Source organism: Rhyacophila brunnea, unplaced genomic scaffold (genome assembly GCF_057557595.1).
Source record: "Rhyacophila brunnea isolate RB1 unplaced genomic scaffold, BYU_Rbru_1.0 scaffold_16, whole genome shotgun sequence".
NCBI classification, from domain to species: Eukaryota; Metazoa; Arthropoda; class Insecta; order Trichoptera; family Rhyacophilidae; genus Rhyacophila; species Rhyacophila brunnea.
The window spans coordinates 38,741,695-38,861,925 of NW_028232816.1; the positions used below are offsets into that span (position 1 = coordinate 38,741,695).

The window sequence follows — 120,231 nt, forward strand, 5'->3', positions numbered from 1 at the left end:
CCATTATAATAAGTGACTTGTCGTGTGACGAGTCCTAGCCTCGTCCGACAACTTCTTTTATCTCCTCATATCCTGGTCCAGTATCCTCCAGGTATTTGCGCCGGCCGCTCTGTAATCTCCGTTGACACCGTTCCACCACCGGAGTCTGGATCTGCCAACTGAACTCCTACTATCCGGTCTGGTATCCAGGATTCCCCTCAGCGGTTGATCACCGCCCACCGTAGCCTACCAAGTTTAACGAATGCGGAGATACTTTCTTCTTGTAAGAGGTTGTAGACCTCCAAGTTATGCCGAATACACTATATTCTCCGTCTAGTAGAATATACGTTTTATAACTACACACTTTTTTGCACTCTTTACTATACTGATACGCCTATTTGCCTGATTACCTCGCATAAAATTATATCAAATGATATTTACTTATACATATTAATATGTAGTAATAAATAATTAGACAGGTAATAATATAAAAAAAATATTTTTAGAATATATTACATCATTTTCATCCTAGAGCTGGAGTGCAAAGTTATAAAGCATATACTCTACGGCAGTGCTTCTCAAACTTTTTATACCACGGCCCCCGAAATTAGAAAAAAAATCCAAGGCTACCCTCCCCAAAAATGTTAGCCTTTAGTGACAAACAGTACCTACCTACTTTATTTACAATTAATTTTTATTATATGTACATTTTGTACAGTTTGAGAAGTACTGCTCTACTGGCCCATACTACGTAGTACTATTACGAATATATCAAGCACACGCTCATCAAGGTCCATGACCACGACATAGTTTAGTAACTATTTGTGACATAAATGAAAATATTACTTTTAGGAATATAAATTCTAATTAATATTAAATCAAACATACTTTACCAACAACTAAATTTTAATACACTTTATATTTCCTAATTATAATATCTGCGGAAATTGGTTCAGGCCTTAACAGTATTCATGTAACAACTACTAGTTTAAGTCGCCGTAATTTAGTAAGATACCCGTAGCGTAATTGGAAAAGCATACTGGCGCGAATTTAGCAGATACAATGATTTTTTATTCAATGATTCAATAAAATGATTTTTCTAGTGTGTATATGCATAAGATGCTTACAAATTATGTATGTTCAATATATAAAATGTTACATTCTCAAATCTTGTGTCTTATTCGTTGAATAAAAGAAATAAGTAGTTTATTATACTATAGGAAAAACTGAGGAATCTTGGTGTCATACTGTATTGAATTTTTACAATTGACCGAGAAGTTCTACATAGTATCAAAGCCAGAAAACTATAGTACCTCGGCCACATTATGAGAGGTAAAAGTACAGCATTCCCCAACTTGTCATTCAAGAAAAGATCAATGGTAAGCGTAGCAGAGGACGGCGCCACATTTTGTGGCTTAAGAACCTCCGTGATTGGTACGAGTACTCCACTGAACTGTTCCGGGTAGCAGACGACAAAGATAAGATCGCCTTGATGGTGGCCGACCTCTGCTAGGGGATGGTACAATCATCTTCTCATTGTGCCATCCCCTAGCGGAGGTCGGCCACCATCAAGGCGATCTTAGATTTGTCGTCTGCTACCCGGAACAGTTCAGTGGATCTGCACGATGGTATAATAAGAAGAAGAATAACCCATAAAATAATTTGATTAATAATGAATTCACAGTTAACACAATAACAGAAATTTCACTGATAAATAAAAATGACTTGCACAACGTACAAAAGAAGAGAAAGATATTTACATAATCTTTAATATTTTCATTAAATAATGTATTATTATCGATCAGATAAAAAAATAATATAATTTCGACTTACTTTCAATTTAAATTGCGTATTAAAATGTTATTTTTCAGAACAGTTAAACAGAGAAAGTGATGTCAAGTGAGGAAAGTAATTACAATAATCCACAAAACAGTGTGCGGTTTCTTTACTTTATCTCAGATTTGTTTATTTATTATAAACATAAGTTATAGAGACATTTTCAATTATTAAGTTTATTATTAATATTAAAGATTACCAAAATGTAAGTAAGTATATTTTTTTAGAAAGTAAACTTTTTGATTTGCGTCTTTTTAACCGTTAATTTGAATAATATTATAAAAGTAATAATGCTTAGAATATCATGAAAACATAAAACTTAATGGTGCAGTGAGAGTTTATAAAGTGCGTGTGGAATTGAAAGCTTAACATTCTTCGGTCATATCTTGCGAAATGATAAAATATATGCAGAGCTTCAAATAATCATCAAGGACTATGAAAAATAAAACGAAATTTGTCATGAAAATCTGCCAACCTAATAACTTAGTGACATCCCTACGTAGAGTGCCACCCTTAAGCTGAATTAAAATAGTACCCCCTTATATTTTTGCGTATACATTATTAATTGTAAATTCAATATATCGGCTATCGAAAACGGATATATGATATAAAAGTCTTAAATCTCCTGATATACATAAATCTAGTGACGTTCATAATTAGTATGTATAGCGACATTGTCAGCGCCGAAGGTGAAAGATTCTTCTTTCACGAAATTTACTTTTAAATATAATATTATTAAAATTTATTCGTTTTCGTTCGCAACAGTGCATGACCTGCCTACCCTAATAGTACGTATCTGCAAAGACTGCTATTTAACGGGTGAAAGGAATGATAGTTAAAAGAAATAACAACATATTAATATGTTTGGTGTACCTATATTTTTTTTTAATTTATGGTAAGTGACTAGTTTAACAAAGTATGACAAAAGATGACCAAATTAAACTTTTATTTTATTTAAGATTTTTTCAAATAGGATTTCATGGTTTATTTTGGAATTCATTATGTATTTCTTATGCTACCAATACTAAACCAAAACACTAGTAAAAATATTCTGGAATCGCTATAGAGTATATAAACTATATTTTAGTAGTTTGTAGAATGGTGAGCTGATGGATTTCATAATGCGTAAGACGGTTCGCCCCGACAGTGGGATACTCCTACATCATGATGACACAACCGGACTATGCGAAGAAAGATTGTGCGATCTGGAGTATGCAGAGAAGAAGAAAGAAGAGCCAATCGATCATTTTAATTATCTCATATCATGTTGATGCTCCTATTTGCTGGGACCTCATTACTGAGGATCTTGACCTAGATGATTTGGGCAACTGACTTTACACGATTCGGCTCCATCCTTCTCGCTATTTAGCCTTTCTCAGTGTGAAACCTGTGCTTTTTTACCACTGTACCATTTGTGAGGAAGCCTCGCACCCTTTGATCTTTGATACAACCCAACCCCGAGTTTCTCAGCCTCCAGAACCATATTTTAAAAGCGTCTTTCCTTCGTCTTTTATCAAGGTGTCAAAAATATGCTTATCAAATTACACAGTGTTTTACTGTTGAGTATAGAGTTATTTATATATAATAAATATTTTAATCGCATTTAATACAGTTAGTAGATAGATAATAATGCGATGCGAGTTATTAAATTATTTATAAAAATATACGCACGTGTTTTTTTCCCACGTTAGATTGTCTCACGTCCGATGCATATTCCGATTGCATCCTTCAGGGCGAATTATAATATTGCAGCGATGCACAACTTATCACGAAAGATTATACTTATAAAATGGCAGTGATGAAATTCTCGTGTTTAAATTGTACGATATTTTTTAAACATTTAATATTTTAATGGCATCGTAATGACATATTTAGCGAGGCTTAATCCACCACTGGACGAAACTTCCTCAAATTTTGTCGATCTCTAATCTTTTACTACCACACCCATCCGCTGAATCTGGTGAGTTCCTCGATACAGCGTGGTTTTAGAAAAGCTCTATGGACGTTCAGTGCGCTTTTGACATCGCTGCATGACTGCATTTGTCCACTACTCATGCGACTTGTTCGGTCTATTGCTGTTTTATTAGTTTGGTAACCTCTATAACATCATGTAATTGTTGTTTTTATTTAATAAAACGCAATTTTTTTATAGTACTTATTCCACTTTGATTAATATATTAGGACCGGTTTCGTCCGCCTCAGTGGGACATTTTCAAATGTTGATTTCATTTTCATGATGAAAATGTCCCACTGAGGCGGACGAAACCGGTTCTAATATATTAATTAAAGTGGAATAAGTACTATAAAAAAATTGCGTTTTATTAAATAAAAACAACAATTCAATGCAGTTCCACCATGAATTGACAGTTAACAAAATAAAAGACATCATGTAATAAGTACCTTCTTATTCGTTGGTTTCATTTGCGGTTTTTCTGTATTATGCTCAAGTTTTGGGCATAAATTTGTTAGTATAAATAGCTATCAGAATGTATATTTGGTATTAGTTCTATTGAAGTAGATGAACCCATTAATGAATGAATTATCATTAAGTTTGAATATCTATCGACTACTACGCATTGAATTTTATTTTAATTAATATAATATCTTTTCCACCAAGAATTATTGACAGTTTACGCTATTGTGTGTTAAGTGACTAGACAGCATTTTATACTGTATTTCATCACTTGTATTGCATGTTTTTCATGCTCTATACTATCTGTTTATGAGTATTTTTATGTTTTATATCTCTTTAACGATAAAAGAAATACATAATAACCCTTTTTGTTTTTATATTATATATAAAAAGTTTAAGTACACCATTTTCATAAAACACTTATTATTTGATTAATTATTTGTAATTAAATAATACAATGCAGTTCCACCGTGAATTGACAGTTAACACTATAAAAAAAATAAAACACTTATAAAATTAGTTATGATTGATTTTTATTATCAATGTCTAGAACGGCCGCCATCTTGGATTTAAGACGTCACCCAGGCCACCTGCCACAATTTCAAACCAAACACCCAGTAAGCCATGACTGTGGAGTAAGTACATACATAGTATTTCAGTTGGCCATTCAATTTCTTTCTTCAAAACTCCATGGTGTATTATTTTTTATTACAATTGGCCCATGACTATAATAATATGGAAGCATACTCTTTTGGAGGGCAGTATAGTCTTACAATACAGTTGTTCAATACTTAGATACTTAAATACTTACTAAGATAGTTCTAAATACTTACTAAGATAATTCAATACTTAAATACTTGAAGGAGGTGCCAGTCATACATGGTAAAAATAGTTGGTCACCACACTCGTGGTAATAACATTACTATGTCGTGTCCTATGTGGTAAAAATGGCTAAGTATCGAGATTCTCTCATCAACAAACTAACGATATCATGTTCGTCGCCCGTGACCGGCCTATCCGGGAAAATGATTTGCATATTAACTCATATACCTATAATATGCCATTTAAACGCGCAAACGACTAATATGTTGATGATTGCATGTACATTAATAATTTAATAAAACTGTTGGAAGGAAAGTAAGTCTTCTTTCAATGTTTTTTTTTCCGAAAACGACTTTATAAATAAAATGCTTATTAAACTTGTTTAGTTATTGAATTCCAATTTCACGTTAACTTAACTTATTTACTTAATTAAATACTTAACGAAATATAAGACAGGGGTGAATCAAAAAAAATACCGGTTATCGAGACAAACATCTTGTGAATAAAACAATAACACATAGCAAGATAATACAAATAGATATTTAAGATTTATCTATATCTATATATATATATAAAACAAAGTCGGGTTAGTTACACCATTTATAATACAAGAACGGCAGGACCGATTTTGATAATCTTTGATTTGTTGGATTTGTCTTCGCCCCGAATAGCAGAATAACTATTAAAACATCAGATAAAATCACGGAAAAAAATTATGATGAAAATTCATTTTCTCATTGGATCTGCCTGGCTTGCCACCTCACAATTTACAACTAAAGGTTGGCTCGGTAGTCATCATGCTTCGAAATCTGAACTAACCAAAACTATGTAACGGAACGCTTTTGGTGGTGAGAAAACTCATGAGCAATGTGATTCACGCGACGATAATCAAAGGAATGTTCAAAGGTGAGGTAGTTCTCATTCCGAGAATTTCGATGATCCCAACCGATATGCCGTTTAAGTTTAAACGAATTCAATTTCCGATTCATCTTGCATTCGACGTGACGATCAACAAATCACAAGGTTAATCCTTGAGTGTTTGTGGCTTGAATCTAGAAAATGAATGTTTCTCTCACGGTCAATTGTACGTAGCATGTTCACGTGTCGGCAAACCACCCCCTTTGTTCGTTCTCGCACTTGTCAACAAAACGAAAAATATCGTATATCACAAGGTGCTTCAATGAAGGGAATCGACCCGAGTGCAACCCATCCAGCAAATAGTTTAACAGAAAGTAGTGCAACAATGCTACGCAAATCATTTTGATTCGCTTCAATAAAGCAAATGCCTTTCTGCCACGAGAATTACATTCATTTCAATGTTATTAAAATAATTTTCATTTTGATTTGATTTTTGCACATTTATTGAACTTAGTTCATTTTTAGTATTCATTTTAACTTAATAAAAAACTTAATTTAGTTCAGCTAATAAGTTAACACAAGATTTATTAATTCTGAGGCGGTACGAAGTTCGCCGGGTCAGCTAGTAATAACATAAAATAGAAAGCGAAGTAAAAATAGTATATTAAATTTGTAATATTATTATAAAGAGATAAATTAAATTTTTTACAACAATATAGATAATAATATATCAGTGATATAACATTACACCCACAATGGCCGGCAAGTACACAATATATTAATCACCATATCATCATATCAATTTGTGTATGAGTCAGAGTATGGCCCTAAAATATTGAGCAAGTGGCTTACATCCATTTCTCGTGAAAATAACATCTGTTAATACAAACTTCCACCCTGTGGAGGCCCATATGATCATAATATTAAGATCGGACATGGTCGGGGGTAGGGAATCCAATCCCGAGCCAAAATTCTGATCCCGGGATTTCGGGATTACAATTTGACAATCCCGGGATCCCGGGACTGGTCCCGGGATTGGCATTTTTTTCCATTGTTAATATACAATTTTTATATTTACACATAACATTGATAAAATCGGTCAAAAATAAATCTAGTATAATTTATAATATTTAAGACATTTATTGTTAATATTGTATATCTACGTTCAATCTTGGAAACACATAAGTTTAATGGAGTAAATAATATTAAATATATATATATATATATATATAAATAATAATGTGAATTTAATACGAGATTGTTTTTTCTGATAGTAAAGACTTAACTAATGGATTACCGAGATTTAAAATAGTAAAGCAAATAATCATGGCGTACTTATGACCTTTCCGCTTCATAAATCAGCCAAATTTGAAATTGCCGTAACACGTATGAGATCACGGTGGAATTACTTTGTTAAAGTGCGAAGCATTGTTTTTTTCCAATCTTTCTCATTTTTAATAATTTATGTGAAAAAATAAAATAAATCGGCAACTTAGGTACACATGGGTATAAATCAAACTTTATTCAAACTCAGTTTATTTCTAATGTAGTTATTTTTTATTAAAAGTATTTTTTCTGTTAAATTTTCGCTTTTATTTATGTTCCATAAAAATTGATAAAAAAATCAATCCCGAAATACCGGGATTATGTTTATCAATCCCGGGATTCATAGGTATCGAAAATAGCTCGGAATCCCTAGTCGGGGGGGATATTGTTGAATATAATATATAATATTAGATACATAATAATGTAAGAAATAGTGGAAAAGAGAAAAAGATAATAACAAATTGAGAGACCATACGTTTGAATTGCAATCAACAATATGTTGGAAATGGCGCGTTTAAAGGAAATAATTGAGTTATTGAATCGAACAACGGTGGAGAAATAATTATCATAATTATTATATGGGCATTGAATGAAAGAGTTCCGGGTGAAATTAAAATTATATCAGCTGACGTGACGATACAAAGTTTGTTGTCACGAAAATCTCTATGAACAATGAAAACCACTCTTTGAAGTAAGTTTGGCGAGTCAGCAAAACAATTTATATACTATGATTAATTTTAATTATATTTATGTAAATATTAGGTATTTTTAAAAAATAATATATTGTTTTTTTTATTTCCTAATGCAAAAAAAAACATAAAAGTTTACCGACTATATCGTAATAACGATTGATAAGCTATTTTATTGTTACTGATTCACTTTAAAATACTTTTTAATGGAAAGATATTTCCGTTATTATTAAGTTTAGGTAGCTATTTCTATATAAGTATACCTAATGATTCTCCTCGATTTTCCACCCTTCGGGTAACTGCCGCCCCCAAGCGACGCTCATTCTGCCTACCCCCACGGGACGTCACTGGATGATTTTGATTCCACTATATACAATTTTACGCACCGGATAGTAATTTAAAAAACCAAACTATTATAGTATGACTTAAAAATTATATTCTTACCTTGGGAAAATAGATCAATCCAATGAATATTATATCTCAGCAGGAAAATTATAATATAAGACCATTATTTGTGTCTACTTAGTCAATGCACAGTCTTCATAATTATTGTTGTCATTAATTCAATTAATCCAAACTTGCATTAATTAAGCATCTATTAAAATTCTAAAAAAACAGGATTTTATTGATTTTAATAACCTCTCTATACGTATCTATTATTATACTCCATGCAGTGGCGGCTGCTCTATTATGATCCTAATGCACTGCGCTCCCTAAAATTAAAAAAGAAAACATCACTTAATATCGGTACGTGGTTCAGTCATCAATCAGTCCTTAAAATGTAAACTCTGTATTCAAGTATGCCAAATCCCATGTGAATGGTCATTAAGAGCTGGGTGTGCAAAATTTTATATTTTATTTATATTATCATTTCTAATCCTTCAACTATGGAATCATTTATTGGAGTAGTGGAAGTAACGTTTGGGATATACCCATATTTGGGTCCAGCCTCACAAAGACGTGTCAGGTTTATTTAGATGGGTGCCGATTTAGGATGATTATAATAATTATTCCAAGCATCTAATCGGTTGTACATTGAACGCGAAATATTTTTTAAATTGATTTATTTTTATAAGGAAAAATATATTAAGTTATTATATAATATATTATGTAAACGTCCATATCCCTAAAACCAGCAATATACAATCTCATAGAGTTCATTGTATTATGTATGTGGATGTTTAAAAAAAGTAGAGGAAGCTAAGAGAGGCCTTCATCTAATAATGGATTTATTGGATGAAGATGTAAGCATATTAAAAAATTTACACCGGAATAATACCAGATTGTATGTTTTAGAAGTGTCAGATGTAATTTTTTAGACGATAAGCACATTGTCATATTTTTGGGTTAAATTAGGTATATTAGATTTATACAAGTCAGTATATTTTTAAGAATAATCTCATTCAATTGCCTTTAAGTTACTTGTATGAGTTCTAGGACAGTGAACGTTTTATGAGTTTAATTCTGCTTAAACAATCTTTCCCATTTAATAAAGAATAATGATATAATAATATATCACTTGCCTTCATGATAACATAAAGAAAATATATTGTGCGGAAAACCACTTCGAATAGATTTTTCTTTTAATTAATGGAATGTATTTTTAAGTGCACTTCCAATGTCAAGAATTTTAAAAACCATCGCCCGCCACTGTATATAGTTAAATTAAAGAACTTCGAATGCAATTTACTTCAATCGATTCTTCACAAACGTGCCGCGTCAGGTTATTGAAAGACGTTGTTACTTATATATTTATTCATTCATTTGTACCTAAGTTTCGTATTTTTGCAAATATGATTTTTTCTAGATGGTTAATATCTGAGGTGATTTCAAGTTATGTGTGTTCAATATAGCAATGTTGTATGATGATTGTTTCACAATGAACAGATGATAGTACGATAATTAATATAAATTACTGTGAACATTTTACCGTTTTGCGTTTGAAATTAAGCAACTAGCACTACCACTGTAATTCGCAATTCAGTACCGCGACTTGATTATAGACGGAATTATGTATGAAATTAGAACAAAGAAGGATATCTGATCCACTAATAATTGTTAGGTAGACATCGCACTGCAAATGCATTTGCAAAGAACTACACACTGCCATGACATTTATTTGGCAAATTGCAAGGCGTATAAAAAGACAATCCGATATTATGAGTAGATAAGCAGTCAATAATACTCTTCGGCATTATTATTTAGATGAAAAATCCTGTAAAATTTGTTAAAAACCGTTTATAGTAAGTTGAGTAAGCAATCACGATATACATAAAAAATGACTGCCTTTGCATAAGTAAAAAAATCAAAATAGGAACTGTATGTAAGTATGACGTCTATTATAGCATAGTGGTATATCTGCATGGGCGCGAAACCCGAGAGATGCAGATTCGATTCCTGCTCGACGTCTTACCTTTTTCAAAAAAGATTTTTTCTATTGGTTATAATGTATTTTCTCAGACGTATTTTTAAAATTACGTACCTACCTGTGTTTAGTAATTAGAATGTTACATACTTAAATCTTATGATTTATTCCATGAAGCAAAAAATAGCAGGTTCAAGTAAGTTACAACAAAAATCTTGGGGTGATCCGTGAAGACGGTTAGTAATTAAAGTAATATCTACTTTGATTTAAAATACAAAAGCCGATTGCCAATAGTAACCCAATTTGGAAAGCGCTTCAGAGAGTATTAAGAGCCATTAGTTAAAATTTGTTGCAATTTGCAATTAAGTATGAATCCTATGGCATAGTGTTCTATGTAGGTACATGGGCGTAAAACCAGAGAGATGCAGGTTCGATTTCTTTTTTTTATTGGTTTTAATATATTTTCTCAGAAGTGTTTTCAAAATTCTGTATGTTTATTAATAATAATACTTCATACGTACAGCAGAAATAAAGACAAAATATTCCCTGCTAAATCATTTTTTTAAATGCTGATTTGATAATATACAATATTTATTATTTCTTTACAGAACACAAAAAGGAATTGTTTATTACTTGTATGAACACACCAACGCAGTATTACTCATATTTTACGTACAATTGTTTCAATATTATCTTAATTGTGTACCTATTTAAATATTAAGTCATCTTTTGTATGTTATAATACGATGTTATTAATTGTCTTATTGTAAAATGAACCTAAAACCGTGAGATTGTAAAATTATTTAATGTAACGCGAAAAACACAAAAAACATTATTAATTTTAGTCTCATTACAGTCATATTACATTGAATAAATTAACTTGACGTTACGAATTACAATTTCTCACTAACTTGATATCAAATATTCAAGTTTTTTTTCGTTTGTTTTAAAATTCCGATCCGTTTTTGAAAGCATATTGCGGCATAACATTCCGTGCGACTGTGGCATAAAATGCAAAGTATTTTTTAGAAATTATTCGTCTTTTTTTGCTCCAGTGATTGCCAACCTAACGTAAACGAGATTATGTGATATGGAATTATAAAGAGTGTCATGTGGAAACATTAAATATTTTAAAATCAACTTCTTTACGACTTTTACGAGTACCTGTTGGATTAGGCATCTGTTTATGAATGTACGACTGCACAATTTAGTGTACATATTTTTGGTGATATTTTTTTTTAAATGTTAAGTATTTTTATCACTTAGAATAAATAAATAACTAAAATAAACAAAAAAAACAGAAAAAAATAAACATAAGTATAAACACTAATTGATTTATGCGTCAATTACATTGAGCTACTTAACGAGCCGTTTGTCGGCGAATTTAAAAGCGGGCGATTCAGCTACTGCGATTGTGATGATGACACACAAAACTTTCCATTCGCTGAGAAGCCAACAAGCTAGCGACTATTTAGTATTTTGACAGAACGTAGTTCGTTTTTTACCGGGAGGGCTCTACTGCACAGACGCAGTAGGCCTACACGCCACATGTAGCGTGTAAAGTTGACCGGCTTTCAACTTTTCTCGGTAGATTGTTTACAATCTGCTTGTTAGCTTGTTCGATGATGACACTGGGCGACTTTACAGGCAGATTGTAAATTTGCCAACAAGCAGCTCGTAAAGTAGCTCAATGTAATTGACGCATAAGGTAAGTTTTGTACTATTCCATTTGACTAATTTTTAATGACTCAGGTTTCGCATTTAGGCATCTTCAGGCACTACGCACACTCACCAATGGCAATGCACACTTTCATTGAATGGGCGATGGTTTAAAATTAAAATAAAAAAAATATTCATTTACAGATAGTGAACTTTACAGATTATAAATATAAGACGTTCACAACATGAAATTTAATAACAAATAAGTAGTTATTATAACAGTATAAATAAAAGCTCACGATGGCCGAGAGGCTTATGCGATGGCTTATCTTATGATATCGTGGGCCCCAGGTTCGAATCCTGGGTCTGGTAAATACATATAATGATTTTCAATTTGTGTTTTGAGTCATAATAAGTTGAGCAAGTGGCTAACATCAATTTTTCGTAAAAACAAAAATCTGTTATTACAAACCTCCGCTCTGTGGCGACCCATATAATCTTATTAGGATCAGACATGGTAAAAAAAAGAAATAGATGCAGTTTTAGAAACACAGTACAAAGAGTCAATACAATAGGAATAGATACTTGGAAGTACTTATAACTTATTTTCTGAATTTATAAAACATCGACCGCATAATACTCATTCTCACGTATGTGGAATATATCAACGTTCGAAGCGATTTGGTTGCACAGGGTTACTGCCCTCCCAATCGGCATCACCAATAGCAGGTTAGTTCTGCATATTAGGAGAACAGATATCTCTCGATTTCTAAGATGATTATCAGGGACATACATGTCAATACAACCAAGAATGGCAGAATTCCCATGTACACGGTATATAAGGTATATATGGATGAGTCCCGCTCGGCCTCTTATTTTTTTCATAGATATTTCTTGTAGGTATATTTCTAAGGTGTTTTTCAAACTATTAAACGATCTTAATTCTAATGAATTTAAGTTTTGCACTATTCCATTTGAGTCGTTTTTTCAAACACTATATAGGTTAAAGTTAAGAGTGTCAGTGTGTGTTTGATTTGGTGAGTATATACAGAGCCTGAAGTTGCCGAAAGGCGAAACCCGGGTCGCAAAATACGACTCAAATGGAATGGTATAAAACTTAAATCCATTAGAATTTAAATTCAAATTCCATCAAGTACCTTCAGTCGATAGTATTAATATTATAGTATTAAATGATAATTAAAATAAATAAGAAAATTAAGATTGTGTGCATTTTTTATTCAAATCAAAATATATTTGTTTGTTTTAAATAAAAACAAAAGTTATAAAAAACTCAGTATGGTGTCTAAACCAAAAATTCTGCATCTCAAATTTAATCTCGTTTGAATGCAATAAAATCTTCTTCGGACAATTTGCGAAACTGTACAAGAACATTATTTTGTCACGTTTATTTCCGTTGGGTAGCAATATTGTCGATAATTTATTGCCGCAAAGTCATGGTTACTTTTTAAAATACGTCTCTTTGATATCGTATTTTTTGTTTTTGACGATGGCTTGAAACATAATTAATTAGTAGAGATCTGATGATATGGAAAATGTTATTCAAACAAAATAAACATGTACAATATTAAATTATGTTGTAACAGAGATACACAAGAAAAAGTATTATATCTACATATTCTCATTAAGGAGATTGTATATTATGATTATTACGATAATAAATGCCGTTGACCCATTTGTAGTAACATGTAACGCCCACGTTCCAAATTTAACAAGGGAATGATATTTTTTTAAGTTTTTGTTACCATAGTTGACACAAATACATGAACGGAAGAGTCATCTTCTTCTTGGCCATTCCCTCATTGCTAAGAATCTTGACCACCTTTGAATGTTGTCATCTTTTTAGGGACCAAAACTTTCCATCCCTTTTGATCCTCTGCTTCTATCAGGGCAGAGTGAGTACTGCTCCCAGTCAGAGCCTTCATTTGGTCGCTCCAACGAGCTGACGCTCTTCCTCTGCTTCGCCACCCAAAATCACCAGTGTCTTCAGGTTGTCCGGTCCGCGCTGAATAATCTGTCCAAGAGTCCTGAGTAGATCGTCTAAGAGAACGTTCCAGAGAAAGGGACCAAGAATAAATCCCCGGGGGCATCGAACGCTGGTACACCTCATTACAGTAGAGGATCCAACTCGAAATTCATCCGATCTGGTGCTGAAATGACTTTGAATCGACGCGAAAAAATTTCCTTGGCCGCAGCTTTTGAAGAATAAGAAGCCAGGTCGTACTGTGAAATGCACCAGCAATATCCAGGAATACTCCAAGGACGTATGTACTTGCAAATCATGCAGTGCCGTGTGTCTTAGCCCACTTATCACTGTGTTACCAATCATTACAGTTAATATTAATACTATCGACCGAAGGTACTTGATGGAATTTTAATTTAAATTCTAATGGATTTAAGTTTTGTAATATTCCATTTGAGTCTTTTTTTGCGACCCGGGTTTTACCTTTCCATTTTCAGGCACTATGTGCACTCACCAAAAGGTAAATACACACTGAAAATGAATACAATTAATTCTAACTTACATAATAAATTAATAAAATAAAGTAGGTAAAAACTTTATTACCTACCTATTAAGTCAAACATCACAATAAAATAAAATAAACAAATTATGAATAGTTGAAATGTTTGTAAAAAATCCTTATCAGTAATAATACAATCAATAGGCGTATACATCGTAAAACCCTAATAATAAATCATTAAATGATAATCAATAATTACTACATTCAAGAGGTGTAAAATCGTAAATACTGGGAAACAATGTCAAAGTATTGTACCTTGTATACGGAATTTCCCTGAGTGATATGCGTGTTATTTTGCAACAAGCGTTACCGTGTTAACTAGTTAGAATAACCCTGCTGGTGACTTTTTGTATTTCGAGATAGCACTTAATTTCAGATATTTACGGATTCCAAAGTAACACTTATTGTCTACCTGCACTCGTCTTCTGATACCACGTAAACGCCAGTTAACGCAATTAATTAACTATTACACCGTGTTACAATTAAGGCAGCGATGTATTATTTATTCATTTTAAAAGTATTTGACGTACACATTTAAAATGATTTTAATTAAATACAGAGATTGTTTTATGTTGTTATTATTTTTAAAATCAAGATTGCTCACTTTACCAGTATAATGTATATTTAGGTGTTGAACTATTACTCATATTACTGTACACTATGTACATAATATATATTTTAAAGAAAAACAACACTTTAATTTTAATAATAAGATGGTAGATAAGAAACAGTATAATTTCGTAATTGATTTTCACATCATCACTATGGGATATATTTGTAATTATTCATTTTAGGTATTACGTATAGACGAGTTATTTTTCCGTCGTGATAATGATCTAGGGATTCCTGTGTATTCCAAATACAGTCCCATTTTACACACTCAAATATATAGTGTCTAGTCATGTTTTAATATTATGGAACGTAATAGCGCCTATACACATGCATGAAATTACTGTCGCCAATTGTGCTTATTTTAAACTGTCATGACAATAACTGTTTACACGTAAAAGTGCTGACTGTGTCTCCAATCTCATTCTTCAAGAGTAAGCGAGACGTGATCGTGATGTTGTCATTTTATACTACTATTTTGACAGGACGTATAGTTAACCTCAAATGAGTAGTTCGTTTTTTTACCGGCAGGTTCGCCAATATCATTCTACTGCGCAGGCGCAGATCTTACTTGTGCGGAAAAAATCATCACAATTTGGAGTCTTCCAATCTTGTTTGATTTATGCACGCAATCTTGCCAACTGCAAGATAATACATGTTTCCCCATACATTTTCTTACTGTGCAAAGTACACCCATACACGTGTAAACAGGGTATAAGGCACTAGACATTTTTGAAATATGGTGTTGGCACCGAATGCCTAGTATTTCTTAGACGAAGCACAGGACGGACCAGTTCTGATTCTTCAATAAAGTCTGAGTGTATGTGACGTATTCTGCAGATCTTTGGACATATTATAAGAGAACTGTGGTGGGTGAAGAGTTTTAATCGCACATGCGATGACTGCATTTAAAAGTGGTAACGATTCTCAGCAATAAGGGAATGACCAAGAAGAAGAAAATAAATAAGAAGTAAATAATAATCATTAGGTAGGTACTTCACTTTCAGAATAAATGAATACCTGCACTAAATCTGTCCTTAGATTCACACTTCACGGATATTCCAATTTTAAATGAATTATTTTGATCGGTACTGATTTCATACAAGATTTTTGAAACATATAAATGCACTATTTGGTGTCATTCGCAATTAATACACATAACATTCAAAGCAAAATTGAAAAATTTGCAATAGGTACTCAATAATTGATAAACAGTAAGTCCCATATACTATCACATTTACTGCCATGGGAAGTAGTACCGGACAGCTAGTGGTATATTATATTAAAATCATAAAAGTTATTTTCAGATGTATACATGTCACATTTTTTATCCTGCCGGATATTCCAATTTTGAAATACTTATATTATTTTGAAACATATTTTTAAAACAAATGAATATAGCATTTGCTTTCAATTGTATTCACGTTAGGTAAACAAGCTAAAGTTTATTAGTTTATTTTACAAATAAGTCTTTGATCTTGATACATTATGATGATAATATTTATTTTGTCATATTAAATTTACTATCAAATAGCAAGACTCACACCAGACTACATTTGCTCACATTGGGATCAGTACCAGGAAATGACATTATTAATGGACGACGCACTCAATACAGTAGCTATCAAGTAAATTCGCGCATTCACATGTATAGGTAGACGTCACGCAATTTCCATTATGCGATATATTATCACGCATCGGGAATTTATAGCAATATGACCTTTATTGTAATGGCGTTAGAGCAGTGTTTCTAATCTCAATTTTCATTTGAGCGAACCCGTTCAAACCGAACCATTCGGCAGACCCAACAAAAAGCATCAGGAATTTATAGCAATATCATCTTTATTGTAATGGCGTTAGAACAGATTATGCCATTCGGCAGACCCGACAATAAAGTGAGTGTAATTTTTTTTCCAGATGATTCGTCTATATTAATGTCATTGGTACCAGGCCGTGGTGAATACTATCACCATTTATAGAAACCAAATCAACCAAGCGATGAGACTTCAATAAAACTCATTGATACGATTCATATTGCGGTCATATTAAAATATGAAGTGAACAAATCAAGTCATATTTATAAATAATAAAAACAACTTGAGCAGTGGGCAAGTAATAATGAAAACTCCAATCAAGCAATCGCCACGGACTCATGGAAAGTAGCGAAAGTGGAATAGGCTTCCATTATTGGTACTCAAAGAGGCTGTACGTTATTGTGAGATCAAGAAAATCTCTCATTATGATGTCCACTTAAAGATGTATGAATGAGTTTAATCTATGATGTATAAGAAAAACAATTCAATAAATGTTTCTTGTGGTAATGAGTTGTATTTATGAAGGTCTAATAATCAACGGCAGCATTCTTCGAAGCACAAAAGGCTCTGGGCTAGTTAGAAATTTTCAAAATCGGAGTTGCATATTTTCACAATCAAAAAATATATGGTACAATTCGGTTATGAGGAATACAGCGAAAAACACATTTTGAAAATACCCGATATACTGGATTATTTGTTAGGTTAACCTAACCCAACCTTACCTAACCTAACCCAACCTAACGCAACCTAAACTAACCCAAACTAACAAAATAATCCAGTATATTGGGTATTTTCAAAATGTTTTTTCCGCTGTATTCCTCATAACCGAACTGTACCAAATATATTAGTGTAAACAATTCTTTCAATATAATTCAATTATTGTCTTTTAAACACTCAATGATTGCTTATCATATAGGATCAATTTTGCATAGAGTCCTCTCAAGCCTGTTATAAAATAATAACAAATAGTTGGTAGGTGAGTATCAACATAATTCCGGATTAGAAACTTCACTACAATAATTATTCTTCATGATTTTACTAGATATTAAACCCATTCGCTGCGGATCTTTTAATTACTATTTAATTACCACATTTAAATAACATGCTAAGTATATATAATGGCCATTTGATGGGAAACGCACCTGTTGCGGGAAAAACTCGGCTATAAATCGTAGTTCTCAGTTCCCAATGAATATGACAAAATATTCATCAGAATCACCACCGCCTTGCGCTACAAAGAATTTTCCACGGTTTTTACAAGGCGGTTTCATAGGCCCTGGCCGAATTCAAATTAGCAATACCCGATGCGGGTAGAAGAATAGTTTTCAATAAGACATATTTCTCAGCCGGCACAATTTTCATTTGACTAGCATCAAATAGAGTTGTAAGTCGTGAAAGAAACCTTGATAATAAATGCGAGGTATCCATAAAAGCATCTAGAAAAAAAACCATATCGCTGTTCATTGATTTTATATACATACATATCACATTAATTTGATATAGATACTAGCTAAAAGTTTTACAGTGTACCTACCGACGTAATTGTCTATTAATTCTGATAGATAGAATAATTCGTTTTTTAAAACTGACATATCACATCGTAAGTGAAACAAATGAATGTTTCGTGAAGTTTGATTTAAGGTGGATAAAATGGCCATAAATTATTAATGTATAAAATAGTATCAACACGGGGGAAATGGAATTAGTTTGATGGTTATGGTCTTGGGTAACTCCTCTGAGGCATTCTCAGTCATAAAACAAATACTGATGCTTTAGATCCAAAAGTAGGGCCCCGTGATACGCTCGATTGAGTCGGGTGTGGTTTGGCGGAGCCATTAACTTCAATGTTTTGACTTATTTTTTTAGCATAATTTGTCAGCTTCTTTGAGTTGAATCAGTGGGTCTGTTTGTGTTGTTAAAAAATTGCGACTTATTTTGTAACACACTAATTCCAGGATTGCACCCCATATACTATTACTTCACCATGTTTGATCCTAAAGCGCGAACCAAATTGAAGTGCATGTCGCGGACTATCGCGTGACGTCAAAATAAGCTCCTGTTACGGGAAAAAAGTATGTAATGTCGTTTTTCTTGGTGTTTAAAATGTTATCAAACTAATGCTCCTATCCCGTAGCACATTTGGAACCTTTAAACGAACATTGTCAGTTAGCAAAATCTCCGAAATCACCAGAACAAAAATGAGGTCACCTCACGTTGTACTGCACTGCATCGACACTATGTTGGTTTAGCGGTTGGCACTATGTATTTTCTATAAGAATGTTGTCTATTATCAATGTCTGCGGGTTTGGTTACATTCAAAATATTACTGAATTTACAGAGACTCGTTAATAGGTTTACTCTATCATTAAATTTTCAGAGATCGTGTTCGTTCAAAATATTCTGCAAAATGAAGAAACCATAGACTAAATTTATCGCCGTGACAGCGTGACAGTACCCGACAATCTCAATGTAATCACAACTTAAAGGTTTTACAGTAACGTAAAAGAAAATTTCTGAGTTCTCTGATTCTGACAGATAAAATAATTCGTTTTTTAAAATCACATTGTAGGTGAAACAAATGAATGTTTTGTGAATTTTGTCAGTTTGTGAAGTTTGGTTTAAGGTGGATAAAATGGCCATAAATTATTAATGTAGTATCACCACGGGGGAAATGGAATAAGTTTGGTGGTTATGCTCTTAGGTAACTGCTCCTGAGGCATTTTCAGTCATAAAACAAATACTGATGCTTTACACCCAATATTGCTGGGCAATGTATGACCCGTCATCAGTGTCGGGCAAGTGAGGCTGGTGTGTTTTGTGCGTACACGTGACAACAACGGCCAACAATGAAGTTTCTGCACCATATAAAAAATAGTCACACACCTAAACAAATTAATCTAAAATGAAAGAAGGATTTGGATCGGGTCTTACTTTTAAACAAACGTGAAACAATAAGTAATATAAACCAGGAATTAGTTATTGATAATTATGTATTTAAAAACTTTAAAAGAATGTCAAAATTTAACGTGTGTGCAGCTTTGTAGTTGGCCTTTTCATATTTTGATCATTATAGTTTGGATTCGATGTTCCATAGGTCCGGACTTACATAAACTATATTAACGCTTTCGCTGCTGAAGAGATAATGAGATTTTAATTGCCCCCTTTAAAATGCACGTTAATTACATCGATCGGCCGCCTGGTCATTACGCGCCGTGTGCGTCTTCCGCGTCCAAAGTATTAATAAGCTTCAATACCCTGTCGTTTGTCCGTTTATTTATTGTACGTAGTGTGAATTGACGATTAGTAATAACACCATAATAATATTAATAACGACACGGCAAAAAAAATATAATAATGTGTTGTCGAATTGTCTGTTACAAATGTTTTTATTGTTGCTAGGGTGAGGTCAAACAGAGACGCACATATGGATCAGAGCGAGAATGAAATAGATTTAACTACCAATTATTGCCTTTTTTTCGATTGGGTTCGATATTCGATATATCGACCAACCATGCTACCGGAAAGCAAAGGCAATATAATATGGAAAGTTTCGGCAACGTAGACTACTATTTTCGTATTTTGGGGAACTTTTAACAGCAACACAATTGACGTATCAAATTGCCGTCAAAAGTTGCTCGTTTACGAGCCCCTTACGAACAGGTACAGTGGCGCACCCAGGGTGGGGCCAAGGGGCCCTGGCACTCCAAAACTGAAAATTATCAGAATGATTTTAAACATTGAAATTGAAAGCCAATAAACTATATCTTTGGGCTTAGACAAATAAAACACGGCAAAAAAATGATTTGTAATAATTCTCCAGCACCCTTTTTAGAAAAATTTCTTAAATTTTAATTACTTACACAAAAATTTCGAAATACTAATGTCAGGTTTTTTTTAGAAACCCAATCCCTAATGGAACTGTCAAAAAATTCTCGGTGTCCACCTGAATTCCGGAGTGGTGTAGGTCATGGCTGGGGAGGGCTGACAGGGCTCTAGCCTGGGAGCCCGGGCTGTGGGGGGCCCGGCGTGTCGAGTTGACCAGATAAGTGAGATAAACACATCATAAATTAGCTTTAATAGTAAAAAAAGTCGCCCATTATACTTCATGGCCATGAACATTTTCAATTACTTATTTAATTGTGCAATATATTTTTTGATTATTATGTGCCGATACTCGACAGATCCATTATTAAAGTAGATGTATTAAAAATCGCCAATAATTCACTGTATAAGTACCCTTAATTTGAACTAAAACACAATTCTAAAAACGTTGATGTACTGTTTCACACTGCCTTTAATATTAGCGGTAGGTCCGCTTCAGGATGTGGGGACCATGGTGTAAGTACACCGAGTGCAATAGACCGATAAACGAGGAATTAGGCTGTGAAGAAGAAAAAGAGCCTATAGGACTAATTTACGTTCTCCTCCTTGCCCCCCCCCAATATTAAATCCTGGGTGCGCCATTGAACAGGTACGTAATTAGGTATGCTACTTCTTTCGAAATTTTGCTTCTAGCAAGTGCTTATTATATTTAATATGGAAAATAAAACGTAACATATCACTGATTCACTGAGGTGCCATATAATTAAATCACTTTCCTGTTTGTCGGTATACTATTATTGCACTGTCATTACGTAATTTTATTACATTTGATAGCCTTATTAAGTCAGTCGAAACTGTGCAATTTTACCCTTGAAACAATTTCCTACGCGAGAATTGCTTTCTGGAATTTATTCACGGCGTGTATTTCTATCATTCGAAGTTTCTATCTATTTCTGTCTATCATAATTTTTTTATTTTGCGTCATCGATCTTATAACAGAATCGCAGTGGCGAAGGGTACCTTTTGAACGATCTAGAAAATTGTGTTCACAAGTCGGGTCGGACGGAAGTTACATAATGACACTGGGTTTGACATTTTTTTACAAAACATGTTTAATTGTTCGTGTGTCGTTGGAAAATTTTGAATATAAAATAATTAAGTTATTTAATTAACTATTTTTTTAAGATTCAAGAATGTAACATTCTTTTTATTGAACATACATAATTTTGAAAACACTTGGACATAACGCCCACGCACATTGTATAAAACCAGAGAGACGCAGGTTCGATTCTTGATGTGTCGTATTTTTTTCAAAAAAAGATTTTTTCTATTGGTTATATATTTTCTCAGAAGTGTTTTCATAATTATGTATTTTCAGTTTAGTTATTATTTAAAATCCTTTCCACGCGGACGGCACACCCGTTTGCGCCCTCATTAATTGACCGTTCGATATAATTAGCATGTTATTTAAATTTGGTTAAAAATATGTTAGTATAGTAGTTTGTAGGTATAGTTTTAGTAGGGTTTAAATAATCGCCTAGTCTTCCATCACTGCAGAATCGTATTCATTCTGGACCAGGATGTCCAATTTTAAGTTGGCTGTGATCTACTATTCAGCACCAAAACTGACAGTTATCCTAATAAGATTTCAATCCATGATAACAATGCATAACATGTTATAACCCTACATAATTTAAAAACATCTCATTCAACATTATTATATAATTTTACATTTTAAAATCTTTTGAATCATTCGTTGAATAAAAAAAATAGTTTATTAAATCTTGATATAATTATTTAATAATCGTTTTACAGGTTTTAATTGTTTCTCCATTTTGAATTTTCTGACAAATCGATTGCGTCATATGCATAAAAAAACCACCGCTAAAGCTCCGTATATTATCGTAATGAGATTTGAGGTCAAGACAACAATGCATATATTATAACTTAGCAAGAGACATGTATAAGAGATTTGATATATATGTGGAATTACAAATTATGCATTCTAAGGGTCGGAAAACAATTTGTTTTAAAACTATATACGTAAGCTTTCACAAGACGTGTCCATACGATATTGTAAGTTTAAAATATATGAAACTTGGAGAATTTAAAAATTGGTATTCATAATAAATTAAAGGATTAAAATGTCAACAGAAAATATAATAATTTTTAGGTCAGTAGGTAATTCGATACGTTTTTTTTAATATTCAATACTGTTCCATAAATAATATTTCTTGTAATATAAATACCTGCTTTCTCGAAATAATCATAACGGTCTCAAAAAAAGTCCGCATACATATTAAAGGTGCTTTCAAAATCTTTAAAATATTTTGTGTATCTTCTTAAAAAGAGCATACTACATTTAAGCGTTGTTTGGATCTTCAATTTGTGGAGTTACTGCCAAAAGTTTGTAAGTCTCGAAAACATGTTATGGATTTTTGGCCATTTATCACTGTCAGTCTAAATCTAATAAAAGTAAGGTTTTTTGAAAGATTGGAGTATATTCTTTTGTTTTAGTACATTAGTACACATTATCTAAAGATAGCACACAAAAGGATTTATTTATTAAAACACAGTCGAACTTACCAACCTTCGGCAGATAAGATGTTATGTATTTATACAGTTTACTGTGAAAACCTATTGAAATCAAGGAAGACATTTGTCGAAAGTCTTATTGCTGTGGTTCCGTTGTCAGCGTAGTTAATTCAGAAAAGTTTGATAAACCGTATTATAATACTTCTATTTATCTACTATAGTACCTAGTAATTTATGTTTTCCAGAAATAGCAAAATGCATTGAAAAATAGCATTAATTATATAACAAACACTTTGTAAGTATACTTACAAACTTTTAATATTTCATTTTTTTTTTTAAATCAGAATGTTATATTTTTACACCAAGTTTTACGTAAGAACACCGTAATTGGTCGTACAAACCTTTTGCTGTACTGATATTCATTAAACGTTTATCGACCGAACCTAAAGATATTGGTAAATATTGACCTAAAAACTTTTTTTCTGGCTACATAATAAAAAATTAACCGTTTAAAACTATTATCAATATGACTAGGTATCTGAAAAATTAACCTTCCCGTGGTCGGATCAGATCAATTTTTTATCCATATATTATATCTAGCTGAATACACAATAATGCGGGTAAACGAATTTCAATAAGTCATTTTTCTCAGCCGGCAGAGTATCAAGTAGAGTAGTTTGCGTGCCAATGTACTTAGAAACCTTGGAAGTAAATGCAAGGTATCCATAAAGGCATATAAAAATGTAAATCGTGCGAAATAACCCTTTATATTAATTATACAATTATACTGTATTATGAAATTTATTGTGCCATATAATATAATATTTTGGATCGGAACCGTTTCTCGTGTCAAGCCTATCAGCCATTACGTCGCTATAGATTGGTTTGTCGAATATCCGATTTTGTCGAAATTTACCTTTTAATGCAGAATGATTTTTTTTGTATCTCAATGCACCAGAACTATTATTTTCTTAAAATTACTTTGTAATGAAAACACCGTTCATATGCTCTAAAACAACAATTATTTAAATACCTCCATGTATTTAAATATAGCATAATGAAATTTGTTTTTCGTCTACTGAGCATTGAAATTTGGTCTATTCGAAAAATCAATTCTACAGCGATGATTAGCAAAAGGTGCAAGACTAGTCAATGCGCTCCCCAAAGATGTAGAAATTTTCAGTGACGTGCTATGTATTTTGTATTTGAAATTTTATTTTTATGTGTACAATTATTTTACTTAAGTATGTTTTTTTATTATTATTATATATTCTCTTATTTTATCTTGTGACAGTAATATTTGTTATAATGTAAATCTCATATTGTGAACGTCTTGAATTTAGATTTGTTATGTCCATAATGTTTTTGTTTTCATAAATAAATATTATAATATCATTTTATTCTCCATTTCAGATATAATCTAAGGCCATCAGTCATGGCAGACCTATATAAACGAAATCCAACCAGACGACAGTTACTAGCGGCGAGGGTAGCGGTGATCTCCGCGACCAAGCCGCAATGTTGAAAAGCGGCGGGAATAGCGCGAAATTCGCGCTGATAACTACAACACTTCACTTATCATCACAACACAATTACACCAAAAGGCATCTAGTTAAGATCGGGCAATATCTGACATCGTTTCAAATACTCTTGACAGTACTGGTACACGCTCTACTAGTCGTGAAGCTACCCGCTACTTCGGCCGCTGTATTACCCGCTGTTGGAGGTGTCGATGTGTTAAATGTTACGAGACACGAAGATGGCGACTATTTCTTTGTTACTGGTAAGGCGTTTGCAAAATGTTATTCTAATATCTCCACTTGAAATTAAATTTATATAATTATTATGTCCATATTGAAGTTAATGGCCCCACCAAACCACATCCGTCCCGCACCACACCCGGTCTTAATCGGGCGTATCACAGAATCCTACGTTTGGATGTGAAGCATCATTTTTATTTTTATGACTGGGGATGTCTCGGGAGCAGTTATCCAAGACTAAGGTCGCCATGCACTCAAATGTGCTTTGACTGAATTTACATGACGTTAAGTTAAGGTACCCGTGGGAGAGATGAGAACGTAGAGGCAATATTAAAAATTATTGTAAGTAACAAATTAAAGCTAATACAAAACTGCCGAACATTCCAAGTGAAGAGATGTCCACATACAATAATTTATAAAATGGTTCAACTTTAACCGCTAGTAAATACACGTCCACACTGTGTCCGGAAATTTGTACGTATGCAGTTGGCCGTAACAGAGTTTATCGGAAGATGTTGTATCGGAAATACATGGCTGTATAATATTGAAATGAATTCCTTGTCTAAATAAACCACTTAAAAGTACGTAATAAAAACTACCGGAATTCAAGGAAAACACAGAATAAACAGTATAATTTATATAAAATTCTGATAAGGTTCTCCAATCAATTCGTACATATCAAATATATGATTATAATGATAGTGTTATTATCAAACATTTGATACCAATATATATCAAATTATTGAATCTAATAAAATTAATAAAAAATCATTACTGTCTACAATGCTCTACGAAAAATGCGTTTTTTTAAAAATCTCAATGATATACTAGAATCTCTTTCCGGTAAGACAGCTCACGGTAAACTGGGCTACGGCAAAATGTAGTACCTACGTACAATTTACATGTAACCCATCCACACATGCAAACATTGCTAAGTATTGCTATAATATAATATCAAAGTGTATAATTCAAGTGTTTGACAATAAATTCCATAGTAAATTAGATACCCAATGTTTTGCTTTTTTATTTAATTACATAAATAACATTATTGTTTATTTTAATAAACTGACAAGTTGACATGGTAAATATTTTCACTACATTTATAAAGAAAGTCAATAAATTCGTCTTCCCTTAGCTCATACAAATGAATCTAAAATGAAATATTTTTCATTAAAATGTTACATATCATCCACTCATACATTCTGTTATAATAATTAACAGATGCCAAGTCAAACGAGAGCAATGAAATGTTTATGGCTTTAATACTATCGACTGAAGGTACTTGATGGAATTTGAATTTAAATTCTAATGGATTCAAACTCTGTACTATTCCATTTAAGTCGTTTTTTGCGACCCGGGTTTCGCCTTTCGGCATATTCAGGCGTCGTGTGCACTCACCAAAGGCAACAACACACTGACAACGAACAATCTCAACTCCAGCTTCTATAATAAATCAATACAATAAAGTAGGTAAAAACTTCATTACCCACCTATCAAGTCAAAGGTCACAATTGCCTTTGGTGAGTGTACACGCCGCTTGAAGATGCCGAAAGGCGAAACCCGGATCGCAAAAACTACTTAAATGGAATAGTACAGAGCTTGAATACATTAGAGTTTATGACTTTGATCAGGTCTGATTGTTGGTATCATTAGGCCTCGAGGGTTTATTAGTTTCTCCCATAGAGGTGTTAAATAAAAAGAGGGGCAAGGAATCGGCTTTCTCATAGAACTAAATGAAGCAGACCAACAATAGCCGACAACTAACGAGAAATAGCGACGCGATAAAAAAAAATGCAGGGCATCACGGAGGATTTACTTTGGTCATTAAAACGTACCCATATAATATAATGTTAACATGGAAATTTTGGCGCAAATTGATTACCAGCCTGCCTCACCATACTTTTTCACAATACTTGCCTGCTTCACCATACTTTCATATAACCTGCTGCCCCTAGGTTTCTCCTACCCATGTAACAAAATTTAGATTGATTTTTCCAATGTGAGATTATGGGTATTTGTATATAGCACACAGATTAGCCCTTAGAGTTTTCCACTAGGTAAATGCCAAATCGTGACTATTTGTTTTCTAGGTGTAGAGTGTGGGGTAACCCAATGCATGGAGGTGAGTGGAGGCAGCGCACTGAGCGACCGCCCTCCTGGAGCGCCCCCGCCATGCGCATGTAGGTGCCCCCTCAAGAAACCGCTGTTCAGAGAAGATCGACTAACCTGCGTGGATGACATACAAGGTAAATAAAATAAAATGCATTATTGCTATCATTAATAGTTTCTCAGGAATAAGGGATGTGAGGCATTCAAACTAACTGCGTGTATAACTTCAATGACTAGTGGGTATCCTTGTTTTAGGACCAAAAAAATACCTTCGTTTTGAAATTGCAATGCGTCATGTTTAAAGGAGAAAACAGCGCGGCGTGGACGATACAAATATTCTTAATAATTAAGACAGCCAAGCCACGCGCAAGCGATAACTGTTCACATGTGTTGTGACTCGCAGGTGAGTATTCTACCAGGCAGTATAACTGCGGTACATGTATTGCGTACCCGAACTGGCGACATATTTGAATTAAAAATTACCGAACCTTGATTAAATCACGTTAACCTATGCATAATAATGAATACATTTACAAGCTTTTTTATACATTATATTATATAAATGTTATTATGGTGACAGTACATATCAACAACTTGCATTAACATGGGTATTTCAAACTATTAGCTTTTGGTCCGTAGGATTTTCTCTTCGTAGGCCGTTGTAGCAGATCACAGATTGGCGTATCATCCAGGTGCTCTAGGTTTAGCTTCCCGTTAGGTCACAATTCATTTACTTGATTTTCTCAAAACCTGGATGTTTTTGTGATTGTTTCACTGCTATTACTACTGTTTTACTTTTACCACACCACTGTCATTACGCCAAACAACCTATTTACCGACTATATTTAGATTTTCAGGATGGGAGCATTTCGAAAAGATGACAGAATATCGTACTCTTGTAATATACACTCGTTTTATACTACGCTATTAGGTTTATTCGCCGATAAATTGATTTATGGCATGACTGCAATATTATTAATATACCAACAGTCCTTGTAAATATTACAAAATTAAACCTTTTTTATACGTAAGAGAGTGTCCGTATAGTTCTAAGTATTGTATGTAATTGAGATCTGTCATGTTTTTATTTATTTATTTAAAGCATTGTAGAAATAACGGTCACAGCATGAGATTTAAATTGAACAAAAATTGGTTCTATTAAAAAGTCAAATGAAAATTCATAATTATTGTCTAATATAATAATTTTCAAATATTGCCATCACAAGAGAGAAGAAAAACATAAACCATATTGTACAATAAAATAAAATTTCAAAAAAAAAATACGCTGTAAACAATAACCCTGAAAAAGTCTATGCCTTTGGGAGCATATTGACCAATCTTGCACCCCTCGCTAATGTTGCCTGATAAGTTTGATACCAGGAAACGGTTCTGACCCGGAATATGTCATAACTGCGATAAAGTAGGTGATTGACAGGTGCATATAAATTGAAATCCTTTAGGACGTTAAGGTTTTGTTTTTTGAATTATTAAAAACCATGTCCTTGCTTTCTCGAACAAGCTGGTTTTTGGTAATTTTGAACATTCAAAAACACCCAGGCTTTGAGAAAATCACATAAATATTGTGTCCTCACCGGAAATCGTACCCAGAACTCTCGGATAGAAGGCCAGCGCCTTACGCACTGCACCGCGAGAGCCGAGGAGGTCAGGTCTGGTAACTATCCTCGTGATAGCAGGCAGAAATTTCTCAAAAGCTGAAGAGACCTACAAGATTCAAGAGAGTGAAAAGCGAGCATGCCTTGTAGAAAAAATTCGTTTGACGAATTATTGCATTGTGAATTTTTGTTAAAAATGCGACTTCGAAGACACAGTGACGACTAATCGTCGCTGTAGGATTGGTTTCCCGAATAGACCAAATGTTTAGGAGACGAAAAACAAATTTCATAATCCTATATTTAAATACATGGAGATATTTAAATAGTTATTTTTACAGTATATGAATGATGTATTCATTACTATTACAAAGTGATTTAAAGAAAATGATGGTTCTAGTCCGTTTAGATACAAAAAAAATATTCTGCATTAAAAGGTCGATTTTGACAAAAACGGATATTCGAGAAACCAATCCTATAGCGACGTAATGTTGAGTTAGTTGGTAAGAATCGAATTTCGTGACTCACTAATTAGATACGAGGCTAGTTTGTCTCTTATTGCCTGCAAGAAGATGACCAAATGTACTAAAAATCTCTTCTAGCAGTTCATTAACAAAAAGAAACTTATCATGTTATTCAAAATTGTCTTAAAATACATCATTATTTGAATTACTATTTCCCATTCAATATAACGCGAAGTTTGAATGCAATCTTTGAGCAGGCATCAGCGGCTGTGTAATGGATTTTTATAATCACGCATTATGTATAGAAATTACACGAATCACCCAAAGTTACATGTAACTCCATATTGTGTGTAAGTAAATAATGATATTATAAATCATCTTACAAAAATGTAATAAAGCAGAGATAATGGTACAATAACAGCTAAGTTCATAAAAAATGTATATCATTTTTTTTTCATTCGTGCAAACTGCTGGAAAGTATTGTAATTTGCAATTTTTCGAGTGGTTCTTCAACGGTTAAAATATATAGGTAACATTTATTTTATTACCACGTTTTTTTAGCTCGTATTCTTGTTTGTCCGGTGGTTGTTTATTCAATACAAATCTTGCAATCGATTTTTAACTAACTTCCCGACTAGCTAGACATTTAAAACTTTTAGAATATATCACAACACGATGCCAATGCATTCTTTTAATACTTTTAGCCATCTTTAAGTAGAATTGAATTCATTTTCAGTTAATTCTTTTTTGTATGAAAATTTATTTCGGAAGAAATCCGTAATCGAATCCACTGTTATTGGTTGCTAAGTGGGTGGTCCTAGCAACTAAATTATTAATATATACGTGCGTTACTATGAAAATCAAAATGACATTTCAGTATTCTATATTTGTTTGTTTGTTGCAAAATAGCAAAAAAATGATTTGTTGACAATTGCCTTATTTGTTCTAAATTATTATAAATAATAATGAATCTCTAAAAACATTTCACTGTATTGAAAGAGATTTTTTTATGAATACATAGAATTGTCAAGTTTATATAATTCAACAGAAAATTTAAAAACGTGGTAAGTATATAAAAAGTTCTTTTTATCTTGTAATTATTTGTATGTAAAGTATACTAACAATTGAGTTTTATCTATAATATTTATGAGTAAATAAAGTGTCAGAATTTGATTTTATTCAAAACTCAACCATGAACTTGCGCAGATGCGATTTGTTCTAGTGTGCAAGAATTGTGTACATAGGTTGAATTTAATTATTATTAGGTACCCGTACTTTTTCCTACTGCTTTTAGATGTAGCCTATCGCATTTACTATCAAACTTTACGCTAATGCGGTGTTTACATATGAAAAATCGACTTGCCCCGGCAGGATTAGGTACCATATTATTCACTTAGTACTTCGTACATATTCCGCGGAATCTAGAAAATATTCAGGATTAGCAATTCCCGAAAATTCTCGCTACGTATTTATTACTCTTCAGTTGTTGTTTGCGTCTGTCAATTGTCATTATTTGTCTCTATAGAAGAGCCTTTGTATTATTCAATATTTTTATCTATTCAATTTATTTATTTATTTAAGAAAATGAAACATTGTGGATATAACAAATCTAAATTCAAGACGTTCACAACATGAGATTTACATTATAACAAATATTACCCTCACAACAGAAAAGAAGAGAATATATAATAATAATAATAAAACATAAGGACAATTTAATACAGAAAAATAAATTTTTTATTACGAAATACATAGCACTGAAAATGTCTACGTTTTTGGAGAGCGCATTGACTAGTCTTTTTTTAGAATTATTAATAACCTTGTCCTTGCTTTTTCGTACAAGGTGGTTGTTAGTAATATTTGAACAATCAGAAACACCCAGGCTTTGAGAAAAACACATAAATATTGTGTCCTCACCGGGAATCGAACCCAGAACTCTCAGGTGGAAGGCCAGCGCCTTACGCACTGCACCACGAGAGCCGCCCCATTCACTAGTCTTGCACCCCTCGCGAATGGTGCCTGATTGACACGAGGGAACGGTTCCGATCCAAAATAAATCATGTCTGCGACCACGTTGGTAATTGACAGACGCATGTAAATTTAAATTCTTTAGGACGCCAGGATTAGAAACCATCCCTCGTGATAGCAAGCAAAAATGTTTCAATAGCATTTGTGACCTACGAGATTCAAAATAGTGAAAAGTAAGCATGCCTTGTAGAAAGGCAGTCGGAAAATAATCATTTGGCGAATTATCGAAAGGAACATAGTTAAAATATGTCTTAAAATAAAGACATTACTTTATGTAGTTTAAGTACCTAAATGTGATTATAATAATGTTTTCTAATACGCTTGATAAATTTATTTGATTTACTTTCGAACAGAGACATTATTAGAATTTTTAAAAAATATTATTCACATCTTAAAAATAATTTTTGTCACTTAATAATTTGTTAGTATAAAATATCAGCTGTATTATTGTATATTATTTATCAGTTGATACTATCTCTTTGAAGCCGACGAAACAGGTCCTGCCTAATATTAAAATAATAACAAGTACCTACTACATATTGTGTTTTATTTTATTATATATTATATAGGTTAGGTCACATAGATTCTGTATAGTTTTATATTTGATTCTGTATTACACTCATATTATGATGTGAAAATATTAGAGGGTTCACTCAATAAGAATATTTGTTTTCATTATTTGGTTATTCACCCATTGTTACGTGATTGACAAGAATGAATCTAGCTCCGATTTTTTTCTAATTTGTTGGCCTGTGGTTTGAAACGTCAACAGGCCAACAAATGGCCCGAAACGAAAGTGTTGGAGACCACATTATCATAGAAAGTAGAAGCTCATCAAATTAGTCTCCATCATCACGTCATATCTGACAGACTCTGGTTCACGGAGTGATTCCGGTACAGTTTTTATCGAGAAAAATTTTAAGGACCATTTCTTGATGGACTAATTTTAGATTATCTTTTACAAAAAAAACAGCTTTCAAAAAGTTTGTAGCATTTTACTGCAAGCGAGAAGATCGTTTCTCATCGAGGATTGACCATAATATATTATATTAAAATATGAATCAGGAACACTCTAGTGCACGCCAATCGAGGTCTTGTGAAGTTGCTCCAGGGATACTAATTACTCTCAGCACAACATTGAAGGGAGGAAAAATGACATCCATGTTTCAACAACTTTACACCTACGTGTTTTTTTATATTTAAAAATATTACTTTTAAGGTGTTTTTACGTAATTTAAATTGCGAGATTATAACGGTATATAAATAAATGTTTTGAATGCTACTTATCATAATTAGATAGGATGCCCGTAGTTTAATCAGTAAATCACATTGGCGTGAATCCGGTGGTTTCGGGTTCAATTTTCAAAACACATTTTGAAAATAGCCGATAAATTAGATTATTTGTTAGGTTAACCTAAACAAACCTAACCTAACCCAACCTAACCTAACCTAAACTAACTCAAACTAACAAATAATCCAGTATATCGGGTATTTTCAAAATGTGTTTTCCGCTGTATTCCTGATAACCGAACAGTACCACAGATTCTTTATATATCTGAGGTATTTTCAAATTATGTATGAATAATTCTTGTTGTGAGTCACCGGAATCTTTATGTAAAACGATTTCTACCGAGTAAAATTTTTCTTCACACTTTACCTGGTGATTGTTCTTCCAGAATAGTGATGGTAATTTTATTCACAGGTGTTTTTTTAATAACGAGCGTATATTATTTTTTGAATGTTGTCATTGTTTTGTGTGTGGCTGAAAACAATACAAACAAAAAACGTTTTTATTGTGCCTAAATTCAGAGTAATAATTTTTTACCTCGTGCGGTAATAAAACATAACATGTTAAAAACGTGTGCGAAAGTAAATTTTTACGACCAAAATGGAACAATTATTATTTGATGAATATAATTTAGAGTTAGGCAGCATTTTATGTAATGATATAGGTAGTGTTACCAACTATTTACGTGGACAAACATATGGGAGAACATTGGGTTACAAAACCAATTAATTGCAACCAAAATTTTGAGCGATATCAATATTTTTACGTTCTGGGTAGAAAACGTATTATTGTTCACCATTATTATTTCTAATGTGTGTACTGCGTGCATCATAAAAATAATTCCACTTTAACGTTTTTCGGGAGATCACAAAGAGGTTTGTTAGTAGTCCTTTCTTCAGAGATTGGGCTGGAACTGGCTTCTGACAGTCTTATAACTAGGAGTTGGCTCTAATTGAGCTAATATCATTTTTATATTAAATTTTATGTTTCTGTACATATTTGCAACAGACCACCCCCTCGTATGAATGCAAGCTGACCAAAAATTCTAAAAACGTAAGCTTAGATATTGGGCCATGGTACCTAACCTGGAGGCATTGGCTAATTGAAAGGATACCTGGGCAGTCGGATAAGGACCATATATTGATGTACTCCAGACTCTCACTGGAGACGTCGAACATTACTTTCTTGTAAACTGTGTCATCCGCTGTAAAATATAAGCCAGTCTCCGCCCACGTTCTTGTATATTGGAGTCACAGTACAGTGACTTCTCTAGGCAAAGTTCCGCCCTTAAGCAGAATTGCCTAGTAGAATTCCATCCCCTTTCATTTTTAGTTTCAAATTGTCTGCAAAAATACGCTAAGTATCTATTTACCTATATACCCATTTTATCTTACACAGAAAAATACAGAAAAATCTTTAAATTGACTTTCATATTATTAGAGCATTTCCATAAAACCTACTCTCAAACAGTTGTGGTTTTGGGTACGCGGATGTCTGTGGCATTAACGGGTCTGGAGGCACCATTGTAAAAAAAATACTTGTAAATCACCATTACAATAATATGTATAAGAATATGATATTAGTTATGTTAGGATATTTATGGTTTGATTATTTTTTAAATTGAAAGTGATAGCATCGTCTCCTAAGTCAAGAATATCAAGAAGATATTATGCAATTCAAGGGCTCAAAATCATCAAGTGCTTAATTTATTCATATGTTTATGTTTATATTATATTATACTTAGTTTTATATTTTAAAATAATTACAAGATAAAAAGAAATTTTTAAATACAACGTTTTTAAATTTTCTGTTGAATTATTATGCTCAATATGCTCAAACTTGTACTCGATATGAAGTAAATAAAAAACAAACACACAAAATATAGAATACTGAAATGTCATTTTGACATTTCATTTTGATTTCCATAGTAATGCACGTATATATTAATAATTTAGTTGCTAGGACCACCCTCTTAGCAACCAATAATAGTCTTTTACTTTTTACGGATTTTTCTGAAATAACTTTCCATACAAAATAGAATTAACTGAAAATGAATACAATTCTGCTTAAGGATGGCTAAAAGCAATGACATTTTTACAATTTTACAATTTTAAAAGTATTCAAAGAATGCATTGGCATCGTGTTCTGATATATTCTAAAAGATTCAAATGTCTAGCCAGTCGGGAAGTTAGTTGGACAAACAACCACCGGACAAACAAGAATACGAGCTTATAAAAACATTGTAATAATAATTGCTAAATAAATAATGTGTTTTAATGAAAAAAAATGTAGGAACATAAAAAATAAGCTTCCGTTAAAATTTCCGGGTTTGCGAAGTGTTCCATTGCAGAAAAAGTTGTCATAATATTTGTACCTATCCATTCCTTCATTATAATATGCTGCCCCTATACCAGTGGTCGGCAAATCGCGGCTCGCGAGCCACATGTGGCTCTTTGGCCCCTTGGGTGTGGCTCTGCCACAAATGACCACGTAAGGGACTAAAACAGTGAAAGATAGAACAGTCAAAATATCTTAGAATATAACCAACCAGCAAGTCGAAGATCTTAAATTGTTTTCAGCTTTATCAATAGCAGTAAACGAGTCTTGTGACATAAATGATACAGCACAAGTTTCACATTTTGTACGATTTATCTACAGGTCCTAAAGAAGAACTTGTAGGATTATTGCCACTCAAACATTAAACCGGTGGAGAGGATATCGCAAATGTTGTAATTTATTGTATGGAAAAACATCATATTCCAATCGATAAAATTGTGTTAATTTCAACAAAAGGGGCGTTAAGTATGACCGGCATAAGAAAAGGGGTTGTTGCTATTTTGAAAGAGAAAAAAATCACGAGATACTTGCTTACCATTGCATCATTCGTCAAGAAGAACTTTGTGCGCAGACATTTGCAAAGTTATGGAATCGGTGATTAAAGATTATCAACTCTATTATAGATAAAGCTTGTTGGGTCACTACTGTGGTGTTCGATGTGTGGGTTGAGGATGATGGTAATGAAGTCTACGATGTAGCAGGGTGAGATTTATTAGCAGCGTATCGGTACAATAGTATATTATACAATGATACTACATATAATCTACTGAGATAGTTACGAGCTAGATACTTGGATTCGAATGACATTTAGATAAATTATTCTTCGTTATTTATACAATAAAAGTAACACATTAACAATAAATTCTGGTACATAATCATATTGGACTAATTAATTATAGAGTCACCGTTTTAAATCGAGTAGCGAAATGAAATATTATTTATTATTACAGTCGTAAGAAAATATGATACCATGAAAAATGATTATTCGGCTAATACACCGTAATGATATAATGTGCTGTGATATGATGTAATAATATACCGTATCTAATATTGCCAATCAACTTGCTGATCTAGCTAAGAGTTGTTTGCTGGAAATTGATTCGCTGGGAATATATTACTGCAGAGTAATTTGATACATTAAACAATAGATATTTGATCGCTATTACTATGCAGCTACAAGCTTATGGATAAAGAATTATGGAGCTCACAAGTTTAGTAGTCTGCTTTGAAAGACCTGGGAGAAGGAAGAAATGATGATTTTTAATACCTGGAATAGTATTCCTGACTCATATGATCAGTTGAAAAAACTAGCGTTTGCTATTCTTCCCCTTTCCGGTTTTACATATTCATGCGAACAGTCTTTTTCAAGCATGAACCTTTTCAAGAGTAAATTGAAAAGTCGTTTTATTGATGTGAACCTAAAATCGTGCCTAAAATTAAAAACAACAACACCAACGTCAAACCTGACTTATCCAAACTTTTCAAGGAGATGCAAGGCCATCGATTCAAGTATTTGTCAGTCATTGTCATGATTTAATTTTATAGATACCTTACCTACAATTTAATTTTTATCAATAAATAAGATCATTAATTGTATTAAGAATGATATCACGTAAGTTTAAGAAATTTGGCTCTCAAAAATAATTTCTCAATCGTTGTATTGTTGATATTTGGCTCTGTTGACTAATGAGTTTTCCAACCACTGCCATATACAATGGCTTCTCCACCTTCACGGGACATCACTCTCTCATTAACAGTATATTATAGTTTATATTTCTATCTTTTAAACTAATTGTTTGACAACGATTTAATATAACATATTATATATTTTTTTATACAATATTAAATTATCATTGTTTATAATTATATTAGATATTATCGTGATAAATAACTCAGTGAACTACGTATGTTATTATTGAACAGTTCAGACATAAAAGGGTCATAATCCATCCTCACGAACTGACCCCCAGGATACAGTTTTGCACTTTTCATAATGTAATTCATGTAAGTATGCCTACGTACCTTTAATAAGTACGTATTAAAAACTCAACCTGCAGACAGACGCATATTTGGTGGTTTTATAAACCTGCACCGCAGGATAAATTTAGTTGATCCGATATACTATTTGTTGAAGTAGGTTGTATTCAGATTTCGGTTTAAGTATATTATGATATTAGTAATTTACTATTTTTTTATTCAACGAAATAATTCACAAAATTTAAGAATGTAACATTCTAATTATATAACATAAATAATTTTGAAAACACTTCTGAGAAAATATAATATTATAACCAATAGATAAAATCTTTTTTAAAAAAGTAAGACACCTGGCAGGAATCGAACATGCGTTCTTGGGTTTCGCACACTGTGCATTATTACCACTATGCTACGACTGCCATGCTTAATTGCGACACACTTTAACTATTGGTCGTTTTAATACCTGTTCATAAGCGATCTACAAATTGAGTTACGGTAGGCGATCGATTTTTGTATTTATTACTTTTAATTACTAACCGACGTCACGGATCACTCCAATATTTTCTGTTGTAACTGTTTTCTCTCGAAAAAGATTTTTTCTATTAACTATATTTTCTCATGAGTGTTTTCAGAATTATGTGTGTTTAATAATCAGAATGGTACGTTCTTAAATCTTGTGAATTATTTGTTGAATAAAAGAAATAGTTAATTTAAAACAATAATAGTTTTCCAAATGATAAATTACTACTCTTTTATCGGTTTTTTAAATTGGGATAAGTTTTTAATGCCATTGTCTTACACTGCAACACTCTGAATGTTATTCAATCACGGTAGCCTGATGACCCGTAATTGCTCGGTAGCCCTGGGTCTGGCGACAATAATAAATAGAGATTCGAGGGTAGGTGGGAAGAAAGGATGAGGGCTAGCATTTGGCCCAACCAGGTGTTTACTTGTGTTTTTGAGACTTACTTAATCACTTCATCTCGCTCTAACCTGGAGTAATTAGAGGTTGGCTCCATTTTCACGTCTCTACATGTCAAACCTACAGTATGTAGATCAGTATTGTAGCAACACTATCTTGTGAGACATGCTCGTTCATGATGTCATTTTTATCAGGCATGTGAAACGCATTTTAGTGATTACATCAGTCATAAAAGACCGATATGTCTGCTTAGAAAGATAGGCTTTTCATGATGGGTTTTATTTTCGGTAGGGTCATAAAACGTCAGTGATGTTTTCAAGCTGAATTGTTTCAACAATTCTACTATAGTACTATTTCAGCTGCATCAGTTGTACTCTTAACACTAACACAAGAAATAAACTAAAATCTTAACAATGAATACAGTCATAAATAAAATTGATTGTACTATTTTTTCCCTCGAAAAAACACCCCGCAATTTAACCAAAGAGCAATTATATCGCGAATAAATCATATCCACGTGACACTATTTGCAGTGCAATTATTTATATCTCCCGCGATAAAGATCAAACAAATATATTAAAAATATAAATTATAATATTACATATATACAATATAATATACTGAACGGTACGGCGAGATTTATCGCTTTCTTAAACCGACACCCTCCCGCGGCTTAAAGCTCACCTTTGGCCCTCACCTGAGTTTATTTTACCCCTAAAATACTTTTATTAAGTGCTCCTTCTCGCTCGTAAATAAATTATGACAATATCGTAGCCGATGACAAATAATAATATCAACTTACTGTACTTATAATATAACTAATTAAAATATATCGATACCATAGTTCAATAGGGGAACGACTCAAAAAACCTTGTTCCAAGATAATGGCGTTTGAATTTTTTGCAGAAATTCTCATTTTAATTTTAAAGCCTTGATTTCGATAAAAGTGTACGTTTTTTTATATTTAATTTAGTAGAATTCACCAATGCACAATGAAATTGTACAGTTTAATAAAGAATTAACCAATAAATTTGATTACCTAACGAAATTACTGATTAATGTCAGAGAGGATTATTCGATATATGACACATTGAAGAAATTTTTGACAATTTTTTTTGCTGAATTATAAAAGAAGACCATTCTACATCGAATGGCATTCTTAACTCAAAACCTTTAAATTTTGAGTTGTATTGAACTAAGGTATCGATGTATAATAAATTGATATTCGAAAACATATATTTTTAATTGAATTGACTAAAATCGAAGCAAAGAGATCGGGCCAAAGGTATCTTACAGGATATAATTCCTATATCATGTTTGAGGCTTTCACGGTTTTTTTTATCGTAGTAGATTTTTGGGTTTCCACTGTGTGTCCTTCTTTCCTCGACGTTTCGGGCTCGTTGCAGAGACCATTATCAAGAGATGATATGTTTTATGATGAAATGTAGTGTAGGTATGAATGTAAACGTTGCTCTCAAAATGTCAAAAAAAATCCGATTAGGTAAGAGCAAACGTTGCTCAGAGTAATGTGTCAATCGTTCCGACCAGAGATACCGGCTCGAATATTGGATTTTGCTGATAGTGCCGGAAGCCATGACGTTTTAACCGTAATTTATTCATCATCATGCTTAAATATTATTTTTAATGGAGCGTGATAAATAATATATAACTCTGAATGTAAACCTATTATTGTAATCATCAGACAGGGTTGATCCACTGATGGATGAAGGCTCACCCAGGTTTTTTCCATTATTCTTGGTCCCTAATTAATTACTGCAACATACATCCGCCGAACCTAATTGATAGGTTGATCTAGCGAGTTTTAGAGCGTCCCTTGATTGTATTTTTCCAACTGGTATTCAATCACTGGGCGACATATCCGGTATTTTACCATTTCATTTACTCTTTTGTCTGCCTCTTCGTCCGTCGGATTTTTTGCAGTCTTTCTGCGTGCCCAACATGCACCTTTAAATGCTACCTAATTTACATTACTTATAATTTTTGGACTTTTCTTACGCTGCTGACGCATATTTTCTATTGCTAAGAAATAATATTATTAAAATAGAATTCTTGATAATATTAAGGGGGATGTCATCAAAAGTTTCGTTTTTATAGAGCCATCTATTCCCCGAATTACAAAGCATATAGGTCAAAATTATATCAGAATCTAATTCCAATTACAATCCAATTTGAATGAATCTTCGAGGCATCTTATCTAGATGTCACTGTAATTATATATTAATAAAAAATCTAAAAACAGGTGATATAATTACAGTTATTATTTAAACAATGGTATATATATTTTTTGCATTTTATTTCAATCGGACTTTTTTATATTTTGTCAGATTATTATAAAAATATACGTGGACCATCGACCTGGTAGTACCTTATAATAATTACTTATGTGAGTTTAATTGGAATGGATTGGATTGTATTAGAATTTGGATTTTATAGTAATATTAAAAAAATATATACATATAATAATATTGTGTAATGATATTTATATGTGATAACAATCTGTGAATTATTGACATTCTCATAGTAATGAAGATAATTAATTAGGTATGGAATCATTAGACCATACACACGATCTCCATAAAAATGGCGTCATAGACTATTTTACAACACATTTTTAGAAAATAATGATTAGGTTACCTAAGTAAAAATATAAATATTATCAATACATTATTAGAACAATCCGAAGATGACAGCCGGTTTGGTGATTTGAAAATAATTAAATATACCCAAAACATTGACAATAATAATTTATTCTCATCATAAGAAAATATACCCAACATCTGAATAGAATAGACCCATAGGGACTCAAAACAGTACGTCGAATGTGTTGATAATTTATTTTTTCTGGCATTCACAAAACGTAGGTAATAATAATAAATGTAGGCAGGCACACTGCAGGGCTTATTTGGAAAGCATCTGTCAGTTGTGCAGGTACCTACCTAGTAATATATCAATGCTAGCTGCCATCAATGCTGGCTGAATTGGCTAGACGGGGAACTCAGAAATATTTTTTTTTCTTTTCTGTGGTCTCGGACCATCGCAAAAAAGCAACGTTGCGCCAGTTTTGATTTGTGACTAGGTATAAATATGCCAGTCGAGATTATTTTTGGTAGGTAAATACTTCCGATTACTTATACAAATATTGGAAACTGGTTAAGTGAAACCAAATAAGGACTGATCTAATTATTTAAATCTGAATAGGTATATCCCAAATTAATTTTATAATTAATTTTGACATTATTTAGTTTGCAGATATTTTATAAGTAATTTTTTTTTTTATGTAGCTACTTACAAACATTGTATCAATTTTATTTTCAATGAATATATATTAAGTAGGTATGTTAATTACTTAACACATTGACTGCTGATTAGATAATTGCTTTTTAATTACCACTTTTAAATAGTATGCTAATTATGTCGATTGGCCACCTAATCGTTACGCACTAGGTACGTCTTTAGTGTCCAAGTCGATATGCCCTGGATCGAGGGGCCCTGGCATCCCCCAAACATGAAAATTATCAGAATGATTTTAAACATTGAAATTGAAAGCCAATAAACTATACCTTTGGGCTTAGACAAATAAAAACACGGCAAAAAAATGATTTGTAATAATTCTCCAGCACCCTTTTAAGAAAAATTTCTTAGATTTTAATTTCTAACACAAAAATTTTGAAAAAAACGAAAAAAACAAACAAAATTTTAGAAACCCAATCCCTAATGAACTGTCGAAAAATTCTCGGTGTCCAACTTAATTCAGGAGTGGTGTTGGTCATGGCTGGGGAGGGCTGACAGGGCTCTAGTTTGGGGGCCCGGGTTGTGGGGGGCCCGGCGTGTCGGGTTGACCAGATAAGTGAGATAAACACACATCATAAAGTAGCTTTAATAGTAGAAAAAGTCGCCTGCGGCGCTATTACACTTCATGGCCATGAACATTTTCAATTACTTATATAATTGTGCAATATATTTTTTGATTATTACGTGTCGATACTCGACAGCTCCATTATTAAAGTAGATGTATTAAAAATCGTCAATAATTCACTGTATAAGTACCCTTAATTTCAACTAAAACACAATTTGAAAAACGTTAATGTAGTGTTTCACACTGCCCTTAATCTTAGCGGTAGGTAGGGGGCCCGCCAAATATCCTAGCCTGTGGGCCCGTTTCAGGATGTGGGGACCATGGTCTAGGTACACCGAGTGCAATAGACAAAAGACCGATAAACGATAAATTAGGCTGTGAAGAAGAAAAAGAGCCTATGGGACTAATTTACATTCTCCTCCTTTGGCCCCCCCCCAATATTAAATCCTGGGTGCGCCACTGCTTATTGGGGTAATAATTAGATTCATTTGCGAAAATTCGCGTTCACATTCACTTGAAGTAATGGTAATAGAATTCAATGCATATAATATATCAAACGCGATAGTTTTTCAGGATATGTATGTCTTTTCATATAAGATGATTCAGGAAAATTAACTTGTACCTACCTACTACGTAAGCGCGAACATTATTTCGTCTAATTGCTTTTTTATAACTGAGAATGTCTCAGGAGCAGTTACCCAAACTGAGGTTGCCATGCACTCAAGTGTGCTTTAACCGAATTTATATGACTAGTCAAGAGTGGCCATGAAAGAAAGGAACACATAAGCAAAATTAAAAAAATTGGTAGCTCATACAAAGCTGATAATTATGAATTATCTAAGGAAGTAAAAACATCTTCACGTTGACAGTATGACGCCGCAAATTTTCTAAATGCAACAAATTGGCTTTTGTGGGACCAGATCGGGCGTTTTACTTTTTTTCTTTATTTCCTATTTTTTATTTAAGTAGGTACTTCAAAAATTATCGTTGTTAGTGTTATTATTATATAAAATCGCTGAAATTAACAATATAAGTTTTAATGAAAAATTGTATGTGTTTGTTTGTGGGGGGGGGGGGGGGGGTGTAAATTTACCACACCGACTGACGGGTGATACCAACCCTATTTACGCCACTGCTCAAATGCGTGAATTGATGATCCGCACACACACAATAGAAAAATTAGAGGGAACGTTGCTAGCAGTGTATTGAAATTGACTGATGAATGTTTGCTTTATTTTATCAATATACAAGTAAACAAATGAGAAGACACCTTAATATAAATGCTAACATAAATTTCTCAAATTGTTTCAGACCATTCGTAATAAAATATATTACCATGTGCATGCATTCTAACCGCACGTATCTACATACGAGGTAGGTACCTATTATTCATGCGAACTAGAATCTAATACAGATGACAGTTATTTCGGTATCGCACGTTGTTGCCGCTAGAGGCAGCACATCCTTGACGACTGTATTTAATTTGAAATTAGTAAATAGCATAATAAATATAAATTAAAATATTACGTTAAATATATCTAAAAAGTAAGAAAAATATATTGAACAGGCCCACGTTTTCGCTTGATGCAATTATTGAAAATTGAACATTTTTATTTTTCGTAAAAATCGATTGATTTTAGATTGAAAAAAAAAACATTAAAACTATAATTAATTGACAAGAGAGATTCACTAGTTCCAAGAAAACTTATTAAACAACATTAAATCGATAATTTTGTTTCAAGAAATTACTTGGAACAATAAATATTTATTTTAGTAAAACCCTTATTTTTAGCCATTTTTTCAAATTTGTCGCTTTCTCTTTGAAATAAAAAAATATATTTTATTTTTCCCATTGTATTTAGATAGGTATCGATCGATTAAAATATGTTTAAAGCTTTAATTTGATAATGAATTTCTATGCCTCTCCCCCTTAAATAATTACAAAATAAAAAGAACTTTTTATACGCCACGTTTTAAAATTTTCTATTGAATCATATAAACTTGACAATTCTATGTATTAATAATTTAGGACAAATAAGGCAATTGTCAACAAATCATTTTTTTGCTATTTTGCAACAAACAAACAATTAATATAGAATACTGAAATGTCATTTTGATTTCCATAGTAACGCACGTATATATTAATAATTTAGTTGCTAGGACCACCCCCTTAGCAACCAATAATATTGGATTGGATTACGGATTTCCTCCGAAATAACTTTTCACACAAAACAGAATTAATTGAAAATGAATTCAATTCTAAACAGTATTAAAAGAATGCACTGGCAGCGTGTTCTGATATATTGTAAAAGTTTAAAATGTCTAGCTAGTTGGGAAGTTAGTTAAAAATCGATTGCAAGATTTATACTGGATAAACAACCACCGGACAAACAAGAATACGACCTAATAAAAACGTTGTAAAAATCAACTATAGGTATATACGTACATATGTACTGATACGTCTGTAGAACGGGCCCCTGATTTTTTTTTTATAAAACAAGAGCATTGAAATATGGTTAAGTATGTAAATGGTTTTTTTGTGAAAATAAAATTATACATATTAATAATAGTATAGAAAACTTTAAATCATTGATTGGCCGCCATATAAGGGGTCTAGGACGATTTGGCGCAGGGACAACCGGACGCCACGCAATTCGAAAATAAATAGACGCTAGGTACTTTTAAAAAAAATATTTAATTATATTTAAATTATTATATTATGATTTGTTAGTTGATGAGAATTTAAATATGCACACGTAAATAATGATTTTATCGTGCATATGTTTAAGTTCCAACGGAAAAAGAGTTTTATCTTCTCTATATATATAAAAATCTCGTGTCACGATGTTTGTGGTCGAACTCCTCCGAAATGGCTCGACCGATTTTTATGAATTTTTTTATGTATATTTGTTAGGTATGAGAATAGGTCAACAACTATATTTCATGCCGCTAGGTGATTAGGGTATCTCTATCCAAAAAAAAATTATTTTATTTTTTGACAATTTTTTTTTCTATTTTTTTTATTATTTGCCATAAAAAATACATATAACCCCAAATTTTCACCCTTCTACCTACACCCTCCCATTTTTTAATCGCGATTTTATTATTTTTGTATTAACAAATTTAACCGTCGTTCGTATTTCAAACAGGACGAAATTATTTATGTTGTTGAATGACAGATGGCGCTACGTCCGAGAAGAATTCAAGAGAAGCGTCGCGTCATTTTGACACTTCATTCGGCATATCACAACGCAGTGCGTGCAAAATTTTGTACGATTTATTTTAATTTATCTATTTTTGTGTGCGTGTATTACAGTGCACAATGCCAGCAAGACGCAAGGGGGGCCATTTGAGCCGTCGAACGAATAAAGCAACAAACATGCAAAATAGTAGAGCAGAAAGAACAGACGAACAAATCCAACAAGATAAAAAAAACGTGCGTGTGAGCATGTCGCAATTGCGTGCATCTCAATCACAAGAGGCACGAGCTGAACGAAATCAACAACGACAATTGTAACGGAGCCAAGCGCGCCGGTTCGTAGTTAACACACGCAGAGCAAATGACCGACAATGCCAACAAGTACATCGAGCATTTACATCCGCTTCGTTCCTTCGTCTCGCATTCGAGTACGAGCCAGATATTATATATTCCGCTCATCCGAAAGTGCTGATTGGTGCTATGGACAAAGAATGTCTCCATTGTCAAGCGCTCAAATTCAAACATGAGTCAGCCGGGATGTGATGCGCATCAGGAAAAGTGCAACTACCAGAAATTGAGATACCACCAGAACCATTGAACGGCTTGCTCATCGGCACGGTTCCAGATTCAAACCTGTTCCTGAAGTCCATTCGCACTTTTAATCCATGCTTCCAAATGACTTCGTTCGGAGCAACAGAAATAGTTCACAATATTGCGGCAAATGGTCAACAATTCCATTCTACGTTCAAAATCAACGGCCAAGTATACCACAAAGTAGGCTCATTGCTGCCAATGCCAAACGAACCACATACATTTTTACAAATCTACTTCATGGGCGCGGCGGCGGTGAGGACATCAATCATGTGGATGCACGTTGCGGCTACAATAGCCTTAATTCGCCTAATGCCAGGCGCATCGTCGGCGAACTGGACGCTCTGTTGAATGAGCACAATGAATTATTGAAATTCTCCAAAGCACACATGCACGAATTGCAAAGTGACAATCACGCTATTGTCATCAATCCTGATAAAACACCAGCTGGAAGCACTACGTCGATTTAATGCAACTATTGTTGACGACATTGCTGTAATCATGGTTGGCGACCGCACATGGATGCGAGAAATTGTGATTCGAAGAAGAAACAATAAGAGTTCATCGCTGACACACACCGTTTATACGACGCTCTCCAATATCCGCTAATTTTCTGGAAGGGACAAAACGGATTTTGCATAAACAGTAAACAACGAGATCCTGTCACAGGTAATTCATTCATTATGAACATCATTACTCATTTTGAATTGAGAAAATGAATGGTTGATGTTTTTTTGTTTTTATCGGCGGTCATCGTCTACAGCGCTCTATTCCTCTTTCTGTCATAGATCCCATCCCCACACACTTACGATACATTCGTTATTTTTTATTTAACAACCAAAATATTCACTAGAAATAATTTATATGGCAGAACAACGTTTGCCGGGTAAGCTAGTATTGTTATATAAAGCCTTAGGCATAGTAATTTTCAATATAATCCGCAATAAAAAAACATTATGTTAAGAGTAAAATGAATTAAAACTACTAGGTAGTAGTAGATAGAAACTGATTAAAATTACTCGTCTACATTTTGGTTACGTGTCTACGACAGTACGGCGTCCAATTGTCCTGGCGTCCAGTTGTCCCATTCCCCATTTAAGATATACCGCTCTTAGTTTGAGTATACTTTACTACGTTCGCAAGTCATCACTGACAGTATATACTTATAATAAAGCACCGAGAAATCTGTGGAAAATTGAGTAAAATATACGTTCAAAGTATGAAAGGCGAATTGCTTGTTCATTGTAATCATCTGAATCAATTGAGTCAATAAATTCAATTTGTACGAGACTCACAACACAACAAGCCCTCTTTAAAAAATAATATACCATCTTTTTACCGCCGGGCTGTTACTCAAAACGATTCCCCAAATTTAAAACGTGTTTCGGACTTCCGCGAGATCGTCGTTCTTTTTCGCACAGGCTGAAATCTGGACACAGGTCGAGATTGTTTTACCTGTCAGGTGTGCGTAAATAATTGGCGTACCTACCTACTTTTATTCAGCAGGTAGTCATCTACGTCAAAGATGAAATTGTCGCGTATAGTAAAGATATTAATAAACTCCATTTAAAAAAAATTTAAGTTAAGGCTATTTATTTTATGAGTGCGGTTCTGTGGAGTCACTACAGTAGGTATAGCAGTAGCGAAGGGTGGAGGTAGGCTGTTAAAATCTGCCATAAATAGTGCACATTAAACTTTGGTAGTCATATTATGTATTTCTTTTTATTGAACTAAGAATACAATTTACAGATGGTGTTGGTTAGTTTTTAAAACTATTTTTTAAAACTCCGCTTAAACCGAACGATAATAGATTTGGTATTGGTTATGGGCGATACGACAAAATTGTGCACACTTTTACATTCATACTTACTTGTTTTCGGTGAATTAATAACATATTGTTGGTTATTTATTTTTAATTCATTAAGCTTTTGTCTAAACCAAACCATAAAAGATAAAAAATATTACCGTTTCTCGTAAAGACAAAGTCTGTTAATACAAACCTCTACTCTGTGGAGGCCCATATGATCCTATTAGGATCGGACATGGTCGAAGAAGAAATTATTTAAAATATTTCATGTATGATTTAATTGCATAATTTTAGATATTTTATGGATGTACGAGTATTTTTTTACTATTATCTATTAGGCTTGGTTTTGCAGGGCTTAATTGAATTTTAAAAACTAACCAACACCATCTGTAAACTGTAGTCTTATTTCAATGAAAACAAATACTGATGACTGACAAAGTTTAGTGTGCACTATTTATGTCGGATCTTAACAGCCTACCTCCACCCTTGGCCACTAGGTATAGACTATATTTAATTTTTAAAAAGATTTTTGTAACATTTTGATTTTGATGAGAATAAAATAACGATTTCAAGTATTTTACTGCTTAATCAGCAAACCGGCTAACTCCATTTGGGAAAATTGCTCAGGAAGGAGATAAAAAATAATAATTTAAAAGTGAAACACTGTGAATTAATACACTGTTATATAAAGAAAATTTATATAAAGAGCGGAGTTGTTCCATTTACGACATTTCACAGAGATCTCAACTTAGAATCCATCCACGAACACGTCATGAAATTGTCAGAACATTTTTACAAATCCATGACAGGCCACCCTAACCCGACCATCCTAAACCTATCAACTTACGAAAAAAGTGACACAGATAACGTCTATAGGAGACCGAGGGCGATCCTTGACGACAAGCCACCATAGTTCCCCTCACATCTCTACCACAGACTCCCTCAACCCGAGCGACTTAAACCTCTGTTTAAAAACCAACCTTTAAAAAGACAATTACTGATGTTCGACCCCTCCCCGAGGATAAAAACAAGATGAAGGGCAACCTGCCGCCCGTCGCTATTGCGCGGACGGAAGGAACTTTCCTCCCCTGACTTTTTAGGGGGATGTAATGTATAAAAGATAAAATACTGCTCGGGTGATACAATCGGACATCGGAGGAAGATAATATTTTTGTTATCATCATGTACATCTGTTCTACCACTTGTTAACTAATACTACTAACAGCCAAAGCTTTCATATCAACGACCAAGAGATGAAGGAGATAGGGGGCCCAGCCCCGGAGCTCCATCCAAATGTAAAAAGCTATACACCAATAATAAAAAAAAAATATTTACGATATTAGAAATTTGGCACCGGCAGTAGGGTGTTTTGTGTGAAGAACGATAACGCATTTATTTATAGGTTTAGGAGTTTCAAATTTTGTGTCGACATAGAAAACATGCTTTATTAAAAAATGCCATCAAAATCTCATTTTTGGTCAAAAGTGCAGTCGGCTGGTATGCAGATTACCTGTCGTATTTCCATTTAAAAATTATTTTTTTTATTTGGGGGGGGGGGGGGGGGGGCAAAATTTTTAGTTGGCATCCGGTCGGTTTCCCACCCTTGGCACCACTCACTGATAGCAGAGTTTCCCAACTAGTTTTTAATGAGGTGGCAGGAATATATTACCGAATTGATACTTAGGAAAAATATACCTTCAATTCCATGAACAACTACTACTCTTCTGCAACATCTTCTTGGCTACGCTTCTAGGCGCTGTTGTCTACTAAATGGGTGGAGCTTGTTAGTTTATAATGGAATCGCGGTTAAAAATGGGCGGAGCATGTTAGTTCACAGTTTTAACACGTAGCCAAGAAGATGTTGCTGATGAGTAGTTATTTTTTTAAATAAGCTTTTTTAAATTATGAAGAAATGAGTAAAATTGCGCCGCAGGCTACTTTTTCCATTGTATGAAATATACAATTTATACGATTTAGATGGGAATTTTTTTGGGAGGTTCTACTTTTGCACTGGCTTCCATTAATTAAAAAAAATAAGCTGGTGACAGATGAACAAAACAAATGAAAATAGCATTGCTGTCAATTCGAATTATGCAATGAAAAAAATAGTTAAGTACTTATTAATTTAATTTTAATGGAAGTTTTCCTTAAAATATTTGGGAACATTTTTCAAAGCATAAAAAAGATTTAATAGAATATTTTGAAAAAATAATTAATTATTTATTGTACTTATAAATAACTTTTTACATATGCAAGACATTCTTTTTGGCATCGGCAAAAAAATACTGATAAAATAATTAAGTACCAACTTTATAGGGGTATTGAAGCAAATTTTTTCTGTTACATATTTTACATGAGGCATATAAATAAATAATTGTAGATGCCATCATACAGTTAATTGTACTATTAACAAGCGTTTCGATCATATATAATTTTGAAAACACTTCTGAGAAAATATATTATAACCAATAGAGAAAATCTTTTTTGCATCTCTCTGGTATCGCACCCACGCACATAGACCACTATGCTTAAGTTGCTATACTAATTACGACGAAATTTTAACTATTGGCTCTTATAATATACTCTCTGAAGTGCTTTTCAAATTGAGCTACGATTGTCGACCGGTTTTTGTATTTTAAATCAAAGTAGGTATTACTTTAATTACTAACCGGCGTCACGGATCACTCCAAGATATTTTACTGTTGTAGTAACTTGCTAATAATTTTTAATTAACTACTTTTTTATTCAGCGAATAATTCACAAGATTTAAGAATGCAACATTCTAATTATTGTTTCGTGCATCCTTGGATGGGTTTTCCACGTAGTTATAAGATAAGCATGTAATTTCATGATTTTTGAAAGAAACTCTTCAATATTGAACTTTTATAAATGATACAGGACAAGTTTTGCAATTTCTTTTTTTTAATTAAAAGCCCCTCTTACGTTGCAAACATTTGATTAATCGAACGAAACAACACGACAGGTAGGTGATCAGGTGAGTGCTTAAAAGAAGATGGCACATATTCGCATCGACGTTGCGGCAGATATCAGATAACTGTTGCCGGCGTAAGGCCTGACCCTTATAATGTTGTTTTTTTAATCGTAAGCGAACATTTGGTGTCTTAAGCGTCAATTACATTGAGCTTTTTTATGAGCTGATTATTGGCAAATTTAAAAGCGGGCGATTCAGCTACTGCGATTTCATGATTACACACAAAATTTTCCATTCGCTGATAAGCCACAAGCCAGCGAGCGATTTTGACGGAACGTAGTTCGTTTTTTTGCCGGGAGGTCGCTACGCTCCATAATAATGTTTCCATTAAACGTCAAAAAGGTAAATTTCAAAATGAGTAGTTCGTTTTTCCACCACCACGCTCTACTGCGCAGACGCGATACGCCCACAAGCCGGCGTGTAGCTTATAAAGTTGACCGGCTTTCAACTTTTCTCGGTGGAGTGTTTACAACCTGCTTATTAGCTTGTTCGATGATTACACTGGGCGAATTTACAGGCAGATTATAAATTTGCCAATAATCAGCTCGTAAAAAAGCTCAATGTAATTGACGCTTTACTAATGTTTGTAATCATTGCAAATGCATATTCATGAAACTGGTCGCTTAACATTGCCATTTAGCGAGGTTTTCGTGTATTTTTTTAATGTTGTCGATTTATTATTTGGTCGCGGGTTGATTGTAATATATCATATGCATATATAACAAACATAAATTGAAAATACCACATGGGAAATATATAGACTAGAAAAAATCGTCTTTCAAAAAAACTATATGACGCTCAATGGGACTCGCAATCATTGAACTCAATTTTCATAAATATGCTCTACCACTGAAGCTACATGCGTCCCATCTAATCATGAAGATTTTAAAAAGTAGTTTTTACATTTTTGAAACATAAATTATTGCGTTAATTTTGGCAGTCGGCTTTTGTATTTTAAATCAACGTATCAATTACCTTAATTACTAACCGGGGTCTCTCTAAACTTTAGTTATAACGTACTTGCATTTGTTAATAATTTAATAAACATTTTTTATACGAACGACGAATAGGTATATATATATATATAATAATCATCACCCAGAGTCGATCCACTGCTGGATGAAGGGCTCCCCTAGCTCCCTCCAATCTTCTCGGTCCCTAGTTTATTACTGCCACGTACATCTACAGAACTTTATGTGTTCGTCTATCCAACAGATTTTAGGGCATCCCTGTGTGCATTTAGTGTCTTTTGGGTATCACTATAATATGTTGGCATTTGTCCAGCGGTTGTCCACTCGCCGAGCAACATATCCAGCCCATTGCCATTTCAACTAATTAGAGACCCCTATCACATCGCGTACTCTTGTCAGCTTCTTATGCTTTGGTTTATGTTATGCTCTTTACGCGTTATGCCCAACATGCACCGTTTCATGCCAAGTTGCATATCAGTGGCGTGCGAGCCATATATGCTGCGAATGCCTTGTTATACATATTACAATAATTTATATATTATATATGTAACAGTGGCGAAGCGTTGAGGTAGATTTGCAGATTGTGCTGGTTAGTTTTTAAAATTCAATAAAGCCCTGCCTAAGCCAAACCTGCCAAACCATAATAATTTGAGTATGCTATAGGCGATCCGATAGTGCACACTTTTTCAGTCATACTTATTTGTTTTCGTTGAATTAAGAATACATATTACAGATGGCACTTGCTAATAATTTAATAAACTATCTATAATATATAATATGTTCAAGAAATAATGTTTCATTCTGAAATATTGTATCAATATAAAATACTTTGAACAATACTTGGGTATGATTAAGTTAATTGAATAATTCATTAGTAAAAAATAAAAAAGCGATGTGGTTTTGGATTAAATCACTGCAAATTATCGTTATATTAACCATTGTTTCAATTCATAAAATAATGATTCTACGCATTAAACGACATTGTTAATAATTAATATGCTATATCAGATTTAAATTGATAAGCTGCATTGTCCTTATAATTCTAATAATGCATGCCACTGCACCGATAATACAGTGCTTCTTAAAATATTTATTAACTGGTACCCAATCAATCTTCTATTTGTTGTAATGATAAAAACAGACAATTTAAACTAGCTGTAGCCTGTGATTTAATGTGCTGATAGATTTACTGAATGAAGATATTATAGACTGATTCGATTTCATTTTATTAGATTTTTTTTTTCAACCATGATCGATCATATAAGACCTTAATATTATGGGCCTCCATAGAGGTTTGTATTAACATTTTTTTTGCTTTTACGAGAAATGGATGTCAGCCACTTGCTCAATCTATTGGGTCCATATTCTGACTCATACACAAATTGAAAAGCAATATGTTATATCTATACTAATATGTACCTGTCAGACCCAGGATTCGAACCTGGGATCCACGACGCTCTAGGCCGATGCTTAAACTGCGCGACCATCGTGAACTCGTTATTTTGCCCGTACCGCTGTGTTATTTTTGAAAAGTTTTATCCGGTTTGCACCTACCGTAAATGCATACAAAATATTCATTCTTTTTTGGTTGGTGTTTGCGTAGATAACCCATACCCTAACTTAATTCTTGGACCACTTTGATTCACCATAAATAACGGTAAATAATACGTATAAATCCATATTACAGACGATTGAATATACATATACACCAATGAGATACGAAGTACACCAATGAGTTTTCTATTTCTTGATGACAAATGATTCTTATGATTTTTTTGTGTTCTACTAAATATTTCACTAGCATTTTATAAAGTGTCAAAATTTACCAAAAGTCTGCTGCATTGGATTGGGTAGTATCAGGACAATTGGGCGCCTCACAATCGAATGAAATTCGAAAACAAATAGACGTTCGTGAATTATGAGTATTCTTAAAATATATTTAATATTATTATTTAGTACTTGGTGAGAATTTAAATATGAACACGTAATAATGATTTAATTGTGCATATGTTTAAGTTCCAACAAGAAGAGAGTTCTTTTATTTTATATAAAGCCTCGTGAATGATAATTCTCAATCCGCAATAAAAAAACATCATATTAAGAGCAAAATGAATAAAAACTACTAAGTAGTAGATAGAAACTGATTAAAATTCCTCGTCTTACTTTCTGTATAAAATTGTAACGAACGTCTATTTATTTTATCAAGAGTGACGTGGTGCCCAATTGTCTTGGCGCACAGTTGTCATATTCCCTATTTTCATTGTTATATAGTGGAAAGATTATAAATATTTCTTGACCTCCCTCATATGTTAAGAAGCATTGGTCCAGAGAAAGGTGTCCATAAGAATGTGCAAATCGCCTTTGAAGTGTGCTTGTGGCAGGAAATAGATGGGTACATTGGCAGCACAGGTCATGTGAACTGCATTAGAATAATGACTAATTTAACCTTATCTTGCATCAGACATCATACCGAGTAAGAATAAAATATGAAAAAGACCATCTTTGTATGCGAATTAAAAATGCACGTCATTCATTATGGTGCCTTTGGAGTTAGTAACCCGGTAAAGTGTTTTGATAACCTATTGACTTGGTTCTTTTAGTATGTATACTGCACTCCTCTACCCTGAAGATTCAGTAGGTATATAGTTTTATCATCATCACCAGCCGGTATCTATCAAGTGCTGAATAATGAGGTATATACTAAATTCAGTAAACAACATTATATGCAGAACCGTCCAAGTTTCTTACCAGCAGAGCAAAAACGATGCAATGTGAATTTGAAATAATGTTATGTGTTATTTAAGTAAAAAATAAACATAATATGTATTTATATTACACATTACACCACCATGTTCAATCCTAAGAGGATCGTATCGGCCTCCACAGAGTGGAGGTTGTTACCGCTCAGCCATTGTGGGTGTGGAGTGTATTTGAGAATAATAGGTTTTGCATTACTTATTCCACATAGTTTATTAATTTTTATTTGAGTTACCTCATTACCACCCGTTTTGTATATACAGCCGGGATTTGTGCACGGCCGCCTTCCACAACGCTATAAATGTGTCAAAATGAAAAGATTTTTGTGCCACACTTTCTTATTCCTAAATGAAGCTGCGCGGGACTGATGTAGTAACCATGCACCTTGGTGCTTAAAGAAAGCGTTTAGAAAATATAAAAATAATCTTGATTTTCTCTGCCGTCATTTATCTTTAGTAATATATGAAGACATGTCCTTTGTACTTTATTAATTAGCAGAATATCTCCGGCCTCGGTGAGATATTATCTTCTACTAACTTAGCCACAAGGATTTTTCAGCTTCACTTATAATGTGCCTTATATAGAATAACAGAAAAATATTGCATAAAATATATCTTCAAAATTGGTCGTCTAATCACGTCATGACTTTTTAACAGTGCTAAAGAAAATGTTTCGCATATGTAAAAGTATTATTTTCAATGACCAAGGGGCCAGAATACTTTCTAAGACCTTCAAATAAAAATATTTTTTATACTTACTTTGAAAAATATCCCCAGCTATTTTAAGCACCTACCACAATATTAGTAAGGAAGGCGGCTCTCGTGGTGGAGTGGGTAAGGCGCCGGCCTTCCACCCGAGAGTTCTGGGTTCAATTGCCGGTGAGGACACAATATTTATATATTTTTCTCAAAGTTTGGGTGTTTGTGATTGCTCAAAATTACTAATAACCACCTTCTATGAAAAAGCAAGGACACGGTTATTAATAATTCTAAAAAAATACTAGTGGAGGAGGGTGGAGGTAGACTGTGGAGATCAGACATAAAAAGTGTACACTTAACTTTGTCAGTCATACTTTTTTGTTTACATTGAGCTAAGAATACAAATTGCAGATGGTGTTAGTTGCTTTTTGAAATTCAATTAAACCCCGCCCAATCTTAATCGTAATACGCACTTTGTCAGTCATAATTTTTGATGTAATACGACTTTTTGATGTAATACGACATTCGACAAAAATGTACATTTCATCTATTATGGTTCAATTTCTGTAATTTATATTCTTAATTCAATAAAAACATATAAGTATATCTAACGAAGTTTAGTGAGCACTATTTATGTCGGATCTCTACAGCCTACCTCCACCCTCCTTCATAGAATACTGAAATGTCATTTTGATTTCCATAGTAACGCACGTATATATTGATAATTTAGTTGATAGGACCACCCACTTAGCAACCAATAATAGTGGATTGGATTATGGATTTCTTCCGAAATAACTTTTCATACAAAACAGAATTAACTGAAAATGAATTCAATTCTACTTAAAGATGGCTAAAAGTATTAAAAGAATGCATTGGCATCGTGTTCTGGTATATTCTGAAAGTTTCAAATGTCTAGCTAGTCGTGAAGTTAGTTAAAAATAGATTGCAAGATTTGTACTGGATGAACAACCACCGGACAAACAAGAATACGAGCTAAGAAAAACGTGGTAAAATACTCGTAATGTTACTTTTTGATTTTAAAATAATGTTTTTGAAATTGGAACTACGTAGGCGACATGTGAATATAAAAAAAAATATAAAGTAATATAGATTGTAAATTTCTTTTTTTGTATAACCAGTTTCCCACTTAGTTGTGCGACATGTCTACGTGTAGGTGCGTTTTCTGTTCACGCATTTCTTTTTAATGAGAAGTTTCAATCACCAATCACGTTAAATACTTTGCCGAGTCACTCAATTATTACATTATGCTCAAAAGCAAATACAAGTAATGATAACTCATTCGCATACTGAGTAATCATCACCTTTTTTTTGTTTTTGTTAATTTTACATAAAATGTTTTTAGGATTATTTATTTATTGGGATGCGATCGTTTTGAAGATATTAAATGAATCAATTATGCAAAGAAAAAATACTTACAAATATCCTCATGGTTGAATTGCTTGTTTGTGTCTGTTATTGCAGTGGTCGGCAAACTCATTAGTCAACAGAGCCAAATATCAAGAGTGCAACGATTGAGATTTATTTTGAGAGCCAAATTTCTTAAACTGAAAATATATAATAATATGTACACTGTTTATTAACTCAATAAACTTTAGTTAAAGATTTAAGTCTTAATTAAACAATAGGTACGTTGAATAAAACTTGATATCATACTTAATAATGATCTTATTTATTGATAAACATTAAATTGTAAGTAAGGTATCCATATATGTAATTACATCATGACAATGACTGACAAACACGCAATGTGAATAATGGCCTTGAATATACTGGAAAAGTTTAGGTAAGTCAGGTTTGTATGTTGATGTTTTTAATTTTAAGCACGATTCCAGGTTCTCATCAATAAGACGACTTCTCAATTTACTCTTGATTTCCTCTTTTAGAAATCACTTTACTAACCACTAAACGTGCAATATTAACATTGTTGGAAGATTGTATTCAGTAATTAAATACAGAACTTGATTTTTCTTGTCTCTTCTAAAGTTCCTGAACTGCTTTCTTCCTTGTTTAGTTGTAAAGTGTCCCTCCAAATTTGACTTCGTGTTATGCGCCAATTTTTCCCTCGACAGGCCATTCAAGTTTTTAATAAATGCGAAAGTCTCGGTCCATTCAACTTTAAATTCACGGTTTTCGTCATTTGTTTTTCTTTGCTTCTTCTTTGTAGCTATGTCAAATAGGGCAGATGGCATTTGTGGCATAGCCGCACTCAAGGGGCCAAAGAGCCGCATGTGGCTCGCGAGCCTCGATTTGCCGACCACTGCGCTAGTGTAATGTAATACTGCAGAGTGTGACAAGGTGGAAGGGGTGGCTCGGTTTATCTGTTAAACGATGGACGGTCTTCTATTGATCTGTGATCTTCACGAATCGATTTTTCGTGGTTGGTTTAGCGATATAAAACAGAGTACGCTATTGATTTACTTTTTGAGATAGTTAAAAACAACCATTTCACGACATTGCTACTAATTACGGTATATTGGGAATGGGACGATTTGACACCGCGAACTGGCCTCCGCCGATTGGCCTCCGGTAATTGGCCGCCGGTACAATCGGACGCCGGCCCAATTGGACGCCGACCCAATTCGACGCCGACCCAATTGGCCTCCGGGAGGATTGGACGCCGCATAGTTGAATTAAATGCGCAAAGGAATAGACGTACGTTACGATTTGTTGGAGTAAGTAAGCAAGTCAGTTTAATATGCTTCTATCTTCTCAGTAGTTGTACCTTATACATTTCGCGCTTGACACATTTTTAATATAGATTGAGAATAATTATTATGCCTTATGATGTTTATTAAAAGAAAATAAGTCTTCCCTCGCTAAAACTTAAAGATGTGCATAATCAATTAATTTATTGTCTATACACGGGTACTTATTTATATTTACAACAAATATTAAAAATAATGTTAGATGTTAGAATGAAAACTACATTATATTTCAGCGTTTTATCGACTTAATATTATAATAAAGCTTAAACATGTATATTATTATGCATAAATGCGTATTTTAAGATAGTATGAAATTAAAAACAAAATATTAAGTAAGTTATCTGCTAAGTATAAATGTTTCAGTAGTTTGATTGATAAACTACTTAGTTACTGGGTGCTGGACGAAATCCCGAAGGCCGAAATCCCGAATGGCCGAAATCCCGAAAAATAAAAAAATACAAACATCAATTATTGCGCAATTTTTGCAAGAGAGACAAAAACCCATTTTTTGTGGAAATATAAAAAAAATGTAAAATACACACATCAATAATTGCGCAATCGTGCGCGCGATTTTTGTAAGAGAGACAAATCTCATTTTTGCGGAAAATGGGTTTTCCGATTGCGCAATTTTTTTCAGGAGAGACCATTTTATAGAACGAATGGATTTTGTATCTCTTGAAAAAATTGCGCAATTCGCGATTGCGCAATTATTGGTGTTTGTATTTTACATTTTTTTTTATATTTCCACAAAAAATGGGTTTTTGTGTCTCTTGCAAAAATTGCGCAATTATTGATGATTGTATTATTTTTATTTTTCGGGATTTCGGCCTTCGGGATTCCGGCCATTCGGGATTTCAGCGTTCGAGATTTCGGCCTTCGGGATTTCGTTCCAGTACCTTCCCAGTACCTAAGCAGCTTATCAATCAAACTACTGAAACATTTATACTTAGCAGATAACTTACTTAATATTTTGTTTTTAATTTTATACTATCTTAAAATACGCATTTATGCATAATAATATACATGTTTAAGCTTTATTATAATATTAAGTCGATAAAACGCTGAAATATAATGTAGTTTTTATTCTAACATCTAACATTATTTTTAATATTTGTTGTAAAGTACCCGTGTATAGACAATAAATTAATTGATTATGCACATCTTTAAGTTTTAGAAAGGGAAGACTTATTTTCTTTTAATAAACATCATAAGGCATAATAATTATTCTCAATCTATATTAAAAATGTGTCAAGTGCGAAATGTATAAGGTACAACTACTGAGAAGATAGAAGCATATTAAACTGACTTGCTTACTTACTCCAACAAATCTTAACGTACGTCTATTCCTTTGCGCATTTAATTCAACTGTGCGGCGTCCAATCCTCCCGGAGGCCAATTGGGTCGGTGTCAAATTGGGTCGGCGTCCAATTGGGCTGGCGTCCGATTGTACCGGCGGCCAATTACCGGAGGCCAATCGGCGGAGGCCAGTTCGCGGTGCCAAATCGTCCTAGACCCGGTATATTGGGGGGTCTTCAGTTGTGCACTACCTTCTGTGGGCTTTCTGTCGAAAAAAATATAACATAACCTATATTTTAAAGAGACTGACAAGACATATAAAAAGTCATTTAACTTTATAATAGATAATTAAAACAGGAGACTCATTCACGACAAAATAATGTACATGAGGTAACAATATATTGGTAAAATTTCGAAACAGCAATATTGAATAAGCATGGTGTTTTGTGTATATAACTTAAAAGAGATTTTTCTATTGATTATGAAAAAATATTATTTTTTACTTTCAGAGTGTCCATTGGCTGAATTCGGGAGTGGAGCTGGTTCCAGCCGTGTGCCATTTGTGTTTCTACCTCTCAATGGACAAATTATTCATCCATCAAAAGACATCATCTTTCCAGGTAAAATATTCAAAAACGTAATTTATCCATTTTAGATCCCAACGGAGTAAATAGGAATTTGTATTTATTAGATGAGCAATCATAAATATGACAAATGATCTATGTTAACTATTTTGTGAAACTAAATTTGGCTACCACGGCCATGTTTAAATTTCAGGCCGCTAACTTAAAAAAATAATTTTGCTCTGGCTATCCCATTTACTACACTGGGAGATTCCAATCTTATTTTCATCAGGAGCACATTATAGCCAGAAATAGAATGGCAGGCAATTTTTTAGGTATGGTTCCAATATTGAAGCTCGATTTGATATAAATAAAAAGGATTTCAAGGTATACACAATTATATTTTTATAAAAATTGATGTTTTTTTTTTAAATAAATTTAAAAATATTAAAACTATGAATTATTTTAATATTTTACTGAATTATTAAACTATGAGTCAAAAATGTGTACGAGAAAAAATTTAAAACTTATAAATTAAATTTTATTAATAAATATGACCATAAAATATAATGTAATAATGAGATGTGGTCACAGGACAAATTCACATTTTACAATTTAAAAATATATTTTTCTTTTTAATGTTTTCTGTTACATATTTATTAATTAATACAGTTGAAATTGTATTGTAGGACAGGTGGTACCATTGCTGGTTGTACTTTTACAACTCGCCAAATGTATGCAGTTTTTAATATTTCTGCATTATATTCTAAATTAAATCGTTTGTTCAACTTATACATCGACGATAAATTTAATATTCACAATTGCCCAACACCAAAATTCGATAGCGATTATTTTTATCAATGTATTTCAAATATTAAAACAATTGTATTTCTGTTTTTAAAAAATATTTACATGAGAAATGAGTCCGTTGCTTACAGTAAAACGTTTCAGTGGGTCTATTCTATACTTATCGACCGCTAAAGTGATAACGTGATAATTAATATTATCAAACTTAGGGTGGGTTTGTATCAAAGTATTAGCACTTATTGTAACAATTACATAAGTTGGTTGTAATTGTTGCAATAAGTGATATATTTTAACAGCACCTCTCTTGGCTGTAATAAAATTTAGAGCAAGATGGACAGTTTTGACTATTTAAACGGCTAACTTGTTGTAACAATTATAATACTTCAATACAAATAATATGTAATAAATACTATCACTTTATCACTTTGGCGGTCGATAGTCGCTTTGTGTATAGAATAGACCCGCAGAAGTGTTTTAATGCAACAGTTTCATAGTAGCGTCGAAGTCTTTGGACTACACACACAATGTTTTAAATTTCATATTTTTCGATCAATTTTGATTTAATACTGCGGTATTGCCCGCGGCGATCAATTATTTGGTTGTAGATCAACACCGAGCGATAAAAACGTCTACTCAGCAAATTATGATCGCGATAATAATTGATTTCCACAAAAACTATCAACTCGTCAAGTTGCCGCGATTTTATTGCAAGCGGATGTCGCTCTGTCAACGGGTTTCCACTTTTCAAATCGACCATCAATTCGCGCGGCCAATTTTGTAGCTAATTCATAGATTATCAACTCATGGCTTGTGAGTCGTTTTGTGGCATGTTTGTGTTGCAAACCTTTATTAAACACATTGTCTAAAAAGTTATTTATATCAGAAATAAATATAGTAAGAAACCCAAATAGTAGTAGAAATATTCTGTTATAGTCATTATTCGTTATTATATGGATTTTTTTTTACCTATTTCTTCTGGCATAATACCTTCTATAAGTATATTGGCCTATTCCATAATGCGTGAAATTGTATTATTAATGTGGCGACATATTCAATAAAAAAATGAAGAGTAACAATATAGAAAGTCTGAAATTATGATTTTGGGTTAATGAACGTACTTATTCTATTTTTTTAATGTTTGGAAATTCCTTTGAAAATTTACTTATTAAAAATCGAAAAATATCAACTACTTATCTTAAAAATTAAGAGCATCAGTTATTTGTTTTCCCAATGTGCAGAACTAACCTGCCTAGGGAAATAATTGTGTTCAACCGAATCTCTTCGTATAATTGCAAAAATAGGCTATACTTATCTCATTCGGTGTTCATATGTGTACTTTTTATGATGTTTTAATTTACTCTCTATTTACCTACCATTTTTTTGAATAGTTATTGTTAATGCTGCTACACATTTTTTTTGTTCCTCACCCCCTATATGATGGTTACATGTAAGTTGTACGTATGCAGTTCATCGTGGGACACTTATTCGTGCGCCGCAGTACGTGAAACATTAGTTCGTATAACATTTTATCAAATGACGAGTTCTTCATTGAACATTTCGCCGTGGAATACATTTGTACGTATTTTACAAAATGCGGCGATAGTTTGCAAATAGTACTATTCCAATTAGATTAACCCTAACCTAACCTAACCTATAATACAAGACATCTCCACATGTTGTAGCATACGTACAAATATACTCCACAGTGAAATGGTCAACGAAGAACTCGTCATTTAATTAAATGTTACACGAACTCATGTTTCATAATAAGTGTCCTGCGTTGAACTGTTTACGTACAAATTTCCGGATACGCTATATGATATTGTGAACTTATTGAATTTATAATTGCTAAAGATTACTATATGGAAAAATAAACACATTTGAATTTGAATTCGAATTTGAATCAAAACTATATTAAGTCTGAAACGAGAATGATTCAAAATTCTTCTTTTTTTAGGTTTTTAGTGCATTGACTAAAACACGCATAGCTTGACAAAAATATAAGTCTATTTTGATTCAAATGAATTTTACTAGACTATGCCTAAAGTTGACACCCACGGTGGCCGCGTGGCTTAAGCGTTGGACTATAACGCCGTGGGCCCCAAGTTCGAATCCTGGGTCTAGAAAGTACACATATTGTTTTTCAATTTGTGTGCGTCAGGATATAGACTAAAAGGTTGAGCAAGTGGCTGACATTCATTTCTCGTAAAAAACAAAATCTGTCAATATAAACCTCTACTCTGTGGAGGCCCAAATGATCCTATTTGGATCGGACATGGTCGAAAGAAAGAATACCTAAAGTTCAACGTACTTACACATCAGGTTCCATTAAAAAAATCGACAATTCAATTTTGGAATGTCACTCTTTAATAATAATTGTCGTTTTGTAATTTCACAGTAATATTTTTTAAGAAACTTATGATTTGGTCGAAACGCAATTATCTTCTTTTTTTTCGACCATGTCCGATCCTAATAGGATCATATTATAGACCTCCACAGAGTAGAGGTTTGTATTAACAGATTTTGTTTTTCACGAGTTAATATTTACGATTTTACGGGGTTAATTAATTGTGTAAGTACCTATAGTAGTATTCTGAATCAGATCATATTAAAATTCTCGGCAAAAAATATTTAATACCGAATTTAATAGTAGATGGTTAACAATGACTGCATTAAAACAAGAGCTGCATCAATTTGTTATTGAGGCGATATTATAAGTCTAATTACCTTTGAGTTCGCCCGATTTTTGCGCTCGCACATAATTGCACGCGGCGAATTTTGGTTGAATTCTGCGAAATCAAAGAACCAACCTGTCGAATGTCGTGATAACTTTTACTATAATTCCTGCATCGAATCATCGCGTAAGTCTGCCCTTGTTTGGGGAGTATTAACACTATCTTTGATCACCTTTTTAATAACTGGAAATGAAAAGGGAACATAACCCAGGTAAAATGAAATCAATTACTCTCTTTAAAATATAATTTAAGTCATAGCTTTTAAGAGTATATATTCGCTTCGGCATCCTGGAGGTGGCTCGTATTCTTGTTTGTCCCGTACAGATTTTTTCTTGTTTGTCCAAGATTTTTAACTAACTTCCTGACTAGCTAGACATTTAAAACTTTTAGAATATAATATATTCTAAAAGTTTTAAATGTCTAGGTATATTAGGTATACTAGGTCTGGATATATTATATCAAAACACGACGGGAATGCATTTTTTTTTTAATACTTTTGGCCATCTTTAAGCAGAATTGAATTCTTTTTCAGTTAATTCTGTTTTGTATGTTTCGGAAAAAAATCGTTAAAAGTAATATTTACTACTCACTATTAATTATTGGTTGCTAAGTGAGTCCTAGAAACTAAATTACTACTATATACGTGCGTTATTATGGAAATCAATTTGAAATGTCAAAATTACATTTCAGTATTCTATATTTATTAATACATATAATTGTCAAGTTTATATGATTCAACAAAAAAATTAAAAACGTGGTACTTATATAAAAAGTTCTTTTTATCTTGTAATTATTTATAATTTATTCTTCTTAGTTCAAGTCAAATCCTTAGTATGAGTATATGGTCACCACTCACTGGCTAGTCTTCTTGGGTTTTTCAAAGTCTTTCCGTAGCTCTGCTGTACCTATACGCTTAGTGTTACCTATATTCAAGACGCCGGTATTTGGTTGATTTGAAAAAGGCCAATTATATTGCATTTAAAAAAAGGCTTCAAATTATTGGGTAAGTATATATATGCATTAACAGCAAGTATTTTAATAAAAAATCGAGCAAGTATTCTATAAAAAGGTGGGAACTATTTAATATGAACAGCAAGTAAAAAATGATTATTGGTAAGTATTATAATATAACAATGGAAGTATTTAAATTATGATAGGGAATTATTTAAATAATTTTCGGGAATTATTTAAATAATTAACGGTAAGTATAAATATCAATTTGTCAGTATAAAATCAATTTTGGACAGATTTTTTCTTTTACAGAAATAACTTATTTAGTAGCTTCCTTATAATGTTAAATTTAGTAGGATAGTATTGTTCTTTCTATCTGGCTCTCCAGAACAGATTGTACTATTAGAATGGTATTTCTCTATTATGTCATCCCTTACGCCCATTTAGTGTATCTATAAAATGGCTCAATGATGCAATGTGAGTCTTCTAAGCAAGCTTCTAGTGCCTTTAAGATACTATTTCATTTTAACTATCAGCTGTAACTTAACTTAACTGCACCTTCCGAACCATCAGTTGTAGGTAGCTGTTAGGCATACACTCTTGATCTAAGTGCACTTCAAAGATATATGTAACCTTACCTTATGAGATTCAAACCCTTAATCTCTACTTCATTGCGGAGTTAAATAAATTGTAGTGTCTATTATATACATTTTCAACTTTGCAATAATAACAAGACATACTTCAGACTTGTATAGTGCTTATTACATATTATTTTCAGTATCAGAATTAAATAATAAGACAGACTTCAGTTGTTTACAATAAATGTATTTCTTGTGTTCAAAAATTCACAATAATAATCAATGGTAACAAACATATGACAGAATAAGACGTTTCCTTCAATGATATATCAATTACATACAACCTATTACTAAAGACGACCAATGTCGATCAATGTAAATGATTGAAAATGATAATCTAGAATACACACCCAGTCAAACGATAACATAAAAATCTTTTCCTTCAATTACGTACAACCTATTACTAAAAACGTTTATGAAATTCATAAAAGAAAACATAAAATTTGTGTTGTTTTTACTGTTATATTATTTTATGCAAGTCTACATATAAATAACACATTTTAGGATTATCGGAAAACATTCCTATAATCGCAACTTTTGACAGCTCGATTTTTTTATTCGTTCGTTGATCAGTATCAGAGCATAGACAAATCGGACGACTTATTAATTGTCCTCGGACTTTTGGCTCGCCAATGGCAATACGTTTCACGGTCTTGTTTACATTACATACTGTAATAAATTAACAATATTAAATTATTATCTGATTCGGCATTTACACTAATAGTAAAAATAATAATATACATATTATATAAATAATTAAGATACTTACTTAAATTAGTAATTTTAAAAGACGTTGAAAAAAAACCTTTTTTGTAGTGATGAGTAAAAAACATGTAAAATATAAAAAATCCACGAACCCTAACTAATTAATTTAGCATACAATTTTAATTGAGATAAATTTAATATCATACTATTAATTATTGTTGTACCCAAACTGAGATTAATTTTTTTTTATAAAATTAGACAATACTAGGTACTTAGTTTAAAAAAATGATTTCTGTAATATTTGTAGTACCTACCTAGAGAACCTATATTTTTGATCAATTATTAATTTAATCTTTGAGGTTATTCGCATTTATTTTGTGAAATGTCCATCTAGCTCTTTTTTCTGCACCTCTGCGACTTCTTATTTTATCTTCTTTTAATAATAATATAATCATAAATAGTTTGTTCTTACCGAAATTCATGAATGCATAGACTAATATACTTTATATGCGATAATGGTAACACTAAAATGCCGTGCGCCCCATTGAATGTTTTTTACTTTTCATACTATCAAAATAATAATGGATATTGATTTTATCTATTGGCCCATGTCATTTAAATAATGATTATTTATTTTTACTACTGATTTTTGAATATTATTTCTTGCTGTACCAATATTTTACATTCAACATTAAAACTGGCGGGCTTATACCGATACTTTGAAATAAATACTTACTATTCATTTAAAATTCTGACAGTTGTTATTTGAAAACTTTTCAAAATTATCTATTAATACTTGCTTCAAAAATGCACGCCTTAAAAAAAATTCGGCGTCTTATTGCGGACGTGAAGATCTCTTCACATAATTTTGTTTGTCCGTATTGTTTGTATTTAGCTTTGTTTTTTGTATCTTATATATCATTAAATTCATTTATTTCTGTTGTCTCCGTGATTTTCTCTCCCATTGCACTTTTTTTTATTAAATTACGTCTTTCAGTAAACTCAGTCAAAGCTCACTTGAGACTCACCCAAGACTTTGGCATCTGCTCCTGAGACATTCCCATGCTTAAAAAACTGCTGATGCTTCATATCAAAATGTAGGGCCTCGTGATACGCGATTAAGACCGAGTGTGGCGCGGGGCGGATTGGTTTGGAGGGGTCTATGTTTGTGTTTGGTTTGAAGAATATCGTTAGGTTAAAAAAAATTGAAGCAGGAGGTATTGAACATGTAAATGAAAGAACTAGTTGAAAGGTAATAAATCATTGGTATTAAATAATGAATTGACTTCAAAAAGATCAACTTGAAAAAGGTCACAATTTTTCGTCTGTCTAGTGGGGACACAAAACTGGATCAATATTTTCATGGCAGTCGAATTATTGATTTTGATGTTTTATTTTCAGAAATTCAAAAAGCAATCTGCGCTATATCCAGTTCTCAATTCTTGACTCGCACCGGCTGGAGCAGTCTCAGGAATGATGTAGACAAAGATGTGCCACTCAGCCTTTACAGAGATGAGGGACGAACATTTTTACAGGTAAAATAGAACATTATTTCACCCTTTCAGGGTTTAGCAGTGGAACATAAGACAAAAGTGAGCCACTTCTAACAAATCACACCTGCAGCGTGTAGGTTAAGAATTAGGGAATAATGCTGAAATCCATACGACTATGCCTTAACGGAATGGAGTGTAGAACTATCGGATTTTTAAAAAAAGTTTTATGAGGCTGTTAATTATATTTTGGTAACCGTTTTTGGGCCATTTTTTCAAAAAAATATTTAAGATTAACTTTAGATATGATTTTTTTAATAATTTCAATGACTTTAAGGTTATTTTGTTTACCTAATTACTTTTTGTAGTATCTACTAATATGTTTTTAAAAAGAAAATATTCTATTCTCGTATCTCAAAATGGCTGAATATCGAATATGGATAATAGCAGTAGTGACATACTAAATAACATTAAACCATTGTAAATGAAACTCTATCAAGTAAATACTACATATATAATTTAATATAAAATGAATAAAATATATTTTGTGTTTCTTTTCCAGTGGCGCGGTAGCGAAGGCACTCGTGCGAAAGCTGGCGGGCGAGCTGTTTTGGCGCGGCTCACCTGCCGTACGGAAACTACCATTTTCAACCCTTGTGTTGCTTTCAGAGTGCAGGGCTCACCCCCTGACATACCTCCAGGTCAGTAATATTAAATCGACCATGATTATATTTCATGTTAACGTCTTATTTTGAATTCGGGTTGTTGAGTTTACGTAGTAAATTTAAGATTTTATGATAGGTAGGTTGAATTATTAAGTATATATTATTTTTTTCTCTCTGGATTGGGACGATTCGGCGCCGTCAATTATTTGGGTGTTACCATTTGAGCGCGGCTGACTAGGACTATGCGGTAGAATAACTGGAGCCGCACAACCGAATGAAATACACTTTGTCATACCTTGAACCAGAGAGTAGACAAACAAGTATTTCATAAAGGATAATATACCTCACATTCGCAGACATGACGTCTATAAACGTCGTATTTTGTGATATGTGATAATATGCAGGACGTTCATTGACATCCTGTACTGTGGGACGGAATACGACACGACGTTTATAGAAGTCGTATTTTGGATTAAAACAATATCGTCACTTTTCTGGCAGAAGACACTAATTAGAAAAAATGACATGTTGAGTTAGTACCAAAATGTTCCTTATTTCAAACTTTACCGTCTGAAAACCTTCTTAAGGCTATACCTCCGTTGAGGCACGGTCTAAAAAGATCGAGCGCGGATTGCGGGTCGCGGGTGCAAATGACGCATGCTAAACGAAATATAATTTGTCATATAAATCCAAAATGCGTCACTGCATTCACATGTTTTCTTTTTAAAGTAATGTGTAGCGTTTTTAGTCATCTTTACACGATTTAAGAATTAATACCCCCGTCGCCATCACGAAACAAATTGATCGTGTTTCCAGCTGGACGTTCTCTCTCCGAATGGCAGCGAGTTCAAAATTTCGTCATAGTTGAAAATTATTTGCCGTTTCACTGATGTATCGCCTTAATAAATAAACAGTCTTTATTTTAAAGTCATTCTTTTTACGATTACTTAATAAACTCACATGATAGACCATTATTTCAAACATTTTAACAACTTCAAAGTCAAATTACTCAAAACTAGTATTCTCCAGTTAGTGTGTTCTGCCAGAACAGAGACTAATTATGTTCCCTGCTACTTTTGTTACGGTGCGAATATACATATTTCTATTAGATAGTGTCATATCTTTAGACTTAACTCATTTTTATATATCTAAATTGAAAATTAAATATAAACAAATTTTAATATGAATCATAATTATCAGTCTTATGAGTATTACAAATAATATTCATGCCGATTGCATCCATTAACATTTCAATATTACACTGAACCGCAGCAATATTACGCAGTTATTGTAAGAATCACATCAATAATCCGCAAATTGTGCAATAAATTGATACGGTGACCGTACGTATATATTTTTTTGCAATTCTCATCAATGGATTCGGCGCCCATTTATCCCGGCGTCAAATTCTCCCAAATTGTTCCGAATCCTAAGATAAGTCTGTTAAATTAGATATTATATATAATATACATTCATTCTTCATTCTATGTAGTGCTACAGATGTAGTTTTTGACCCATTCAATTGAGTGCCATTAATGTTGTCAGCAAAAGAGTTTACTATTACTGTTGTCTTCAAGACATTTACCTTTGAACCTACTTAGCGTATGCTCCGGATATATTAAATGAGTCTATTTCCTCTATTTAAAAATCTTCCTAAGTCAGAGTTAAGCGGTTTTTGATAGACCTGGATAGAGGCAGATGCTATAGAACAGCGCCCGGCAACCTATGCCATGAAAGGATTTTTGGTGGCACACCTTGAAAATGACGATTCATTAAAATTTTCGGTACTTTTCGGCAATTGAAAAGTTTTTTGTATTTCCCAAATTTAAAAAAAAATGTGGACACTTTAGGTAATGGCTTTGTAATAACTGATATTATGGATTATATATCAAATTTGAAGAAGTATTTCATAAACAGGTTTAAGGATTTACAAAAACACTCACACATGTTTAAATATTATATATTGCAGCCTGACATTAAAGACAGTTACAAAAAATTAATATTTTGAATTTTTAAACATTGAGTATATTGATTTAGAGTTAATCGAATTTATTAATTCCGAAATTAAACTTCAAAACTGCCAGAGATGGAATTATGAAAAACGAAGACAATTATCTTCACATGATAACCAAAATGTGGAATGAACTCCCAGACAGATTTTATTGTATGAAAAAAGTCGCATTCTCTCTTTTAAGTATTTTCGGTACAACGTACTACTGTGAGAAAACATTCTCAATTATGAAATATATTATAAACCCGTATCGAAATCGTTTAACTGAAGACAAGTGGGAAATGTGCACAAAATTAAAAACTTCAACAAAATATGAAACAAATATTGAGGTGTTAGCTTACAAAATTGAACCTCAAGGGAGTCACTAATGTTTAAATATTGTAACTTTTATGATGTTGTTATGTAGCGGTTATTAGTATAGCAAAATAAAATTGTCTTACAATAGATTTATTAGTTTTATTTCAGTGGCACGCTGAGTGTCCTGTACTTTGAATTAGCTGTTTTGTACCAATGCATTTGGGTTGCCGACCGCTGCTATAGAATATAGAAGGCTAAAACTCAGATAGGGTTGTAGCGCCAGAAAGAAGAAGAAGATTTTCTTCATTATAAATGTAACTAATAATATCAAAATATTTTCATACAAACCAGTAGACGTCAGCGAGGTGTGGTTCTCTCACGACGTAGCTGCTACCAACAATATTGGAGGGGTAGCAGAACGCGGCGCGGGTGGCGACGAAGCAAGTGGCGAGTCTAGCGATGCGACCACAGCGAGTAGCGGCGCGGGTGCGGCGATGTCGTTCTGCGCGTTGGTCGCCGCCCTCGCGTATTTGGCCGCTCTATTCGTTTACTTCAGGTCGAGGAAGTCGACCAAAAGGGAAGGGACCGATTTGGACACTGAAAGTGTGGCCTTTGATGACGCACCATCATTGGTAAGCATTTTGCATACATATTAACACGGTATTTAAAAAAAATACAATTGTGATTATAATTATTGTAGATACAATAAAATAAAAAAAATATAGAAAATTAACCGTGGTAATTGCACGTACTATTATGTCCCTCAGGAAGGAAGGCAAAAGCAACAAGTAGGTAGCTTGGGTTGACAGAGACCTGATGTGGTTTGATGACGTTATCCTTCCTTCGTCTCTTTACCATATACTGGAGTTCTGTGCAACTCATGAGGAGTATTCACAGCTGTTACGTTTAAAGATCGTCGTCTTGAAAGTATTTTGTCAGGTGATTTACCTTCAAGGATGTATTTAGACTAGATGGTGAGAAGATGATCGGGAAGCAATAAGCTTTCACGAAAGTTAAAACATTAAAATTTATTCAAAGGGAATGCTAGTATATACAGCGGACAAGATATTCGCGTTACAAATAATTACAAATAACAGACGAAAGGCGCGAGGTGCGTGTGACCCTTTCTACATTTTTGGTGATATCATTTTAATTAGTTTATTGTCGTCTAATGTATGATATCCGGCGTATCCAATGACCGTCTGATGCCCTACACTTGTGTTTGTCAAATTAGAATATTCTGTAGGTATTGCATAGTATTTAATGGATATTGTTTATTAACCCTTATAAACTTGCAAAATTTGGTGGGTATAACCTACTCTAAAATTTGGGATGTTGTATAATAACGACCAACCATAGCGAATAATAAAAAGGGTGACAATTAGTTATTTATGTCGTGTTGCTATGTGACGATTTTCGTCGTTCAACTGTCAGTTGAATGTTGAAAAATAAATCGAAATTAACGTTCACATATATATAATCAAATAGCCATCAAGATGGCGTTGAGTGATTTTTGTTTTCAGATTTATTTTATGGATACCTCGCATTTACTATCGAGGTTTCTTTAGGAGCTTTGACACGCAAAGTACTCTACTTGATGCAAAGTCAATGGAAATTTGTGCCAGCTGAGAAAGATGCCTTATTGAAAACAATTCGTCTACGCCTAATCTGGTATTGCTAAATTAAATTCGGCCAGGGCCGATGAAACCATCTTTCAAAAATCTTTGTAGTGTATGTAGGTGGGGATTCTGATGAATATTTTGTCGTATTCATTGGGAACCGAGAACTGCGAGGAATCAAGTGAATTGGTTAGGGTTCGCACTTATCAATTGACTTTCAACTATCATTCAACATAAAGTTGAACGACAAAAATCGTCATGTGTGAACTCGGCATTAGATTGCTTATGGCATCACATCGGCTAGACTTATTCTTTGCCAAAATAACACTTTTGATAATTAGTGGTAATTAGGTAATTAGTGAAAAATATAATATGGTAAAACTGATAAAAAATCTTTTAAATTGATCTCCCGTAATGTTGCAATATGTCATTTACGAATTTTTGGACTACCACTCTTGATATATAATCACTAATAACATATGAATACAATATACTACATACATTCTAACATTATCCAGTATAATAAAGGTATGTGTAACGAAAGAAAATATAAACGTGGCGCTACTGAAAAATTAAAAAAACTGACTTTTATAATATTCCAGTCAAACACGAAGACGAATCCACTTCTGTCAATCGAGTCATTCATGTCATCAGACGGTCTTCCAGCTAAGGGAGATTCCACCAGTTTTTCGTCAGAAACCTCAAGCAAGACTTCTTCTGAACAACTATCTGATGATAAGGAGACGTATTCATCAGACAGAACAAGGCAACATGATATGACTGTATGATTTTATTTATTTTAATGATCTATATTTTGCATTTCAATAACTTAGTCAAATTATTATAAAACTTTATTGTGTTAACGGTTGATATATTATACTATATATATACTGAGCATTTATATTATTCTTAATTAACTAATTTTTTAATTCAACGAATAATTTACAAGATTTAAGAATGTTACATTCTAATTATTGAACATACATAATTTTGAAAACACTCTTGAGAAAATATATTATAACCAATAGAAAAACCTTATTTGAAAAAACACCCGGCATGAATCGAACCTGCATCTCTCGAGTTTCGCGCTCATGCACATAGACCACTATGCTATAGGCGCCATACTTAATTGCGTCAAATTTTAACTAATGGCTCTTAATACTCTCTGACACTTTATAAATTGAGTTACAATTGGCGATCGGCTTTTGTATTTTCATCAAAGTAGGTATTGCTTTAATTACTAAACGTCGTCACGGATCACTCCAAGATTTGTTATTGGAACTTACTTAATTAATTAACTATTTTTTTATTCAACGAATACTATATCATATTGGTCTATGTGAATAGGCGCGAAACTCGAGAGATGCAGGTTCTATTTCTGTTGAGTGTCTTACTTTTTTCAAATAAGATTTTTTCTATTGGTTATAATATATTTTCTCAGAAGTGATCGAACACATATTTCATTTTGATGTAAATTTACACAACTCGATACACTTGAATCTCATCAAACCTCAGCTCCTCAATTATCTTTTTATAAGAAATACTTTAAAATAGATTACTAATAGAAGGCTTGAACTTGAGAATTTTGTGAAATTACTTTTCAGGAGTCTGAAGTCTCTTCAGCAGTGGTCACAGTCCATCGACCCAGCAAGCGAGATATATCTCATCCGTACCTCCAGCATGTTCCAGTCAAATTAAGCTCTTACACACAGACAATGAGCCAAGCAAGTCAGACAGCGGTGGAACGACGACCTGAGCAGCACGTGTCCATTGTTGAGAGAGAAGGAGACTGCGGGAGCCCTTCTCCCACTCCACCAGCTCCAGCGCCGCCAGGATCTCTGAGGAGGAAGCTGTATTTTAATCCGGCTTTCTTTGAAGTCCAGCTTTTGAAAGTGAGCAATTCAATTAAAAGTAAGATAGTTATTGATATAATTGAGGAATTATCATTGAAATAAAAAGGTATCCATCATATCACAATAGCGGTTTAGATGGTAAAGAATTTTACGTACCTGGGATCCTGTATTAACAGTTAGATATACCTATAAATCGATGATAAAAGAAGAATAATGCTTCGGTCTGATGAAGGTGATATGTTCCAATGCATTGAACCGATACTTTAAATTAGCCTTGTATAATATGCTAATACACACCCACGGTAGCCGCGCGGCTTAAGCGTTGTACTATCACGCCGTGGGTTCCAGGTTCGAATCCTGGGTCTGGCAAGTACACATATTGTTTTTCAATGTGTGCGTGAGTCAGGGTATGGACCTAATAGGTTGAGCAAGTGGCTGACATCCATTTCTCGTAAAAAAACAAAATCTGTTAATACAAACCTCTACTCTGTGGAGGCCCATATGATCCTATTAAGATCGGACATGGTCGGAAAAAAAGGTAATTGCTTCAGTTGTTTAATTCATAAGTCAATAATTTCTTCTCATCTAGGGACTACGGTTTCGATTCACGGTCAGGCCATAATATTTATATGTTTTTTCTCAAAATTTGGGTGTGTCTGTGATTATTTAACTGTTACTACTACATTAAACTACATTACTGTCATTGCGCGTCATAAAAAAAACATACAGTGCCAGAAATAATTATCACTAGAGGGGCACTAGAGGAGCTCTAAACATACATAATTCTGCACATATTGCCGAAATAAATCTTATTTACTAATTTAAAATTCATAGGATTGTGTAATTCTGTAATATTCATAGAAAAGGATTATCAAATTAGTTCAATAAATTTTTAAAACGTCATAGTAGCTATTTTTTCTGATACCCATCAAAATTGACATTTGTATTCAGTAGTATTATTTGGTAAATCTTCATGGAAAATGTATAGCATATACAAATTGTTTAACATACATAATTCTAAAAACACAGAAAATATAGCCAATAGAAAAAATCTTATTTGAAGAAAGTAAGACACATAGACTCATAAAATTTTCAAAAAAGATTTTTTCTATTGGCTATATTTTCTGTGTTTTCAGAATTATGTATACATCTTTCCATGATGACTTACCAAATAATACTACTGAATACAAATGTCAATTTTAATGGGTATCAGAAAAAATAGCTACTATGACGTTTTAAAAATGTATTGAACTAATTTTATAATCCTTTTCTATGAATATTACAGAATTACATAATCCTATGAATTTAAAATTAGTAAATAAGATTTATTTAGGCAATATCTGCATATTATATAAAGAAGTATGTGATTAACTAATTATTGGGAGAATCTTATTGTGCAATGCCATAGTAGAAGTATAAAGTTCTCTTCAAATGAACCAGCAATGCGGTCACTAGTAGCTCAGTAGCTTACATACTTGGTATATACCAGAAGTATTTTTTTTGAAATTGAAATTTAATACATTTAGGCTTCATCTCAATGTTTTTTTCAACATCTATACATAATTGATTGAAATCATACAGATTAATATATATAGTGAACGTTTTTCCAGGTACCGCCTCCAGCAGCTGTAGAGTTTTTGACCAAGATTCGTGAAGTAATTACCATAGCAAAAGAAAAAATGCTATCAAAACGGTTTATTCCATCACTTCCTTCTATACCGGAAGAACTATCCTGTCACCTTTCAGAGCTGGACTTGAGTTTTCCATATGAATCGATTGGCAAAAATCATTCTTCGTACAGCCTGAAGAGAGAAAATAGTCGAAGAAAGGGTTATTGTAACGGATGTCCTGGTTGCTCATCAATGAAGTTCCATAAAACATACTTGAAAACTCTTTCAGAGAAAGAATTTTGCAAGTCGTGCATTTCTAGTGAATTTAAGCAGAATATCGTGAGAAAATGGCTAGAAGAAGTACCGGATGTGGATTCAGGGATGATAGATACTGCAAAAGAATCTAATAAGTCATTAGGAAAGGTTATTGGTACTCCTGAATCAATTGAGCCAAAAACAGTCAAATTAATTGAAGAAGAAATTTTAAAAGATGGAAGACAAGCTGAGATAACTTATGATAAAATTTCTATCAAAGTCACAAATAATGTAACAAGAAGAAATAAGATGCCTGCTCCTCCTCCACCTCCGTTAAGGACAGAAGAATCTGTTGATTCTTGTATATCAAAATCAAGTGAAGATCACTTGGTTGAAGTAAAAAAGAAGGAAGACGATCGTCGAATAATTCCACCAGAACTTAAACAAAAAATGAATGCCGTCATAAATGAGCTGGCTAAATTTAGAAGAATAGATCCGATACTTCCAAGAATTTCTTCACCTGCATCAGAAGTTGTAACACCGTTTATTCCAAAAATGGTCGTAGCCGTTACGCCAAAATTTATTTTGCCTAACCCAACAAAATATAATCCATCAAAAATGTTTGACCCGAAAAAATCTTTAGAAGAAAAATGCTTGTCGCAATATGAAAATGTCAAATTTCCGGGACACTTTGAAGTTGATAGCTTGGAAAGAACAACTACTAAAAGAAGAGCGTCTCTTTCTAATGTTAATTTTGGGAGTATACGATTAAATGATTTTGAGAGAGGACATAAGAGGAGGTCTTCCATTATCGCAATGGAAGAATTGGAACCGCTGAAGAAAATTCATGAAATGAATTCAAGATTATCTAAAAGCTACCAAGGACTCAATGTCACTGATTTGACCGCCGACGATATTGGCTATGGGATTAGTAATAATATGAATTTAGCATCAAAGTGTGAAAGCTATTCTATCCAAAGAAAAAACTTAGTAAGTGAAGTTTATATTAATGATTATATTAATACAATTTCTTCAGCTAGTGATTCAGATTATTCTGGTTCCAGTCAGACTTTAAAAGTAAAGTACGCAGAACCAGTAACTAAACCTGGTCAACTAGTTATCGAAGTTGATAATCCTCCAGAAACTAAAAGAGTGCCAATCGTAGATGATTTTGATCCAGATACGCTGGACAGAAAACCGGGGAAGCTAAAATTAGGAAATGAAATACATATGAGTCCCACTAAACAAAAGCCAATTGAAAAGTTATTTCTAAAATCATCAGGAAGTTTTAAATCCAAGACATTAGCAAGTTCAAATTTTAATGACAGCACTCCACATGTAACTGTAACACATTCTCCAGAAAAGATCAATAATATTGGGAGTCTTAGGGAAATCTATGAAGCAAAAAATAGGAATAATAACAAGGAAACTACTACCTTTTTACCGTCTGGACTATTTTCAACGTTTGGAAATAGTATTAGGACAGAGAACAGAAATTTTGATTTATCTTCTGCGATGACAAAAAGTCAAGAAGTCTCGTCTTCTGGTGCATCATCTTTACCAAAATTAAATTCTCTATTTACAAATAATAATTATCTTGAAGATGATTATAAGCCTCCGCTTCCACCAAAGAAGTCCATACGGGGAAGAAAGGATCACATTTGGAATGGAAGAAACTTATTTGGTGGGCTAAATGGAAGTAGTACAGAAATATCTGAAGGAAACAGTGAAGGTAGTAGGTCAACTGGATCTTCAATAAAGTTTAGGATCACTCGTTCTGAACCATATTCCCCACAGCAACACGCCACGTATAAAATTAACAAAACTAAACGAAACCCTGGACCAATAAGATCTAATTCAATTAATAATACTGATGATAAAATTTATACAACATTCGGTAGCATGAGTATGGGATATTCGTACGAAGATCCTGATAAACAATTCTTCCATTCTTTGGATCCAAGCTACGAGAATTTTTCAAGTGCCAATTATAATTTAGGATCAAATTCATGCGCCAAATCAACGGATACTTACGATAAAAGTAAAATAATTAATGATAAAATTGGTTTTGCTCCAAATATAAGAAGAATGTCAAGAAGGTCCAGTAATGATTACAGACTTAAAAGAGAGAAGACAAGAAAGAGCCATAAAACAGAAGACTCAGGTTATCTCAGCTCTGACTCTAACGATTCAAGGAATCAAAGTAAGTTTGTACTTCAAGTGAGAGACAAAGACGATCTGAAGGAAGTGGTAAGTGAAACAGATGAACTGGAGTCGACTGGTGATGCAAGAAGTGAATCCGGTGGTGAAAGCATCGAGACTAATTCAGTGTTCTTCGGGAGTTTTAGAAGAATGCAGTTTGCTAATAGAGATAAGCTGAACGATGTGGATGGCGTCAGGTCTGATTCCAGCAGGAATGGAGACTCCTTGAAAAGAGACGAGGAACGAGAGCATCGAAGTATTATTTCGATTGTTTCGCCACGTGGAAGGCTTTTAGCATTAGATAACTTATAGCCTTAGTGACTAAAATAAGTAAAGATTTAAGATAAAGACTAGATTATCGTTATAGATCTGTAACTACGAGTATCAAAATGTATTTTTAACTAATGTAAAATTAAGCATTGAGATGCTATAATGGTAAACCATTTTAGGTATTTAATTATCGACTATAATTCCTTCAGAATACTCTCATATGGAAGGTTCTATAGTTCTATACAATTCTATAGCTATCTGCATTTAAAATGTTGCTAACTGGAATTATGATAACCCTTTTATGTACAATATTGTTATACAGAAAATAGAAAACCAACTTGTTTTACATGCAGTGCTAAATTTACCACAGGGCTGAAAGGGTTAGCCCAAGGCCACTAAATTGGTGGGAGCTTCTATAATAAGTGCATTTTTAAACGTTAAAATTGCTTTTCTTTGAGAAATTATTAGTAATGATTCCTGCAACTAATTGAAAAATCATTGTTCACGATGTTTTAAAATAAAAAATTGTTTACTCAACATAAAATCTGATTAGGTCCATTTCTAATAATTTTAATAAAATTTGAAATATTAAAAATGTTGATTTTTTTACGAAATAATAAATAATTTTGTGAAAAACTAAATTTTAAAAAAAATACATTTTGATAATAAAATTTTTGGAGCACAATTAAAGTTCCGGCCCCGGTAACATGTATTTTTTGAACGGTATGAAATCTCGGATAATATAAAGATTGCGTTATATAATTATTGTCAAGATATGACTAATAAACAGAATTAAATCAATCAAAAACAATATTCTCCACTGAATCTAGAATCTAATGATGTTAAAAAAATGTAACCAATAGTTTTTCGATAAAGTCTTTTTCAAATAGGTACCCTATTTACATAATAATATAATCAAAAATTTCCTCCAGATACCAAGAAGATACCTTAGAAGTTTAAATAAAAATATGTGACAAGCTTAAAAAAAACCGTCATACATAGTGTAAAAGTAAAAAATATATTTATCCTAGCGTGGAAACCAAATGAGCAATAATATTTTCTTATTTCTCGATCCCAGTCTCTTGTTTTTTTTTTAATCTCAGAAATATTAATCTATTCTTAATAAAATTACGGATATAGCCATCTGTGAACGGTTATGTCAAAGATACTTCGTTCTTCGTCGAAAAGCTCGATGCATGAAACCGCTATTTTCCAGTAGCGATCAACAGAGGGACATATTTCATGTATTGTATATTGGTTGGTAATTATTTCGGCAGGCTTTTTTTTAAGTACTTATAAGAATTATTGTCGTGTTATAAAATGTGTTTGTATATAAAAGTTAATTTTAAGGCCGGATGTGCAATACTTTCCACAAAATATCGTTTTTCAACACCTGTAAATTGTATGAATATTTTTTTATACGAAACACTGCCATAGATAAGACATTAATTTTATACTTTCACAGAATAAATGAATGCCAATTTAAATAATATATTGTAAAGAAAGACAGGTGTAATATTTTATTAGTGTCAATGGTTTTACATTAAATTTATATAAAAGCTTTTGCAATCTGTATATACTATATAAATCTAGGAAAAGTCTTATTATTGTAGTATTTTCAAACAATCATTTGAAGGTAATACGCGCTAATTTTCAATGTGTACAATCGTATACGAATCAATTTGTATTGCTCAAATCCCATACGTACAACATAGATTACGTTGAACGCAATATTGAATAATAATTAAATCCTTTTGTTATTCTAGATCTAGTATATTGTTTAATTTTGTATATATTACTAATATTAGGACCATGGCCCCAATGTCTGACGGGGCGCCCTACCTATCGCTAAGGTTAAGGGCAGTGTGATGTTCTTCATTACTACTGTTCCCCAAACGGTAAACTTAGGGTTATTCCGTGTATTTTTAACGATTTTTGTATTTTAGCATCATATTATGAAGCACTCATCGCAACCGTTTTGTGATAAACAAGTAACATGCAACCCTTCGCCATATTGGATAAATAACTATTTTTATCAGTCAGGAAACACACTAAAAATAAGTATACGCGTGAATTATCATTTAATTAAATCAATCAAATTGCATCGCACAGACGCGTATTTTTTAATGTTAATATCATTTAAGTAAAATAGCGCCTTTTTACTGTTAGAGTAAATTGGTGGTGTCTATTTATCTCACTTACCTGTTCGATTTTCTACGCCTGGCCCCTCCCAAGTCCGGGCTCCCGAGTTAGAGCCATGTCACCCCCCCTTTTGGGAGCAATGATTAGGATTATCCTAATATATGATTTGTTCAAAATCAACAAAAATCGCAATACATTTAGCACACATTTATTAATGTAGTTATAAACAAATTGTAAAACATTTTAAAGATTTACACATTCTTGTTGTAAATAGACAAAAACTTTTTCAGCATTATTGTTTATATTTTTCCAACACACCAGGTCGTGTATGTGTTTTTATCAAAATAAATAACAAAAATGTATGTAGCCTTGGGTTTATAGATCAAAGATATCAAAATGATAGCCATAGCGGTACTTTTCATACAATAATATAAACAAGACTTTAATAAAGTTTGACCAAGTAGGGATTGAAATCACATTTTTCATTATCCAGATGAGTGCTCTTATTCTCTGAGCTATGCATCCGTCTTTTATTCGTGCGATTTCATTTTGATAACCACGCTATCGTATCGTTTCCGATCGACAACTAAATGCGACTAGTTTTGTAATAAAATCAAAGTAATGATATTATTAGAAACATGATTATAGATGGCGTCGGGTTATAACACAATAATTTATTCCTGACATTTGTTTACTTGTGGATATTTCGTACTTAAATTATGCAGTATTGATTTGAGTGACAGTTTTGATATTATTGTTAATATGTTGGTCTCTCTACACTCTACAGTTAGTAGGCGTTGATATATTTTAATCTATTGATTCAATTCCATCTAGAATCCCGATCAACTCAAAACTAGTTTTTAATAAACCATTTCTTTTATTCAACGAATAATTCACAAGATTTTGAGAATTTAATATTCCCATATATTGGACATACATAATTTGAAAACAACTCAGATATATACCACTACCCACTGCTTATCAAGCATTTCATGTGTGACCTACTAGTTTAAATTATCGTAATTAGATAGGAGGCTCGTAGCATAATTGGTTAATGCACAGTTGGCGCGATACTAGTGGTTATACGGGTTCAAATTCCGTCGAGCTTCGTATTTTTTTCAAATTTGATTTTTTCTAGTGGGTATATATATATCTGAGGTGTTTTCAAGTTATGTGTGTTCAACACTAATTATTAATTACACCGTACTTTAAGTTATAACTGATTTGACGATCAATATACTATCTAAGACGTGATCCTAGAATAACCCTAATAATTTACAGTTTTTTACTATACGTTATGTTTGCTCAATGTTTTATTTACGACAATAACCACTAACTACCATAGTATTGTAATGTTACTTAATATGTTTTATAAGATTTTTATGTTTCTGTTGCAATATATTATTATAATATGTATGTAACGTTGTTTAATGATATAGTTTTTATTCGATAATTTTATTATTATATGCAATTATTTCTAAAGTCAAGAGTTAAAGTGAACTGAGTAATTATGTCATTTAAAATGAACCTGCTTTTACTTCAAACATGTATCTTGTTATACCGTATCAATATTTAGGTACTTATATAAATCAGAGCTGTTAACTGAACCGGAAACGAACCGAGAATCTAAGAAAATAGATAATTATTTTGGAATCCAAACCGGTATGAAAGCCAGAATTCTGAAGGTAGTGCAAAAAATATGTTAAACTGTAAGGCAGGGTTTGCTAACAGTTTGTTCTCGAGCGCAATGTGCATCTGTGAACCTATTTGAGTGTAACAGCAACTTTCAGGGTTCGAAATAAATCAGAGCCCACCTGAATGTGGCTCCGGTTCATGAAATATTCAATATTCATGTCTCCGTCTTCCGTCATTCCGTCTCGTTTAAAAATTAATTTGACCATCTAAGTAAGGTACGCTGTATTACAAAAAATCTAGTATACTTCTTTTTACAACGTTTTTACTAGCTCGTATTCTTATATTTGTCCGGTGGTTGTTTATCCAGTACAAATCTTGCAATTGATTTTTAACTAACTTTCCGACTAACTAGACATTTGAAACTTTTAGAATATATCAGAACACGATGCCAATGTATTCTTTTAATAGTTTTAGCCACATTTAAGTAGAGTTGAATTCATTTTCAGTTAATTATGTTTTGTATGAAAAGTTATTTCGGAAGAAATCCGTAATCCAATCCACTATTATTGGTTGCTAAGTGGATGGTCATAGCAATTAAATTATTAATATATACGTGCATTACTATGGAAATCAAAATGACATTTCGGTATTCTATATCAAATTTGTTTGTTTGATTTTTATTTACTTCATATCAAGTACAAGTTTGAGCATTTTGAGCATAATAATTGAACTGAAATTATAAAAACGTTGTATATAAAAAGTTATTTTTATCTTGTAATTATTATAAAATATACACGCAATTAGATAAATATGATAGATAGATATTTACAGAAAATTATTGAGAGCTCCGGTTCGTACTTATGTACTTATCAGGTTTCTTTTATTGTGTTAACTGTCAATACATGGTTGAACTGGATTGTATTATTGATTTTTGTTTTATTAATTGTTTTATTAACATAAATCAATAACATTTATCAGGTGTCTGGGTACAAGTATCCACAAAGTCACGTGCAAAAATTTAAAATATTAAAATTTCTAATTTTAAAGTTATGGACAAAAACCTTCTCCTAATGTCTTTCCGATTTCATTCTTAAACCTTGTAAATTCCTTTAAAAAGTCAAAATCTATTACTTTCTGCTTTATACAATGGAAACGTAATATACGGCGCTAATTGTATTACATCTTATTAACATTTAAGATCTACGTTTGCTCGATCAAAAAATACCCAAGTAGTTATTCGTAATATTGAAGATAATATACTGTTTACACTTTCACTCTATAATATTATAGAATTCCATTATGAAAATATATGCTTGCCACTCCCTTCTTAATGAAAATTGCTAAATAAAAACCTCAAGGGTTCCAATGATTCGTTATGTGCTCTTAAAAAGCGTAGATACATTATTCTACATATTTTTTTAACCGTCAAACATTCAAAAAGTAGAACGTAACACTAGCGTGTATATTAAAACCGAAGATTTAAAAAAGTAAGGGTTCAACAGCTCTGAATAAGTTATGAATTTTGATGCGAACCAATTTTGCGAATGGTAAAGATTGTAGGTTGTAGGTACCTATTGTGTTTTTAATTTGTATCTTTTTCAATAATTATTAATGTTATGTTGATAATATTATTATAAAATATATATTTGACTTGTTATTGATACCTATATACTATGTAAACTGAATTGTTCTAAGTAATAATTATAAAAGTCACGTGCTCATAATAAAAATAATTGGCTGTCCCTAATTATTTTATTCAAAGAATTATACAAAAGATGTGAGAATGTAGCATTTTTTATTGAATGTATTATATAATTTAGATTGATTCAATCACTGCATTCAAATCAATTGTCTGCGCAGTGGAGATCACTTCGCGACACACCTGAGTTATTCTTCTGGCACACCAGTGTGCTACACAGGTATAGAGCAGGCAATATGTCCAACTCCATGTAGGCTCTGATCTGCTACTCAGTATCAAAACTTACAATGATCTATCACACCATCTTATTATCGTTTTAAACTAATGTTTATGTATTTATAAGTTCAAACAAATGTGTTAATTTTTCACTGAGGACATGGAGGCGTTATATATATATATATTTAAATCGCCGTCACAAAGAAATACTCAATTTCCCATTCGTAGTGGAAATGATCGGTTTTGGGTACACATTGCACCCATCGTCAAACTGTGTCTTATTGTACAAAGAGCCTACTGCGGGATGGTAAGGGTCAACTATAGTTACAGAAACCTTACACAGCTTAAAGCACGGGGATTCATATCTTCATTTTCTCACACTCGTGCGGCAGGCCGTGAGTATACGAATCATGCAGTACGAGGTCACAGGATTTTCTCATGGTAATTTTAAAATGACTTTACATAAGCTGGTTGTGTAAATAAAAAATGGAATGGTTGATGACTCTCTTTCAAAATTTCGATAAAATCATATTATGGTACAACAACGAATGTATATGGTTATTACATTTTCACAATTCAATTCCTACGTTGTGGTCGACCATAGTCAACCCTCTTTCTATACTCGATGTTTGGGGTTTGTTGCTGAGGCTACTCTCAAGAAATAATATATTAAAAGTGTGAATTAAGAAATTAAATGGAATGTCTCATTGTTGTCAGTTCACCCTATTTTGCTTTATATTTTTGCAGTAGTTTTAAAGACTGATGCATGTGTATTTTTAAGGTTATGTTGCTATATTAAAAGATTTATTGAAATAAACTGATTTTATATTATCTGGTATGTTATTTTAATCGACCTGCATGTAGAAAGTATTCGTATTTTTAGAAAAGTGGTTTAAAATAATAAATAACTTGACCTGAAAATTATTGACATTAAAACTACAATTTGTAAGTACCTATTATTTTATTTAACCTCGTCCAAACAAAACAGGATTTATCCAATTTGATTACCTAATAAATATAATAATACGATAGTTAGTCATATTATGATAGTAAATAAATATTCATTCAAAAATAAGAAGAGAAAGATAATACACAAAACCACTGATAATAATATAGTCACAGTGGAACTGACGGTTACATGTAAATTGTACGTAAAACATTTCACCGTAGCATAGTTCGCCGTGAGCTTTCTTATCGGAAAGAGATGACTGTATACTAAGGATTCCAATCCCGGACTATACTCGATACCTATGAATCCCGGGATTGGTAAACATAATCCCTAAATTTTTGGGATTGATTTTTTTATTAATTTTATGGAAAATAAAATAAAAACGAAAATATAACAGAAAAAATACCTTTATTAACATATTACGACATTAGAAATAAAGTGAGTTTGAATGACGTTTGATTTTATTACCCATGTGTTGCCAATTCATTTTATTTTTTCACATAAATTAATAAAAATGAGAAAGATTCATAAATAAATAAAACTGTTTTACTCTCACATTATTATTTATATTACAATAGTATTTACTCCATTAAACCTATGTATTTCCAAGATTGAACGTGCACAATATTAACAATAAATAATGTCTTAAATAGTATATATTTAATTATACTAGATTTATTTTTGACCGATTTTATCACTGTTTTTTGGGTATATAAAAATTTAATATTAACTATCGAAAAAATGCCAATCCCGAGAACCTAACAAATAATCCAGTATATCGACTATTTTCAAAAATTGTTTGCTGCTGGCTTTCTGTGAAGTGTAAACCGACAAGAACCGTGGGTACAGTTCGGTTATGAGGAATACAGCGGAAAACACATTTTGAAAATACCCGATATACTGGATTATTTGTTAGGTTAACCAAACCAAACCTAACCTAACCTAACCCAACCTAACCTAAACTAAGAAATAATCCGGTATATCGGGTATTTTCAAAATGTGTTTTCCGCTGTATTCCTCATAACCGAACTGTACCGAACCGTGTTTTATTTAGACATGAATTTTATGTAAGTACTATACGACCCAAAGAGGTTAAAGGTTTTTTATGGGCGGAAATTTTTAATTAATTTTTCGCGAGAAACCGTCTTTACCCATTTGCATAACATAGTAGGCTCATGGTCTAGATCCAAACTCACGTAAAAATATAATATACAAGTCACAAAGTGCTTCTATAGGGTGGACGTTATTATTATGAAGGTAAGCTAATATTATAACCAATTGGGACTTTGCTCTGCATTAACATAATAATAAAAAAAACTAAAACCAGAGAAGGGATTCGAATCCATGATTTACGACTTCAAAATCGGACACTCTTTCATTAGTCCACCGCGTAGTTATATCTTATATATATTCTAATATATAATTAAAACATTAATAATTAATGTCAAGATTAACATTATTTATTGAAGACAATAGTATTATAATTATCAAATAAAAACAATTTCTAGTAAATTTATTATTATTAAAAACAAGTAAATTTTCAATATGATAAATTAATTTTAACATTCTAGTTTTTCTACCATTTACGAATCGATTTAGTTAAGTATTAAGTTGAGTATTAAGTTCGGCTAATTTTCCTTCGTAGAAGTTCTCTCATTCAAATGACCGGACATGACGTAATATGTATCCGGCCCAGCTCAAGTTTTGAGTTGTTAACCTGAGAGTTATGCCAAAGATATATTATAGCACGTGACACGTAATTCAATTTAATTTTCAACTTTTAGGATCGTATATTATAATTATTTATTTAAAAAAAGACACGTTAAGCACATAACAAATTATTAATTCAAGACGTTAAGTAAGTAAGTTAAGACGAAAAGTACAAGTAAATCAACTAGAGAATAAAACAAGATAGAGAGAAAAAAACAAAGCAAAGAATAATTTTATAGACAAGAAATAAAATAAAAAACAACAATAATTAAAAACAATACAAATTAAACAATAATAATTACAAGATAAAAATGACTTTTTATATACAACGTTTTTAAATTTTCTAATAAACAAATATAGAATACTGAAATGTCATTTTGATTTCCATAGTAACGCACATATATATTAATAATTTTGTTGCTAAGACCACCCCCTTAGCAACCAATAATAGTGGATTGGATTACGGATTTCTTCCGAAATAACTTTTCATACAAAACAGAATTAACTGAAAATGAATTCAATTCTACTTAAAGATGGCTAAAAGTATTAAAAGAATGCATTGGCATCGTGTTCTGATATATTCTAAGAGTTTCAAATGTCTAGCTAGTCGGGAAGTTAGTTAAAAATCGATTGCAAGATTTGTACTGGATAAACAACCACCGGACAAACAAGAATACGAGCTAAGAAAAACGTGGTAACATATAATTTAAAAAAACAAAATATATAATGCATTGATAAAAATTTCTTCATCTCTAGGTAGTGCATTGACCAGCCGCACAGCCCTCGCTATTGGCGCCTGGTGAGCCTGACATGAGGAAACAGCGTTCACCCAAAATAGATCATGGCTGCGACCACGCATGTAATTGACGGGTGCATAAAAATTCAAATATTCTAGAATATCGGGATTGGCAACCATGCCACGTGAGAGCAGGAAAAAATGCTTCCGTAAATCGAATTGCAACACACTTACTTGTATGGTCGAAAAAAATATAATGAAAAAATATTATAGATGCTGCTATAGGCCTGCCGTACAGAGTCGCCCTACTTTCAAATACAAGGTAACGTGAGGATCAATAGAAAAAATAATGGTTACTTAAATAAATTACATTCAAATCGAATTAGTCTATTTATTTTATTCAATACGTTTGTATATCTGTGTACGTATTATTTCAGTATTAGACGCGGACACAGTTGCGGGTGATAGCTAACGTAAAATAAATATATATTATGTACTGCTATGGTATAAAAACAATTATGTATTGTTATCCAATTCAAGACTAAATATTCAAACATTTCACATTTGACCTGCGAGGTGAAGAGTTTGATTCGTAAGTGCTTTCATAATAACACTTGGCAATCCGTTCTAATACCAATCATTATGGTATCAGCAACTGAAGATCTCCGGAGTCAATGGATGCGCGAAGAATGGCATTTCAGCCCCATAGCGGTCAGGAGTCCACGTTGCAGACGACTCTAGATTTGACCTTCCTTTGTTCATTTTCAATCCAATTTGACCTCCTAACCAGAATGAATAATAATACAATAGTACATGGATTTAATAACAAACACTTCTGGAACTGTATGCTATTATGAATAAAATTTACTACTGTCTTATAGATACTCATTTTTGTAAAAGATAATAATTCAGTATTATTTATTAACTTGCCTGTGGTGGATTAGTAGCAGAACTTTCGTATAATAATCATTATAATTAATATTATTAACACTCATTTTATTTATATAGCTTGAAGTACAATGACCTTATAATGTCGTGGGTCCCGGGTTCAAGTCACGTGTCTGGAAAAATCACATTTTGTTTTTCAATGCGTATTTGGACCCAGAGTATGGACCTAATATTAATATTTTTTGCGATGTGTTTTTTAATTAAATGCAGTAGTGGCCTAATTGTTACAATAATCTTATCATATGCCATGGGGAAAGTTTGACGTAATAAATATGGTAATAATTTTGGAATGTCTCAGAAACATACCTTTTTTTTTTTTTTTGAATCCGCGGCTAATGGAGAAATGGTAAAAAAATATTGATTTCTGTGATGAAAAAAGGTTGGGGGGAAAATCAAATTTATTTATTTTACATAATATAATGAACACAATAAATTATAAATTCACGACATGGCTTAAAAAATAACTGTTAACAATATTTAAATACAAATACAGGGTATTACAAGTAAAAAAAAGTTCATGGAAGCACACCGACTCTATCTTAAAAAGTTATCAAATAACATCCACCAGAACTCACCTTTACGTAAATTTAATATATAAATGTCAGAAATGGTTTGATTGAACATAGTTATCACCCTCAATACTGGTATTACCGATAACAGGTTGATTTTGAACCATAGGAGAACTAACAACGAATACTAATCTAAGATCTAAGATAATTAATTGAGTTTTTATATTTTACACCACGTATAAATCGGAAAAAATATATACTTAGCTAAATATTTAAAGCTTATACCATAGTATGAAAGCATATTTAAGAGAAAATCAGTCGGATAAAGCCACGGATAATATCCATATAGCTTAAAATAAATGAGTCTCAAAAATTTTATCTGAATCTTCTTTACCACCAAGACCCTACCACCTACTTTAACTGATACCTACTCTTCGGCCATATCCGCCCCTTAATTGCAGCATATGGATACCACGCGGCGCCTCCAAGAATCCCTGTTGCTTGCCAGTCTTCTTGCTTCGTTCCAGGTCAAACCAGCATCCCGTAGCTCCGCCGTATACACTCTATAGATAGTATTTAGCGGCCTTCCAAGACGCCGGAATCCGGTCGGCTTGAAAAAAAGGCAAGCTAGGTTGAGGTTATCTCCTGGTATCCGCAGCACGTGGCCGAGCCAGGTCCAACGCCGCCTCTTCACTCTCAGCGTGATGAGAGGCTGCGTGGTACATTCTATCTTCTGCTTGGTACCAACTTCTTCTTCTTCTTCTTCGATGGCGCTACAGCTCAAGTCGAGCCCTGGCCTCCTCCACCGCTGTCCTCCAGCCGGAACGGTCCTCCGCACGTCTTTTCCAGTTCCTGATTTTTAGTATCTGGTTGGCATCTTTTGTAACATTATCACCCCATCGTGTGCGTGGCTTTCCCACTGGCCTTTTCCCTCCTGGGTTTCCTTCGAGGATCTTCTTCGGTATCCGTGACTCAGGCATGCGCTGGACATGGCCTGCCCAGTTTAGCCTCTGGAGTTTTGTGAAGTTGGAGAGTTTTGAATCTTGGTATAAGCGGTATAGTTCCGTGTTGTACCTAATTCTCCACTCCCCACCATCATTCATGGGTCCGTATATCCGCCTAAGGATCTTTCTCTCAAAGCAATCCACCATTTCAGCTACTTTTACATTTAGCGTCCATGACTCGCACCCGTATGCAACGACTGTGCATATGACGGTTTTATAGAGCCGCGTCTTAGTTTTTCTGTGGACATTTCTGGATTTGAATATGGGCAGCAATGAGAAGTACGATTTATTTGCAGCGGTTATTCGGGCTTTTATTTCTTCTAGTTCCTCGTTCTCTTTTGTAATATTGGAACCCAGGTATGTGAACCGGTTGACAACCTCAAATTGATGGTTTCCAAAACTGAAACTTTGGCCCAGCCTACTCTGATTTTGTCGGCTTTGTACCATGACTTTAGTTTTGTTTTCATTTACTCTTAAGCCAATCTCTAGTGCGGCCCTTTGGAGGTGGTCAAATTCTTTCTTCACAATCTGTATGGATACTTGGTACCAACTACTCAACTAATAATAATTGCATATACATCCTTCCTATAAACTTAAAATAATGTTCAGAGTTATTGAAGATACCCCGAATTATTGATTTTCGAGCTTTGGATGGCACGCCGGCCTTTAAGAATGCCCCCAGTTTTTGTATAAAAAAAATCCACTCATTTTGTTTACATCACAAAATAATATTTCGAAGTAGGCGTAGTTTATTTATATGAATGAAAAGACACACTCATTCAATAATAATTGATCTCTCGACAAAAAATCAGTTTATGCGAATCAGTAGAAAATAAACAACGCCATCTCTGTCAACAGGAGACAGTAAAATACTCCCACCGCTGATAATGGCATTTCAGAAACTGACATTAACGGCAAGTAAAAACGGCTTTTTGCTATTAAATCATAACTGTCAATATGCAGTCTTCAGCTAAATTTTATGACTAAATCAACATTATAACGAATATATTATAATATTTAGTGCATCCCATTTTATAGGACAGGTTGTGAAGGACTATTTATTTAACGATGTTAATAATATCTTTTATGGTGTCGATATAATTGAGATAATAATATACGTTAAGGTATATGACAAGTAAGAATAACCTAGAATAGAGTTAACATTATATAAAATAATAACAGAACATACATACTTTTTAAAGAAACAAATCAATTAGAAAATATTTACAAGATAAAAAGAACTTTTTATATACAGCGTTTTTAAATTTTCTGTTGAATTATTATGCTCAATATGCTCTAATAACTTGTACTTGATATGAAGTAAGTGAAAATCAAACAAACAAACAAATATAGAATACTGAAATGTCATTTTGACATTTCATTTTGATTTCCATAGTTACGCACGTATATATTAATAATTTAGTTGCTAGGACCACCCCCTTAGCAACCAATAATAGTCTTTTATTTTTTACGGATTTCTCTGAAATAACTTTCCATACAAAACAGAATTAACTGAAAATTAATTCAATATGGCTAAAAATATTAAAATAATGCATTGGCATCGTGTCCTGGTATATTCTAAAAGTTTCAAATGTCTAGCTAGTCGGGAAGTTAGTTAAAAATTGATTGCAAGATTTGTACTGGACAAACAACCACCGGACAAACAAGAATACGAGCTAATAAAAACGTTGTAATAAGTTGCACTGAGCGATACTAGAAATCACATCTTTCACTTTGAATATTACATATTAATTTGCTTGAAAAATAGACGGATTGACAGCTAAATATTTATTGGCATTAATAAATAATCTAATAATATTACGTCTGATGTATATTATATATATATACCAACGATGGCCGCACGGCTTAAGCATCGGCTTATATCGTCGTGGGTCCCAGGTTCGAATCCTGGGTCTGACAAGTACACATATTGTTTTTCAATTTGTGTATGAGTCAGAGTATGGACCTAATAGGTTGAGCGAGTGGCTGACATCCATTCCTCGTAAAAACAAAACTCTGTTAATATAAACCTCCACTCTGTGGTGGCCCATATGATCTTGTTAGGATTGGAAATGGTCGGGGAAAAAAAATCTTTTCTCCATCCAACGGTACATGAGACATTAACCCTTAATTGCATAGTGTTACATTTCAGCAACAAACTATATTATTGTTTTATATTTTGAGTAGTAGTAGTTATAGTGTGAATGAAATTTTATTTAAAAACGAGCAGTTCTCTGCAGTAGATAAAAATACAGACAAATAGTCGTTATTCACATGAGTCACTGTTAATTCAGAATAATAATATTAAACATCAAATGTGATCGATTAGAAAAGTGATATATATAAATTAATGTGTTTCCATAATGCATTTAAGAGTTCGTATTCGTGTAATAATCAAATGTAATTATGTTCATATTTTGTCCATTTTCGGACAACTGAAAATCCGTATGTATTTTCTTATATACAGTTTAACAAATAATATAATGTTATAATGCACCATTCATTAAAAATTCCAGCCTCACTTAGTTTTGTGCCGTTTCGACAAAATGAATGAAAGGTTAAATAAGTTTACATAACTACTAAGCCCTTAAAGAGCTTATTAAAATTAATTTCTTGGCGAGCTTCTAGAATCGTAAACTTGTCGTGCGACTGGCATATTAAGAATATGATATATATGACTTCATAAATAATTCCGCGTGGACTTCTGGTCCTTCCGCTTCGGTTAGTAGCGACGAGAGTCCGTAGCTTCATCATCATTATTAACCGGGGTCGATCCACTGCTGGGTGAAGACCTTTCCTAGTTCATTCTACTCTTTTCGGCCAAAGCTGTCAAGTACATACATCGAACTTTATGATTTCGTCTAACCAGCGTACTTTAATATTTATATAATATGGTGATAAACAACTCAATCCGTGTCAGCATATTATATATTTATTTGCATATTATATATACTCGTATTACCGAAATTACAAATTCTCTAATAATATCCGTTTCCAGGAATGTCCAATTATTGTAAACTCAGTAAATAGCTGTTTCCGCGATATCCATTTTTCCACATAGTCAGCTATATCCGATGACGTAAACTCCATAAAGTAACTCAAAGTATAGACTCAATTACAATAATTATTTCCTAAATATTCTTTTCAAGATATTATTTTGATTGTGAGGACCAAAGGTTGGTATGACTTCAGTGGGGTATGCCTTGATGCCAGATCAGGTGTGCTTCCATTTGAAATGCTGAGTATGTCGACTATCCATGATAGCTCTGCCAACAAATCCTACCTCTAACCTCTCCGTGGGGGTCCCTAGGCAATGCAGCATGCTGTAGCAGATAGAGGAGGGTGCAAGGCGAATCACCAGCGCCTAAAAACTGGTACATTCTGGCTACGGGAAGGAAAACCCCTACAGAAAACCAGGGCATGTTCACGGGCCCTAAGGTGGCAGCCCCACCAGTGAACTCGGGTGCTGTGGGATGATCACCTGCACACCCTAAAACAACAGATTAATCCAAGCACAGGGAAGCTTCGGACCCCCGTTTCCATCTTGACGACCTCGCCTGAATTCGGTAAACGATTTTGTTTTGGAACCTACAATATCCGTACTCTAAATGTCCCTGGAAAGGCCGAGCATCTAACAGTAATACTTTCTCAATACAAGTTAGATGTTCTCGGGATCAGTGAGTGTCGACTCACTGGCATTGGCGAGAAGTTTATTCGTGGGTTTCGTCTATTGTACTCCGGACACGCCACATTGCGACGTAGTGGAGTCGGATTGCTGATGTCCAAGGAAGCTTGCAAGTGCCTCACCAGCTGGGAACCTATCTCCGAACGTCTACTCCGCGCTACTTTCTAGACCAAGTCGGGCTCCATCACTTTTCTGCAGTGCTATGCTCCCACAGAGGCTGCTAGCGATGCAGATAAGGATACATTCTACGAAAGTTTGGCGGAAGCCGCTGGAAATATCCCCAGCTGTGATCATGCAGTTATCCTTGGTGACCTTAATGCCAAAGTAGGATCTGACCCCTCGCGTGGACCCTTTGTGCTGGGAAAAAACATGGCCTTGGCCAAATGAACGATAATGGTTTCCGTCTGGTAGATTTTGCCTCAATGAATGGTCTTGTGATTGGTGGTAGTCTTTTCCCTCATAAGACCATCCACAAATATACATGGACATCGCCAGACGGTAATACAAGAAACCAGATCGACCACATTTTGGTCAAAGCGAAATACCGGCATGAACTGCTAGACGTGCGGACATATAGAGGTGCAGACATCCACAGTGACCACGAACTCTTGGTCGGGAAATCCCGTATAGACCTCAAACGAGTCCCAAAACCCAAAAGGACGGTCAGACTCGATGTGGAAAAACTGAAAAGTACCCGTGTGCGTGCAACCTATGAGCTGGAGCTGCAGAAGCGCTTATATGATGCTAGAACTCTCACGTCTTCCATCGACTCGGATCCCTTGGAAGGAAAATGGATATTATTCCGGGACGCTATAATGAGCTCCGCAACTACTGCATTAGGAGAGCGGCATACGCACAGACCGGACTGGATGTCACCTCATACATGGGAGATGATTGAGAAGAGGAAGCTCCTGAAAGAATTGCGAGACAATGGTACATACGACCCACAGCGCAGCGCGGAATACCAGACAATGGACCGCGTGGTAAAGCGTTCTGCCCGCCGCGATAAGCGCCGACGCCTGGATGACCTCATTCGGGATGCGGAATCTGCTGCCTGCAAGAATAATCCAAGTGCTCTCTTCCGCATCACCAGAGCAATTTGCGGTAAGAAACGTCCAGTGGTCACTGCATTACGCAACTCTGACGGAGTGACAGTCACCGAACCTGCAAAGGTCCAGGAGCTATGGCGCCAACATTTCAGTGATGTCCTGAATCGCCCACCTCCATTGCATCCCTTCGATATTCCGTCGGAGATCACCGCCCTCGGAATCACTACTGCATCGGGATTCTGCGAAGATCCTCCGACAACTGCTGAAGTTAAAGAGGCTGTCAAAAGACTGAAGCGCAGGAAAGCTCCTGGAGATGATGGCACCCATGCAGAATTTCTGCTCTGCGGACTGAGCGCTGTATTGCCGTCCTTGTGTGACCTTCTGCACGAGGTGTGGGAAAGGGAGCAGTGCCCCAAAGCCTGGAGGGATGGTACCGTTGTTACTCTGCACAAAAAGGGTAACCCACAAGACTGTAATAATTACAGAGGAATCACTCTCCTCAGCGTTCCCGGGAAGGTGTTGGCGCAGATTCTCCTGTACAGGATTAGAAGTCCCATGCTGGACGTTTTGCGTGCGCAGCAGAGTGGATTTGTCCCGGGGAAGTCCTGCTCAGAGCATATTTCAACTCTCCGAAGCCTCCTGCAACAGTACCAAGAGATGAATATACCTGTCGCCTGCTGCTTCGTGGACTATGAAAAGGCATTTGACAGTCCTCATCGTGAATCTCTGTGGCAAATTCTGCTAGGATATGGTGTCCCACGGAAACTGGTCGCCGTGATAAGTGCTCTCTACACCAATACAGAGTGTCGCGTGAGAGCAACCGGAACATCCTCTGACCTCTTTGAAATCACGTCAGGAGTCAAGCAAGGATGTGTACTTGCGCCCTTTCTTTTTATCATCATGATGGATTTCATAATGCGTAAGACGGTTTGCCCCGACAGTGGGATACGCCTACATCATGATGACACAAGCGATCTATGCGAAGAAAGACTGTGCGACTTGGAGTATGCAGACGACGCAGTCGTGTTTGACTCGACGATCGAGAGGTTGGAGGTGACCGTGAACAGGCTAGCCGCGAACTCGATGCGTGTGGGTCTTCATCTGAATGCCGCTAAGACCAAATCCATGTGCAGTGCTGCTTGCATCGACGCCGACACTCCTCTGCGGGTTTCTGGTCTGCCCGTCGAGCTGGTGTCCAGATTCAAGTACTTGGGTGCCACGGTTGCCGATGATGGTGGTATTTCTAGTGAGCTTGGAATCCGCATGGGTGTGGCGGGCTCTGCGTTCAACCAACTTGGAGTCGCATGGAGGTCAAGGCTGTATTCTGTGAGGACCAAATGTCGTTTGTTTAACGCGTGCGTGCTACCTGTGCTCCTGTATGGCTGTGAGACATGGCATCTTACTAAGCTTCAAGAGTCACGGCTTTTGAGCTTTGAGAATCGATGTCTCCGCAGAATCTTAGGGGTACATTGGTACGACCGCGTTACAAATATCCGAGTTCGTGAGCAGACACAACAGCCTTCGGTGATTGAAGTTATCACGAAGAGACGATTCACGTGGCTGGGACATGTATTCCGGATGCCGCCAAAGAGTGCGGCACTTCGTACCCTTGTGGCACAGCCTCAAGGGTTCCGTCGCCGTGGCCGGCCCTCCCTCACCCTGCAGCGATGCTACAAAAGCGACCTACGTGCTGCAGGTCTGACATGGCGGGAGGCACAGGAGTTGGCGATGGACCGAGGGAAGTGGCGCCAACTTGTGTTTGCCCTATGCCCCAATGTTGGGACGTGACAGGGTGAAAGAAGAAGAAGAAATCAATAAATAGCGGATCACAATTCATTGAACATGTCACACGAATATAAGTTCCTGGTCTGTAAGTATTTCAGTCTCTATATCGCTCCGCACAACATTTCATTCTATCGAGATCGGACCTCGGAACAGTATCATAAGTATTGTATACTGACTACCAACTGTTTACGCTGCAAATAAAACTCGTTCCACCGTCCATCGGAGCAACCACCAAATCTCGACTTCTCATCTCTCCTTCTGACGACCTCTTCATCCATCATACCATAAATTCTACAGTAATGACTCCAACATTTATATTGAGAATAGGTTTTGCAACGAGTCCAAAATTTCAAAGAAAGAAAAAGGAAGAATACGCTGTCAAAAATCAAATAGAATTCATGATATTAATTTCCAAGCTACATAGTTTTTCATACATTTAACGATTAAAATTACAATTTTGTTATTAGATAAGATAGAGACCGGTATATTAAACAGTTACATGTAAGTTGTACGTATGCAGTTCATCGTGGGACATTTATTCATGCGCCGCAGTACGTGAAACATGAGTTCGTATAACATTTTATCAAATGACGAGTTCTTCTTTGAACATTTCACCGTGGAATACATTTGTACTTATCTTACAAAATGCGGCGATAGTTTGCAAATAGTACTGTTCTAATTAGATTAACCCTAACCTAACCTAACCTAACCTAGTAAAGACATCTCATAAAATTCGCCATAAAATTTACGTAGTAGCATACGTAAAAATATACTCCACGGTGAAATGTTCAACGAAGAATTTGATTAAATGTTACACGAACTCATATTTCACGTACTACGGCATTGACTGCGGCGCATGAATAAGTGTCCTGCGGTGAACTGATTATGTACAAATTTCCGGATACGGTATTAAACATGTATTAATGGCTTATTATAAATAGAACATTTAAAACTTATGACTTAGAAATGCATTTAAGCAATTATCCTTTTGGTGATTATATCAACATTTTAGAGCTTACTCCACCCATCTCATCTGATTTATCCTGTCATCTATCGACATTGTAGCAGATTGCTTGTGTTATTATTTCAGAATAAATTTGCATAAAACTTAGAGGTAAGACTTGGTAGGTTTGCCTTGCGCGGAAGAAAATCTTAGTTTAGTTATTCATACTACAGGCGCCATTAGTATCGTAGAAAGTAATAACCTGGCATGACAATTATTATTTATCATATTATGGGTTATGTTGAAAACGGTTCAATCACGTAAACATTAATAATTATTAAACATTTAATTGTGTTAACTGCCAATTTTTTATGGAAAGACCATTATATTAATATAGTTTACATTAGGTATTTGACAAAGATTTTGGACTCTAAATAGAATGAGTCTTAGGGGCCATCCATATATGATGTCATGCTTAAGGGGGGTCAAATAAAATGTGACGTCACAAAGTAAAGAAAATGTATAAAAGGATCTGGAAACACAATATTGGAGATCGCGGATTTATGGATTAATATATATTTTTAAATCGGTTTTTAACATTTGGGGGGGGGGGAATGACAAAATTTGACCATGAGGGGGGAGGGGTGTTAAGAATAGCCAAGATCGTGTCTCGTTATAATATGTGGACGGCCCTGTACGCATTCTGTATTATGAATGTTTTTTGACTCGAAGAGCTTAAAAAAAAGGTCTCGACTTCCTAAGATAAATAAAGCTTTCAATCGACATCGCTTTGTGAACGGAATTAATTATTTTGAGTAGAAAAGTTGATGGCACTGACAAAAGAAATCTTTTTAACGAATACTGGTATTGTCACCAAGCATTAAAAATACTGAAATACCCGGTATTGATATTTTCATTCGGTATTGCAATCATGAAGAATGAAGAACGTTACAAATTGTATTAATAATTATTATTCATTTAATAAAAAAAATAGTTAGTGAAATAGTTAAAAGAAAATGTATTTATTATAACCATTCTACAGTAACAGTTATGTGGCATCATTTTATCCCGACACATTTACTAGTTGCCAGTTGGGGCGTCCCCTTTTCCATCTCAAAATTTACTGCAGTTTATTACGAGTATTATGCTGTCGTATGCAGTAACAACTACTTCTAAGACGCGACTTCTCGTTTGAGTAATTTGTCAAATATGTTGCATGTTTATTTCCATTTAATTATGAAAAGGGGTGAAGTAAGTAAAATTTGCAGTAACTGATCGAATTCTTCTTTTGCTTCCGTCTTCTTTAAAATGTTAACAAAACAAATTGCAGTATAGCTTCTTATCCTGCACTATTGAAGCTTAGAACCCAGTCGCACATACAAAATCGTCTCTATTGCAACGCGGTCATAAATTAAAACTGCAAACAATGTTGGAACTCTCTGTGATACGACTAGCCACTAATAGGATCATATGGGCCTCCACAGAGTGAAGGTTTGTATTAACATATTTTGTTTTTACGAGAAATGGATGTCAGCCACTTGCTCAACGTATTAGGTCCATACTCTGACTCATACACAAATTGAAAAACAATATATTGTGTACTTGCCAGACCTAGGATTTTTTACATGTAAATTGTGCGTATTATATTTCACCGTAGTACAGTTTACCGTGAGTAGTCTTACCGGAAAGAAATTCCCGTATAGTATTGCAGACAGTCTGTTGAAATTTTATTAGATTCAATAATTAAAGCACAATAATTTGATATTTATTGGTATCAAGTGTTTGATAACAACACAGTCATTATAATCAGATATTTGATAGTACGTACGACTTGATTCGAGAACATTATCAGAATTTTATGTAAATTGTACTATTTCATCTCTTTACCTTGTATTCCGGTGTTTTTTTTTTTACGTATTATTGAAGTGGTTTATTTAGGTAAGGAATTGATTTCAATATTATACTAGGTACCATATATATCCGATCAACATCTCACGATGGACTGTGTTACGGCTAGGGAATCCAATCCCGAGCCAAAATTCTGATCCTGTGATTGGCAGTTTATTCCATTGTTAATATAAAAATTTTATATTTACAAATAAGATTGATACAATCGGTCAAAAATAAATCTTGTATAATTTATACTATTTAAGACATTTATTGTTAATATTGTATACGTTCAATCTTGGAAATACATAAGTTTAATGGAGTAAATAATACTGTAAAATAAATAATAATGTGAATTTAATATGAGATTGCTGTTTCTGATAGAAAAGACTTAATGAATGGGTTAGCGAGATTTAAAATAGTAAAACAAATCATGGTGTACCTATGGCCATTCCGCTTCATAAATCTAATTAGTTAGCCAAATATGAAATTGCCGTAAAACGTATGAGATCATGGTGGAATTACGTTGTTTATAGTGCGAAGCATTGTTTTTTCCCAATCTTTCTCATTTTTATTAATTTATGCGAAAAAATAAAATGAATCGACAACTTACACATGGATATAAATCAAAATTCATTTAAACTCAGTTTATTTATAATGTACTTATTTGTTATTAAAAGTATTTTTTCTATTATATTTTCGTTTTTATTTTATTTTCCATAAAAACTGATAAAAAAATCAATCCCGAAAGTTTCGGGATTATGTTTATCAATCCCGGGATTCATAGGTATCGAAAATAGCTCGGGATCCCTAGTTACGGCCAACTGCATACATACAAATTTCCGGATGTATCTTGAGCTTAAACAATGAATGCCCTGCTGAAATATTGTCTATATTCGAAATGCGGCATGTGTTAAGTGCTGCATGAAATAGCAGATGTTTTTATTTTAAAATAAAAAAATCGAATTCACGCTGTGTGCGATGGTCCATTAAGTTACGTGTTTGTTATAAATGCCAACAAAATCATATTGATAAATTTGTCGAGATGACTTTGTATGTGCGACCGGGCTAATGGAGTATCAAATCATACCCAGTCTTATCGGACATAATATTACGGGATCCGACATTTGGTGTGAATTTCCTATCATTTTTTTTTTATCAGGAACAGTTATTTAACATACCTACATTGCACTTGCTAATTTTTATATAAGTATTTTTTTTATTGAACTACAACATGGGTTCTCTTAATTACCACGTTTTTATTAGCTCGTATTCTTGTTTGTCCAGTACACACTTTGTCTTGTGTGTCAAGTCCTAGCAACTAAATTATTAATATATATGTGCGTTACTATGGAAATCAATATAAAATGTCAAAATGACATTTTAGTATTCTATATTTATTCAGTATTTCTATCAAGTACAAAAAAAAGTATTTATTAATACATAGAATTGTCAAGTTTATATGATTCACCAGAAAATTTAAAAACGTGGTATATAAAAAGTTCTTTTTATCTTGTAATTATTTTTGTATTATGTACATTTTATATGAGTATAATATTATAAATGTTTAGATTTGCCTCTGGTATTATAATAATATGAGAAGCCTTGCAAAGCACGGACAAGGTCTATTAGTTTCACTGTTGACGAATAATAGTCGAATCACGTAGCTTATTGAATGAAATTGCCTGATAAAATACCTGCAATAAAGTTACCTTTGATAATAACATATATCTATCAGTAAGTTAACGGTTATTGTAATATTATAGAAGCTAAAATAGGTCGAGACCTGTGATCTGTCCTACTGTTTGTGACATAAATGTTGAAGAAAGAGGTATTTTTTAGACATTATGGGGATAAACAACTCAATCCGTGTTAGCATATTGATCGGGAATATTAAATAACTGACCGCAATTTTAAATTAATTAATATCTATTTCCCGTAGTGTCCAATTATGGCAAACTCGGTAAATAGCTTACTGCAATTATCATTTCCGCAATATCTGTTTTTCCACATAGTCAGCCATATCCAATGACGCAAACTCCATATAGAGTGGCTGACTCAATAATAATAATTATTTCCTGAATATTCTTTTCTTATTTTATTCTTATTTTGTTATTTTGATTGAGAGTACGTCAATAAATAGCGGATCATAATCCATTGGACATGTCACTCGAGTTTATAAGTTACCGGCCAGTTACTATCTCAGTATCTGTTACTACTATTATTCCACCATATATGTAGATAATAGACGTTGCCAAACAGCTGAAACGGAGATGGGCGGGGCACTTTGCTCGCCGAAAGTACGGCCGCTGGACAAATGCCTTCATCCAGTGGTACCTAAGGGGCACAAAACGGCCAAAGGGTCACCCTAAAAGCCGCTGGATTGACGAACTGGTAAAGTTCGGCGGAAATACGTGGCAGCGAACGACACAGGATCGAGAGAGTTGGACCAAGCTCGGGGAGGCCTTCATCAAGCAGTGGATTGACCCCGGCTGATGATGATGATGATATGTAGGTATATAGTTTGGATTAGACCCACGAGATGGAATTATTATTCAAATACATCAATTGCTTTCGAGAAGTTATGGTAACAACATGTAAAAACAGAGCACATTTCTATATTCAATGCCATGTTTCCCATAATTAAATCTGTTCAAATCTTTTCCACCATTATATACTTAGTCCTACCGCAATAGTAAATAAACCAAAACAAATCATTCCAATATAACTCTGTCTATTAATTGCCATAATTGGTCACGATCTTCGTACAAATACATCATCATGTTCCGACCATGTCCGATCATAATAAGATCATATGGGCCTCCACAGAGTGGAGGTTTGTGTTAACAGAATTTGTTTTTTTTTTACGAGAAATGGATCTCAGCCACTTGCTCAACGTCTTAGGTACATACTCAGACTCATACACAAATTGAAAAATAATATGTGTTCTTGCCAGACCCAGGATTCGAACCTGGGATCCTCGACGCTAATACGTATGTAATTAAGACGATACTTCAGTGAAACGGCAAATAATTTTCAACTATAGGCGCGACGAAATTTTGGACTCGCTGGCAATCGGAGAGAGAACGTCGAGGTGTGAATACGTCAATTTGTTTCGTGATGGCGACGGGGGTATTAATTCTTAAATCGTGTAAAAATGACTAAAAACGTTACCCATTTACTTGAAAAAGAAAACATGTCAATGAATATATTATTATTGTTACTAATAGAACATACGTTAAAGTTCCCACCACCACCCGTCATATATGCATAGCCATGGATATGCACGGCCGCTTTCTATGACGCTTTAAACGTGTCTGAAAGAAGTGATTTTAAGCGCTCATTCCGTCCCGAGACGGAGCTGCACGGGACTGATGCTGCTTGGATTTATATGACAAATTATATTTCGTTCGGCATGCGTCATTTGCACCCGCGACCCGCAATCCGCGCATCGCCTAGCCACAATCTTTTTAGACCATGCCTCAACTGAGGTATAGCCTTAATAATGTTGAATACTTAGCCCCAGAGTACAGTACCAACAGCGTTTGTATACATCCGCAATGGGAAATGACTTTTTTAAGCTTCACTTTTATAATTATTATTTAAGCTCCGTTTAGTTGAGAAGGTAGATATTATTCACCGTTTTTTGTTATGATTACTATTTATATTTACTCTTCTTAGAAGTAGAAACGGTGATATTTCTACACAAGAATATTTGCAAATAAGCTCCTATAGTGCGTAAGCTTTTTCAAGATGATTTCTGAGGGAAGATAGAAAATAATAAAGAATCTCCATAGAAATGTCAGCTAGAATACAATATGCGATGCACTGTACAAAATAATAATAAATTACTTCTTTTAGTGAATGAAGATGCCGCAACAGTGGCGTGCAATACAGTTGGATATTTTTAAAGTTTGCTGATATTTTATTAATAAATATTTGCTTCTTATATCATCGCCATGACTCTAGATTAGTCACAAATCTTATACATTTTTTTTAAACAGTCGCGTGTTAGATACATGAAACAAAAATAAAACAACAGAAAATGTGGGTACTAAAAAAGATTAGGGACCAAGATATTTTCTAACTTTAGACACACCAGAAGGTCACTTTAGAAGATACAACGCGGACGCCCGATTGCGCTTCATAGCAGTTTGTTTCTGCGAGCAATTTCATAACAAATACAGACTGTCAAAGAAATTATAGAGCGGTACCAAAACTATAGACCACCGCCTGGGTTTTACTGACTTTGCAAAAGCTAAAAATTCTTAGTTATAGACGCTTTGTATAACAATTGAATCTCTAAAGCCTAGACACTATAATATCCTGAATAACATGTACTATGATGCAACAGCCAGTGTACAGTTTTATAAGCCGTCTTCCACGTTTCTTATTAGCAGGTAGTGTCCGGCAAGGCAACATAATCTCACCCAAATTATTCACCTCTACTCTAAGATTTCTTCAGGCGACTTGACTGGGAGAATAGTGGATTCGCCGTTAACGGTAAATACCGAAATCACATACGCTTTATAGACGACATTGTTGTCTTTGTGAATGATCCAAATGACTTCCAGGATCCAGGAAAGCCGCAAAGTAGATTTAAAGATAAAAGTTTCTAAGACATAAACTGCTTTGCTGAACCAAATGTGTTTCTCGTTGATTGCACTCAAATCGAGCGGGTGAAACGTATATCTAGGTCATAAAAATGACAATTTATCATTCATATACTAAATCCAAATAATTATATAGCAACAAGCCACTATGTTTTAATTTATATATACCAACTTATATAATTATAAGTATATAAAATATCCATCCACCTATTCAACCACTCTAAAAAATGTGATACATTATAAATACAAATCCCACAGTAAATTACATAATATGTATATTTTTTAAAGTGATTTAAGCGTCAATTACAAGGAGCTACTTTACGAGCTGTTTGTTGGCGAATTTAATAGCGGGTGATTCAGCTACTGCGATTGTGATGATGACACACAAAACTTTCCATTCGCTGAGAAGCCACAAGCCAGCGACTATTTTGACAGAACGTAGCTCGTATTTTTATAGGGAGGTTGCTACTGCGCTTTACTGCACAGACGCAGTAGGCCCACACGCCGACGTGTAGCGTGTAAAGTTGACCGGCTTTCAACTTTTCTCGGTAGACTGTTTACAATATGCTTGTTAGCTTGTTCAATGATGACACTGGGCGACTTTATAGGCAGATTGTAAATTCGCCACCAAGCAGCTCGCAAAGTAGCTCAATGTAATTAACGCATTATCATAAATAGTATTTAATTAAAAAAAAATCTTTCCATTTCATACGTTTCATCAAACGTTTACATCTATTAAAATTAGCACAAATTAATATGGTTATATAATTATATATATTGATAAAATATCACTCACCCGATGGCCGGAATGGCACAAGCGGAAGCGTGCGCACTTATTAATCGGAAGGTCTATGAATCAATCTCTTCCCCATATCTTTAATTATTGTTATTTCATTAATTGTCAAGCAATTGATTATGACGGTTCTTCGTCAAAAATCAGAGGCTCATGCTTCCGGAAATTGTAGTATACCGCACGTGTTTCATTTCAAAAAGTTCCTTAGTATTTAAGTAACAAGTATTTTGATACATACACTTTTTGTAATTAACTTTTTTATTACTGCAGTACGCATGCGTGCCAATGCGTACAAAAATGCACCGGAACAAGTGCAATGGTATTAAAATGCGAACTCGCGCATGAGCAAGATATTTTCTGGACACTACCTTGAATTTCAATTAGTACCTTCTATTATGAATTACAACAAGCATTCAAAAAACTTAATTAGATTAACGTGATTTGCGTGTTAATATGTATTGCATTATGTATAAAATCAGCGACTAATACCTACATGATAAATAAAATATAAGCTGCATTTTAAACTATAATAAAAGTTTTGCAGGAGCTTTTTGTTAACAAGCTCTGTGTAATTAAGCAAATGCACCTTCAATAAGACGAAAATACCTAATTTATGATTTTTTTTTTGTTTATTTAAACAAGACACGTTGAGCACATAACAAATTATTAATTCAAGACATTCACAACATGACATTTAGAATAAAAAGTACAAGTAAATCAACTAGAGAAAAAAAAACAATATTACACAAAAAAATACAAATTAAACAATACAATAGGTGTCATAATCTACAGTGGTATATTCACTGCTGGATGAAGGCCTACCCATGTTCCTTCCACTCTTATCGGTCACGAGTTCTTCACCTCTATGCAGACGTTTAATTTCTTTGAATATCCTGTCAGTGTCTTCAGACACGTATGACGTGAAGGTATCGCACTCGACTGAAAACTCTAACGGCTACTCGAGATCGATAACGGTTGGATGTGGGTACGTGATCCTCTACCCACACCTCACCTCACCACTCCACCGCAAAGTGTTGTAAGCGAGTTATTTTTGAGAAGTTTTATCTTGTTACTTTGGCTAGTACCAACAATAAGTATAAGTTAATAATTATTGTATAAGTAGTTTGAACCGTTTTGATGCCCTCTTTGAAATCCCCTGACGAATCGATTGCATAATATGCATTAAAGAACATCGCCGTATTATATAGCTAATTATGTAAAAAAAAAAACTTGATATACCTGTAATTATAATCATATCTGGAAATCTTTTTTATTGGCATTTTAAAGGATAAAAATGCTCTCGGCTATAAGATAATAATAAGTTTATTCCCAGAAAAGTCGTCAAGTGGCCCATAAAAATCGAATTATTGTATAATTTTAACACGTCCAACGTGTCCATGTATTTTAATTGGCATAAAATGTAACTAAATACGTTATCATTATAGTAAGTGGAGTTAACACTTGGCGTTAACATCGCGAAACTTTATTTTTATTTTTTAATGAAAGTAATTTCAGTAAACGTCATCACTCTTCATCGCAACTAAATATCGAAACTATTGTGGATTATTTCAGAACACTAAATCGGGTCTCTGAATACTACGATCCACTATTTGAATCTGGTTTCCCGCTGTAGAGTATTCTTATTTGTCCAGTGGTTGTTTATCCAGTACAAATCTTGCAATCAATTTTTAACTAACTTCCCGACTAGCTAGACATTTGAAACTTTTAAAATATATCAGAACGCGATGCCTTTCGATGATTTTTTAATACTTTTAGCCATCTTTAAGTAGAATTGATCTCATTTTCAGTTAATCCTGTTTTGTATGAAAAGTTATTTCGGAAAAAATCCGTAATCCAATCCACTATTATTGGTTGCTAGGGGGTCTGGGGTCTAGCAACTAAATTAATTATATATACGTGCGTTACTATGGAAATCAATATGAAATATCAAAATCACATTTCAGTATTATTTCTATCAAGTACATTTTTTTTGATTGTTTAAGCTAATCAAGTCAAGTTTATATGATTCAACAGAAAATTAAGAAACGTTGTATATGAAAAGTTCTTTTTATCTTGTAATTGTTTTAATATTGAGCTATGTGGCCAAAGAACTCTCCGAAACTCTTTGAAAACAGTAATATATTTTTAGAGAGCTGGTCTTTCACGTTTAGGACTCCCAATAAAGTCATAATATATCTATGCAATTGTTATCAAACCCTGTGTGTTTATTGTGATTATTTCATTAATAGGTACTATACTGATGATTTTAAGTTATTACTATACTAACAGCTGCAACGGATTAAATCTCAAATTACGCTGAATCACGTAATTAATTAACGAATTAACGAAATTTGAAAAACCAAAAAAGCACGTCTCGTTTTATATTATATTTTTTTATTTTTTGCGGGCGGTTTTGTCTGGGCGCATTTCGTTTGGCGGCAATGTCTGGGCGATTTTGTCATAGTGCCATTGTCATATTATTATAATTTTTACTCAACGTTCAATAACTAAATATGGCGCCCTAAAATGTTCAACTTATTAATTTTTGCCTACGTTCAGAAATCAACATATTATTTGTTTCTTTATTAAACACCACAACAGGCCGTGAAGCCCAATAATAGTGGTAAAACTCGAGAGCCGCCAACGTTCGAATTTCCAGTAAGTACTAGGAGTCGTGAGAAATATTGAGTTTTACCATTCTAGCACTAAATTATGGTTTGAAGACTTTGACAGACAGGATTGACAAACAGCTAACGTAGCTTATTGGTATTTCCGTGAATAGATTCTGTTGGCTGAATGGGACAGGAATTGCTTGATGTAGCCGAAGTTCAAGTGGAGAGGTGAAGCTATAAATCCATCTTAGATAATTATTTACAGGTCTTCAGCATTATTATTATTTGTACGTTTATTTTAATATTTATTTATTTAAAATATATGAGTTTATAAAAAGTATCATATAAGAAGATTTACATAATATGTAAAAATTATAACAAACTGAGATGACGATCAGAGCCGCCGCAAGGGGTACAGTAACCCGTGTGCGAAAAAATACCACCGTAAATTAGAAATAGTCAACATTTTTTAATTTTAAATAAACCCGCATTACACGCTTAGTTATTTTACTATAATTCATATGTTGAAGTTGATCAGATCGTATTATATAGTTTCACATAAATATTAACACCAAAACAACACTATCACGATCCGACACCAACATTACCAAATTAGAGAGGATAAATTTAATATAATATAGAAAAAAATATACGTGATTGTACCAATAACAGGCGGACACAAAAAGCATAATAAATCAAATTAAATTAGATAAAACATTATCGTAGTATATTCTTGGGTTTTCACCGTGTCTCCTTCTTTACTCGACGTTTCGGGCTCGTTGCAGAGGCCATTATCAAGAGATATGTTTTATGATGAAATGTAGTGTATGTATGTGAATGTAAACGTTGCTCTAAGAATGTCAAATTGAATCCGATTATCTAAGAGCAAACGTTGCTCAGAGTAATCTGTCGATCATTACGACCGGATATACTGGCTCGAATATTAGATTTTGCTGATAGTGCCGGAAGCCATGACGTTTTTAACCGTAATCCATCATCCCTATTGATATTTTCAGGGTTTCTGTGGATTTCAAAATTTGAAAACCCCAGAATATACTACGATAAAAAACAGCCGTGAAAGCCTCAAACATTAGATAAAATATTATGTACAGCTATGACAGTATGTACAGTAAAGAATATAAGTGGAGAGTTATTGAAAATTGTCAAATAAAAATAGAGAGAAAAAACAGGAAAAGTATATACATAGATAAGACAGGCAATACAAGAAAAGAAAAATACAATTAAAATAAGCAGTCGTCCTGATACAATTAGTCGTGGATTTTGGAGCAACTTAATTTGAAAGAGGAAAGAGAACAAGACAGATTTTCTCGATCATTGTGAATATACGATAGATATAAGATAAAATAGAGATATAATATACGAAACTTTACGATAGATTACCTTCCATGGTGCCTTAAACATAAAGTGTTCAACCAACAGTTCTTCTAAATATAATAAATTGAATTATCGTTTTTTCGCTCGATAAGCGTCGCTCTAACTATGTCATATTTTTGTCACTACCTGCCTCTAAGTCTAACCCCCGTTTCAGACGGGACACCGGTGTTGCGCTCGATATAATATAGGAGGCCTTTGTATTCGAACAAAGGGGCCTTTGTATTATGTTTATGAACGCTCCAGAGGTAATGAGTCAACGTATAATTGCGCGTTATAAACTAGAATATAAAACTGGCTGCGGTAAAAAAAACAAGTGTATCGGCGGTTTGAGAATGTAGCGGCCGACGGAAAAGTGTACCGGACACGCGTTGACTCATTATCTCTAAGCTGTTCATAAACATAATACAAATGCCCCTTTATTGGAATACAATGGCCTCCTTTATTATATCGAGCGCGACACCGTTGTCCCGTCTGAAACGGGCCTAAGAGGTAGTTGTTGATTTAGAGATCTAAGGGAGTATGTGTATAATAGTTAATAGTTCCATTACTGTAGGACTTAGGTCACCAAGCCCATTAAACTACAAATGTTTCAGTGCATGTTAACTTCCTAATTTTCATTAATTTGGCTATTCCTAGAATCATCAATATTACATATAATTAATTTAAAAATTGATAGCTTTATCCAATAAATTTATAGGTATAATTGATATATTATATCCGTCAGACTTATTTTCTTCTTCTTTTCTATCACCCTGTCACGACCCAGCGTTGGGGCATAGGGCAAGCCCAAGTTCGCGCCACTTTCCTCGATCCATCGCCAACTCTTGCGCCTCCCGCCATGCAGCGCGTAGATCGCTTTTGTAGCACCGCTGCAGAGTGAGGGAGGTCCGGCCACGACGACGGAACCCTTGAGGCTGTGCCACTAGGGTACGAAGTGTCGCACTCTTTGGCTTCATCGGGAACACATGTCCCAGCCACATAAAACGTCTCTTAGTGGCTTCATTTACCTGTCATAAATTATAAATACACATTGCCAACAGAGTGTTGCGTTCCATTACGAACAAAAAAGATAAATCTAATAGTAAATGCGACATAAAGATATATACCTGGTACTTAATTATGAGAAAGAGATATGACAGTAAAGGGTGAACCAGGATAGTATTATGACTTGTAGGCAGGAAGAATGTATAGAAAAGTGTGTATGATTATAATTGGGTTTTGATCATTTTATAGCAAATACCATAATGATAATTAAGGCTAATGTTTCAATTCAGTTTGAATTTTTTATGTTACCATTCTAGGCATTTTACTATTACTTAAGGCTATACCTCAGCTGGGGCACGGTCTAAAACGATCGTGACTACGCGACGCCTGCCGAACGAAATATAATTTGTCATATAAATCCAACATGCGTCATTTAATGTTCTGTTTATTGTTCTATTAGTAACAATAATAATATATTCATTGACATGTTTTCTTTTTCAAGTAAATGAGTAACGTTTTTAGTCATCTTTACACGATTTAAGAATTAATACCCCCGTCGCCATCACGAAACAAATTGACGTATTCACACCTCGACGTTCACTCTCCGATTTCCAGCGAGTCCAAAATTTCGTCGCGCCTATGGTTGAAAATTATTTGCCGTTTCACTGAAGTATCGTCTCAATGTATTTTTTTTAAAATTTGTTACGTAACCCAAGGTGTCATCACCCGAACGGATACAATTTATTAACATCATAAAGGAAAGGTTACGCAGAATCGACATATACTTATTTTTTTATGTTATGTATCTTCAGGTTCGTCTATTTGTAAATGCTACTATTATAGAAGTAAAATCTTCTATAGGCAAAGATTTGCACTGATTTTCAAAATGTATTCCCATTTGACTATACTTTATAAATTCCGTACAGCTTTTTCTACGACAATATCTAGTATTTGTACACTCCTTAATTATGATTTTTACAATGTGATTATTTTCCATATTTATTTATTTATTTATTTAGAAAAAGAGTATTACGGCATTACAGCGATTGGCCAATGTGCCATAATATATAATAAATACAAAATTATAAAAATATCTGAATTACAAATAACAACTAATATAACAAGAAAGTAGAAAAGACAGCATGTGTTTATGTAAATATTACATGATAATATATATAATTATAAATTTAACCAATTTAACACGTCCACAAACATTATATAGTTAATAAAAAATAAATAAACCTTTATGGTACCATCAAATAAGTTAATCATACGATACACAGCATCATGAAACATAACATCTGTCCTGCGACGAGGTATCATGAAGACCGTAGAGTTACGAATGATATTGGTGGGTACAAGAAAATTAATATTTGCCATTATATACGGATTGTAAAGGAACCCACGAAGAAGTAAAAAGAAATCACTCTTCGGGTGGTTAGGGATTGCATTGATAGCATACCCAGAAGGAAACGAGTCAGGAAATTCATTTTATTATCATTGTAAATAAGGAAAGAACCCGTATGTTCTTAAGCAGAGAAATCTATTGTGGACTCGATCCAATTTAATTGTGTGGATGGACTCTAAATAATGCTGGCATATTCAAGAATACTCAACACAAATGATACGTATTATATACGTAGCACTCGGACGTTTTCGAATGATTTTGAAACCCTCATAACAAAACCAAGCATTTTGCTAGATCTAATTATAAAGTTCATTCGAAAAGCATTTAGTTTAATACATAAGATAAATACACGTGTTAAAGCCTTTGCCTCGTATACAATTTAAATTTGTCCGTTGACTGAATGATATTTCACATTTTTGACTTCCAAAATTACATACACTTTACAGGCCTTCTGTTTTGTCGTTATTCATTACGCATTTGATATGCTACGCATGCAATGCCTTATATGTATTGAAATTAAACCCGTAAAGCCTTATCTCGTGTGGGTACCGTGAAAAACATTAATATTTTAAAATACGGGATTGGGTTGTTAATAAGTAAAACAGTTTCATAAATAATTGTGATTCTCACGATCAAAAAAAAAAATACCGTTTAATTTTTTCGATATTCAATTAGCGCTGTATTATTAAAATTTGATATTTAATTCAGTGTAACACCATAACTACGAGGGTGGGTCAATAATTCCTTAGAAAAAAGCATTAAAACAGTTTTTATTTTTGTATTTTTTTTTTATTTCTCAACATAATCTCCTTGGAGCTCAATACACTTGGTTAGACGTTTCTCAATTTTTTTTAAACCGTCAGAAAAATAAGTTTTCGGAAGGTCCTCAAAATAAGCATTTGTCCGATCGATGACTTCTTCATTTGAAAAAAAACGTTGTCCACTTAGCCATTTTTTTAAGTTTGGGAAAAGGAAAAAGTCACTGGGGGCTAAATCTGGCGAATACGGTGGGTGGTCGACCAATTCGAACTTCAATTCTTCAATTTTAGCCATTGATCGTAAACATGTGTGAACACGGGCATTGTCCTGATGAAAGAGGATTTTTTTCCTGTTTAAATGAGGCCGTTTTTCTTCAATTTCGTTTTTTAGCTGGTCCAATAAAGATGCATAATAATCCCCTGTTATTGTTTTTCCTTTTTCCAAATAGTCAACGAAAATAATTTCACGTGCATCCCAAAATACAGTAGCCATAACCTTACCAGCTGATTTTACGGTTTTCGCCTTCTTTGGACATGGTTTGTCTTCGCAATCCACTGCTTTGACTGTTCTTTCGTCTCGGGAGTATAGTGGTGTATCCATGTTTCATCTACAGTCACAAAGCGACGAAAAAATTCATCCGGATTGCGTTGCATGAGCGACAACAGGGCTTTAGAGGCCACCACCCTATTGCGTTTATTGTCGACTGTGAGCAAATGCGGCACCCATCTTGCAGAAATATTTTTCATGCCCAATTTGTCATGTAAAATAGAAATGACGCTACCTTTTGAGATCCCTGTAACCTCAATTATCTCACTCAACTTTAATCTTCGGTCACTTAACACCATATCGTGGATTTTATTGATCATTTCTGGTGTAGTCACCTCTACAGGACGTCCTGAGCGTGGTTCATCCTTTGTTGATGTACGACCACGTTTAAATTCATTTAACCAGTTATAAATAGTTGCAAGTGAAGGAGCAGATATGCCGTGAACTAAATCCAACTCATTTTTTATTTCCTTTGCTGTTAACCCTTTTATATTAAAATGTTTAATAACAGCTCTAAACTCAATTTTCTCCATTTTCCATTTTTCCATTTTCCACAAGCAAATTTTTTTTTTAAATGTACGAGAAACACACAACAACCCGACCAATCTGATTGAAACTTCGCAGCATACTGAATCGGTAGTGCCGCTGCATGAAAACAAACCGCTTACAGTACTAGTCGCGCCACCTGTCGGCTTTTCTAAGGACTTATTGACCCACCCTCGTAATTATAACTATTAAAATCATCGTCAGCATATTAGAGATTTTGTAACAAATCTACCATTTTTAATAAACTATTTCTTTTATTCACATTCACAAGATTTTGAGAATGTAACATACCATAGAGTAGAGTTGGCTGGGCCAAAGTTTCAGTTTTGGAAAACATCAATTTGAGGTTGTCAACCGGTTTACATACCTGGGTTCCAATATTACAAAAGAGAACGAGGAACTGGAAGAAATAAAAGCCCGAATAACAGCTGCAAATAAATCGTACTTCTCATTGCTGCCCATATTCAAATCCAGAAATGTCCACATAAAAACTAAGACCCGGCTCTATAACACCGGCATACGCACAGTCGTTGCAAACAGGTGCGAGTCAAGGACACTAAACATGAAAGCAGCTGAAATGGTGGACTGCTTTGAGAGAAAGATCCTGAGGCGGATATACGGACCCATGAATGATGGTGGTGAGTGGATAATTAGGTACAACACGGATCTATACCGCTTATACCAAGATTCAAAACTCTCCACCTTAATAAAACTTCAGAGGCTAAACTGGGCAGGCCATGTCCAGCGCATGCCTGAGTCACGAATACCGAAGGAAACCCAGGGGGTAAATGGCCAGTGGGAAAGCCACGTACACGATGGGGTGACAACATTACAAAAGATGCCAACCAGCTGCTAAAAATCATGAACTGGAAAAGACGTGCGGAGGACCGTTCCGGCTGGAGGACGACGGTGGAGGACGGCGGTGGAGGACGGCGGTGGAGGAGGCCAGGGCTCGACTTGAGCTGTAGCGCCATTGAAGAAGAAAAACATTCCATATATTGAAGATACATAATATAAAAATACCTCAGATATATACTCACTAGAATAAATCATATTTGAACAAAAAATACGAACCCCGACGGGATTTAAACCTGTACAACCATTGGTGTCACGCCAATCTTTACGACGAGTCTCCTACGTTATAGCTAAAATATTTGGCGAGAGCCGGGCGTCGGTTAGTAAAAATTAAGGTAATTAATATTCCTTGATTTAATACCCAAAAACCGATAGTCAATAATAGTGCAATTTGATAAGCATTTCATGTATGACCTACTAGTTTAAATTGTCACAATTAGATAAGAGTCCCGTAGCATAATTGGTTAACGCACAGATTGGCGCGACACCAATTGTTATAGGGGTTCAAATCCCGTCGAGGTTTGTATTTTTTTTTAAATATGATTTTTTCCTAATGGGTATGTATCTGAAATCTATCATTTTTTGAAAATACGCATCTGGCGTGTGGCGTTCAATGTAGCGTTTTTAGACACCATTGATTGATTGAAGATGTAGAAAAACGAAACCCTGGTGGTCGCAAAAATACTCAAATAGAAACGTTATGTATTATTAGAGTATTGGAAAGTGTATGGTGTGAGATCCAACTGTGATCCACTCGCGGCATCTCACTTGAAAAAATCACCCCAATCTTCAGGCTCAGCAGTTCTTTCATCTCTGGAGTCTATCAAAGTCAAAAAACACGACAATGTGCCGCCTAATTATGTTATCTATCCCCTGGGCCTTGAGAAATTTGGACCCTGGAGCTGTCTGCTTTGAAGACGGTGACTGAGATTGGTCGTCGTTGTTTGACTGATAAAACACGTTAGTGCCATTCAACATTCAATAGTGAAGAAGAAGAGAAATCAAGAGGTAATGAAGTCGCTGCTTTAGTTACTCTTGAAGTTTCTAGAATACTAGATGATGTAACATTTTATAAACTTGGGGAAATCTAGTTTATAATTATTATTTTATTGGTTTATATTTAATATTATACTAATATCGTTTAATTTTACACCTTTTGTAAATGATCTTGTATTTTTATTATCGTTTTTCTGTTTATTTAAATTCTCTGTATAATTCTCTTCTTCTTATTAAACTGTTTGTTTGTTAAAACATCTTGTCAATTTAAAAGAACTACTAAATAAGAATATAAATTAAAATTTCATGACAATATGTATACTTTTCTAATATTTAACCTTTTTTAATCTGACGAGTTTTAAGAGAGGGATTTTTTTTTAAATAAAATAAAAACCATTAGTTACATTGGATGTTTTATTGTATTTTTAGAGAAAACATATTGGACATACATTAGTTTTATGAAACAAAATTAATATTTCATTTCAAACAAATACAACATATTAATTGAGTAGGTAGATTGATAAATAAGATAATACAAAGCTATGTATTTTTGCAAAAAAATATTTTCATACGCAGTTTCCATAATATTAAAAATAAAAAAAATACTTAAGAATAAGAAAATAAATAAAAACAAAACGTTTTACAAAAAAAATAAACTATTACCTCAAATTTAATAACTTTTAAATAAAAACAAAAAATCAACAGATTCAACAAATAAAGTTTTTTTTTTTAATAAAAAACTACGAATTTAAATTATTATTAAATCTCGATATTACTAGTAATACCTTTAATATAATAAATGATAGGTACAGAAATTCAATAAACTTTTTAATTAATAATATTAGCATTGTCAAAAACTTAACAAATATAATTAATAGGTTTTAATAATGACAGTCTTGAAAAACTTTATTAAATTCATTTTTGCACCAATTCATTGTTTAATTAAATTAGAAATACTAGACATAGTATAAAAATATAATTAAAATATTTAAAAAAATTATACAAAACTAAATTATAATAATTGTTAACAATTTATTGTAATTCATAAAATTCATATACTGTTCGTTTATACGTTTATAAAATAAATACAATATCATTGGAATTATAATATATTTGTTCGTATGATGTTAAACTGAACAAAGACTATTTTTTTAAAGAAATTAAGTAGCATATTTTAAAAAATACACAGAATCTACACAATATAGTAGAAAAGTTAAATTAACGAATTACTTTTTCAAGTTTTATGTCAGATAAGAAATCGTTATTATTTAATATGAACAAATTATTGATTATATAATATTATTTACAAAATATTAAATAGCCTTTCAAAGGTTTTCATAGTATATTTTTTTAATTATATAATATTCACTGTATAACCCAAGAGCAGTGAGAGAATTCGATTTTTTAATATTATATAAATCAAAATATCAATCATTTTATATAACCTATTAATTTAAAACGAATATTTTCCCTCAAATATATTCGATGAGAGTACTGATAAACTAATTTATTATATTATATTTACAAAAAAATATGTCTTTTTTAAGTTATATTATTTTGATAATGATGCAATTAAATTGCATGTCTATTGACAGATAGATGTATTACTAAAACAATCCTTTCCCTCTACCCAAGCATTGATTCGATATAAATAAATATTTTCAAAATTAACCTCAACCTTTTTGCACTCAGAGGAAATAGACGTACGACGATTGTGAGAAATTAACATGAATTTTGAAATTTTATATATATAAAAACAATTCCGATAATCTTATTGTGTCTATTATAATATGCTGGATTTTTAAAATATATTTATAATGTGAAGTACCTACTCTTTCAATAAATGTTGTATGACTAAGGCTCAATGCACACTGAAAAAATTTGACTCGACGTAAGCATAACCATAAATCATAACTACCACTTGTTGCATGTATGTCCGGCAAGCGAATAAACATAATTGCACATCCAACAAACATCAGTTAGAAAAATACGAATGCACAATTTTCCAATTTTATTTGAAGGATTTTTTTTTCCTGAAATGTAATTTCATCATGATCACCGCCATTAATAATTGTCATTTTTTGTTCTCATAATCTAACACTGACAGGCTCCTGCAGTCTGCAGTGATCATGTTTACTATTAGCTCTAAAAGTGACTTTGTGCGCTGCAAAATACAGTGCGACTTTTATATCGAGCCTTCTACGCGTACAAGTTTTATTAATATTAAAATACATAAACCTTTGCGAAAGTAGACCAACGTGTGTTATTTCGAATGAAGAAGTGTTATACGGAGGAGAACATAAAATAAAGCTCTTAATTATTCCTCTCAATAGTGCCAGAAATAGTATCTGCTATGACAAGTCAACACGTAAAGACGCAAAATAATATCAGCGTGCAAAAACCACATGATGTAGCAACGCTATGACGTAAAGACTTGATATAAAAGTCGCACCATACTATAGTATTGAATTTTACAAAGCGTCATTGATTCCGTGTGCTTCGTAATGTGTTATATGCAACATTAGATGTTTTTCAACTAAACAATGTTGCATTCACACTGAGTAAATTATTAGCTACACTAAGTTTTTTTATATTCCAACAAAATCACAACGACAAATTCGACGTGTTTCGATAATCGATGCGTGTTTGTATGAGCAACTCTCGGCACAGAACAGGGTTGCGTCTTATAATTGATACAATATGGAATATTATAATTGATTCATCAGGAGAAAATTTATTATGGAGGTTAAATCTGTTATTGAATGCAATATACTTTTGAAAAATATCCAAGCTCACAGAATTGTTTGTCTACACCCAACGCCCAGTTAGCAAAATAATTATACAACACAGCAATAATATATATTTATTATTTATACATAATTGTCTCAAAAAATATTATTTTCTTGTAATAAATACATTAAATTCATTGTTTTAGTTCTCAAGTCGTCATGTTTTCTTTAAATTCCTCTGGAGTGCTCTTAATTCACTATTTTTTTTACATTTGGCAGGTACAAGGAAGCTGAATATGATCATTTTTACAATTTACAAAGATTGGACCACATTTTTCTACTATTTTTTAAATTATTGTAATATATTATAGTACACATATTATATATTATTATTATTTAATCCAAATAAACAGTTATTATTAATTATTACCTAGAAGACAGATAATTAAAAATACATATGATTAATTATTGTACGAATAGGTAAAGAAGTAAAATTGTATATTTGTGAATAATTCCAGAATAAAACTAAATTGAGCTATAACAGCTTGGAGCCCAAAAACTACGGAGTGTCAGAAATAATGATTATGACATTATATATTTGTTTTGATGTATCTGTCTGTAACGCAGCGCATGCACAGTCTCCCTGTCAGTCAACAGACAACACAATAATTTTCCTTTCTCTGACACACATAAATTTACATTTGAAAGAGTTTGCGTCTTTGTTGCGCGATCGTATAAGTAAAACTCCCACGTTGTATGCCTCTCACGCGTGTTGCACCTAACCTCCTAGTCACGTACATGCATTTCGCTCACACGCTTCTTAATCCATTCGGTGTATTATATTTAAGTTTCGTAATTTTTATATATATATATATATATATATATATATATAATAAACTTTTTTATGATAACACCAATGAAAATCACATAAAATACACCGGATTTATCTAATAAGATTCAAATTCACGCGTTATTTAACTATGAATACTACTACTCTATATTGCTTTGTTTATGATATAAAATAAATAATATTATTGAGCGCTTCGACAAGAATATACACAGGTGGCACTACCTCCTGGTATTTTTTTCTATGTATAATTAAATTACAGGATGTATTGTTACCTTATACATTTGTTGAACGTGTATAATTTGAAAACACTCATAGAGTATTGTAAAAACACTTGTTAACTTCGTCGCAGTTAGATAGGACACGTATAGCATGGTAGTCAAGGCGCATGCTCGTATTCTACTGGGTGTCTCAGAAGTATTTTCAAATTATGTATGTTCAATAAAAGAATGTCACATTTAACATTCTTAAATCTTTGAGTTATTACAGGAATAAAAACAATAATACATTGCACATTTCGTAATAATAATATGTACAAAATATTTTCATATATAATATAAAACTGGTCATTTGATGACGTATTAATTATATTATATTATATATTATTAAATACATAAATAAAATTGCACATTTTATATTGCTTGTTTACGTCTAATTTTGGCTTGCAGCCGCAAATCCGATTAATTATACATACATTAGTATTAAGTATTTTATATGTACCACTAAATCCTTACTGGCAAGACAATAATTAATTATAATTATTCATATTGCACATAAATTATATAAATTGCACAGAATTCAGTATTAGATACATTGTTATTAAAATACTATCGCCGAAAAAAATACTACCAACTGGACCAAATGAATTATCTGTATTTAATTTAGATTATGAAGAATCAATAATTAAATTTCACGTCACACTTAAAGCATCTCTCACACATATTCAAGGTGACCTCAAATTAATATTAATTCAGAAAAGTAAAAGAAAATGCATTTTGAATCTTTCAAACGTCATGTACAATCTCATACTTGGTTTGTCGAGTAAATCTGTTTGACAGGATTCATCATAATACCACGCCGATAAAATACCAATAAAGCACGAACCAAATTGAGGTGCATGTCGCGGACTATCACGTGGCGTCACAGTAAGCTACCACTACGGGAAAAAAGTGTATGATGTCGTATTTATTGGTGTTTAAAATATTATCAGACTAATGCTGCCATCCCGTAGCACATTTTGAACCTTTAAACGAACATTGTCAGTTAGCAAAATCTGCCGAAATCACCAGAACAACAATGAGGTCACCTCACGTTGAACTGCACTGCATTGACTCTTGCATGACTCAATGAAGGTTTTTTTTATCTTTTTCTACATGCCTACACATTTTTGAATCATATCAAAATCGGGTGTATTTTGTTTTTAGCGGTTGACATTATATATTTTCCATAAGAATGTTGTCTATTATCTAAGGACTGCGGGTTGGGTTCCGTTCAAAATATTATTGAATTTACAGAGACTCGTTGCTAGGTTACCCCATCATTGAATTTACAGAGATCGTGTTCGTTCAAAATATTCTTCAAAATGACAAAACCATAGAATACTTTTTTCGTCGTGACAGCGTGACAGTACACGTACGAATTACTTGCACACGTACGAGTTTCCGGATACGATTAGTAGTAGGTTGATATTCGGCATGTCGTATCAACTTGTCTCGCTTTGGATGGTGAGGTTTGTCCAATTGTATTAAAATTTATTATATTTCAAACGATATACGGTGAAAATATTAAAATCAACTGAGACATTAAATCTAGATTCCATCAGAGTCCAGAATGATATGAGAGACATTATAAAAAAATCTTATTACTAATATATTCGAAATCTAAAATTAATATTGCACTGCCGGCCATTATCACAATTAATCCACGCCGTGTCTATCATAGATTCACAATAAATGTTTAAAAAAATATATATTAATACATTAATATTATTATCAATGGATTAGGGGTCGTCAATAATGGGGATGAAGTATCATGATTCAGTATAATTTGTGGCGAAAGGGATATAGGGGATAGATTCTAGATATTGTGACATTACACAACCATCAAAATATATACATTATCATTATTTTAACACTACAACAGGTCATGAGGCCTAACTTCAGTAGTGTAGTAAAACAGTGGTATATTTACTAATAGAAGAGAAAGAATAATTACAAACATTCAGGGTTTGAGAAAATCACATTAATATATTGTGACCTCACCGAGCACCAAACTCGGGGCCCCCGGGCTAAGGCGCACCTTACGAGGGGATTAATATTGTATGGGAAAATTACACTAAAATCGATAATATTCAACGATATTTTATTAAAAATATTAAGTAATTGATATAAGAAAAATTTGTGATGAAGTGTGATGAAGGGGTGGAAGAGGATAGTCAAAAATATTTAAAATCAAGTGACTTTACTCATGGGCTAACAGCCGTTGTAAGGTCATTTTCGTATGCTGTGAAAAAAATTAATTTTGAGCAGTTCAATCGATTTGAAAATCGAATGTGAAATTTTACAATAGGATTCTATATTTGAATTATTAGGCAATATCTTTTCAATAATCCATTGACGGTTTGCTTGATAAGAAAGTGCAAAGATTTTTCACAATCTTTCAAAAATTAAAGAAAATATTTCCTGGAAACATATTATAAGGGGGCCTTCAAACCTGTCGGAAGTGTACTTATCTCATTATATGTGTAAAATAACTAATTTTCATTAATATTAAAATATATATGGCGTAGTAAACGTTATGGTTGTTTGTTGTTTTTTTCAATGTATTTAGATCCAGAGCATATACCCAATTTAGTGAATGGCTAACAACGATATTGCAATGAGACAATGAAAAATCTAGTATTTT

At 33.3% G+C, this 120,231-nt stretch overlaps 2 protein-coding genes across 2 annotated transcripts; both read left to right on the forward strand.

Moving 5' to 3' along the window:
* The first annotated feature begins 24,785 nt into the window (after positions 1 to 24,785).
* LOC147074694 (uncharacterized) lies at positions 24,786 to 92,967 on the forward strand. The gene is made up of 9 exons (XM_085943452.1): positions 24,786 to 25,050; positions 59,186 to 59,296; positions 66,477 to 66,610; positions 67,128 to 67,266; positions 69,890 to 70,170; positions 71,760 to 71,939; positions 72,762 to 73,049; positions 74,621 to 77,333; positions 92,795 to 92,967. The coding sequence occupies exons 1-9, from the start codon at positions 24,786 to 24,788 to the stop codon at positions 92,965 to 92,967; spliced, it is 4,284 nt and encodes a 1,427-aa protein (XP_085799578.1).
* Positions 92,968 to 93,002: 35 nt separating this feature from the next.
* On the forward strand, positions 93,003 to 102,841 carry LOC147074695 (uncharacterized). The gene is made up of 2 exons (XM_085943453.1): positions 93,003 to 94,059; positions 102,819 to 102,841. Exons 1-2 carry the CDS (start codon positions 93,003 to 93,005, stop codon positions 102,839 to 102,841), a joined length of 1,080 nt encoding a protein of 359 aa, XP_085799579.1.
* The last annotated feature ends 17,390 nt before the right edge of the window (positions 102,842 to 120,231 follow it).

Excerpts from the sequence above, each read along its gene's own strand:
- LOC147074694 (XM_085943452.1), top strand. The coding sequence starts at position 24,786 with ATGTTGAAAAGCGGCGGGAATAGCGCGAAATTCGCGCTGATAACTACA. Across the intron at positions 67,267-69,889 it reads ACCCCCTGACATACCTCCAG|TAGACGTCAGCGAGGTGTGG; the intron begins GTCAGTAATATT and ends CATACAAACCAG. Across the intron at positions 73,050-74,620 it reads TTGAAGTCCAGCTTTTGAAA|GTACCGCCTCCAGCAGCTGT; the intron begins GTGAGCAATTCA and ends ACGTTTTTCCAG.
- LOC147074695 (XM_085943453.1), top strand. The coding sequence starts at position 93,003 with ATGAATGGTCTTGTGATTGGTGGTAGTCTTTTCCCTCATAAGACCATC. Across the intron at positions 94,060-102,818 it reads CCCCAAAGCCTGGAGGGATG|GATCCAGGAAAGCCGCAAAG; the intron begins GTACCGTTGTTA and ends AATGACTTCCAG.